The 144,179-nt window shown below is 40.9% G+C and overlaps 8 protein-coding genes and 1 non-coding gene across 14 annotated transcripts in view; 3 read left to right on the plus strand and 6 right to left on the minus strand.

Moving 5' to 3' along the window:
* zmiz1a (zinc finger, MIZ-type containing 1a) overlaps nt 1–397 on the minus strand; it is a 151,372-nt gene extending 150,975 nt beyond the window's left edge. For all 3 annotated transcript variants that reach the window (XM_077581228.1, XM_077581230.1, XM_077581225.1), the window contains exon 1: nt 134–397. The gene's annotated coding sequence lies outside the window, so the exon portion shown is untranslated. The remainder of the gene's footprint in view (nt 1–133) is intronic.
* Nucleotides 398–53,471: 53,074 nt separating this feature from the next.
* On the minus strand, nt 53,472–53,543 carry trnad-guc (transfer RNA aspartic acid (anticodon GUC)). The gene has a single exon. It is a non-coding gene; the product is annotated as a tRNA-Asp (tRNA).
* A 12,570-nt stretch (nt 53,544–66,113) lies between these two features.
* Nucleotides 66,114–69,615, minus strand: rps24 (ribosomal protein S24). Of its 3 annotated transcripts, XM_077582825.1 has the most exons (6): nt 69,521–69,615; nt 68,884–68,949; nt 68,584–68,793; nt 67,836–67,949; nt 66,709–66,729; nt 66,114–66,194 (listed from the first exon to the last, which is right to left on the minus strand). In XM_077582825.1, exons 1-5 carry the CDS (start codon nt 69,521–69,523, stop codon nt 66,724–66,726), a joined length of 399 nt encoding a protein of 132 aa, XP_077438951.1. In that variant the 5' UTR covers nt 69,524–69,615; the 3' UTR covers nt 66,114–66,194; nt 66,709–66,723. The 3 variants fall into 3 exon arrangements, with proteins under 3 accessions (XP_077438951.1, XP_077438952.1, XP_077438950.1); XM_077582826.1 differs by lacking the exon at nt 66,709–66,729; XM_077582824.1 differs by lacking the exons at nt 66,114–66,194; nt 66,709–66,729 and adding an exon at nt 67,599–67,712.
* An 874-nt stretch (nt 69,616–70,489) lies between these two features.
* Nucleotides 70,490–75,008, minus strand: eif4ebp2 (eukaryotic translation initiation factor 4E binding protein 2). The gene is made up of 3 exons (XM_077582438.1): nt 74,694–75,008; nt 73,142–73,321; nt 70,490–72,994 (listed from the first exon to the last, which is right to left on the minus strand). The coding sequence occupies exons 1-3, from the start codon at nt 74,824–74,826 to the stop codon at nt 72,963–72,965; spliced, it is 345 nt and encodes a 114-aa protein (XP_077438564.1). The 5' UTR covers nt 74,827–75,008; the 3' UTR covers nt 70,490–72,962.
* Nucleotides 75,009–77,613: 2,605 nt separating this feature from the next.
* Nucleotides 77,614–83,353, plus strand: ppa1b (inorganic pyrophosphatase 1b). The gene is made up of 11 exons (XM_077582706.1): nt 77,614–77,845; nt 78,410–78,474; nt 81,105–81,158; nt 81,373–81,492; nt 81,561–81,647; nt 81,728–81,854; nt 81,926–82,053; nt 82,562–82,647; nt 82,722–82,797; nt 82,873–82,912; nt 83,014–83,353. Exons 1-11 carry the CDS (start codon nt 77,680–77,682, stop codon nt 83,034–83,036), a joined length of 972 nt encoding a protein of 323 aa, XP_077438832.1. The 5' UTR covers nt 77,614–77,679; the 3' UTR covers nt 83,037–83,353.
* A 513-nt stretch (nt 83,354–83,866) lies between these two features.
* sar1ab (secretion associated, Ras related GTPase 1Ab) lies at nt 83,867–87,601 on the plus strand. The gene is made up of 7 exons (XM_077582759.1): nt 83,867–84,018; nt 84,929–84,999; nt 85,462–85,581; nt 85,816–85,881; nt 85,972–86,075; nt 86,149–86,280; nt 86,602–87,601. Exons 2-7 carry the CDS (start codon nt 84,942–84,944, stop codon nt 86,716–86,718), a joined length of 597 nt encoding a protein of 198 aa, XP_077438885.1. The 5' UTR covers nt 83,867–84,018; nt 84,929–84,941; the 3' UTR covers nt 86,719–87,601.
* A 353-nt stretch (nt 87,602–87,954) lies between these two features.
* tysnd1 (trypsin like peroxisomal matrix peptidase 1) lies at nt 87,955–91,959 on the plus strand. 2 transcript variants are annotated; one of them, XM_077582757.1, is made up of 4 exons: nt 87,955–89,212; nt 89,859–89,989; nt 90,536–90,721; nt 91,557–91,959. In XM_077582757.1, exons 1-4 carry the CDS (start codon nt 88,170–88,172, stop codon nt 91,757–91,759), a joined length of 1,563 nt encoding a protein of 520 aa, XP_077438883.1. In that variant the 5' UTR covers nt 87,955–88,169; the 3' UTR covers nt 91,760–91,959. The 2 variants fall into 2 exon arrangements, with proteins under 2 accessions (XP_077438883.1, XP_077438884.1); XM_077582758.1 differs by having other exon boundaries at nt 91,629–91,959.
* Nucleotides 91,960–93,459: 1,500 nt separating this feature from the next.
* On the minus strand, nt 93,460–112,245 carry spock2 (SPARC (osteonectin), cwcv and kazal like domains proteoglycan 2). The gene is made up of 10 exons (XM_077582489.1): nt 112,234–112,245; nt 111,295–111,340; nt 104,924–105,038; nt 104,688–104,793; nt 103,288–103,399; nt 103,081–103,215; nt 100,291–100,509; nt 97,899–97,961; nt 95,609–95,740; nt 93,460–94,207 (listed from the first exon to the last, which is right to left on the minus strand). The coding sequence occupies exons 1-10, from the start codon at nt 112,243–112,245 to the stop codon at nt 94,062–94,064; spliced, it is 1,086 nt and encodes a 361-aa protein (XP_077438615.1). The 3' UTR covers nt 93,460–94,061.
* Nucleotides 112,246–127,810: 15,565 nt separating this feature from the next.
* Nucleotides 127,811–137,820, minus strand: LOC144061756 (testican-2-like). Its single transcript, XM_077582491.1, has 2 exons — nt 137,369–137,820; nt 127,811–127,882 (listed from the first exon to the last, which is right to left on the minus strand). Exons 1-2 carry the CDS (start codon nt 137,570–137,572, stop codon nt 127,811–127,813), a joined length of 276 nt encoding a protein of 91 aa, XP_077438617.1. The 5' UTR covers nt 137,573–137,820.
* Nucleotides 137,821–144,179: the final 6,359 nt, after the last annotated feature.

Genomic DNA, 144,179 nt, shown 5'->3' on the forward strand with positions numbered 1-144,179 from the left:
GCCTACCCAGCCTCTGACGCGACTTCACCCGCTTAAAGGTTCCGAGGAGGTCAGCCTATTGTTAGCAGGTACTACCCGGCCAGCGTGAGCTTGCAGCCGCGCTACAAGCTCCGGTACAAGACGCCAAACTTACTTCCAGCTCCGGGGTTCCGATAGGCGAGTCGTCCTCCGCGACGCTGAAATAAAAAGCCTCCGCGTGTGTGTTTCTTTCTCGCTCGCTCGCTCTCTCGAGCTGCTCCTCCGAGCTCACGGTGCAACTGAGTGACTGAATCAACTACCGTGGAGCACGGCAAGTTGAAGTGTCAGATTACACGGGGCTATTCAGTTACCACCGCTGAGGAGAGGACCGTGCTCGGCGGTGAGGAGGAAAATGTGAGCCGGACTGCCCCTTTCCACACCAACGCACAAACTCGAGGAGGAGTCTGCCTGCCTCCTTGTCGAGCCCGTGGACGGCAACCTCCGCCAAGGAGTGGGAGTGGGCTTAATGGAGAGACAAACACATAAGAGTAATGTTTTTTTTATTTGTCATTTGTCTACATTTTAAGAAGAAATAATAGTTTTTAATGGAACAGGAAATCGAACTATATTTAATGAATGGAAATATAGCCCAATTACACTTTAATTGAAAATTATTTATATTACATAGATATTTCCACAATACAAACCAGGCATATTGTTATAGTACCCAAACAACATTTTATCACATTTTCTAATCAAAATCAAATTACAACGACCCAAAGTCCAATGCTTTTCAATGAGCGGAGAGTGTCCTTTCACCGAGGATAAATGCTGCATTCCATGAAAGTGAGAAATTAACCGACTCGGATTGTGTCAGTTACGACCTCAAAGCTCGGATTGTGTCAGTTACGACCTCAAAGCGTATGCGGCAAATGTAAATACAAAACATATGTTCACGTGACACAATGTGATTTGGAATGACTGTGTTAACCAGAACAACAAAGAATTTATCTGAATCAGCCATCTTTGTTGTTTACATTTGCCTCAAAGGCTTTGAGGGCGGAACTGGGACACTTCGAGTGGGATAAATTTGACTTCAAACCCTCCTCGAATGCAGCATAACACCGCCATTTTGAATTGTGACTTTGAATTGTGACTTTGACTTGTGACGTAAACTCGTCTTATATATTTTCTTTCTCTTTTTTTGGGTGGTGGGGCAGGGGATGTATATAGTTTTTACGCCTACGCATTCAAAACAACAGCTTTACCAAAAAACAACCTTTAAAAAGATAACGCTCCATTTGATTGACACTGTTATAAACTTATCATTAAGTTATTATTGTGGTATGCAGCGGTGTAGAAATGTGCTTCATCATTCTGACAGCTGTTTCCAATATAGTGAATGCCTTATTAAGCTACATGAGGCGCAAAATGCACAAAATACTACAACCAACAAAAACAAAAAGAGGATTATTGTTTTAGCAAAGGCATCATGATTGATAGAGTGTAGAAGCAATGAATGGTGTTTAAAGACATAGTGTTTTTGTTTGCAGAGCCACTAATGAGAGTAATTATGCATTAGAACTAATTATAATGGCCTCCCTGTCATATGTCATCATAGTTATTGTTATTAGCTAGCCATCCATTTTCTATAGTGCTTGTTCTCATTACGCTTGTGGTTGTGAGTTGTAGGCTGTCCCGGCTGAATGGGCACGAGGTCAGGTACATTCTGGACTGGTTGCAGGTCAATCGCAGGGCACACAGATGTTCACACCTTTGGATCATTTTGAGTCTTCATGTAACCTAACATGCATACTTTTTGGAATGTGGGAGGAAATTGGAGTACCGGGTATATTCTTGTAACCATTTCAATGTGTTAGTATGTAATTAAATTCAATTATATTTACGTTTACTACTAATGCACTTTATGTTAGTACATTATCAAAGAGTGAGTATAAATCTAAATGAGTATAGACGAATGTTATGTTAATATACACAGTTAGTCATGTAATTCATGTGGGTGTACAGTGTTTCCGCACAAACAATGTGAGTAATGCACTTGATTATTGTAGTGTGAATGCATACTGTTTGCTGTCCATATTAAAATGTAACTTTGCATAATTTTCTTTCTTACCTGTCACGTGGTATACAGATAGGCTACTAATTAGATACAAAGCAGTAATCTGGTATATAGCATTTTCACCCTTGACTTGGATGTTTTCTGGAAGAAAACAAATGTCCCTGTAAAAAAAAAAAACGGATAAACAAAAGACAAGAGACAAGCAAGGGGAAAATACACAATCCACTCAGGAAGGCCTGGGCCAAGATTCAAACCCAAAACCTTAGAACTGAGCGGCAGCTGTGCTAACCACTTGTCCACCATGCTGCCTTGTGACAGTGCATAATTAAATTTCTGTAGAAAGTGGATGTGAAACCGAAAATGATGAGAAGTTAATTGAATTGTTGAAATGTAGCAGGTGAGACGAAGATGGAATGATTTGAATCAGGCAACAAATGTAGAAGGAGGAGCTAAATATGTAACTCTTAATTAGGGGACAATATTTAGAAAATTTTTGACTTTTAGTCATGTGAAAAATATTTTCCAACAATTACTGGATGAGCTGAACTTTTTTTTTTTTAATTGGATTGGTTTGAAACAGTGGAGAAGCTGGATACAAATACATTTTGACAATGTGGAAAATAAATAATTTGGAAATGTGGAAAATAGTTCCTGAGATAAAGTAAAAGTAAAAAGTTAAAGTACCACTAATTGTCACACCCACCTAAGTGGGGCCAAATTCATTCTCCGCATTTGACCCATTCAATGAAGGAGCGGTGAGCAGAAGCAGGAGCTGCGCTTGGGAATCATTTGGTAATCTAACCCCCCAATTCCAACCCTTAATGCTGAGTGTCAAGCAGGGAGGCAATGGGTCCCATTTTTATAGTCTTTGGTGTGACCCACAACCTCCCAGTCTCAGGGCGGACACTTCACTAGGCCACTGATCTGGTTCCTGAGATGTCAGGTCAAGTAAGTTTGTATATTGCGAATTTGTCTCCAATTATTCCTCTACTGTCTATTAATAGAAAACATGGAATTGTGGAAAAAAAATAAGAATTTGGTCAAGCTCAAGAGGTGGTGAAATGTAGAGCAAAACATCGCATAATAATGAAAATAAATATAAAGTTTGGTGCTTGTTGCATAATGACACATGTGAATGCACTTCAGCAATCACAACTAATTTGACTAATTTTCACCGACATGCAGTGAAAGTTGTTGACTTTGCTTACCCTCCGTCGGACCCTGCGGCATGGGCGGGCATTAGGGGGCCAGACCCGCCCTGGCAGTCAGCTGTGCCCGCCCTGGGTTGGAAGCTGTGTTGAGAGGCCTCGCCAATCTGTAACTTCTTCCTATCTGTCATGTAAACTTGCGTTGCTTCTGTTTCACGTAAAAGCATGGCTTGCCAACCAACCATATACTTCCTTTCAAGTTTGACTTTGATTGACAGCTAAAGCTAGCCAATGACAATCGGGATGGGGGTGGGGGGTGGTAGGCCAGTCAGTTGTGGGTCCTTTGACAGACAAACCTACTTCCGGGTTAGCCAGCACGCGAATGACCGCCCACATCATATTTACGTAGCAAGATGTGTCTGCTGCTGCCTTGTTGTGGATTTTTAAAAAAGTGATGCAAAGCAACGTATTGTAATGGGAGCCACTACACGTCAAACATCGATCCAGGCTGACACACTTGACATGGCTGGAATTCCTGTGAGTCCTCACGTTGCAACGTTCACAAGTGAGTGGGAAACTTTTATTTTAATCAGTCAAGCCACACACATGGACAAAATTGTCGAACAACACCCACAGTGATGGGGTTAAACATACCCACAAACGCACGCAGGCACACAAACGCACGAAGGCACACAAACACAACAACAACAACTTATGTTGCAGGATAAAATTATTTATCACAATGGAATACAATATGAGTTCAATTCTGTTTTTTATTGCCAAGCTTGTTAATGTTGATGACTGTCACCAAGTTCTAATAAACATTGCACTTTGTACATTATCCTTTTAGATTGACAAAAAACAAAAACAAAACAAAAACAACAATGTAATGCCCCCACTGTAATTTCTTTCTGCAGCCGGGTCTGCCCCTCCGTGTGTGAGTCTTGTCTGGTTTGCACGCCGGCTCCAGCAAACCCTTAGATCCGGTTCCGTGTTTTGCGGGCGGCCGGTCTCGCGGTGGAAGCCTCGGAATAACAAAGACGTGTTTGAGAGCAGCGGCAGGCTGGGCCGAGCGGTGACGTCAAGGAACAATGTTCTCTCCTCGCGATGCGCGCGGCACACGCACGGCGCACGCACGCTACCCACGCACACCAGCTCGTCTCTCTCTCTCTCCCTCTCTCCCGCGTCTGGCAAGGCTGGAAGTGGCCAGAGGGAGGGCCGTTGTGCATCAGATAGAGAAAATGTCTCACTCTGCATGCTGGGCCTGAACACACCATTGCTTCATGGTGTCGGGCAGACAGGAATACATAAAAAGGTGGCACATTATAGCGTCTAAAAAAACAAGGGTAGGTTAGCACAATGAGCGAATAAAAGTAGGTTATTCTTTGCATTTTGTTTAAGTTTCATGTATGAGACGTCAAACTATCCCTGTTCACCAGTTAAAGTGATTGAAAGGGCTGTGGTCAGACATCTGCCTCACAGCCAAAAGGTTCTGGGTTTGAATCTCAGCTCTGGATTCTCCTACTGCTTACTTGTTTTTTTTTGTATATGGGTACATCAGATTCCTCCTGCATGCTAACATCCGTAGACAAAGATAATAATTAAATCATTAAATATGAATGTTTCATCTATAAAATTGATAATGATTAAACATGATGCTTTTATTAGCTAGTGTACCGGCGTCTGACCTAGAGCGTGACTGCCACAACCAGAGTCTAAAGTTCACCACCCGCAACTCACTGCCCACGCCCCTTTGTCATGAAAGCAATTGTTGTTGTTACACTGATGTCACAGTGCCACTATCATAATGGGAAAAGCCGCATCGGCTGTGTCAATGCACAGATTGCAATGTCCTCAATTTCGTGAATTCTGTATGAAAGTGACAGATAACAAATTCTGGCGCTATATAAAGTTATTCCTCAAATGCGTATGATGAAAAACAAGACCAAGACTTTTGGCGGATGAGTTAGGGACAAGACCAAGACTTTTGGAGGTTAAGAGAGCAAAAGACAAAGACTTTTGGAGGTCGGGACAGAGTCGAAGCCCAAGCCTTTTGGAGGTTGGGATGGCGACAAAACAAAGACTTTTGGAGGTAGAGACCGAGAAAATTCTAAGACTTTTGTAGTCAAGACGAAGACAAGACTAAGACTTTTGGAGGTCGGGACAGAGACAAGACCAAGCCTTTTGGAGGTTGGGATGGCGACAAGACAAAGACTTTTGGAGGTCGAGACCAAGAGAAGTCCAAGATTTTTGCAGGTCAAGACGAAGACAAGACTAAGACTTTTGGAGGTCGGGACAGAGATAAAATCAAGCCTTTTGGAGGTTGGGATGGCGACAAGACAGAGACTTTTGGAGGTCGAGACCGAGAGAAGTCCAAGACTTTTGCAGGTCAAGACTAAGACAAGACTGGGACTTTTGGAGGTCTGGACAGAGACAAGAACAAGGCTTTTGCAGGTCAAGATCAAGACCTCAGTCTCGACCGAGACAAGACCAAGACTTTTGGAGGTCGAGACTGAGACAAGACCACGACTTTTGGAGGTCGAGACTGAGACAATAACATGTTTTTTGGAGGTCAAGACGGAGACAAGACCAAGACTTTTGCAGGTCAAGACCGAGACAAGACGAGTGCTTTTTCAGGTCAAGACCAAGACTTTTGGAGGTCGAGACCAAGACAAAATTAGACTTTTGCAGGTCAAAATAGAGACCTTAACACATTCACTGCCATAGACGGCTATAGACGTCAAAGATTCCTTTTGACTGGGCTGGCAGTGAATGAGTTAGTCTCGACCCAGACAAGACCGAGACAAGACCAAGACTTTTGGAGGTCAAGACCAAAATCTCAGTCTTGACCGAGACAAGACCAAGACTTTTGGACGTCGAGACCGAGACAAAATCAGGACTGTGTATATCAAAGAAAAATCACAATAACAAAGAAAAAAAACTGAACAAAATGACCAGTATCTTCTTCTTCATTACGTTTGCAAGAAAAACGCATAAGAACCTCTCAAGTACACCTTGGGGCTTGACTAATACCTGTTTGGTATTCCAATATCTTAGTTTTGAACATGAGCAAAAAAGAATGCTTGAACCCAGTAAATTTAAAACCAGTTGAATGAAGATCAGATCCTCTTCACATTAGATCACAGGTCAAATTGTCATCAACAACACTCTAATCTCTGAGGGGAAGGAAGTGGCTGCTATCCTCATCGCTTCCTGCCTGCAGGCCTCCTGACACTGATGCAGTGGGGGCATGAGCGGGGTATTGCCTTTGAGACGCGGTGGGAGAAGGGGGTTGGTTAGTTGTTGGTAGGTGCATGGGGGAGTGGAGTGGGGGGGGGACGCGTCTCTATCACAGCGTCTCAAGGACGACCCGGCCCTCTGGTCGGAGCAGCTCTGATGGGGACAAATGTGACCGGTGACATCACCGCCATGCAGCAGTGAGTCATTTTTATTTCAGAGAAGGGGGCCCCAAACTGGGATGGAGATTGGGTGAGCGGTCAATGTCACGATGCTCTGGCGGTGAACTCACGATAGGATGTTTTTCCTCCTAGAAACGATGTGTCAAGAAGACCAATGTCTTTGTTTTGTCATAATATCGACAAGGTAATCAGACAAAAGTCTCATCTGATACCTAGAAAGCAATTCATTTAAGCGACAACACCCCCAGGGTCGGGGATAAAATGCAGACCCATCAACTGCTGGCTTGTGTCATTTAGGTTTAATTCCGATCATAATATCATCTGTTCTAGCTCATCCATCAAGTTTGTGTCTAACACCATCAAGAGTTGTCAAGGCATGTTAGGGGTGTCAGCCAGTCCACTCCTCCACTGACATTTTGCGGTTCAAAGAATGGCTTGTTGTCACATGTCCTCGCTTTCACAGCAAAGCGTGCTACCCCGGCCTCTCCAAAATAATGTGTCCAGATGGCTGCCAACAAGATGGATGGATTATAGGTGGGGTGACTCCGGCTCGACTTGGCGCTGTGTATAATTTCTTACGAGCTGTATTTCAAAGGGCAGAGTGAATGAATCCAGGGGGAACAAAGGGAGCTCTCCGTCTGGCATGCGCCAAGACAAGGTTAATTCATATTGCATTGTGTTGGGGAGTGGATCCAATTACCATATGAAAACAGCTTAAAGTTTAAAACACTGGGGCGGGTCTTAGTTTACAGACATTTATTTCTCTCTGTCACCTTAAAGCCTGTTTTTATCAAGAGGCATGTTTCAGTTCAGGTCAGTACCAAAACTATCTGACAACTTTTTGGCACCTCTTTGTGGTATGACATGTTATGGTGTCTATCAGGTCTGTAGCAAATTGGCCGTTGAAAATGAACGGTAAATCTTAATTTTCTCTTTTTGTCGTCAGAAAGGACGGTTCCGATTGTTTGACCCTTACATCTCTGTACAGTGACGTATCTACGTGGGGAGTACGCATGTGTGAGAGTTTCATAGAGTATGTGGTTCATTCAAGTGGACGCCCAAAAGTAGTTATAGGAATATTTGGCCATACTAGCAATAAGAATATTTGCCTGGCTAAAGAGCTCACTGTTGGCTGGCTAATGACTTGCTAGTAACAAACAAAGGCAACATATGCAATTCATTGGAGTGGATGCCCAGAAGTAGTTATGGCAATAATATTTGGTTGACTAATGCCTTGCCATTTGATGGCTAATGACAATGCTAATGCTTTGGCGCGACTCCGACCTCTAGCACCTACAAATGGTTTACATCCTAAAATGATATCAACATGAATGTAAGAGGAACAAAACGGTGGCACACAGGTCTATGCCCGGTTGGGTCTGATTATCGGATTTTAAATCCTGGAAGTTAGCCCAACTGAGAAGAAATTCCTTTTGAACAATTTCAGTCCAAAAAGCTTAGTTTCAGTTAAGTAAAACATTCAAATGTTTTTTCTTGAAGACCATGTACACTATTGACTGTGTCATGCTGATTTGATGATACAATACAGTTAAGACACAGTGGGTCCTTGGTTTATGATTCAAGGTTGTGAAGCATGCAATGAACTAATTTGCACAACAAAATATAATAAAAAATATGTATGGCCTAGAAATGTTTTCCACACAAATACATCTCGTAAATGTGACTTACTGTTACCATAGGTGAGTGATAAACTGCACCGTGTTTACACAAACCTAAAAATTTGTGTTACATTGAGGAACAGAATTCCGTGTCAAGGGTCAGCAGCAGGTTACGATGTGATCGGTTATATTAATAAGAGGTGATACCATTTTATTTGAAATCTCAATCCTTCATCTAACTATACAGATCAAAGTATTTTCAAATGAATAAGACAATAACGTCACAATAAGACAAGCTGCTGCCTCACTTCTCTTTTAAACAGTACTATAGGACATTGACCTATACTACTTGGCGGAAACAAGACTTATCGTCGAGGCAGAATAATGGAGGAGGCTGCTGGAGCTTCATGAGGGAGTTCAACACTCAGTAAGTGCTGACATCAGCTCCAGTGTTCACACAGAGGTGTGATGCTTGTTCGGGGGTGCCACCCTGCTGTCACTAGCAAGCTACTGAAAACGCTCCGCCAAAGAAGCAATAAACAAGTTCGAATGACTGACTGACTGACATGTCTTTCACACCGGAGTGAGAGGATAGACACACATTTTTCATTGGTGCGCTTAAATGGGTCTCCGGCTCCGGGCACTGACACAGGTGTAAGATCCTTGTAGATGCAGCCTGTGTTTAAGACAGCGGTTGTTTACCTGAGTTCGATCGAACCCCAGGGCTTCAGGAAGTCAATCTTAGGGGTTTGACTGAGGTCAAGACGCACACCTGACTCATGTGATCCGTGATGACGCTCACCACTTGGCCATCACTGGCTGCGGGTGATCACACTACAGAACGTATGGTGTTCCACAGGGTTCAATTCCAGGGACTCTGCTGTTTTCATTGTATTTGCTGCCCCTGGGTTCCATCTTGAAAAAACGGCGTTGGTTGTTTTAAAGTGGTGAATGCGCATCGGAAATCAGTATGGTTCAGTACCTCCTACAAGGATAAGAACCACTGGTTTAAGAAACCAACACCATCATTGTTATCCTTTCACTTGGTTGACTACTTGTGTTATTTAATGATCAGTTAAACCCTAACCTCATCTCACCAGCGCAATACCGTACGATCAATAGCCTGTTAGGAATCCGTAAAGGTTGGATGAACGCGCAATCTTCAATGTCATAGTGAGATTTTTGGTTGAGAAACTAATGGAAGCTATCGAGCGTGCGAAAGGAGCCATGAAGCTGAGTACAGAGGACAAGCACAGACGCAGGGCAATAAATGGATCAACCCCTGCAGAGGGAAAGCAGACGAGCACTATTTTAAAACAAGACAAGTCTGCTCCCGCACGCCATTGATCGTCTCGAGCGGCGAGAAGTACAAAGTGAGGCGAGGTTAGAAAAAGACCGAAAAGCAGCGTGATACAGACGCTTACAGGAAGCGTGGACGGCCTTTTCTACATCGTCTCTTGATCTTACCCTCCATTCCTGCTTGTTTATTTCAGCGCGGCAGGCAAGGGCCCCATGCCGACCGACCCGACCAGCTGCGGGGAGCGCAGAGGTAATCAATGCGTGCTCACAATAGAGCCCCAGCATCCAGAGAGCCAACAGCTCCCTCAGGCCACGGCAGTGAGGTGGAGGAGATAGGGGGAGCGGTGACAGGCATTGGGGGGAGATGCTGGAGGGAGGCGGGTGAAGAGATTTGGCGCCCTCACACGTGGGTGTTGTTTCTGGTGGACATGCACAAAAGGCATGTTCCTTTAAGGCTGCGATGGCTCGCTGAAGCAATATGAGGTCTACAATTCACTCCCATCTCAAGTGGGACTCTTCATTTAGCGTAAATGAAGTGTGGTGGGCCGACGCTTTAGGGGCTGTTTGGGAAATAGCTGCCACGATGAGGCTATTTTCGGTCAGCTTCTTCCTCATTGCGTTTTTGCCTGCTTTTTTCAGCCGTTTTTTTTCTTATTTTTTACATTATTATGCAATGCAGTGTGTGACCTTGGGAAGAACATGTGCCAGAGGGACGCTGTGAGAGCTGAGTAAATGTGTGACCACTTCAACCTCTGTGTCATCCTTGACTGCACGACTAGCAAGCTCACTTGTCACAGAGCAGCTCTCAGGAGGATGCGCAACATTAGAAGTGCAGTTATACGGGATGTCACTTTTGTTGTGGTGCACAGTGCTTAACAAATGGATGACAACACCAACCAATGGAAGGTTCAAACCACAGCTGCCCATAATTTAACAGCAGGGTCATTTAGTAATGCCTTTGTAATGGCTAAAGGGGAAGTCAACCCCCAAAACATTTCTTGCCAATAATATGTTCTGTGCAGCCCCACTAGTCTAAATAAATTATTCTGGTTAATACTACGTTATTGGAATATGAGTTAAGCAGGAAAATCTAGCAGTTTTTATCAATATCAGAAGGCGGCCATTTTGCTACTTGCTGTCGAGTGAAAATAACATCACAGTTGCTCAGGTCTCAGGTAACAACCAATCCCAGCTCAGCTTCAGAAAGCAGGTGAGCTGTGATTGGTCGTTGCCTCTTCAGTCAACAGCAAGTGGCAAAATGGCCGCCCTGTGAGATGGATAAAAACAGCTGGATTTTGCTTCACAATTCTTATTCAAAAAAATTAATACTAATCAGAATATCATGTTTAGACTAGTGAGGTCACATATACAGGGCTTAAAGTACTTGCGCAATGACAAATCCAGCGAAGTAAACAAATACATGTGGGGAATCTTTGACACGTCTGGCAAAACACCGCCAATGCGGAGAGAAGGCCAACTTCAAAATAAACCTTCCCATACCAAGTAATATGTGGAGCGCAATGCCAATGGACGCATTTATTTTGAATTTTTTCCCGGGAGCGTTTTGCCAGTCGCGGCGCATTGGATTACTTGACTCGTCCTGCGGAACGTGTGTGTGCCGTTCTTGTTGCCGGCGTAAACAATAGCGACCAAAGTCAACAAAACAACTTCATACAGAAATCATGTTCAATCGCCAATTAATGGCACTAAACGAAGACTTAATTACGCTGGCATTGTATTGCACGGTGCCTGTTGCCAGTGTTTTGGGTTTCTACAGTGTTAGCGTGCTAACGGTGCTAGCGGCTGCAGCTAGAGTCATCAGACTACTTTTCAAAGGCAGTCTAATCGACGTGATGATTGCATACTTTGATGCTGACAGCCGGACACAGTTGCCGTTATTAGAGATGAGTTTAATAAACTGACCTCACTCAATTGTGCAGTTGACGGTCAACAAAATCCCAACTGTGGTTCTGATGTCACTTTGTCTCACAGACCAAAAACTACTCAACTCGGAATTTCATTTCATACAAAGTGCTGTACATGGAGTAAAAATCAGTCATGGAATAAAGACAGGTAAAACAAAAATAACACCAAATACATTAATAACTATCTTAAGTGGGTAAATGAATAAGTCAATAAAATGACAAAAGTAGGTAAGTAAATAAGTAAATAAAATAAATAAATTATTAACAAAATACAGCAGGCACCATAAAACAATTGAAACAATGATGAGTCTCATGCCGTGTGACGTGTTTTAAAAGTGGGTAGAGAGGGAGGTTGCCTAATATTTAACAGAAGGTCATTCCAAAATCCATGGGGAGAGATTTGTCTAAAATCTCCCTAACATTCTAGAGAGGAAAATAATGTGCTGTTAAGCACAATTTAAATTTAAGTAAAAAACAAAACAAAAAGAAGTTTATTATCTATAAATGAAAGTTGGTTGATCATTAGTAAGTGGAAATATATATTCAATGCCTTCTGTGTATTCATAATTCTTCTTTCACCATGCAAAAATATGATTTTTATCCAAATACCTGATTATTCAAAATAATTTTCCGCAGGATATTTGAATTCCTAAATATTCAATTGCTGCAGCACTAGAGGGGCCTGCAACTCGCAGTGCTATACTGTACTATACATAATATAAATGGATAATGAAAGAGATGACCTGACATTTGGGGGGAGGACTGGCCATCGGGAATTTCATGAGTTTCCCAAATGCTTAGTCCATCCTCAGCGACGAATCGAATAGTAATGGCTTGATGTCGGTCAAACAACGAATCGACATGTTGGACACTGCAACACCGCTCCCCGGAAAAAGTTCAGGCTCAGGAATTTATTCAACTTTAAGCCCTGCATATAACATTATTGTCAAGAAATGTTTATGGTTGGCTTCCCCTTTAATACACTGGTATGTTTACACTTTTTGACATTTTTTATTTTTAATGTTGAAATGATTATTACCCATTTATTGTTGTGCAAAAAAAAAAAAGAGCAAGTGATTAAAATGTCCAATTTATTGTGGCCTATCTGTCTAGTACACCTGGCTTCAATTTGGGATTCCCACATCAAGGCACAGAATTAGCATAAAATGACTGCTCAAACCAAAATGGTTGACTTCTTGTTCAATTTTGGGCTTTCAACTTTTTCATTCGTCCTTTTATGATAGACAAGTTCACCCAATTTTGCATCAATTTGTGAAACTGACTTCCAGGGGGTGCTGCTGAGTGAGTTTTGTTTCCTTGTTTTTAGGACAGGTGATACAATACATTTTCACTAGTGTGGTTCCGATAAAAAAATTTGGCCCCCGATACCGATACCCAGCTTTGCAGTATCGTCCATTGTTTCAGAGCATTCAAGGGCTAATAGGATATCTTAGCTCGGCATGCAGTGAACATGTCACACATCAGTGAATGTCGTGCATGAGCAAGACACAAAATGCTGCATCCAAAGTCCTATATTAGCGTCAGAATTAATGGTATCGGCATGTTACTTGTTAGTACTCGCCGATACCACTTTTTTAATGGAGTATCGGGGGGGGGGGGGGGTTGGGCTGCCGATACCAGTATCGGTATCCTAACAACACTCATTTTCACCAGGATAGACCCACTTGTAAAAATTGGTGCCACTTAAAACACGTTGAGGCTTCCAAAATGGTGATTACGTTATCGGTATAACATTAAACAATGATTCCAAGCGATGTAATTGTGCCAGACCAGTATTTGCTAATGCTGTAAAACGTTGCACCATAAGTGTGAAAAAATTAACAGAATTTTAAATGTGCATTCAACAATTTGCTTTGTAATCATTCTAAAAATCATTTTCACTTGCAACATCTCCAGTGCTCCTCCAACTGCACTTCAAATGAGAAAAAACAGGCTTGCAGACAAGCCACCTATAAGCGAGTGCCTATTTCTCAGGATGACATTAATATAACAGCGTCGGTGCCCAAAACAACTTTGTATTGATTCGCATAGCCTTTTAACCAGTCGATGGCTGCACTCTAACTTAGACTGCTTTGGTATGGTCGTGTTTTCCAGCATATTAAAATGCTGTCTCGCTTTGCTGCTGTTTGAGTAATTTGCCTGCATTCAGATTATTTTCCTTCCATTTCTCCTTCAGATGAAGATGTAGTAAATATTAAAAGCAACAATAAATCTCTGTGATTGCTCATTTTACGTCAGGGGTAATTATCTCTGGTGGTCGTGTCACAACCTCGTCAAAGGTTGTCAATGTTACCACATCTGTTGTGTGGTGCTTTTATGCATGCCTCACTGACTCATGCTCCCATGCTAGCCCTATTGCTTCTCTACGCACTGGATATTGTGACTCACCCCGAAACCATTTAGTCTTTGCTGATCCTGGAGTGAGTTCATGAAAACGAGACCTGGTTCTTGCAGCAATGTGCGTCTGAGTACGGCAGCAGGTGTTAGATTAACTGGCTTTACTTTGTTTGGAATGTGAGGTTTTAGCCACAAACGTGGGCTAAAAATGTTACCTTACATGCACAGCTTCATGATTAAATATACTGCATGTTGTGAATTGCCATAAAGAACTCTTACTATTATCAATAATGTGTAATGGTGGATTAGCCCATACATTTCTAGTGATTTATTGCCAAAAGAGTTGTGTGGTATTTTTGAAAAACACCAAAATATTAGAAAATGTTTTAAGTATAATGAGGAGCCCATTAGTATTTAACCTGTAAAGCAGTGGTGCCCAAGTTCGGACCTTGAGAGCCCCTATCCAGCCTGTTTTCCATGTTACCCTCCTGCAGTGCAGCTTGATCTAATGATCAACTAATCAGCAAGCTTTGCAGAAGCCTGATAACGATCCTGATCATGAATCAGGTGTGTTAGTGGAAAGAAACATGGAAAACAGACTGGATAGGGGCTCTCGAGAACCGAACTTGGGCACCCCTGTTGTAAAGTATTCCTCAACAAATTAGAAAATCATTTCTTCTTCAGTTCTTCTACGTATTTTTAAGTGATTGCTTTGTATGGCTTTTTACAGTGGGAAAGGAGAGCTACATTGTCTGACATACTTCTCAGCTGTTGACTGACTGTCAAGTGGACAGTAAAACACAAAAAACGGTCTGATCAAATGTCCTCTTTTTTACATCCTGTCTGTTCGTCCAGGTTATTTATTTATTTATACATTCATGAAAATGTCATTCAGTGCGGAACAAATGGGAGGCGGAGTGCATCACGTTGTTACCGCAACTGGTAGACTGCAAGGAGTGTAGGTGGGTAAAAAAAAAAGAAAAAAAGGCCGGGTTTGTGTGTGCATCTTATTATTGTTATATATATATATTTTTTTAAAGTATTTTATGTTTTAGGAAGAAAAAACTAGGTCAACTTTTTATGTAATTGAGTGTTCAAATAAGGTGCTAGGTGTTGGTGACCGAGGTTTTATCGCCCACTGGTAGCGCTGTGCGCTCTCAAACCAGAGATGTGGTTGTGGCGTGGGTTGTTTGATTCCTGCCTTCCCCATACCAGACAAACAAAAAAATGTCATTATTCATTTGTCAAGTAAGACTTATGTTTTATGTTTAAGTGGGAATTTGCTGACATAATTCGGTAAGATTTCACTCTTTCAATTCATCTGCAAGACCATTTACTGTATATTCTTTGATGCCGCTGTTTTGGTTAGCAACAGCATTCAAATGGGCGCAGCAGTTAACTACTTAACTGTGTGTAAACAAAACATCTACGGAGATATTTACAGTTACTACAATTTGTTCCTGATGGAGAAAGGGAGGTGTCTATTTGAGGGAGGCCTTTATTTGTTTTAAGCAGAGGGAGGCCACTATTTGGGGAAATAGATATTTCCCATTGGACAAAATTGTTTCCTTTGAGGTTGCACTGTACTTTAAACACAAATGTTCAAACACAATTTGTGATTTTTCAAAAGTGCTTTTTGTCCTTCAAACAGCTTCAGTCGCGGTGTGATTTTGTTAGCAGATGTTGGCTGAGAGCCATTGCTCTGGCTTTCACATTAAAGCCTGGCACATAAATACACCCACATATATATATATATATATATATATATATATATATATATATATATATATATATATATATATATATAAATGTGTTTAAGGCATACACACACACACACACACACACACACATTTACTGCTTGTGTGTTTTGGGTTGCATTAGCATGACTCCTTTCATAAATATCATACTCAGTAAGTGTGCACTTCAGGGGATGTTGTGCTGCTAAACTTATATATAAAACAAACCGTTCCCCACTAGCGTCCTTCATGTTTTTTAACACTGGGAAAGAGGCGCATTTATAATGCTTGCTGAGCAAAAGATCACTAGAATTCTGTTTTAGGCAGGGCACACACATACTGACAATCAGGGCAAATTTGAGCCTTCAATCAGTTAAAGGGGAAGTTAACCCAAATGTGTGTGTGTTTTTTTTAAATTAGTCTAATTATGGCATTCTGGTTAATATTGCGTTAGTGGAATATAAGTTAAGCAGCAAAATTCAGCCGTTTTTATCCATCACAGGGGGGCGGCCAATTTTTCTTTCTTTATTTTTTCTTAAACATTTATTGAACATAGAAAAATATTACAAATCAGACTATCCAATTTACATGCATCACATAATAAAATAAAAATAAAAATTCTAAACGGGGGAAAAGATTCAAACATTCAAAAGGTATTTTTAAAAATCAAAACAATCTTTTTCGTTACAAATTTAAGAGACTTAAAAATAATTGTCAATTTGAACCAATAATAATTTGAATAAAGGTTGCAAGTTTAGAAATGTACATTTCTGGATAAAACACTTTTCCAATAAAACACACAAATTAACCAACGTTGACCATTTTGTGTTTTTAGATTCAAAAACCGGGGGGTTCATTTTGCCACTTGCTGTCGACTGAAAATGACATCAATGTTGCTCAGGTCTCAGGTAACAACCAATCACAGCTCAGCTTCAGAAAACATGTGACCTAGGATTGGTCGTTGCCTGAGCCCTGAGCAACATTGATGCCATCTCCAGTCGACAGCAAGTGGCAAAATGGGCGCCCGCTAAGATATAGGTGGCCGTGGCTCAGGGTGTAGAGACGGTCATTCAGTAACCAGACGGTCAGCTGTTCGATCCCCATTCTCCCCAAGTCATGTGTCGTTGTGTACTTGGGCAAGACACTTCACACACATTCCGTCCAGTGCTACTCACACTGGTGTATGGACGGTGCAATTGTTTTGTAGTGGTTGGAGGGGCCATAGGCGCACACTGGCAGCCATGCTTCCGTCAGCATGCCCCAGGTCAGCTGTGGCTACTTAAGTAGCTTACCGCCACCACAGTGTGAATGTGAGTGCATGAATTCCATTCCATAGTAAAGTGTCTTTGAATGTCTAGAAAAGCGCTGCATAAATACAGTATATATAAAAACAGCTTGATTTTGCTTCATAACTCATATTCCACAGATGTAATTTTCATCAGAAAGTCACGTTTAGACTAGTGCGGTCACATCTAACATATTGTTGTCAAGAAATGTTTAAGGTTGACTTCCACTTTAAGACTGATAAATTAATACACTACTACATCAAACTTCCTCACCAAGTTTTGATGCATATTTTACAGAGAACAGGGGTACTGTTTATGTAGATATTATATTGCAGGCATGAGTCCATCAATTAGAATGAATTCTGATTCACTAACTAATGTATACAGTGACTTTGTGTGCCGATGATGAGTTGAAAAATTGTGTGCACGGCTTCATCAACAAAACATCGCCTGAAGCCTACTTTGGAGCCTGACACGTCCCAAATCTGTGTGATTTAGTAGATTAACAGTGACTAATCGTACAAGCAGCCACTCCTTGGCCCTCTGAATAGCTCTTCAGCCACTTCTCAAATGTCTCCAGAGGGCAAGTGCTTTGTGCCTCACAGTCCAGCTCGGGGCTGCCGGTCCTCTGGAGGAGGTATTGAATCTCCTCCAGAGAAAATAAATAACGCCCTTGTCTGCAAGTGACCGGCGCTCGCTCCCAGACTTTTAAGGCGGCTCGTGTTACCGTGGCCTCTGACAGGAGTAGACAGGTTGTGTCTGAGAGAAATACCTTCCCACATGATGACATCATGTGGTGGAGCAAAGCACAGAGAGGGCCAAAAGTGACTCCAGCGCCAGGGCTCAATAATACTCAATCACAACCAGTTTGTTATGTTGCGTGATGTTATCCGCGAGAACAGGCTGTCTTATCTGATCTCAACCGTGACTACGTGTCGGCGAAGAAGACAGCGCTATTGTTTATGCGTATGTGAGAAAACATGACCTTAATTTCTCAAAGCGGCGCGGAAAGTACTGTTCTTCCCTTAACATGTAAGCAAGCCTTTCTCCCTCCACTGAGTCTTCTTGATGAAGTAATAGTGTGATCTAACGAGGCAGACTCTATTGTGTGGGTTGAAATTAGCTGCCATCACCCAGCTCCCAGTGAGGGTGGTCTCCCCTGGGCGCTGTGGCTGACATTAAAAGGGATTTGTCTGTGAAGATCTGACTCTATTACTGCAGATAATGCCCCCGCTCGACAAGCACGGAGATCACACAGTGAAGTGTTTCCTCCTCGCACACTTGTAATCAGGCGCATCTAAATTTGCCTCGTGTAGGCTTCATCTGCAATGCTCAAGAAGCATGTGGTTTAGTCACAAAGATGTTGTGATAGTTGCAGTAAAGTAAAAAAAATAATAATAATAGAGCAAAAAGTAGGGACAGCACCACCTGCTGGATGATGAAGGGGTCTCCCGCACTGAGAAAGCAGCAGAGGATCAATCAGGCTCTCCCATGGAAATCTCATTAAATGGTGCTCAGTGCAGTTCCACTTACAATTAAACGGAGTGAATGGGTTACTATGGTGCACATGAGTTGCTGCTTGCAACAAAAACGAAAGACAGTAGAGTCATTTTTTCCAAAGATGGAGATGGCCCAAGGCACCTTCTGTTTTCAATGTAGCTTGTTTCCAAGACACACTAAAGCTGATTCATAAGATTTTCTATAAGGATAGGCATACGCTAACAATTACCAGTTATTCAGTGATTCATGTTGATCAAACTTTGAATCAATGAGGTTATATGTGTGTTAGATGGAACTATAATTACTGAACTTGATATTGTTGACAAAATAAGTAGAGTGAAAAGTGCTAAATGGCGGCAGCTAACTTCAATTTCACATTGCGTATTTAACCAAAGCCCAAAATTTACAGAAGTCCGCTATCTTAATGATGACACACTGCAAAACATCAGACTGTCTAACGAAACGGCCAATGGATATTTGAACACAAGCTATGCAGCAAAACTTGTAGACAGACAATAAAGCAATACGCACAGGCGTATACTCTTTATCCTTAGCAAAAATGACTACTTGGAGCTGCATGGCTCAGTGGTAGATTGGTCGTCTTCCACCTATAAAGTTGTGGGTTCGATCCTCACCCCTGGTGACCATGTCAAAGTGTCATTGAGCAAGACACTGAACCCCAATTTGCTCCCAGACTGGCAGTGTCTTGCATGGCAGCAGCCGACTACTGACGTATAAGAGTGTGTGTGAATGGGTGAATATGAGGCATCAATTGTAAAGCGCTTTGGGCACCATATGGTGTAGTTAAAGCGCTATATAAAAAGCAGTCTAATTATCATTTTACCATTTACTTATTGCAGCATAGTGTGGGGTGATCAGATTTTCAAAATAAAAAAACAGGCCACTACAATTTCGCTGAAAATCAAATATACAATAAATTCTCACCAGGAATTATTTAGAACAAATTTAGTTTCTAGTCAATCTGGTAATAAGTGGTCGTGCTATTGCTTCAGCTTATGCTAAATGCTAACTTGGTTGACAGTTCAACAGTGCTAAACAAGACAATTAGACACTGGCTCTGCTGTTTGTCTTGTGCTCGTCTCGCATTGTAACATTGGAAATATGCCGCCAGAAAAGCTTAGCCTGTGTTGGGACACAAAAGCAGGAAGTAGTTCTAGTCTGGTATGACAAAAACATGCCTGTGAACAATTAGATGCAGATGAGAATGAAAACGCAAACGTGAATGTGAACTTAAATAAGAAATAATTTAACTGTTAAATTTCTTATTAATAGGATTTTTTTATATTTAAATCATAATGACAACTGTGTGATTGGCAAAAAAAAGAGAAAAGGATGTCGGTATGGGACCTGCGTAGAAACGGGGCAAAACAATGGGGTTAAAAACCGAGACTGTGGCAGTTAAACCGAGACTTGACGTCTGGTCACCCTCGTGAGTCACTAAGGCTACGTTCACACTGCTCAATTCCAATTTTTGGGTGAAATCAGATTTTTTATTTTTAGGAAGCGTTCACATTACCTAATAATTGCAACCTCATTCTGTCTGCCGTGTGGACGTAATGCGTCCCCAAAGTGACCGGCATGCGCAGAAGAAGAAAAAAACGTCACAGCGCTGTGTTTGCGGAAGTAAATACATACATATGGTCCAGTGTGTCAAGGCCACGGACTTTTATAAATAATGGCTCATATTTTTACCATGTCATATCTACAAGGAGGGATGCCGGAGAAGGTAGAAATAATATTTTGTGAAAATGAGGCGAGCCTGTTCGAGCGCCTCATCTCACGAGACCATCTCCTTTTTTTCCCCCCTTCCTAACAATGACATCACGTCATTGCCGCGCGTAATAAATGAGCCGTCTGCAAGGATAAATTACTAATCTCACCACCACAAATGTCATCTTTATACTTCATGTTTCAAGTGGGATTAAATTACTCGAAACAACTTTGCCGATTCACGTACGTTTCCTGAGCCGTGCGGACCTCGCGGTTGCGTCAAGCATAAATCCTGCTTAATGTCCCTGCCTGCACGGAGCGCATATTGGACTTTTGATGACGTCGAGGTCGGATATATGCGACCTGGCCGTTCAGACTGCGGTCACATTGCAAAAATTCGGATACGTATCCGATCTAGGACAACAAATGAAAGTAACCCAGGTCGGATATGAAAAAATCGGAATTGACATAAAAAAGATACAGGTAATATTTGGGCAAAAAAATCCGACTTGGGTCGCATTTGCCTGCAGCGTGAACTTAGCCTTAGTTGTGAAACTCTTCTTTGTTGTAGCTATGTCTGTAGTATAGTGCCCCCGTTGGCCAAAGTCCACTTACTAGAAGGAGCATGAGATCAATGGGCAGTGAAGCATGTAATCATTTTAAAAATTCTTTATATTGTATTTAATTATGTTTTTGCTGTATGTTTTGTTTTGTTTGTGTACAATACTGTAGAGTATTTTTTTTCTTAGAAAAAAAAACACATTACAACATTTTTATTGGTATTTTTTGTAGGACTGGAAGAGATTAATGGCATTTCTATTAATTACAATGAAAGAAAGAGAATTTGACTTGTTTACCCATTGTGGGGAAAAAAGAACGTTTTTAAAGTTGTGGGCATGAGAGAGTCCTCTCACTAAAAAACATTAAATGCAGAACACAGCACCGTCACGGCACTTTTCCGACAAAGTGCACATTTACTGCAACAGTTACTCTACATTACTTATACCGCTCACTCCCCAGCCCCTCCCACTATATCATTGCCTTTCAGCTGAACAAACACCTCAGTCAAGATGGACTCTGGACCTTGGTGACCACCGAGCTGTAAACCCACCCTCATGTTGCCACATTTTAGGGTGCAAACAAAAACATGAGCCATCCTTGCTTAAGATCCGGCCTCTACGTAATCAACGCATCCAAGTCGGACCAACTGACCGTGGGCTCACCTCGTCTGCATATCTTACTACTGTTTGGAATGTGTTGCCAGGCAACTGTCTCAAGCACTGGGAAACTCTGACAGGAAACCTCCTTGGCTGTGTGGAAAATTAGATGCCATTACAGCGCGTGTTGGCGTGTGTTAGATAACTGAACAAGCTCCTTTCCTCTGCCTTTTGTGTACATTGTAAAACTGTACTTGTCTTGTAAACGTAATCCGGTGATTTTCCAAACAATCAACGGCTTAATCTGCGCGTGTTGGTCCATGAACTCTCAACATCAGCTCCCTACTCATTACTACAAGCAGCCTTTTACTAATTAACACCCCCCTTCTTATTTGTATTAGAGAGATGGCAAAGAAAGCGCTATTAGAGGACCGCTACACTGCTCACTGGGTCCTATCAATTTCCTGTTATTGTTGGCAGTTGAGCTGAAGCCCCAGTATCGATCGCTCACCGCAGGAGAAGATAAGGTGGGGAATCGAGATGGATTCCATATCTATTATCTAATGGAATTCCTCCTCCTAGAAAGGGATATAGATTTTCTGTCATTGAGGCTGTGAAAATGTGTGTCCACTGGCTTTTGCTGCTTCCTCACTGGTTTGTGAGTGTGAGTGTCCCTGCTCACAGCGCCGAGTGATGCTTTTTCTAGGATGGATGAATGCGCAAAGCAGAGTATGGCTGAAAGTGGCACAGAGGCTTTGCGGACTGGTGAAGCATTGAGGGGAAATGCACTCTATGAATGTGGATTGACCTCCCGCTCTTTAAATGGCCCACTCAGAGAACACACGGCGAGGCGCTCGTAGTGAGCGTTGCATCAAAACCAGACACCCAAAGTGGTGCCACAAAGAGGTCGTCCAGCCAACTGCAGAGTGATGTCATGTTTGGATCTGTTTTCCTTGTGTGTCTTCCTTGTCTTGTTAAGTGTGATCCTGCCCTTCCTTGTGTGATCCAATCAGTGCCCTCAGCCACTTGTGTCTTGCCCAGGTGTGTCTTGTTGTCTCGTTAGTGTCTGTGTATTTAGTCTGCTGTCTCCCCTCTGTCTGTGTCGGTTCATTGTTTTTCCTCGTGTCATGCTGCCTGGTTTTGCCTTGTCTTTTCCCCATGTCATGCTGCTTGTTTTTTTGCCTTGTTTCCCCCCATGTTTTGGTTCATGTTTTCGTTTACCTTCTTGTTTTTGGTTTAATTAAATCCCTCTTTTGATTGAACCTCTGCCTCCTCGCCCTGTCTTCCCGCATTTGGGTCCTCAAGCTCCCCCATCCTAACAAGTGAACGTTGCTGTATTATTTCATGTTTTTCTTCGGTAAACACACTTTCAAATAATTGCAAAATTGAGTGGTGCCTTGAGATACAAGTTTCAACCTTCCCAACAACAATGAAAAAAAAGTCAACCTTAAACATAATTCACTAGTCTATACATGACATTCTGATTGATATTACATTTGTGGAATAAGTGTTATGAAGCAAAATCCAGCCATTGTTACCCATCTCAGAGGGCGGACATTTTGCCACTTGCTGTCGACTGAAGATGACGTCACAGTTGCCCAGCAGGCAACGACCAATCACAGCTTAGCTTCAGAAAACAGCTCACCTGTTTTCTGAAGCTGAGCTGTGATATTAACCAGAATACCATATTTTGACCAGTGGGGCTGCATACAACATATTGTCAAAAAATAAATTTTTGTTCCCCTTTAAATAAGAACACTATTATGTGTACTTTATAAAAACATACAATAGAATCAAAATTATTTGTCACATGCATTTTGTGTGCATACAAGTGTGCGCTTTGCCACCTGGGAGTATTACAGATCTACATGGAGTATATCATAGCAGTAATATCAGTTGTTCTTTACAGAGGATAAAGAATATATAACGGAATACTGTTATATGCCTATATGTGTTGCATTGTTTGTGTTCCAATATCCATTGCTTAAAGGGCCACGTAGATGGTAATCAGATGTTTTTTCCTATTTTGTGTTAGGATTAGCATGAAGACAGCATAGTAAAGGCAAAGCTATGTGGTTGCATTAAATAGGGATGGACGAGTATCGCTGATGAGTAGAGTCACTGCCAGCATAGAGCGCTCACATCTCGATTTGTGCTCAGAAGTCAAAGCAAAAAATCGTCTTGAAAAACTTTGGGTCATTCCTTTTTTTTTTTCTTCAAGAAAAAAAAGAAAAAAGATTTGGGTCATTCCTAAGGGACCACTGTATAAACGTGCAAGTATTAATGCTCACATATACACCTTTAGATGTCTATAAACAAACCGAATATTAGATTTTTGGAATGTGGGAGGAAACCCGAATACAGCGAACTAATCACATGTTTGCCTTTTTGGGATTTGTTCAGGGAATCTATCATCCGCTTTTTACACAATAACCAAAATAAAGGAAGCTGATGGCACAAATAATGAAAAAGAATGAAGATGTATGTAAAACAGTGTTGATAACAGCAGAGTCTGGTACTAATTAAATTGAGGTGAAAATTTAAAAAAAAATTAAACTTCACTTTTAATAATAATTTTTAAAAAATGTAATTAAAACAACTTTACTTCACAAATTGGATCCTAAAGGCAGAGGCTTAACAAGCTACCTGATGAATCAATAATGAAGTTGGGGTGAAAAGGGTGATGCTCTAGTTGTTTTTTAACAACCTAGAAAAACACATTTTAGTTTCAGTATAGTTATCCTAGGAAATCAATCAATCAGTCAATCCATTTTAAAGTCAGTATCATTAGCCTTCAGTTGCAGCGTTTTCTAGAGCAAAACCTAAATTGAAATGGGTTGCAGCTATGATACAATTGCTGTTTTGTCAGCTCTCTTTTGTTCCCGTGGCCCGCACGCTGGCCTTTATCAGCGAATCAGATAAATTGCACAGATCATCCTCCTCCTTAATTACAAACAGGCACCGGCTGACCTGCTGCTGATAGCGGCTCTGATGCTCATTTTCTGACCACCTAAGGACATTAAGGAAAATGTAATCCCCGCAAACAGACACCACACTTTGGTAATGAGGGAAATTCTACAGACCTAACGTCTTTATTACCTTGTGTAGCTGCATAATATTTCTGGATTTAGGAATAGGTCCATGATTGTTTAAAATGAGTCTACAGTACATTCATTAATGTTTGTAGATAGCACAATATAAGTTCAAATGTCTTCAATTGTAGTTTTCAACAATGGCACTTTCACCTCAAATCAAGTTTCCCAAATGAAATGCCATCAATTTGTTCCATCTATGGGCTTGAATTGCACCTTATCCATACACTCGAACCTATACGAACATCATATTGAAGTAATAATTGCAGTGGAAAGGTATGTATGTATGGAAAACACACACCCATGGTCGTCATGGTAACGGAATCCATACTCTGCATTGGTTCCGCAGTTGACCAGTCGTTCATTTACATTTTAATGAGAAAGGACGCCACCCCCCTCACTTCCAAAAAAGATTTGGCTACATCCCAGAAAGCTTCAATAACAGGGTGCAGCAATTGTGCTGCAATTACTAAAATTGTAAGAGCATGTCATGAACATGGTAATACTCTTGGAAACTGTTTTAAATTGTGGGGGAAAAAAATATGACTCTTTTAAAATGTTTATTTGGTGAAGAAACATCATCAAAAGAGTTTGGAAATTCCTACTTGACATCACTAACTAGTGGCCTGGAATGCACATTACGCCTTATGTACAAAGCGTCATCGGTTTACTATGGAATGCTGTTTCTACTAGGGAGTTAACGATATCCAAATGTCACGATATGATAAATATCATCACGATATGGTAATTATCACAATATTGTGTGGAGGTTGGCGATATATAAAAACGATCTCAGGATACTGTATAAAAACTCACAATATAAAATAAATTTAAAAAGCTCATATGGGGGAAATAAAAACACAATAATGTATTTTTGCACATAGTAACGGCAGTGAAAAAAAAAGTCTTGGCCATGTCATTTCATGTCATGTCATTGTCATGTGCATGTCATTAAGCAGTGGCCAAAACATTCATAATTAAAATTAAACTGCACTAATAAGCTAACCACTAGAGGGTACTTGAACTGCACAAATGGAATACAACCTGGCCATTTTAACACGTGCTGCTTTTAATACCAAGTGACATGACGACGAAAATATTGTGGCAATTTTAATATCGCTGTCATTGTAGCATCCCTAGTTCCTACGCCAGCAACGTAACATGTACGTAAGAACATGAACATAGCCCATGGCATAGCCTATTATTATTCTATGCTAGTTCAGTGGTAATGTCATAATTACATGCAGTAAATATTGGAAAATAAAAAAAAAACTTTTAGGACAACAATATATTATTAACCAAATAGAAACAACAAGTTCAGAGTTAACAGAGCGTCTCTTTTTACGCCCAATGTTTGCATATTTTTACACTGCTAAACAAGTTTCTGTCAAATTCCATGAATAACAACTTTTTTTGATGTTGCAAAAAACAAAATGATCCAAAGCAAGGGGGTGTATAATACAGGAAACTTAAAAAGAAATGAAAGATGTTCACCTTGTTTAGAGATTTACCAGTACCTAGGGGATGTAAAAAATCAAAATAAAAAATTGAATCACTGATTATCATGCATTTCATTCACATCCTAACTCAATATGCTTCACATACTGTAATTAAAAGTATGTCATTTAAAAGTAGTTATAAATAATGTTAAAGAAGTAAAGAAATCAAAAATTCCTACATTCCTAAAATTAATAGAAGAGCATACAGCGCGAGAACAAGATTTTCGAAAATATGATTTAAAAAATACTCACTCTTTATATTTACTCTGATCATAAAGTACAGTATACTAGCAAATTGGGAGACTGTACTGTACAGAGAAAAAAACACTTTATAAGGGAGATTTCTTTTTTTGGGGCGCGGGGGGCGTATTATACACAGGTGTGTATTATTCACGGCATTTTACGGTAGCTCATTATCCACCATTTGTAACGTCAAAACATTATATATTGGTCCTGTTGTTAATCGGGGAACCACAGTAAAAATTATCAATGACATTTTTAATGCCCTTCCTGATGTACATACAAGAGAGTGTATGTTTAAATCAGTATGCACATCACAGCGCAGGCACCTGCTTTACAAGACGCACAGATCCACTCCACTATTTACCCGACATATAACAGCAGGTGGCAGGGAAATGGCCTTCCTGTTTGCATCTGCATCCATTTAATTTCACCCAAAACCCAGAGACATAAGTTCCCTGTAATGGAGAAGGTGATACAGCCTTAAATGAATGTCATCAGCAATTAGAGGCTGCTATAATAGCGTCAAACCGAGCAGCCACGGCGCAGACGGGTCAGGAGTTGGCCATGTATCACCGGGATTATATCCACTCCGGACAGTAGCCGCTTTGACGCTTCCAGCCAAGGACGTCTCAAGGGCAGCCAGACCGGGAGAGGACGAGCGCACACACAGTGTGCGAGCGGCAGCTACATAAAAGAGCAGGTGATTAATGTGCATATGGCGAGGCCTAACAATGTGATACCACGGCAACAAGAGCTTGGATTGTTCCCCGGAGGGTAGCGCACTACATCTTGTTGTCCTTCATCCCATCTTTGCTTGGTACTCTGATCGTTGAGGGCTGTTTGGTGGAACATTACTGGCCTTTTGATTTGGAGTTTATGGTACATCATGTAAGAGATAAAATTAAGGATATAATATTGGACTGATACAGTAGAACTTTTTCATTCAAACTCTCCGAAAGGACATTCTCAGTTGATCATCAAATGACTACCTCTTGTAGTAGGTTTAGATTTTGCTTTGGCTTTTCGTGAAACTTCCTCATGATGGATTTATTGTATGAATGCTGAAAACATTAACTGTGTGAAGCATGATTCCGATTCTTTATTTCATTAATGCTCCTCACTTTTTCGGCGCCATTCAACTCCCACATACAATATCCGAATTACCCCATTCCAATTTCAACTTGTTCCAAACATTTACACCACCATCTTATTTTTCTCATATAGGATAGAGTGAGGATATTTTAAGACGTGTTGGCAAGATGCGTATTTAGCCCTTTTTTGGGGGTGCTGAAGTAAACAATAGCACCCCCAAAATGTTAGAGTATATATAGAGAGAGATATTTTACTGTATGTTCTTTTTAACCAGCTAGAAACTTATAGATATAATATATATAAACCATATAGTTACGTATAGTATACAAGCCATTCACATTGCATTGTCAAAAAGAGCACGCTATTTGAATCCCTTTTGATTGGTCAGTTATTGACATGGAGGCTATTTGCACGTAGGAGGTTTTGGCCTGACATTACAAAATTATTAGGATACTATCATATAGAAGAAGAGAGCACGCCGACTTGACTGCGTGACAGATGGGGAACGGTTTCCATATGACTGCAATATGAGTGCGTTGCGTGATGCGTATGTGTCCAGAAATCTGCACCGCGAGACAACAAGATCACAGAAGTTCACGCTGAAGAGTTGAGTTCACGAGATAACGACCGTGTATATAGAGCGCTACTTGTAAACAATATCCACGTCGTCAGTCGTTGCCTGTTGTTCACATCGATATTTCTGGGACTTCTACCATGGCTCTTCGACCATGGGTAAGTACGTTGTGTGTTTAAATAGTGTTATTTTGTCATGTTGAATTTATTTTGAGCTCGTTTTTTGTCTTTTAAATGCCGACTCATGTCAAGCTATGTAGTTAGCTAGCTTCTCTCCCCAAAAAACGAGAAACCTTCCGCAGCTCCGCATACGCACCGCAATGCAGCAGGTGGGAAATGAAACATAGACTAAAATTCTTTCTTTTCCTTCCCTTCCCTTTCCGGTCTGCATCCGTTACACATCAAAGAAACTCAGACAATGTAAACAAGCTTACTTGAGTAACTGTCTCAAGGACATAGAGTTATCTGTTGTCAGATCCTGTACCCTGGCTTGTAGGGGTGTGAATTGTGTCGTACCTGGGGATTCGATCCATATCACGATTCATAGGTCACGATTCGATTCAATGCTGATTAATCCCGATACGAATCTATAAATTGATTATTGTGATTATTTTTTTTTTTTACTCAAATTTAGAAAATACTAATCAGTAAATTTGTACATGTACACTGTAAGATTTATATGAAAATATATTTATTTATGTGAAAGTTTCGGTTTATAACTGAGCCACTGTATTTAACAAACAGGTTGCATTCTGTTTCATGTTTTAACAGCACTGAAATAAAATATTATGGCTTTATGTTCGATTAATATAACAATCTCCCATGCTTAAAGTGTTAATCCTAACCCTAAGTAAGACGTTTTGTTGAATATTTCCATCAAAAATGGATGTTTAAACATTGATTTGGCCGCATATCAAATCGATTCGAGAATTTCGCGCTGTAATATCACGACATATTGCCGAATCGATTTTTTTTAACATCCCTACTAGCTTGGGGTGGGTTTTTGATTTGAGGAGTTGATACTGTAGCCCCAGCTTCCCTTTTGGGTTTGAGTTGTTATGACCCAGATATTGTAGCTTTAGGTTTTTGTTAACCTCTCCTTCTTACCTCTAACTTTTCCTGATTACCTGTTTGTCAGTTTAGCTATATAAAAAAATACTTTAAAAAAACACCACAGCTATTACCAGTTCATCTCATGCCATCCATACACCAAACCTCATCTTGTGAAAGTTAAGATTCAACTTTGTTAAAAAAAAAAGTTATTTAACAAAATTGAAGTTTAGATTATCTTTTTTAAATAATGCATGGCCTAATTGGTTTGTTGACGTGCTTAACCTTTTTCTTTTGAATTTCATTAATGAAGCACACTTCAACAATAAAAATGTGGATTTCAAATCTTCTCTTCTTGGTGTATTCAATTGATTAGTCATGCACTACAATTTTGTAATGTCCTAGAATTCAAATTCTTTATTTGGGGACCTTTAGCAGATAATATATTAAAATAGATTAATTAGATAATTTAATTTAAAATTCTGTAATTAATTAGATTAAACATTTTAATCACCTTACAGCACTAAAAGTATTTTTATTTTTATTTTTTCCAAATGGTAAAAAATGTTGTGTTTCCTGAAAAAATCCGGGGGGGAAATGACTTGGGCAATTATTTTAAAAAGGCATTGTTATATAGTTGAGTATTACTGTAAAACATAAAGGTGGGTGAGTGGTTTGCAGTAAACATTTGTCATTCATCAATAAAATTGTGTTTTCTATTTGTTATACTGTTTTTCTATTAATTTAGGCTGACTTCTTTTTACACAAATGCTAAAAAAAGAAAATGTTAAAAAATAATTTCCTCTATAATTAATAGAGGATTTATGATGGCGACAGAACTGGAAAGGATTCATTCAAAACTGAGACAGAAAGACTAATATAATAATAAAAGAAAAAAAAAGAAGACAAATTTTTGTTCTAACATTAAATAAATGACTCGATTGGGATAGGGGCAGAAAGGACCAAATAAGATAGATGTTGCGTTCCCAAGAGGCTGTCACGCTGAGTTAATCTCATCGCCAGTCTATTAGCAGAAAGCTGGTCCGAGAGTAGAAAAAGGTGGCAGGTAAAGCATGAGCTTGATGAAGAAGCGATGGCAGTAGATGGATGGCAGGGCGAGGAGAAATCAGGTAGGGAATGTTTCTGTTAGACATCCCGCGAGCTTATCGTTGCTCCAATCTGTAGGAGGCATTCTTTCAAAATGGCATCAAGACTAATTAGATACAACTACCGTACCGTGCTCATAATGAATATACAGCTGCAAACATCTCATGCGGTTGGCTATGAAACACAGACCTATTCTTAATGTGTTTACAGTCAACGGGAAATACGGACAGCTGAGAGGTTCCACTTTTGACACCATTAACATGAATCTAGTTGTCCCTCGGTGCACACGCTGGCGCCAAACAAGACAGTTTGTCACCTCCCTGAACATTTAAGGATGACTCTCAATGCAGAGGAGTGAGCGGCTTGGGGTTTCCAACATAACAAGATCAAGCTACGAAAAAGCCAACAGCAGAGGAAGGCAAAAACATATCTGATAACAATTAAGCATGTGGCGGAGGGCAGTAAATATGTGGCGACTACAAATCTCCTGTCTGTCACTTTGGAGTCTCTGACAGCTCGATGATAAACGACTGCCAGGAAACTCAGCTTTAACAGCAAAACCTCCCCAAAAAGCCACAGACAGAGCACATTATGCAGTCAACAGGACATACTTCGATTGTTTAGAATGCAGTATATATTTGTGTTTATGATAATATTCACTTATATGTACAGTATTTCATCACTGTCAGCTAAATCTATTGCATGTTCAATTTCTTTTTTTTTCTTCAGGAGCAATAAAAAACAGCGACTTCATTTGAATAACGATTTACTGCCATCAAAATATGTAAAAATGAAATGTTTTGATACTTTAAAGCAGACATACTCAAAAAGTCCATGTAAAAATGACTCTATGACGAATCATGTCACTCATTCTCCTTTCATCAAAATGGTGTTTCCATCTATTTTCTATTATGCTTGTCCTCATTAGAGTATCGGGTAGGGATAGACCCATTATTGGCTGGGCCGCTTATCGGCATTGATATTTGGCATTTTGGCGAAGAAACATACGACCGATAATAGATCATTTTTATTTCTTTTTTTAAGTGTCCAGAGAGGAAAAAAACTTCTGGGAACTAATTGTTTACATTTTCAGAGATGCTGCTGACCCTGGGAACTCTGTGCACCGTCTGATTTTGTTTGAAATTTAAACAAAGATAAGTAAAATTGTAATACTTTAGATATTTTGATTTGATTTTACAAATCTTCATTTACTGTAGAAAACAATAGAGATCAATTTACTTAAGCTTTTATTTCATTTCTGAAGACATGCTACTGCCTTTGGGAGATCCCTGAACTTTGATTTTTAAAACAAAGATGTCTATTGACTAAGATTGTTTTTCAAACTCCAAAATTTTACAAACCCTTAAAGTTCAACAAATTTAAGAGGTGGAGTTTGTAATTTTTCCAATTTTGATGCCAATATTTTCCTTTTTAGTGAAAATGAATATCGGCTGCAAATATCGGTTATCAGAGTCCTTGACCACTAATAATCGGTATCGGCATCGGCCCTAAAAACAAACAAACCCATATCAGTCTATTTCTAGTAGCAGGTGAGTTAGGGCTTACCCCAGCAGACTTTAGGTGAAAGGCAGGGTAGATTGATCACAGGATTTATGTATTTTATGTAATTCATATCTTGATTTTGATTAATCAGACTGTCAGTTCACTGGAAATATATGTACAGTGTATGTACTTTTGTTCTCTGCTCAAAACATTGCATTCATAATTCAAGGTTGCTGATACTTGGTTAATTAAAATAAAGAGACAGACAGCTAGGGCTGTCACAATCGATCATTTATAAAATTTAATATTCAATCGATCATTCCATTGATTAATCAAATAATCCAATCAAATTTTATTTTGCTTTAATGTGTATTACAAACCACAGAGGAGTTGAAGAATTTTAAGTTAAACAATGGCTCTAAATGATTACTCGATTATTAAAATAGTTATTGATGAATTTTATGATAGATTAGTTGTTGATTAGTTGCCGATTAATCTATCAATTTTGACATCTCTACATACAATGATTCAACCAAATGGAAATATTTTACTAAAAATGAGACGGGTAGTATGGCCTCTTTCAAAACATGCAAGTCTGTCTAAAAAATAATAATAAATAGAAACAATAAAAAAAGACTTAATTTTTTTTAGCTTGGATATATTGAACATATTATTCTATTCTATTCTATTCTAACTATTGAATTTCATTCATTATAACGGCGAATGGCGAGTGGTGTTCTTAATCATTTATATCTTTACATATAACCGTTCCATGGCGTAGAAAAGGTTGAGGAGTCGCGGGATGAGAAAATACCAATGATGTCATTGAGTAATGGACTTCAATACGACTTTCATCATAATAGTGTCAACTACCGAAAAATCTTTAGCTAATATATCTTTTTTTTTGGTGAACTTGTGGGAATTCATAAAAAAAAAAAGAAAAAAAAAAAAAGAAGGAAAATAATCTTTAGCAGTTTAACCCCTAGTCCATGGCACCTCTATTTTTCTTGTATTAAGAAGTTCAGGTCCTCTTATACAATAATATCGAGCACATACAGTTCACCTGAGTGTGCACGTAATTAAGACAGCAGCTCCCTTGGTAGCGTGGTGTGAGTGAAAAAAACACCTTTGGGATGCATTCTGGCAAAAGCGGTTCTTGAGTCACATCTGTTTTCATTAGCAGGCCACAGGAGCTCAAGCTTCTTTTCTTTTTTTTTGGTCCGTCTGACCCTTGACACATAAAAAGGTACAGGATGAATCCGTGCTGTGCCAGTGTCATATTTGTCATATTATTTGCAAAAGCATTCCAGACAAGAATGGGTGGAGGATCCGCGGTCACAGTGGACACAAGATACACATGGAAGATTGATATTGTTTCGACTAAAAGGATCCGTGTGGCTCTGAATACAGAGCGCTATATTATGATGCTCCTCGTGTCTGTTTGCCCATGCGACCTTGCCTGTCAAAGACTCCTAAGTGGCATAATTGCTGGTACAACCTTCAGGAGGTTGTGCACGCTTGTCCCCATTAGATCGAAGCCACTCTGGACAGTTTGCATTAATGGCAGCCGCCGTTCCTTCCTTTCCGATCCCGCCATCTTTCTTCTTTATGAGATGTGTCACATTCATTCCCCAAGCGAGGTCCCAGGAAACCAGTCGTCAATGTTTACTTCTCAGGACGTAGGACGGATGAGTTTTCATTTACTACAAGTCAACAAGGTTATGATTTCATTGCTGCTTGTTAGTTAGTGTGATTATGCAAAAACAACTCCATATCCAGAGGGATAAGACATGGACCAAGGAGGACGTTTTGCACAGATCCAGAGGGATGTGATGCGTTTGCAAGCACCTTTCAGCATATTCTACCTCAACAAGTAAGAATAAAAATCTGGGGTTGGGTATCCCCATACAAACAATGATTCAATGTCGATGCACACGGGTGTCATATTTATGAATGATGACATCCACCACGCATGTCCACGGAGCTCAGAATCGGCTTGTAGCAGAAAAAAAAGAAGAAAAAAAAGAATCGGCTTGTACCTCGATTTAATTAACCAAAATTGCATTACACAGTATGTGCCACAACTTAGAACTGCTTCAAGGTGGTCTAAAGCTTAGTTTACTTTCAGCCACCAAATGTTCAGTTGTGCTGCGGCGAGTTAAATAACAACAACAACAAAAACAGCATAGAGCAATGCTATGCTTGCACCGGCACAAAAACCAAAATGCACCAGTTTCTACACCCAAGCACACGTGGGCTTTTCTTGAGAAATATCAATCTAATACTGCCTTCAACCCTACAGTTTAACTTTTTATTTTACCAATAAATTTTGGGACAATTCCGTTCTTCCATCAGTTTTGTTGACAAAGTTGTGTAAACAGCCCTCTAAATTCTAAAAAGAGAATTGTTAAACCAATTGCGGATTAAACGAAGAATTTTTGAACAATTTAATAAAATTGCTTCAAGTGGTAACACGTTAATCCAAAGTAAATATATTAAATTCAATGAACTCATTATAAAATTTAACATATTCACTTTGGATTAACTTCATTCAATCGGGTGTTACCACTTGAAACAATTTTATTAAATTGTTTCAATTAACTCTCTGTTTAATATTGGTTAATTGCTTAATCTTAAATTAAATTAATCCAAAGTGAATATATTAAATTCAATGAACTCATAATTAATTAAACTTAATATATTCATTTAGGATTATCTTAATTCAATCATGTTAAGCAATTTTATTAAATTGGTCAACAATTCTCTGTTTAATCTTAAATTGGTCCAACAATTCTCTTTTTAGAGTGTAATATGTGGATTTTAGGCCACCTTGTCTAGCTTTGAGGCTTTTTGGCCCTTTTTGAACAAATTCTAACAAAATGTGCAGGGAGCTCCCAGTGTCAACAGCAGCTCTTATAAAGGTAAGTGAAATTTAAGTATAAATAAAAAGATCCCTGAAGTTAACCCACTTCTAAATCTCACCTTAGTATTTCACTGAGTGACGAATGCTTGTGAACGTAGCCAATGATGGGTTTTCGTCAGGGTTCGCAAAAGTTTTCAAAAAAAGATGTTCACAGATGATGAAAAATTGTCAACATGTTCAAAATTTCTTTGCGACGAGTAAAAACTGTTTGGGAACATCTTTGCAACCTTTTGCAACATTTTACGAACCCTGATGAAAACCCCCAAATTCGCAAGCATTCACCGCTCAGTGAGATACCAATTTTATCGGCCTTCAGAATTGTAAAAAACAAAACAAAAAACAAACAAACAAAAAAAGCGAATGCCGATATTCGTCATAATGCCAAATATCGATGTCGGCAATCAGATCTGATCTCCTAAATCTTCTGGATCGATGCATCATACCAATCATATCTTCTTGTAATGCATACCGTTCATAACCTTGAAAGGTTGTAAATCGGCACGGTCCTAAATCGAGGACCCCGTGTATAGGTGTAATGGCTGGAGAGATTTGTCCCAGTGACTTGGATGAACCACAAGACTAATGCAAATGATGATGGATGGCATCACTGCTGTAGTAGCAACCGAGCAACGGCGGCGCCAACACAAAAGCCACAATGGCTCACTGACCGCTCTAATGGTTGCTGCAATAATCCGGCCCAGTTCCGTGAGTAAGCCTCCATCTGTCACTGGGAAGCCGCAGCGTTCGCTCCAGGTGGGAGTGTAGTATCGCAGGGCAAGGGACGGCCTCCTCTGCAGTCCCCAAAGTGTTCGAACCCATGCCAGGTAGCAGGATCGCGCACCGACCTAATGTATTCACTCCAATTAAACTATGCCAGGCGCCACATGTACCCGGCCTGCAAAAATAGAACGACCAACTGTTTGTATCAGAGGATGGCAACACTGTATTGCGACCCCCCGGTACCATCTGGATCACCTGGATCTGAGAGAAACCACAGAGTGGCTGATTTCTTTTTCTTAATTAGATGGTGGGAGCTGGCAGGAAATGAGGGAGAAGAGATGAAGGATCGCATTCAGTAAAGCATATCAACATCCCCAATCCCTGGATAGCAATCACATCTGTTACCAACATTTCCACCTTATGAATTTGAAAAGGAAAAAGTTTCCTTTTACAAACCGAGGAGGGAAAGATTAGCGACAACACCACCACTGCCCCCATTTCCATAAATGATCCAATTGAGATATGCAGTCAAACAGGTGTGTGATGTTTGGCTTGAGGTGAACATTTGAGTCACGGTAGGAATATTTCCTCACATAAAACAAAGCCAATGTTTAACGTGTTTATTTTGTCGTCAAGGAAAATGCGTTTCCCGGCAGTAGTTAAAACAATAAGTGTGATTGCACCCGTGACGGCTATTGAGAATGTTTGCTGAAATCAATTTGAAGTGTTAAGAAAGTTTAGAACTGTGATTGCTTGTTTGTGAAATTATCAATAGAGCATCACATTTAAAAAAAAATTCTTCATAAATGCTATATATATATATATATAAAAAAAAGACAGTTTGATAATTCTACATTAATTTCAAGATTTTACTCAACTAAATATATGGTACAAGCTTTGAAGAAAAATTTGATTAATTATGGAAAATTGTGCGATTAATTTGAGAGAGAAAATGAGATGGATAGGATGTAAAAAGGTGTGCTTTAATTTTGAGTTTATTTAAAGTTCCTTTAATGCCACAAAAAAAAAAAATTTAACGCATGATTAATGACCGTCCCTTACTTGGAAAGCCTGTACTGGGGTATTCCAGTTGCAATGCAGCAGACACGTCCAAAGCCAAATTTAACAGTAATAAATTGAATAATAATGCATAACGTTTGTGGAGACTGGGGTTAAGTTTTATTTTACAATCTTAAAAATGTGCAGAATTTCACAAGTTACTTCATGTTCAAGATTAGATAGCTCATATGTCACGAATGGGTTGTGTTTGTTGGACCCCAAAAGAAAAGAGCAGACCCAGCCAGGGCCAAAGTCACTCAATTTTAATGAACCAACAAAAACCGCACTGCACGTGGACAAAAGGTTGCTCAACAAAAGGCGACAATGACAAAAAGGTGTACATCGTGGGCAAAAACAAGAAAACACAAAATCACACAGCAGGGTGGATAAAACAGAGAGGACTGTAGCATACAAAATTGATGAAAGAAAAACGCTACTAGTCCAATTACTAGTGGTGTCCACAACACCAAGAAAGATTGCTGTTAGAAAGGTAGCAGTATCAAAACGTCAGGCATGGTGAGTAGCGTCACAGAGCAATAACCCGACACTCCTCTCTGTTGCTGCCAGGCTTTTATTTCGGCCTGATGACCTAATGGGCAGCAGGTGTGTCGGCAGTATCCGCCCTCCAGCAACTGCAAGGGAGAAATCAGAAACAGCTGAAAACCAAAACATAACAGTACCCCCCAACTAACGGACACCCCCAGGCGGCCTACCTGGCTGAGAAGGGTGCGACGAATATAAGTCCCGGATCAGCGACTGGTCCAGAACCCAGGAGCGGGGGATCCACTGGCGGTCCTCGGGACCGTACCCCTCCCAGTCGACGAGATACTGCATCTCCTTGCCACGCCTTCGAGAGTCCATGATTGCCCTAACCGTGTAAGCTGGCTGACCGTTGACCCGGGGAGGCGGTGGGGGCGCGGCCGGCGGACACAATGGGCTGGCAGAGACAGGCTTGAGTAAGGATGTGTGAAAGACCGGGTGCACCTTGAGCGTGGGAGGCAAGCTGAGCCGAACTGCCACAGGGTTGATCACAGAGTCAATTTTAAATGGGCCGATGAACTGAAGCCCCAGCTTCTTGGAAGTCCCAGCTAACTAGGTCCTGAGTGGAGAGCCACACCTTCCGTCCCAGCTGGTAGGACGGTGCTGGGATCCGGTGCCTGTCCGCGATCCGCCTGTTGCAGGCCACAGTACGGCACAGGGCTCTCCTGGCGTCCTGCCAAACCCTGCGAGCCCGGCGGAGCTGGACCGAGGGAATGGCAACCTCGCCCTCCTGGAAAGGGAACAACGGGGGTTGATAGCCATAAGCCGTGTTGAACGGGGACAAACCTGTGGCAGAGCACACGAGGGTGTTGTGGGCGTATTCAATCCATGGAAGGTGGGACGACCACGAGGAAGGATGCTGATGACAAACACATTGGAGCGCAGCCTCCAAGTCCTGGTTGACTCTCTCCATTTGCCCGTTGGATTGGGGATGATAGCCCGAAGACAGGCAAGCGGTAGTTCCCAATGATTTGCAGAATGCCTTCCACACCCTGGACATAAACTGAGGCCCCCTATCGGAGACTAGGTCGGATGGGATCCCGTGGATCCTAAATATGTCCCTTATCAGGATGTCCGCAGTCTGCAAAGAGGTGGGCAATCTGGGCAGAGCAATGAAGTGCGCCATTTTGGAGAACCGGTCCACCACAGACTTACCGTGGGAAGGAGGTAGCCCAGTAACAAAGTCCAGTGCCAAGTGCGACCAAGGACGGGGCGGAATGGGCAGAGGACGGAGCTGACCGGCTGGCATACGGTGAGAGGGCTTGTTTCGAACACACACTGTACAGGAGGTGACATATTATTTTATGTCCTTGCGTAGCCCTGGCCACCAAAACCTCTGCGCTATTAGGGACAGAGTTTGACATGCCACCTTTGATGTATGCCCCCACTGCAGCACCTCTTGACGAAGGTGTGCAGGTACAAACAACTTATTTCCAGGGCAAGCTACAGGGGTCTGTGTGTTGCCAGTTGCTTCCACCACCTTCCGCTCTACCTCCCACTGGAGGGCCCCCAACACTCTGTTCTCCAGGACGACTGTTTTGGGTGGCGACCCCTCGGCGGCTGGACCGTGCATGCGGGAAAAGGCATCCAGCTTGGCATTCCGGGATCCTGGTCTGTAAGTGATGACGTAATCAAAACGTGTCAAGAACAGGGCCCAGCGTGCTTGACAAGGATTGAGTCTTTGAGCGGACCGGAGGTACACCAAGTTTTTGTGGTCCGTGAAGATCTGGAAGGGTTCTGCCGCACCCTCCAGCCAGTGCCTCCACTCTTGTAACACCAGAATGATTGCCAGCAGCTCACGGTTGCCCACATCGTAGTTGTGCTCTGCCTGGTTGAGCCAACGAGAGAAGTAGGCGCAGGAATGCAGCTTCTGGTCGACTAGGGACCGTTGGGACAACACCGCCCCCACTCCTGTCTCTGAAGCATCAACCTCTACAACAAATGGGAGAACCTCATTAGGGTGTGTCAAAACCTGGCGAACGTGAAAATAATCATTTCAATTTAACAAAGGCGGCCTCGGCCTGCTGAGTCCAAATAAACAGAAACTTGGTAGAGGTTCCGCTTTCATACTGTAGTTGCGGATAAATCGACAGTAGAAATTAGCGAACCCCAGGAACCTCTGCAAGTGCTTTTTTGATGTAGGTGTTGGCCACTCGACCATCCTGGATCTTGGCCCGGTCAGCTCTCAATTGGCCCTCCTCCACAATATATCCAAGAAACTGCACCGAACTGGTGTGAAATGCACACTTTTCTGCCTTCACGTATAGCCGGTTTTCCAGCAGTCGCTCCAAAACCAGCCGAACGTGTTGCTGATGTTCTGCGAGGTTTCTGGAGAAAATCAAAATGTCATCAAGGTAAACAAAACAAAAGTGGTTAAGCATGTCACGCAAGACATCATTAATAAAACACTGAAATACTGCGGGAGCGTTTGAAAGGTCAAAAGGCATAACCAAATACTCAAAATGGCCAATGGGTGTTTTAAACGCTGTTTTCCATTCGTCGCCCTCCCTTATCCTAACCAGATGGTAGGCACAGCGAAGGTCTAATTTGGTAAACACCGTAGCGGAATGTAATGGTGCAAATGCAGACTCCATTAGTGGCAATGGGTATTTGTTTTTAATCGTTATGTCATTTAGACCTCGGAAATCAATGCAAAGACGTAGAATCTTGTCTTTTTTCCTTAGTAAAGAAAAATCCTGCCCCAATCGGCGATTTGGAAGGCCGAATAAGCCCGGCAGCTAGCAACGTCGTAATATATTCCTTAAGGGCTTGAAGTTCCGGCTTGGATATTTGGTACAGGCGTGTACTAGGCAGCGATGCCCCAGGAACCAATTCTATAGCGCAATCATTTGGCCGGTGTGGAGGAAGAGACCATGCCCGGTCTTTGCTAAAAACTTCCCGTAGGTCGTGGTATTCCGCTGGCACATTTTCAAGGTTAATTGATTCCATTGTTTCTTTAACTGGGCCATAGTGGGAGTTTACCGCTGACTGCAGACAATGCGAGTGGCAAAACAAACTCCAGCTCTCTAACCTAGGTATGTCCCAGTTTATGTCAGGGTTGTGCCTAGCCAGCCAAGTCAGACCCAGGACGACCGGGGCTGAGGCTGGAGGGCATTACGAAAAATTGTCTTGTTTCAACGTGATTTCCCGACAAACGCATGTGTAGATTCTCCGTTGTATGCGTAATCACCCCCAAGATGCGACCGTTGAAGTCATACATTTCCTTGGTTTTATCAAGTTTAACCACGGGACATTTCAAGGTGTTAACAATTTTCGGGTCGACAATACAATCATCCCCCCCAGAATCCACCAAAGCCGTCATCTTTATGCTCCCACCACCCCCATGTCATCTCTCCTGACAATTGTAGTCTTGTAATGTCTAAATTGCTATTTGTGTCACATGATCCCGCGGGCTGGGAGTACTCACATTGGTTGCTTTGTTGGGGTTGAACGGTTGTGGCTGGAGCGGGTGCGACGTCCAGACGTCTATCAGGCAGCCTTCGACATGTGGCCAATTGGTATCAAATGGCCAGGTTGATGAGTTCCTCCAGACTGGATGTCTCGTAGCCAACTCGTCTTTAATTCATGGGCTGAGGCCCCGCCGGAAAATCCCACAGCACCGCTTCGCCGTAACGGCTCTCGGCGGCCAAAACCCAGAACGAGATAGAGTATTCAGCAACTGACGAATCGGCTTACTTGAGGTTTAGCAAGCGGCTGCCTGCTTCCTTTCCTTTTACCGGGTGGTCGAAGACCTTTCTGAGTTCCGACAGCAAAGCAGGCAATGAAGCTCGGAGCTCCGGATTGGCTTTACTGGCTGCCATCGCCCATCATGCCGCCTGGCCGGACAGTAGGCTCATTACGAAGACGACCTTGGCGCCATCGTTAGGGAAAGTTTGCGACTGCTGTTCAAAAACCAGACTACACTGGTGAATGAATTGGTCACACCCATCAATGTCGCCGGAGTAGCGGGGAGGATGGGGAATATTGGGTTCCCGAAGTACGGAGTTACCAGCTGATTGGACCGCGGACGCGGAGGAGACAGGGGACGCCCCAGCTGGTCGTGATCCTTCAGCAGCCGTGGAGTCCGATTTCTGCTCCACCTTCAAGGTAAGAGACCCGATCTGGGCGGTGAGCGTCGACATGGCTTGCTTCAGTTCACGGAAGTATTGCTCGTGCTGTCCAAGTAAGCGCCGATGGCTGGCCAATGCCTGGCAAAGGCTGTCGGGGTCTGCGGGGTCCATTCTGGTTGAGTTATTCTGTCTCGAATGGGTTGTGTTTGTTGGACCCCAAAAGAAAAGAGCAGACCCAGCCAGGGTGAAAGTCACTCAATTTTAATGAACCAACAAAAAGCGCACAGCACGTGGACAAAAGGCGACAACGACAAAAAGGTGTATTTCGTGGACAAAAACAAGAAAACACAAAATTACACCGGAGGGGGGATAAAACAGAGAGGAGTGTAGCATACAAAGTTGATTAAAGAAAACCGCTACTAGTCTAATTATTAGTGGTGTCCACAACACCAAGAAAGATTGCCGCTAGACAGGTAGCAGTATCAAAACGTCAGGTATGGTGAGTAGCGTCACGAAGCAATAACCCGATACTCCTCTCTGTTGCTGCAAGGCTTTTATTTCGGCCTGATGACCTAATGGGCAGCAGGTGTGTCGGCAGGTGTGCTGTTTCCCCAGCAACTGCAAGGGAGAAATCAGAAACAGCTGAAAACCAAAACATAACATCTTAATATGAAAATGAGTTGACACCAACGTCTTACAAATGCAATTATGCCATCTGGTGGCAGAAAAATTACCTGAACAGAAATCAATATCACACTAATTTTTTACAGTACAGTACATCTTAACTAAATTTTATGAAATTACTGTACTCAATGACGAAAAGATGCTGCCATATTTCTATTAGTTGAACCTTTTTTTTTTCCCATTTTTATGTTAATAAGAGTATGAAACTTAGAAAAAAATGTTTTTTAATTAATTAAGTAAAAAAAATTGGAACATTAAAAAATTTGCAATTAATCATGAGTTAACTATTGAAGTCATGAGATTGATTACAATTAAAAAAAATTAACACTGACCCGTTAAAGGGTTACTATATACGCAATATTTTCATAGTCAAATATTTGTACAAACGTCTAACTGCGCATTACTTCCTCCTCATCACTCTGCACTTGCCATCTACACACAGCTCTGACTTGATATCCCGTTGACTTGCCCGCGTGCACTGTCTTGCCACATTATCGCGGCTGACCCACAAGCACTTCCCTGCCAATTTGCATAAATCACAATCTACATCTGACAGTTACTAGGCAGCCGTGGCGAGAGATGCCCAGAACCCGTGCGGAAACAAGGCCACCTCTGGAAAAAAAGGGAAGCTTGCATGCCAGAGTGACAAATGTGAGCGGCTTCCCACTTTGGCTCCTCTTGCAGGAACTGTGTGTGTCTGCGTGTGCGCAGGAGTGTGTGTATGAAAAGTTGAATGACAACATATTTTTTGCTATTGAATATGTGATTAAAGTTGATGTCCTTGATCGTTTTTCAGCACAGGAGAGCGATCCCTAAACTTTTTCACGTGAAGAAATCCTGTATTTCAATTTCAACAGACTAGCATAGAAACAATGAAAAACAAATGCTGAATTAAATTGTTGTGATTAGTCCTGCTCGTGTTTCCTTTCAAAGAACTGGCAGGTCTCATTGATGGCTCCAAAAGATTAAGCAATTGGATGGATGTTTCACTTATGATTTTATTGTGATGACACGATTGACACGTCCACCTCTGCAAATGCACATTAGTACTGATTTTATGTATGTAAACAAGCAGCAAAAAAACAAAATAAGGTTGCTCTAGAAACTGATGAATTGCTTAACATGTGCTACGGGAAACATTCACCGATCGTCAGAAGCCATTATGTACTGTATTACCACAATGGCATGGCTGTAGATGAAATTACCTTCTTCCGTAGGCTGACTGATCTAAACATCATCTTCATTCACCTTGACTTGAGGAATACTGTTGAGAAATAGTTCAAATTTTAAAAATATATTTCTAAACCTACGCATTTCTGTAAACAGAGAGATGAGATTAACATGTGGTTAAATGATGGTGAAAAGGTGGAATGGGAGTCATCAAACCATTATGACGTAATCGGCATGTGGAATATCATCAAACTTGAAAGAGAACACCATGAACCAAGCATAAAAGCAAATCTGGGTCGATCATAAACGGCAAGTTGCAAACAAACTAATAAATCCACATCACTTAAAACAGCCTGCTGGAGGCAATCAAATGGCTCTGCGCAAAAGTCCAACTGTGTGTTTACATTGCAGTAGCCACTGGATAAAGTAAATACTATTGACATAACAAACATACAAATCTACAGCCATATTTCGTATATATGCATGCATGTGAGTCAACCAGCTTGTGATTTTTTTTTTTTGCCAGCCTTGATTTCACTCACGCTGTTTCGTGCACAGAAGGTGCCTGAGGTCTTGTGTCACGCTGTGATAATAAAATGTACCCATCACTGACACTGCAGCTGTTTGTGCATTCCCCTATGGACCACCTTTCTCACTACACCCAGCCTCTGCGTTACGTAATGCAGAAGGCTAGCATGTGGAAGAAAAAGTCAAAGAGTGAGGGAGGGGCGAGTATAGGAGTAAAACATACAGTAAATCTGCAATCTGTGCGCTCAGGATGAATGATTGATTTTTATGTTATTGTTTTGATGGTGCCAGCTAGGGTTGCCATCTTGGATTTGTGAAAAAAGGGACACCTTACCAAGCTCGGGCACTTAACAGTCAAGCCTGAAATTATTCATACCCCCGGAACATTTGGGATATGTGGACATTTTAGCATGACAAAATCCCCAAAACACACAGCAAAAGTGGTTAAGTACGGAAGAGGATAGGCTTCTGTAATAAAGAAATGGTCCACAGACGAAAATATTAACGTTTTCCTGTGGCCCAGACAGTCCAGCCTTGAATTCAGTTGAAAATCTGTGGAGGGAACTAAAGATCAAGGTGATGACAAGAAGAGCACATTGCTAAAGATAAATGAGCAAAAACATCAACCGAGTCATGTAATAAGCTGATCAGCAAATATAGGATGTGTTTTATTTGCTGTAATAGCCAATAAAGGCATTTCTATTGATTTTTGAGGGGAAAGGTATGAATAATTTCGGACGTGCCACTTTTTGTTCAAATGAATATAAAAGAATTGTCCCCCCCAGAGTTATGGTAATCCAAAGTGCACCTACGGAAATGTGCCGCCGGTGGCACAGTAGCGCAAGGGACATTTTTAGACTACAGAATGAAGGAAATCAAATAATCTCTTGGCATTCTTCCAAAAAAACGGGATAAATTATGTCCTTAGAGAGATTTTTATTTTCCTAGGACAGCTGGTAAAAAAAAAAAGGAAAAAGGAGAACAATTCTAGGAAAAATTGGACGGGAAGCAACTCTAGTGCCAGCAGCCAGACTCCAGAGGTGGCAAAAACTGGTCCAGGAAGTAAAACCCCTGCCACAGTTTGTCTTTAGCCCCTGATCCTAACTAGCTAGCTAGCTAGCTCCCTAGCAGGTAAACGAGCATCAATGGAGCTAACAAGCAAGCACCTGGGGCTAAATGCAACAGTTTGGCTTTAGCCCTTGATGCTACAGCTATCTCCCTAGCAGGTAAACAAGCACCAATGGAGCTATGTAGCTAGCATCAGGGGCTAAAGCCAAACTGTGGCAGGTTTCTACTTTCTGGACCTGAATTTGCCACCTCTGCAACACACACAAATGTATATGCGCAGCTGTGATATAAAGGAGATGCACATGGTACAAAATTCCATCAGCAACCGAGAGATCAGTCACCGCCTGGTAATGAAAACTGACTCAGGATTCAGGTGGAAACTTTTAGTTGTGGTATGACTACTCCCCCCACGCTTTCAAACGCACTTTTGATGTTTACCCTCTGTTTTTCGCAGGCCTCACGCATCAGTAGGTTTGTGAAAAACACCGTCTCTGGGACAATATTAGAAAGGATGCCCTCGGGTGGTTCTTTGAAGCTAAACACCACAGCCAGGCGGCCCCGTCGATAGCGTGCTGCACTTGCTAACTCGATGATGATGATGCTGATGCTGATGCTGGTCTTCAGCCAGGCTGGAGGGAACGCAAAGCAGCTCTTCCTCGCTTCCATCTCGAGTCAGAAGTGATGTTAAATCTTAATATCGTGGTCGCGGGCCAGGGAAAATCTAACAGTCATTTGCTTAACAGAGCGTGGAACATTTGGCATGCAGCAACTCAAGTAGTTCATAATGCACTCATTTCAAATTAATATAACCAAAGTCACAGAGTAGCTGGTGTAACCCTTTGGAGAGTTAAATTATATCATTGCTGTTATATAACAAAATGGACCAAACACCAGGCACTTGGGTACATACCAGGAAAACTACAAGAAAGTCTGAGTTTACAATGGATTTTTAGTAGGATACAGGATGTTTTCAGAGGAATGTGGCTACTGAGCTTTAGAGTGTCATCAGCAGGTTGCAACAAAGATACAGAAAGATTAGAAGAGTCACAGAAAGGCATAGAATTGGATGAAAAAATCAAATCTGATGTGGATTTTGCATCAAGTTGTGTAAAAAGTAGGGAAACAGTGAACATGCCAATACAATTGCAGTGTGCATACTGTAAAGACCAAGTCTCTGCAATCAATATATACACTAAAATGTGCCGTTTTAGTCGGCAGTATCGCAACTGGTTCTGACGTCACTTTGTCTCATAGAATAAAATAAATGGTGAGAGATGTGACTAAAATGTCACCAATGTTTCTGGAGATGAAAATAGTGTGCTGTTAAGCACAGTTTAAATGTAAGCAAAAACAAAAAAGTTGATTATCTAGAAATGAAAACCCGTTAGTCAATGATTATTAAAATGGAAGTCAGCTTCAAGTCATATTTCTTGACAATAACATGTTATATGTGACCTCACTAGTCTAAACATGATGCTCTGATTAATATTACATTTGTGGAATATGTGTTATGCAGCCAATTCCAGTCGTTTTTATCCATCTCAGGGAGCGGCCATTTTGACACTTACTGTCTACAGTTGCTCAAGGCTAAAGCAACGAACAATCACAGCTCACCTGTTTTCTGAAGCTGAGCTGTGATTGGTTGTTACCTGAGAAACTGCAATGTCCTTTTTACTCCAGAGCAAGTGGAAAAATGGCCGCCTTCTGATATTAACTGCTGAATTTTGTTGCTTAACTTATATTCCACTAACGCAATATTAACCAGAATACCATGTTTAGACTAGTGGGGCTGCACAGAACATATTGTCAAGAAATTTTTCGGGAGGTTAATTTCCCCTTTAACCCTAGGGACCTATAGATGATTGCAGTGGACATGACACTTTTGACGTGTCTAAACCAATAAAAACACATAATTTGGATGATGTCAACACTTCTGGTCCAGGATTGGATCCTAGTTAACCAATCACAATCGCAAGTTGATTTGCATGATATTTATGTTAAAAATGTTACATCTAAGCTTGGTAACTTTACAACACGTTACAGCCATATTATCCTCGTGTCCGCTATAACAAATAAAAACATGAGATAACCCCAAAAAGAATGTTTTTCTATGTTGTTCTTATGTGGGAAAAGAGTCAAAATCAGTAAAATAAATAAATAAATTGCCCAACAGAAAAACGCTGCACGTCTGAAGAAGGGGTTAAGTGGAAATATGTATTGTATGCATAATTGTTCTTTCACCAAGCAAAACTGATTTATTTTTTTTTTACCCCGGAAACCTGCTCTGAACACAATTATTTTTCTTTGTTTAAAGTTTTTTTTTCTGTTTGCAGCAGAAGCGTTGAGATGTTGTTGTCTCTCACCGGGGGAAAACTTCACCGCTGGTGCTTTGGCACTCTGAATAGTGCATCAACAGGCATGAAATCATGCACATGCTACAGATGCCATTAGGGATTACCTGTGTGTTTTCTTTTATGACACTAACGGAGGTTTTCAATGAATTGCTCCTTTCGTAATGGATGATAATTAGCGGTTGGATGAAGACAAACAGTACTCCAGTGGCACCTATTGCTCACAAACACTTTAAAATGTGTCATATTTTTCAACTGTTGAGTATTTGCAGCTTTCACTCAACTAATTAAAGAATTTTTTGCTGGCAACTTTCCTGGACTGCTTTCTTCCTGATATTCATATTTCATAAGCACTTCTCACCATTACCGCCCTCCTCCTCCTCCTCCTCTTTCTATCCAAGCTTCTTTTTCGTGCCAGTGCAGTTGACTGCACAACAGGGGGCAGCTTATATTCTCGGCTCTTCTTAATTATTAAAACCATCCTCAACACGTAGTGGCCTAATCCATCCACACAACTTGAGACAGTGAGTGAAGTCGGGCCTTTTTTCAGAAGAATGATTTGTTTGCACCTATATCAACTTTCAGCAGATGTTATATGAGGATATAACTTGAATGAGGACTTTGTAGGTGTAATTCAGTTATGTAATATCACTTATTATATATTAATCAGATTAGATTGAATTAGGCTCACCTTTTTTAAATTACTCGTCACAAGTACAAGGTAACAAAATGCAGATCGCAACTTAATAGAAGTGTATAATCAGTAACTAAAAAGCAGTCACTACAACATTCAAGGCTACATATGTCAACATGTGTCAATTTCTACAGGCTTTGAAGTGTTCTGTGAACTTGTTCTGTACTGTACTCAATTTTGGTGTACATGAAACAATGACCAATATTACCATATTCCATATTGTGACCATGTTTTGGTTTGAGTCATGGGGTCATTGGATTGTTTTGATGATGTTACATTTGCACGTATGATGATGCTGTGCAGTTGCTATGTCCCTTAACGATGATGATGATGATGTATTTTTCACTCTTATTTTATCTAGTCACTCTTCATTTGTATTTGCATTGCAATTGCTATGTCCCGTATGATGATAATGTTGCCAGTAGCTATGCAGTTGCTATGTTCCTGTATTAATCACTCTTGGTTTGTTGAGCTACTTTTATTTTGTCATATAGGCCTTTATTCTGTCATATAGAAGTGTGCTTTGTCCTTCATTCTTATTTTGTAGTTGTCATGCAGTTGCTATGTATCTTATGATGATGATTTTGGCCGTTGCTATGCGGTTTACATGGTCCTGTATTAATCACTCTTTGTTTGTCTAGCTATTTTTGTTTTGTCATATAGGCCTTTATTCTGACATAGAAGTGTGCCTTGCCCTTCACTCTTATTTCGAAGTTGTTACGCAGTTGCAACTATGATGACGATTTTGGCAGTTGCTACGCAGCCAGTTTCCATGGTCCTGTATTAATCACTCTTCGTTTGTCTAGCCACTCTTGCTTTTTCATATAGGCCTTTATTCTGATTTACAGAAGTGTACCTTCCCCTTCACTCTTATTTTGTAGTTTTGTTATGCAGTTGCTATGTCTCATATGGTGATGATTTTGGCAGTTGCTATGCAGTTTCTATGGTTTTGTATTAATCAGTCTTAGTTTGTCAAGCCAATCTTGTTTTGTCATAGAGGCCTTTATTCTGACATATAGAAGTGTGCCTTGCCCGAGTAATGAGTTACTGAGTGACGCTTTTGTCAGTACGTCAAGGTTTTTTCTCAGCACTTCAAAGTTTCCTATACCCTACTCTTCCGTGCAAACTTTCTTCCATGTGTTTGAGGTCTCTTCAATGCATCCAGCCCTGCTCTCTCAATCAAGGTTTCTGCGTCAAGTGTATTTTGTTCAAGGCCATCTGAATCCAGCTCTGCTCTCTGTTGTTACTTTGTATATAAAGATAGTGTTTCCCACCTCATGTGTCTTCTCTGCATTTGGATCTTAATTCCGCACCTCAAGTGACATTGTAACCTGTTTCTTCAGTTTTTATGGGTCAATGTAGGTTAGTGAAATGCTCCACACAGCAGTCTGAAGCACTTTCTCTAAAAATGGTGGTTAGAGTTACAGAATCCATGTCTGTTCTGCAGGTAGTGCATTGTGATAGTATGAGTCATGGTAAAGGTAATTACGCCCACCTCGTGGCACAGTTTGTTATTTATTCACATTTTTAGGAGAAGAAAGATGGAGGCATCTATTTGAGGTGTAGCATTTATTTTTCTCTAGCAGTCAACAATTAATTGGCGACTGTTAAGAGCCAAGGCCACTACTACTTCGTGCGCATCAAACTATTCTAATAGAGATTTTTTTTTTTGCAAGAAACGTACGTGTTTTCTACATTTGCAACATAGCACACACATGAAAAAAATGTAAATGATATCCTAACTCGTACATTCAAAAAACATGATGCAATACTACTAAAAGAAAATCATATTAATATGTATGCTGTTTACAAATGATCTGTGATGTAAATTTGCTGAATGTGTCAAAATTGTTTAGTCAGTAGTGCTCGAAATGGTGGATGGGGGGTGGGGGGTGTACTCTGCATGATGGGGTCCTCAGCATGGCCTCTGACTTTGGTAAGGTCAGAGCCTATTGATTTTCAACACCGTTCAATGAGACAGCAGGCACCTCGGCGCAAAAGACACCATTCCGGAGCCAGGCCTTGGCTTTGTTCCGCTGTGTATTCATTACATGGAGACGGAGGCGACAAAGCAGGATTTCTATATGACTGGCTTTACCTCATATGAGCACTCTCCTTCAAGAAAGGAGCAGCTCAGGGCATCCATGGCAGCATCACAGTGACGCGCACATATGGGTTGCTCTGGCAATTGTATGATCTGTAAGTGGGAAAGAGAGAGTCTTTAATGTGCACGTACTATACCATATATCCTTTTAATCAGAAAGCTCCCACCCACCCGGCGGCAGTTTGGGATGAGAGTGACAGAGCCAGCACAAAGCTAATTCCGCCCCTGTCATATCTGATCGTCTCTTAGCTGGCAAACGAGCGGCAGTAATGACGCTAGCTCGATGGCCCGTTGCACATTTGCAGGACTAATGTTTGATTGAAATCAATCTGCGTTAATATGCTGGTTGGGGGGTTACAGAGGGGATTTGGATCTGGAGATACTGGTTTTGTCCAGCTAATGTTTGAAATGGAATGACGTCTCTTTGGGATTATAAATGGCTCAGATGGAAAACGAGAGTCCGCTTGTCATCTGCTGTCCACCAATAATATTTTGGTTTGATGTGCCACATAACATCATTTAACATCATTTAACATCATTTAACATCATTTAACATCATGCACGCAGATTGCTTTCCATTTCCTCATACAGTGGCTTGGGGTGTTTATTTATTCAACCGCAAAAAGTATCAACTAATCATTAGGGGTAAGAACAGTACAAAAAAAAGTCTAACGACCAATCTGGCCATCTTCTATACCATTTGTCCTCATTATAACATTGTGAAATAATTGCATATTTGTTTTATGACTCATCTAGAGTGGCTGAGGCTGTTTATACATTCAACTACAGAAATGACAATGCATTCATTGGAGGTAAGGCCTTTATTGTACAAAATAATTTTATATGATATTGAATAATAGCACGTTTTTATAACCAATCATTAACAATATGACGTGCCCTACTCAACTGTAAAAAGTATTTATTATGGATAAGGCTTAATTGTATAAATGCATTCACTATTACCTTGTATTAGTGTAACAATTAGTTGCAGAAATAATGGTACAAGGCAGATCCCCCACCCCAATATATTTGAATAATTTGGGGATTTTCAGATCATAATTGTTTTGCCCTATATTAAGTGTCTTGAATATTTATCTGTGTTTTTCAGAGAAATGTTAGAGTTTAATCATTATTTTTTTCTTTCAATGCTTTTCAATATCCAACAATTATACACAAATGTGGGCTATTTGTGGGCCAGGCTGGTTCTATTCCCTGTCAATTAGCAGGAGTTGACTGTACAGTAAATGAACAAGTTGTTTAAATAGATATATTGGTCCATCTTCTGATTGGTGATTGGTCATCCATTTTTTTAAACTCACTGATTACTGATCGGCTCCAAAATCTTAATTGTGTAAAGCCTACCTACAAACCTGCCCTTCTTTTTTCCATCCATCAGACCTGAGTTTGAAGACTGCACATCATTAGAATATTCATGTTTTCAAATTATCTTCAAACATTGTCATAAACAAATTACATTTAAAAAAAAAAAATGTTTAAACTCAATCATGTTGACATTCTTGCCTGGTGCTACTTGTTAACTTTATGTGCGTAGAGCAGTGGATGACTTAATCAGATTGAGTATTTATGTGAAATTATAATACTGCTTGATTTAAGAAAAGCTTGAAACATATAACGTGTCTTGATTTCTAGATTCCAGCATTAGCTAGTAATAGGATAATCACTCAAACCATCCCCATTACCGTATTACATTTTCATTATTTAAGTGTGAGATTGGACAGTAAATGAGGAGTTCCACACTAAAACAGGAAGCATCTGTTATTCACACTAATTTGGCTTTCATTCTGCTCAGTGGACTTAACATGAGAGCAACTAACAACACCATAAATTATACATTTCACCAGCGCCGGACGATATTTTTCAGAGTCTGAGCGGAAATATGAGCAAATCTTTTTATTCACGCCAGTCGTGTTTAATGAATCACTGGGAGATTACTCTCTCTGCTGCCATTAATCACTGCTTCTCTGCTGCTGATTGAAGAGGCTAATATGAACAGGAATACCAATGAACGCAGGGGGTAGAAGGCGTACGCTCACTCAAAAATGGCAAAATAACTCAAGTGTCGGATTTGCAGCAGGCAATCCAAACCTGATCTCGTACAATCTTTATTTTTATTTTTATGACGAATAAAGTTAATCACAATTTGGTCGACTTGGCCTGCGATATGCAGAGACTCCATCAAACCACCGTGCTCCCACAAGGGGCAATTTGGTGTCAGCCTGCAATTGAAAAAGTATGTAAATGAGTCACGATGGTACTTTTGGAAGTGGCATCATGCAAAGTCAAATCCAAAATAAAAATTTGCTCGGCTGATTGAAGAAACATGGGCCGCACTCTTCACTGAAGGGGGCATTTTGTTCATGAAATTGAATCACTCTATTTAGAGTCTTCGTGTATTGGCAATAAGACTTTTTTCTTTAAAGAGAATATTAGAAGAAGAAACTGTGCTCATGAAAATCTAATTTATTCCAGTTGCTAATAGTTTGCAATGCAATTTCATTCCAATCGTAGACATACAAAAAGTATGATGGAGAAACTTGAAATGTCCAAAAGCATTAACAACCTTGTCTGTATGTTCATAGAATTTTTTTTTTTTTTGAAAAGGTAGCACTGTAGACAAGTGCTTCGCATCATTTGCTAGTTCATGGTTTGAATCTAGGTTGTGTGGCTTTCTTCCACTTTCCAAACATGCGTGCTAGGTTCATTGAAGACTTTAAATCGGCCATAAACGTGAATGGTTTGTTACCTAGATGTGCTCGGTGAATGGCTGGTGACCTGTCCAAGGTGTAGCCTACGTACCCATAGAAAATGGTTCGCTGGAATGAAAAAGTAAGGACATTTTTTAAATCAAATGTAGAAATTTCATATTCTGAATTCAGCTCATTAGTTTCAACAATTACTTAAATAGATGGTCAACCTATATGTATGGTGGCAGAGCTGCCAAAAGCCTTAATGTGATTGTGTCAATTTTGTAGTGTATTTTCATAGTGTTTTGATGAAATTATAACAGTAGTGTGGATCACTATTTCACACCATCATCGTACTAACGGTGTCTACCTAAATGTTCTTTTGTTGTTGCTATAGCTGTGTGTTGCTGTAATACTAGAGTGACAAATTCCTTGTTTGTGTTTTTTTTTACATTCTTGGCCAATAAAGCTGGTTTTGATTCTGAAATTGCAAACTATGAGATATAAACAAATAAAGGCACTTTTTCAATGTCTTAATAAATACTTTTATTATTTATTTTTACGTTTAATTTACTTTCCTTTATTATTTACATTATTGATTATTAATAATAATATTATTTACATTATTTATTACTTTACATAATTACTTATATAATTAATCTTCTCACGAGATATTCTTTTTATCGCGATGCTTCGGGCCTTAACACAATGTACGGCTAGCCTGAAATGTGCATGAACGAACCGTTGTATTGACGTGTGGACGTGCCCGATGAGTGGCTCGCGATCGCGATCAGTCAAGGTGTAGCCACCCACCTTTTGTAGAAAATGGACAGCCGTTAGGAAAAAGTAAGGACATTTTTGTTTAATTAATATTTGGTGCACAATCTAATGGGCGCCACCCTTTTCATTAAAAAAAATCTGCTTTTGATAATTATTGGAGCTGTAGTTTGCAGTCGTGTAAAAATAAATAAGAGGAGTATGAGAAACATTCGCTTTCATACATGCATCATTTCAGATACAGCTCGAATCCCGTTACGTCATGTCCCGTTTTGGTTGTAGCTTTGGTTTAGCAGTGTAAGAAAACAAAAACGTCTCTTAAATAAAAACTCTCTAAACCTATCTATTTGGTTTCGTGAATAAATACAACGTGAATAAGCAGTAGTTACCTTTTAGCATCGTTAGCCGCCAAGTGGCTTACTTCGCGTATGCGTCCAAACTTGATAAATTATTAGTTGTTTGCCTGAAAATGAATGGCGTCAAAGAAGAAATAAACTAAATGGAGCAATACACTGTCCAATTTGACCAGAAATAAAAGAAGAGAGAATGACACTCTCCCAGTCGGGGAATTGAATCCGAGTCTCGTTCAGCATGGATAGTTAAGCTAAACAGCCGTAAACTGAATCCCATTTTGTTTTAATTGTAGTGCTACTTCACTATCAGTGTTTTTATCAGGAAAAAAATTAATTAAAAAAAAAGCAACCTCCCCGTCGGGGAATCGAACCCCGGTCTTCCGCGTGACAGGCGGAGATACTGTCCACTATACTAACGAGGATAGCTACTATGGTGTATGCCACTGTCCTTATTATAGACTTTCCAGTGACCTATATTCTGATAGGTTTTTATTGACTACTACTACTAATAATAATAATAATGAATATTTACTTTTAGTTAAGTAATTGAACACAGCTGTACAGTTTGTTTTGTTTTTTTTTATCAGAAAAAATGACAAAGTGAAACCTCTCCGTCGGGGAATCGACCATTTGCGTCGACGCGTGGATAGTTGAGCTCAACTGCCCTTAACTTTTCCCTATTCATTTACAATGGTAGTGCTTAGCTCAGTACCGATGCAATATATATTTTTTGCCACTGACTGGCGTTGGCGCTGCAAGCACGTTTTGGTCAGGGTCAAAGTTAACAGGACGCGGACGCGGTCTATAAGCATTCGCTTACATCGCGACGCCACCTGTTGCAAGCTGTGCAGCAATGTTTGGATTTTTCTACTTTAACGTCTCACTAAGCGATTTGATGATAAGATTTGTCATCTTTTTTGTAGTTACATTGCATTGTCCATGAGCTATTGTAAACATAAACTGATGCAAATCGGCAATTCTTATGAGGTGGTTTGAATGAAAATCTCGCTTATTTGCGTTGTATTTATGTGCTTAAATGCTCATATAATTTGTCTATTATGAAGCAACTGGATTAACTTTAATTTCTAACTGGCATGCTTTGCATCTTTGCCTAGTGTTTGGTTAGTGATTTGAGGTGGTTTGACTAAACGTGTATGTGTGTGTGTGTGAATAAATGTAAAAAAAAAAAAAAAAAAAGACTTAAAGAGCTATCTTATAATAACATTTGAATGATAAGAGACGGGCTGTACTGTAGAGTAAATTTATACATTATTTACTTATACAGTAGGCCTATTTAAATTTTGATTTCTGTTTTGTTGTGTATGAAAGGCTCACACAATTGTATTAAACATGAATATTATAACTCTTAATTTCCTGTTTAAATGTGACAGTATGATATGTTTAGTGGTGCACAACATTTTATTTCAATATACAGTAGATTTCTAAAAAGTGTTCCCCCAATTTGAAAGTGTAAAAGTACTCTATAAATTAAAGGGACTGTAACATGAAAAATAACCGTTTTGGAGCTTTTAGCCTTGTTAAAATGCTAATTCCTCACCAAAAACATGACTAGAGTGTTTTCCTCCATTCGCCCCTGTATGAGAAATTGTAGGTTCTTCTGCATTCCAAGCACCAGCCCCTCCCAACCTGAGAAAACGAGCTGTTGGCACAGTTTGACGTCATTGCGTGCGGCCCCGCACTGCCTCTGCGGACTAAACGCATGCCCACTTTTTCTGAGAACTCCCTCAATGGGATATTGACAAAAGTAGCCTTTATCAATAAACATTCTGTCTAAATGAATTCAAAGCAATGAATTATTCTTCACATTTGCAATGCCAAAGTGCAATGAAATGACAATTGGCTGTCTTAAAATCCATTGGCTGACACTGGTGTAAACTACAAGTTAAACATTTGCGCTGACACATTTAAATGAATGGATGGAGTAGTCGTGGATAGTGCGCTCGCTCCATAAGCAACAGTGCGCGGGTTCGTGATCCTCTGTGGTGCTTTTTTTCCCTCCTCCTTCTTTCCTCTAACCTCTCTTCCCCCCTCCTCTTCCACGATTTCTTGCGGCAAGGACCCGTTTTGTTTCAAATGTTTATTCAAGAATTAATGGCTTGTGTGACCAAACGCAGAGATCTAGCAGCCCGTGATATTTAGAGCCCATTTTAAAAATCGGTTTAAAACCTATCTGTATGTTTTGTGGGCGTTGCACGAAGCAGCCGGCTCGGATGACGTCATGAGAGGGGCGCAGCAGCCACGGGGAGAGGCGGGGTTTTACTGAACCGAGCGTTTGACTTCCGGGTAAGAAAAATAGCCACCGAAATAACTCATATTTTATAAGAAATTACATCGCGATTGTGTCAAAGGTAAGATTTCATCATTATTTTTGTTTATTATTTTTGTTATTATTATTGTTTTTAAACATTATTGTTTTTCCGAACTCAAACAATGGTTCTCATCCAATCTTCTTCAATTTAACAGTAACAAAACTGAAATCCTATTGATCGGTACTAAGTCCACTTTAGCCAAAACTGACAGTTTTTCCTTTGCATTTGACAATTTCTCTGTTCCCCCATCCCCTCAGGTTAAAAGACTGGGTGTCATCCTTGACAGCACACTTTCTTTTCAGTCACACATAAACAACATCACCCGATCTGCATACTTCCATTTACGCAACATAAATCGTCTCCGCCCATCTCTCACACCCCACACTGCTACTGTCCTTGTTCATAGCCTCGTCACTTCTCGCCTGGATTATTGTAACTCTCTTTTGTTTGGTCTCCCCATCAAATCACTTAAAAAATTACAACTTCTCCAGAACTCTTCTGCTCGCATTATTACAAGGACCCCTTCCATGCACCACATTACTCCAGTCCTGCAAAAACTTCATTGGCTACCTGTCCGTTTCCGCATCCAATACAAAATACTGATCTGCACTTTTAAGGCCATAAATAACCTTGCTCCTCCATATCTCACGGACTTCTTCACATTGCCACACCTTCTCGCTCTCTCAGATCTTCATCTGGCCTCCACCTCTCCGTCCCTTTTGCCCGCCTGGTCACCGTCGAAGACAGACCTTTCAGCTGCCCCCCCCTCTTTGGGATGCCCTATCACCTGACATCCGTAATATTGATTCATTAACACTCTTTAAAACCAGATTTAAAACATACCTTTTTCGGACTGCTTTTTCACTTTAACATTGTCATAGTACTCGCTATTTTTAATTATGTATTATGTTTTGTTGTTTTATTGTAGTGTTTTTTTGTTTTGTTTTTGTGTTGTAAGGCGACCTTGAGTGTCTTGAAAGGCGCCTATAAATGAAATGTATTATTATTATTATTATTATTATATGCCTATAAATTAACTGTGGAAGGGCTTAAAATACCATGGTAGTCCTTTTAAGTTTGTCATCATCATACAGGACTCCAAACTAGTTGTTGTTGTTGTTGTTTTTAATAGTAGTTTAGTACTATTAATAGTATTATTATTAGTTTTTTCCACTAGGAGCACAGTGGCCTCTAATCTGAAATTTTAGGTGTGCACACTGTAAGTTGACTTGCCAAGTAAAAAGTAAATATATTCATTCTACTCTTTTTCGCTATATTACTAATAAGTGGTCTGACGTATTGACCAGAGGTGTGTTGGCAACATGTTTTTTTTCTTTTTCTCAAGAATGGTCGTTTAAATAAAACCCCATCAAACTTTCTGGTCACACAGAACTAAGTAGATGAAAAATGTACCTGCACAGTCTCAAATTTTAGGATCAAAATGCCACCGGTCAAATTTCGGGGCATTCTTTTCTGGAGCTTCTGTATTATTATTTTCTGTTGGTTTTTGCAACTTTAATGAGGTATGTGACTTTTTGCCTAGTCTAAATGTTCATGTCCTTAGCAATGGAGGAGGACATGGAGAGGTCCATCGTTCCAATCTGCAGAACAAGATCTAAAGGAGCACTACGCACTTAACCACATGCCAGACTTTCTAAGGGATAAGTCATGGTCCACAGCAGCTCATTCCGGATCCGTGGTGTTGGCGGCATCAGTGACAGGTTTTGGTAACAGTGGCACACAACTTGTTCTGCTTGGTGAATTGTGCCTCCTGCCTGGATAGTCTAGACCTTGCCTGAAATGTTCCGTTTAGATGTTCTGACGTGCATGGCCATGTTATGGTCGTGTCCTCAAGAATGGTGAGTACTGTACTTTTTTTTTTCTCCTTAGTACTTGCCACACATGAACAATAGAAAACAAGCATGTTCGCTTCACACCTCACTGCATTGCTTCCCTATTTGTTTTTTAATGAAATGTAGGTCAATTTGAATATTGTAGTTTTTCAATCCTATAAAATTACTTCTAATAATATTTACATTTTTCATCTCAAATCAAATTTTTACAAATTGAATTGTAACTTTAATCAGATGTTTGCTTTCAAATCTATACATTAAATTGTTATGTAGCTTTAAAAATACTTTATGTCCATTGCAATAGCATATGGGAGAAACATGTCACCGCCATTAATTTATACTAACACCACTCACACATTAATTGTCAAAGGGACCTTTAGATTCTAACATAACTTCAAGTTTCTTTTTCAGTTCCTTGTGCCACAGTCTCTTGGTCTACTGAGTCGCAGGCATCATGTTGGTGGTAAGTGAGCTACTGTGTGTAAAACACGGGTTACTTTGAATGACTGTGAAATGACCATGTGTTACATATTGCTACAGCATGCATTTCAGTATCTGTGCGGTGTGGTCGGTCAACTGGTGCGCAGAGGGGGCAACGTCATCGCTCTGTGGCGTGCTGCTGTTTGTCCCCAAACTTATTCCAGTCCCCATGGCTGTCTCCAACTTCAGGTGCAGGTGCTTTGATGTTGTACTACACGTGATGCAACATTTTAAAGAGAGATCGAAATTACTTTTTTACATTTTTTTTGTTTAACCATGTAGCGTCCGCTGGTGTGACGCGGTCACGACAAATTGTCTGCACAGGAAGCATTGGCTTCACGACTCTGCTGCAAGGTCTGCTGCAAACACGGGTTAGCAATCTGCAGTGGCTAGAGAAGCTGCCCAAATGCTTTCACAAACATCTTGCCAACTTTCCTGACCTACAAAAAAAGTCGGGCATGGATTAGCTATGGCACGGGTAAGTCACTGCTAGACAAAACAAGGGCACCTCCAACCAAGTCTTCAAGTCAGGCTACACAAGTACAGAACGTGTTTTTGACATGCAGGCCTTTTCCCCCAAGTTTATGCTCTGTACAAGGGCATTGCTGGTTACCATTTCAAGCATTCCCCTTTTATGACACAAAGTGGCTGCAATGGATGTATATGGGGATGCTTGTGTGCATTTTATTGTATCGTTTTGTAGAAGAGGTTCCTATGTTAAGCCAATAAGGTTTCAATGAATATTAGTGTCTCTATTACTGTTTTATTTAAGCCTTGAAGATTTTTTTTTACTTCTGTCTGTTAAGTTATTTTTTTGCATGTTATGACGGATTTCAACATGCAAGCCAGTCCTTGTGAAAAGATGTAACTTCACGCTTAAAAAAAAAATGCAGCATAGTGAAAACATCTATGATGATTGTTCAATTTTACTGCATAGAATCCAAAAGATTTCAGTAGATAGAACTCAAAACATTAAATGGTAAAACAACAATATGTTGATCTCATCTTTATTTATAAAAGTTGTACAGGCCCAGTCAGGGTAGCCTAACAAAGACATACTGGCCACAGGCCACTGTTAATGTACAGACATGTAAAATATTGTGTACTACTGTGCATTCCGTATTGATGTAATGTTCCTTTTCAATGTTCACTAGTATGTTTTTTTTCTTCTTCTCATGTTCATTCTTGTTCAGTGTGATGGAGGTGTCACGTTTTTATAACAGGAATGTCTTTAAAAAAAAAAAGAAAAAAAACTTTGCACCTATTTATCTCAACTTTATTTATGATTTATTTTTCATCTATCATTTATTTATCCCTGAAGAGTCAGGTAATGTGGATGTCCTGTGAATAAAAATGGTTTAAACTTGAATTGCAATCTGTTTTCTCTATTCAGTAATTTCAGTTTGCATTAAATACAATAAAGCTGAAATTAAGGGCTATTAATTACAATAAAGCCTAAAATATAGGCTATTAATTAAAATTATGTCTAACTTTAAGGCTATTAAAGTGTACAATAAAAGCTACTACTGTATAAGTTACACTGAAAATAACATTTCAAAAATGTTTGTGTATCGTTAAGAAATTAGCAGTCAGATTTGCTACAGCATCCTAATGATAGAATGACAAATTCATAACTTGTTTTGATTTGTTTACTTTCATGGCATAAGATATCGAACAAAATAAAAAATAAAATATAATTTCGACCAAAAATAACATAATTTTTTATGCATATCTTTAAAAAAATGAATAAATGGCAGATTTGCTAGAATTTCCCAAAATAGAATGAAAAATATGCCTACAATTACTTGTTTTGATTTGTATTCATACCAGATAAGAAGAATAAAATAAAACTACTTTAGTCATTTAATGCTTTCGATTTAATACTGAATGTAAAATACTCTAAAATCAACATTTGAATAATTTAAGTGATATTTACTTACGCTTGGGTCGGATTGAACCTGTCTCATTCCTCTCGCGAGACACGTGTTTATCGCGATGGTTCGGGCGTGCCAACCAGACATGTATTTAGCCCTTTTTGGGGGGGTGTTGAAGCACCCCAAAAATTTTAGAGTATATAGATATATTTTTACAGTGTGTTCTTTTTGCTAGAAAATTACATTGTATGTATATAAAGCATAGAATTTAAAAGTAATCTTTAAACAACAAAAATACAGTACACCCCCCATTTAATTAGAAAATGGTTTGATCCACCTCAGCCCTCCGCTCCCTCCTACCTCTGCTGTTGCGACGTCGTGTACAAGCAAAGCACACTGATCGTCCTCCAGCTGTATGGAGGTAAATATAGTGCAAAAGTACCTTGTACCTGTAAAAAAATATATATAAATAAATGTACCTGTAGAAAAAAGTATAGATTTGTATCTGTAGAAGTCGTGATTTGTGCCTGTAAAAAAAATGTATCTGTACAAAAAAAATTGTACCCGTAAAAAAAATTATACCTGTAAAAAAAAAAAGTGCCGTCATTTGAGATCAACCCACTGTCGTTCGCTGAACCAATGAGGTTGAGCTTCAGCCCGCCCGAATCCTCCAGAGCCCGCCATCATCTCTAGAGGACATATCACGGAGCTCTACAAGTATGAATTAGTTTCATTACTAGTCTGCTTCTTCTTCTTTTTTTTGCTGTTGTAGTGCTACTTGGTAGGTAGGTAGGTAGGTAGGTAGGTAGGTAGGTAGTGAAGGAATTACCTTTATTTTTGTAATCTTGTGCGTGTTCAAATAAATCAAAGATGAGATTCTTGTGAAGAGAGTCCTTGCAAGGTTGATTTATTACAGAGATCTCTGGTCACACAATTGCATATCGCCCAAGCAGTGTCATCCAATATGTGTGTCTGCTCTTTTGCCCACACAGCCTCTTTATTCAAAACAACAGGAAACGCCTCTGTCCTCCCGTGAGGTACAGAATGAGATTGCATTTTCTCAGTATACTAGATTGTCCTTGAACTTTTGAAAACCGGATTTCTGACGAACAGGAACTAGACTTCTTAGATAAACAAACAAAACATATTAACTTTCTCATGTCTGGGAAAACAGTAGAAAAGATAGCAAGAATGTCAAAAGCATTACTCATCAGGTTATATTAGGTTAACATAATTACACCTACATCAACACATCTATAATGAAATACAAAACAGGTCAAATGTAAAATAAAACAGTAAAAAATGTTAACAATGTGAACAGTAGGTAGGTAGGTAGGTAGGTAGTTAACTGAAGTTTCCCCCAAAGCTCGGAAAGTTGCAGGTGGTCAGACGGAAGGCCCATCACTGTCATTTTTATCAGGAAAAATGAAAAACCGAAACCTCCCCGTCGGGGAATCGAACAGTGGTCTTCCGCGCCGCGCATACTTGGAGAGTTGAGCTCAACTTCCCTTTCATTTTCAATGCTAGTGCTTAGTTTAATACCGATGCAATATATTTTTGGCCACTAACTGGTGGTGGCGCTGTAGGTATATCCACTAAAGCTAAAATAAGATGTGAATTCCAGAACGTGGAAACAACAGACTTCAAGGCTGCCTATCAAATGTAAATTAAACATATTTATGCTTTGTACTGATTAAAACAAATGTTAACTATTTACTGTGTGATCCAATGGGGTATATGCCACGAAGGAGGCAGGACTTCTGACTTCCTGGTTTTCACACATCAGCTTTGTTTCCGTTTCCTGTTTGCGAAGTGCGGGCCGCGTCCCAGTTCTTTGGCTTCCGCCTTTGTGCCCCTCGGTTGGGCATTTCAGAGAGTTGAGACGCCCTGCGCGCTCCCGCCAATGGGCGGTTGGGTGGCGCAGGAGTGGGGGCGCGAGTGTTGGAACGCGGCCATCAGTGGCCAGAAACGACACTGATGGTGGCATTATTATGCTCTGTATACATTTTTCTGCCTTCATAGAAGACGAAAAACATCTAAAAACAAATAAACACAGGAAGAGGCGTCTTGATGAAAAAAAAGGTGGTGGGAAGAATTAGGATTCATGAAACACACTTTGCCCTGTTGGAATCATTCGATGCTGTATATGGGCACCTAGCAACCAGCAGATGGGAGTGAACGTCATGCGGGCTCTGCCAAAGCTGATGGGACACGACAGGACTGCAAAAGGAAAAAAGAGGAAAAAAAGACACAGCAGTGATGATTCCCCCGCTGAGGCAAACAGGGGAGAGACGGGCATCTCATTAAGATGCATAAGAAATCCTTAAGCTCCAGCTTCTTGTAAAACAAAACAATATATTTTTTAAACTATTGGCATGGCATTAGTTGCTGCCAAAGTAAAGCCAATAGAAAGAAACGCAAAATATTTTTTGGGCGTTTCTTCAATTTTCTTGTTGCTGGTGTTCAGGACAAAGTTTCTGCTGGAACAGCAATGTTGCTAGTGTTCACGCATAGTTACGTAATAAATGGCCCACACGTCATTGGTCATTGTCTTGGGTGGGAGACTTAGTACAGTAATTGGATTGAGTGGAGTCAGAGCTCTATCTAGTGGACAAATGGTGCAAGGATCTCATTCTAAGTGATTCTGAGTCCCAAAACTGAACATTAAACATTTATGTTCCGTGAAAAAGTAAGAATATATTGGCGTGTATATCGGCCGATAATGATTATTTTAAAAAGGGCAAATATTGGCCGATAAAACCATCTGAGATCTCTCATAAGACGTCATGCATGATATCAATTTGACTTCTGACTTTTTGTGACACTTTTGAAGTGTATTTTTCTTGAAAATTATGGCTCTTTTTTTTATTCAACTGAAGGAACATTGAAATTTTCAGATGCACCACTGTAAATACAAAACAGTCTGCCTTTGGCTGAAGGTCTTTAAAAAACAACATTTGTTGTGTGCATGGATGGAGAGAAACGAGCCATTAGAAGTTGTTGTGAGGAAGTTAACACTTGTTCCGAGCAAAGAACGCTTTTGTCGTCAAAGCAGGAAGGAGCAAATGCAACGTAGGCCCTGAAGGAAGTCATGCAGCTTTATCAGGGCTTTCTTTATTTGGCACATAGGAGGTTCCTTTGGGACTCTCCCCATGCTGACACTGCACTGCAGCTACAGTATGGCGTAAAATTGCCTGTAAACACAGGCAGCAAAGGCGACGTGCACTTCACTTCCTCGTCTCTGTCGCCTATATCACATATTAGGAAGAAAAATACTTTTTAATTGCTTGTATACAAATAGTTGGGTCTCTGGAGTGCCAGTCCAGCTGTCAAGTGTGAAATTAAACAACCATGTAAATATTTTATCTGCTAATTGAGAGCAATTGTGCATTTATTTTGTGTAAAATATTCGACTTGAGAAAAAAAAACATACTTAACATAATTAAACTAAGTCTCAAGTCGTAACCTTGAAGTCCCAAGACACTGTGGGGGGAAAAAAGCAAGTAGTTGCCACCAAATATCAAGCAAGTCATTACTTGGATCAAGCAAGTCGTAAGTTAAGTCAGCCACTTGCGAGCTCCAACTGCAACAGTCGAAACAAACGGTTAGAAAAGATTTCATAAACCATCCTATTTACGTTACTTAGCTGTACTTATATGTTCACAATCACAGTGTTTGCTGGTCCCAAACCAGTATTTGCATTGCTAGCTAACTAAGTTGTGACGTTAGTTTACCAGTCTGTGGGTTTTGTAGTTACAAATGAGGTTAGACATTGTTTCTGTGTAATTCTGCATTTTGCAAACCATAAGTTTTGCCGTCTAATTTTTGCCAATGCCATCAACATTCTATCATTAACTGATCTTTGGAGCTGCTCCGATCGCTGTTGATGTTCAGGAAGCCACTTCACACGGCCAATGCTGACTGGGTTGCCAAGGTTGGCGCGAGCCGCAAATGATTCAAAATATCATTTTTTCTTTCCTTCCTATACAAGCAAACTGTGCTAAAATGCAGATTTCCGATTATTATTTCCAACAAGATGACTTGTTAAGTCTTTTAGTTTAAGTCGAGTCGACAGGCGGATCGGTGCAGCGTCTGCAGTGATGTGGACTCTGTATCGGTCCGTTGTGGTAAAGAAGGGGCTGAGCTGAAAGGCAAAGCTCTCGATTTACCGGTCGATCTACGTTCCTACCCTCACTTATGGTCACAAGCTGTGGGTCGTGACCGAAAGAACAAGATCCCGGATACAAGCGGCCGAAATGAGTTTCCTCTGCAGGGTCTCCGCTCTCCCTTAGAGATAGCGTGAGAAGCTCTGTTATGCGGGAGGTACTCAGTGTCAAGCTGCTACTCCTCCACGTTGAGAGGAACCAGTTGAGGTGGCTCGGGCATCTGGTGCAGCCCTGGAGAGGTGTTCCGTGCATGTCCCACCGGCAGGAGGCCCCGGGGACGACCCAGGACACGCTAGAGAGACTATGTCTCTCGGCTGGCCTGGGAACGCCTTGGGATCCCGTTGGAGGAGCTGGGTGAAGTGGCTGGGTAGAGGGATGTCTGGGCTTCCCTGCTAAAGCTGCTGCCCCCGCGATCCGACCCCGGATAAGTGGTAGATGATGGATGGATGGAAGTTGAGTCACTTGGATACTAAGTCTGAACTCCGGAGTCAAGTCTTTACCAGGTTTTTGGCTAGCAAGTCTCAAGTCCTAAAAATGGCAACTCATGTTTCAAATTGTGTTTGTGTGTGTGTGTGTGTGGGGGGGGGGGGGGCGCATAACACTTCTTCAAAATGTATCAGCCAACACTCCTAATCGTATTTGTCCCTTTACACATATGTATTACATCAGCACCCACTCGTTCTTTTAATGAAAACACAGGAGAGTAGACTCATTCCACTTGCCCACCCCGACATAGGAGGAAGATACGAATGTTGAGTGAGAGACATGGTGACGTAAAAAGAGACAAAGACAGGGAAAGGCAAGGGACTTCTGGGACGATCTGCAAGGGCTGCTGCGAGAGGAGCTTAATTTCCCAGCACCATCTGTTAGCAGTGCCTGGCTTTTGAAAGCTCCACTTGTGTCAAACCTCCCACAACCGCACACCAGTGGAGCTTCACTCACCCCCACTTCAGCTGAGATGAATGAATCCACCTGCCTCTTTTCTAGGTCATCGTGAATTCTGTTTAGGCACAAATGGCAGGTAAATTGTGTCGTCCTCTTTGCTTCATAATCAGTGGTGGGGTGTTAATGTAACCTGCAAAATGATCTTTGATAAACAGCCATGTTAAATCTCAGCCGTCTGGCATCGATTGAAGACAAGCCCACAGGGAGTACTGAGTGTACAGTATATTTACACTGTACATACACAGGCCCTGGTGTCTACTGGGGGAAGACGGGGCCTCCCACCACAAAGGAGCCACAAAGGAGCCTCCAAGGAAGCACAGTTCCTCCTTCTCCAGCAAATGCAGGATTCCAAAATAGAACACGTGGCCTACACCAGAGACGTGGTGTGTTTCAAATAGCCGAGGTAGGATTTCAATCAAATGATTTTGGGAGGACAGATTACGGCGAAGACAAAAGTATTGAAACACTCATTTGATGGTGTTCAGGAAAACCTTTTAGATTGTCCACAAGGTAGAAATAAAGGCCCAACCTTATTCATTCTCATTGCGTTTGATTGTGTAATATAGAAATGTGCAGGTACTTCATTTAGTTCATAACCATAGGTGAACTGGTACATATGTATGCAAGCTCTCTCTTAGTGGTGCATGAAAGACTTACTGAATTAAACGGTCAAGCTTCGCTTGAATTGGAGAACCATCTCAACCATAGTTTGGCATTTTGACCGATTGTCTGTTCTACAAGTATCAAAGAAACACTCTTAATTCCTTTGTGACCTTAAAAATCTAGCAGATCATATTATTTTCCTACCTGTATGTGTGCATTACCAATATTGCTTCAAAGGCTTCGTGACATCCTCCACAACAGCAAATCTTCAGTAGCTTTGACAAGAGCTCCTGAATAAGATGTCATGAAGCAGCGGGTGGGCGGCAGTGCGGACCCACAGGAGTGAGCCATTCCCAGGCATTTTCATGGCTTAATTTTAACATTCTCTTGGGGTGTATTTCTATGCTAATTTGCCGAGAAGGTCATGGTGCAGAGGCGGCGGTCTACTCTGTTCCAAATGGTGTTTAGAAATGAGAAAAGGTAAAGTGTGCACATAAAAGCCTGAGCCTGGTGGTGGATTTATGCAAAGTATTCATCTGGGGTTTTGACTGCATGAATTGGTGATTAGGAAAACAGTGACTTATGGATGGTCATGGGAGTCACTGTGTGGTCATTTTAGGTATTGCAGATATTAGTGCAACAGTCAAACAGGGCCCATACATTACTCAATGACAGAATGGGCAGGTTTTAGGGTAAGTCACTCAGACAAACAGTTTACAAGAATCCACTCCGAGAGAAATGGTCTTTTCTCCAAACTTTTATTTGAGAACAATATACAAGAACATCTTGAGCACAAGGACCATCCCTGGTTGTCTGGGCTCACTGAAGAAAGAAAAAGGAAACAAAAAAAAAATAAGATTACTCCACACTTGACATGTATATCGCTTGTATCAGGTTATAGTTTATAGGTTATAAATTCCAAACTGATACTAACACAGTATGCTTAAAAACAAAAACATTGTTACGCTTGTAACAAGTGTTTCATTGGGGTAAAAAAAAAAAAGTAAGCAGAGTCAAAAATATTCCACACTCACAAAAACGCTTGCGCTCCACTTAATTAACTAGGGCTCAAAAGCATAGTAAGCAAGTGTCTATTAACATTAAAATCTATAGTGGGTATGCTCCAACAGAGCAACAAAGGCTTGAGGCAGTGGGAGAACCTTTTACAAGGGATTTGAAACAACACCAGTGGGGAGAAAACACCCTTGAAACAACACCAGTGGAGGAAACAGAGGGTAAATCTACTGGGAAAAGTGGGCGTGGCATGCGTGGTACAAGTCCAGTATAAGACTTTTGGATGTGCAACACGGCGGCACCCCATGCTGGCACATTATACCTGTACATTGACACCTCATTTCTGCGCATGTATTCCGTGGGAGGCAAAGTCGGGAACAAAAGATGGAATAGAATCACGTTAACGCGTCGAAAGTTGTGGCAGAAAGTGTTTGTTGGGTTTAAAACTAAGCTAGTAAGGTCAAAACGTGACTTGCATCTGTAAATGATGCAATGAGGACGCCAAGTTTGAAAGATGAGTTTTTGTACAAACTACGATGCATGTCACTCTTTACACAACTCGACTTGAAAAATGCTGCCCAATTAAATACCCCCCCACCCCTCTCAAGTTAGTCTTAGAATCTGAGCTACTTTGACAAATTAGTTTCAAAAACATGTTTCACCTTTTTATCCACATGCAAATTTTAGCCCCTTTTGCACCCTTTGTTCGCCTTTTACCTGCATCGCCGTTCCAAATAAACGGCACATACAGAATTGGGCGGTTCTGTTGTATTGAAGCATTTGTCAGTCGTGTAATTGTTTTATCACACCAGACACTGACGTCTTCATGCATCTAATTGCAGGATTCCATATTGTCAAACGGAACCTTCTTCGTTGGCTTCCGTGTAAAGGGCACAGACATGAACGCAGGAGCAACAGCTATGCTTGCAATTTAGCAGAACTGCTAAAAAAGAGGCTGGTGTTTAAGCTAAAACTGATTTCATCAAGTAATTTGTTCAATTTATTACCATTGGTAAGGATTCTTATATTCATATTACAGGTTTTTTTTTGCCTAATGAAATGCATCATATACATGATGGAGTTGATTTATGAGGCTCTTGGTTAGTGACAAGCCGCCCAAACCCCCCCACCCTCCACATTTTTTTTTTAAATCCAAAAGCCAGTGTGGCAAACTGCATTTATAAAAATAAAAAAAAATAAAAAATAAAAAGTTCATGTGGACTTCTTTTAGGTGGGTAGTTGCGGCGGTGAAGGAGGGTTAGCTATTATCCAACACTGGAGGATTATGTGCACACACGAGTTAGCCTGCTCTTGAACAATTACCTTCTATGGTTCCCGAAGAACATTCGACAAGGTTGGAAGAATGACAAGATGAAGTTAAGCTACGTGCAATTCATTCAACTGTGCAGCATCTGAACTGAACTTTGCATCATTTAATGAATGACGTACCTTTTTGCTGGCAGCCCCCACACTGGACTTCTTGGTGCCTCGTACTTTCTTCATTCTGTTCTTGCGTTCCTTTCGCTGCTTCCTGGAGGTTTTCTTTTTCTCATAGAGACCATGCTGGGGGGTGGGATTTAGAATTAATTTCAAATAGAAGCAAATCCTTCAGAGGAATATTCGGATCTGTAACTATTACAGTAGAATCTCCAAAGACGGATAAAACATGCCTTGACACAGAAAGTGGCCTAGCTGCTCAGTACCATATGAGCAATAAAAGTTAATGTCAATAACAAGTGCTCCTGACATTCGAGGTTTCCAGGTTACGAACTGCACACAATTAACTACACTAAACAAAAATTTAAGTGCAAAACGTTTGTTTTTAACCATCATTTTCATGAGCAGAATTTGTGAAACGCCAATTTCAAATATTTTCTATATCCATGTTAGTGAGGACTTCTCTTTTTCCGAAATAATCCAGCCAACTCACAAGTGTGGCATGAAATGCCGAATATAAAGCGTGATTATTGCATAGATGTGCCTTAGAATGTAATCCAATCGCAGGGCAAACCAGTAGTAATGTATTCTGACAATAGCACTTTTATCATGACATTCAGAAAGACACGTTGACCAACCGAACTAGTAACACCACCATTATGGGTGCAAATTAAAGCACCAAATTTCACAGCCTTTAAGTCCAAAAAAGTTAAAGCAGTGAGAAATCCTGAACAAATAACAACATGGTTTTCAAACTCACCCTGGCCAGTCTATATTTGGGCTCATTTTTCTTTGCGTAATCTAGGGAGTCGTACACCATGGCGAAGCCCGTTGTCTTGCCACCACCAAACTGAGTCTTGAAGCCAAAGACGAACACAACATCGGGGGTCGTTTTATACATCTTCGCAAGCTTCTCCCGGATTTCAGTCTTCGGGACTGTGGCCTTGCCGGGATGCAGAACATCAACGACCTGAAAAGACAGGAATTGACAAGGTGTACACATGAAACAGGTATGAAAGAATTGAGTGATGTAGGCACTTTGCATGTTATCCACACTTACCATTTGCTTCCTCTGAAGCAGCCGGTTCGTCATGAACTTGCGGGTCCTTACTGTAACTGTGTCGTTCTAAAGAGAGGAAGACAACACTGAAGGTAGTATTGTACACTCAAGCAAGTAGAGCACGTCACGTTATCTTCGCAGTGGACTAAAGTTTAGATTTGGAATGCTTAATTTTATTGGGACGTTGTCGGCCACATGCACACAATACTACTGTATTACTACCAACTAAACACTTTAAATGCACAAAAGGGCCTCAATACAGAGTTCATCGCGAGGATGCTAACATTAGCCTCCAAAGACGAGTCTTGATATATGAATTAGTAAATGTGGAAACGCCGGCTTCATAACTATATGTACACAAGTGGTCAGGGCAAATATGTTAGGTTGACTCAAACAAAACGAAACTTTAAAAACTAAATTTAGTAATAACACGGTGTCCCTTATTGACTGATGATGTATCTTAGCATTTGGAAAGCGCCGTTTAAGTGTCACAAAAACGAACACAAAACATCGATATCGGTGATTTTTTGCAGACTGCGACATAATCTATCACTTGGCCGTGACGAAACAAGTGACAATCAGAAGATCGCCTGGATGATAAGTGGATTTTATTTCTACTTCAGCCCTCAAGACTCACCATCTTGGCGGCGGCCTCGCTCAGGGTCGTAGAAAAGGAGGAAGGACCTGCAGGCAACCGAATTGATGCCTGTCCGTAAATAGAGGAGTACCTACTAGATTTGCCTGATGGAAAATAAATTCAGGCCGCATCCAGGCTGTCACAAACAGAAACACAGCAAATAGCTGTGTGTCTTATTTTAAATCCGAAATATAGGGGCTTAAATTCTTAGAATTCAAATTTCCCATGTGGAAATCAATTCACGTGGATGATCATTTTGACAATAATTCCTTTGTTTTGAACTGAGTAAAACTGCAAAACAAAAACATATCTTTACTTTTCAGTCCGGAAAAAATAGCTCTTAAAATCAAACAAAAGTCTTCATTAAATTATTTATTGAAGATCGTAAAGCTGTCGTTTTTCAGTCGTCCACCTAGTGGCAGTATGTAACCACTGACCTGCACTAGCTAGTTATGTAGAAATCACTTATGGCCAACTTTGTGAATAGAAGCTGTAGGAAAGCCCAATTAAGCCTCTTTATCGTGCCTATCGACAATATCAGGTACTTGACGTCGTGTCCCAATGGTTTTGTGTGACGCTTTAGAGTGACCACAGCCAAGTCACAGACACATGCAGAGACAATGTTCATATTATTACATTACAAGTATTGTGCATTTGTATGGTACCTGTGCTTTGTGTGAGTGTGTGTGTGTTTTACTGGGAGTACTCTGGCTTCTTCCCGCATTCTATAAACATGTGGATATTAGAGAAATAGAGGACAGATTTTTTTTTAAGTGAAAACCTGAAAAAACAAACAAATGAGAAAACTGTTCACAAATTATGTGTCAATTATTAGTAAAATTTAAAAACACAGTTCTTATGGATGATTCTTACGCGTACTGCCACACCTTGACAACCACCGGTCTAGTGCATTAACCTTCCTAAACATTACCACTAAGAAAATGTAAGTAAAATAAGAGCACAATCACATTGTCCTTGTTATGGAACTTTTATTGATCTTGTAGCAAGAGCATTCACTGGCATTTTAGTTTCATGAAAAATAGTTATTTTAAATCAAAGCTTGTTCCAAACCTTTTGTTGTTTTAATTCACAATTTTTTGCCTTCATTGTCCAAACAAACCGATTTTAATTAAATTTGTACTCAAGAATTTTGTTACCCAAAAAATGGAAAAAATCGATTTGGAATGGAAAACGGGTAGGCTACTTGTGGTGTATCATAGCCGTATATTTAACCAAATCATAATGTTTGCGTCACTCTTTTGAACTCCACATGTACAAACAAAAGCAAAAAGAATCCATTTTCTTCAGTTGCGAAGTACAATGTCCGGTGTTTACAGTGAAAAATATACATCTCTTTCACAGTAGTACAAAGTGATGACTTTATGTAGACTTGTGTACTGCATTGTGTTTAAGTAAGGCGTGGGCACACTTATGTGACAAAAAAAGAAGAAATCATTACAGTACAATGGATTAAGGACACTGGGGACAGTTTTGCAGATTATGGAATGGCACCATCAAGATCAGAGACACATTTGACAAATCTGAAGGTTGGTTCCACTTCGAGTCAAACAAGACCTTTAATACAGAAAACTGTATTTAATACAAATCAAAATAAAATGCGTGCAACATATCTGGTTCATTTAAAGTCTACGTAAAAGTGCTTCACCCAAAAATTAATGGAGTCAAAAAATTTACACATTAGGTCAGAATATTCAAGTCAAGTTTCACCTCGCTTCTTGCATCATGGTTGCAAAATTAGGGGAATTTTCAAATAAGGGCACTTTCCAATGGGATTATATAGGAATTTACAGGGATAACATTGATATTCATTTAGTTTATGCAACATTCATATTGGTGTTGTTCAATGACAGAATTAGATGGAAAACTGTATAATGTATATTACAATTTAACTCATTCACTCCCAGCTATTCTCTGAAGCAATCCCCTTCACTCCCAACAGTTTTACTGAATTTTGACTGATTTTGCAAGGCCCACAGAATATTGTGTTCTATTCCTATAAAAACATGGAATTTACCAAAAGAAAGATTAGAGTCTCTTCTTTCATCAGGAAAAAAAAGCATATTTCTATCTGTTTCTGTCTTGCAGCAATTATTATTAGAATATGGCTAAGTTTCATCATTATTCACAAATCTGTTTTAAACAGTGGGGGAAACAGCTTGTTGCAATGGCCCTGGTTGATTTATTATACTCTGTTGCCACCTGCTGTCCGTCTTTGTAATACTACAATTGCTTAATGCATTCTTTTCAGTTCAGAGGCTGTATCAAAGCCTTCTGTATGCTCTAGCATAAAAATACATAAAAACGTATAAATACGTCTTTGGGAGCATGCCAATATTCAAAATAGAACATATTTTGGGAGCAAATGAGTTAATTTTCATGTTTGTCTGCTCATGATAAAAGTAAATGTTCATAGCATTAAATTTCTACCAACAATTCCCTGTTAATTCCTGTTATTTGTCTTTATACAGTGGTACCTCGGAGTTTAAACATAATTCATTCCTGCGAAGTGTTCAAAGTCTGAATTGTTTAACCTCCGAAACATTTTTTCCCATAGGAAATCATGTAAATGCAATTAATCCATTCCTAAGCTCCAAAAACTGCTTTACTCGACTACCCGTTTTCAAGGTACGTTCAGCTTAGCTTGCTTTGCTTGGGTGTTCGAACTCCGAAAATGAGTTCAAACTCCAAAGCATTTTTTACTCCGATTTTTTGGTTGAAGTCCGATTTGTACAAGTTCCAAGACGTTCAAACTCACAGGTTCCACTGTATCTTTTTTTCAAAAAGTGTCCCGCCTTGAATATTTCCAAAATTTCATAGCTTAACTTCCCAGTTCAAAATTTCCCACCCCTTTTTTATGTATTCTTCAATATGAAGCTCTAGTCAACCAAAAGGCCTGTCTTGTACTATTTAACCTGGAGTTTAAAATATATTCATTTGTACCTGCCTGAGAAAACAATTTCCAAATTTTGCAAAATGGTGATAATCGACAGAGATTAGATTGGGATAAATCAGAATATTGGTCAGAATTGATGTTCTCTGTTAATGAGATCACTGCCATTCGTGTGTGTATGTGTGTGTGTCTTTGTGCGTATGCATAATCGTCAGGCCAGCTCCCGTTGTTGTGTGGTTGAATTGTACAGCAGCTATGGAAATCTATTCAAATAAACCCACTTTCCCGACCCCGCCGGTACCAGACAGTATTTGCACTGTATCTCTGTGATTTTTACACATAGACACATGCACACACACATTCACATAGAGTATACGACATCCAGCAGCAGCGAGGTGGAGAGCAAAAGAAGATGGCAGCCATGAGGGCTCAACAACACATTTGTTTTTATAAGCCAAGCCACTGGCATGTCAGGGCATGCCAGGTCAATTACTTGTTTGGGTTTTTCGTGTGTTTGCTGGCGCCAGTCTGTCAGATGTCCATTTCAAACTGAGCGTCATCACCTTGAAGACAAAGAAAAGCAAGATATCAAGACAGCAATTTGAGAATTCATTCCAAAATACAGACATAGAGTGATAGGTGCTGCCGTTTTGGATAGCAACTGTGCATGACAATATCAACAGCGTGTATTTGCCGAAGCTTGTTGTTACCGTTCGTAAGCTTTCCGTCATGGTTGTTGACATGGTTGTTGGCTTCATTCTTCCGGTTCTCAATGAGCGTGTTTTGGCTGGTCACGCCGGGGATGACAGGCAGGTGAGCGGGCGGGGTCTGGGCCATGGGCGAATTACGCATGTCCAGCAAGAACTTGCGGTCATAGATGATTCGGGTTCCTGCAACGGGATACACAGGATAGGTAACTTTTACATTTACTGTATTCATCATCAACTTTTCGGTACAGGACATACAGTATAAGGCAGGGGACAGGACAAGTGTAATTGTGTTGTGCTCTAACCACACCTCTGTTTACACAAAAGATCAGCGCTTTTACATTTTACATTCTGTAATGAATGTGACCTGAACCATGACCTTAAAAACCAAGGTACATATCGTTACCTCCCTTTGGAAGCCACTCAACCTCCCTATTGTGAGTTGATAGTCGTAGTGAAAGATCAGACTTATTTTTAAACACATTCTTAATTCTTGCGTTATGAAAAATTAAGTATTCATAAGGTCAGCACTCTAAGAGAAAATTTGAAGTCAGTATCCACGCAAAGAAGCTTTCCTAATGCGCTGGCAGCAAAGCCATTTAGTTTTACTCATACAGTTGCTGTTTAATAAAATTAAAAATGCTGAACTATGATAACATCAGAGAATTTATTACTGTCAGTTTCAAAGACAATTTTCTCAGAGGACACCTTGACCTTGTACAGCAGGAACCTAACGTAATTTTATCAGGGCTCTGTTCCAGCAAATGCTTCAATCCAGTGCAGCCAGGATTAACAAAGTGTTCTACAAAATCATTTTTATTAGTCATGAGGACAAGTTCGGTAGGTGCTGAGCGTTTTGATACACACTTCTGAAATTAAAAGATTGCTCAAATTACCTAAAATTACAAAAGATTACTCATAATGAATTATATTCATCTATTTGAAGACACCAGTCATGTTAACGAGGTATGAAATATCTAATTCACAATTCCTTTCTGTAAACTTCTGCAATTGTTTGCAGTTTCAAATGATCCCTTGTACAACTTTACTAGGAAATCACAATGTCCCATTACTGGTGATCTATTTTTAGGAGCGGTCTGTGAGCTACTCATGGTCTACCAGTAGGAGCCCTTGGGTACCATGTTAGTGACACTGACACCTGCTTTAATGTGTGCTTGTCTTGTTTAGCAAAACAACTATGAACTGGTGCATTTAGGGAAAACACAAAGTAAAAGAATAAGCGGTTCGGAAAATGGATGGATGGATTGTGCCGGAGTGTTACTGACTTACTAATGTTTTTTTCTAAAAGCTAACACAATTCACAAGAGTGTTTGATAATCAGATAACAAAAAAACGAATTTTGATAACCTCGTTGTAAAGTAGCCAATCAGCGAGCAGCAAGGATTGAGGGGCGGGGCTAACATTGTTTTTGTTTTGGAAGGTATGACAAGCCAGCTAAAGGCCACAATGACAGCAGCAGCGGGGGTGTGAGGCTCAGCAATAGCTTTTTTTTTTGTTGGGGGGTAAAAAAAAAAAGAAAGGAGAGCCTTCTTACCTCCGGGAGTGGTAGAGAATAAAGTGCCTCCAGGGGTGGTACAATAGTCATGAGGTAGCTGCGTTGTGTCGTTGATCAACACCGTCCTGGTCGGAATGGCCCTGCTCTCGCTAAGCTGACGACTGTTCGACATTTTTCGGCGCCGCTTCGGTGACAAATTCGGCCGCTACGGAAACTCGGGGTGCTTATCTCCCGACGGACGGTGTAAACCAGGGCCGCTCCCCGCTCTCTTGTGTCTTTCCAAGGGCTTTCTTGTAGCTCCTCGCGTCCTTCCAGCCGTCAGCGCCGTCCCCTCCCTTAGCAAGGCAGGAAGCAGGACGAGCAGCGGGCGGAAGTGACGTCAAATGGTGCGGCCCCACGAAGGCCACGGTGTTTTAAAAACGATACTGTATTTAAAACATTAAAAAAAAAAAAGTATATTTAATTATTCAAATGTCGTGGTAGTAGTGTAGGTAAACGTATTTATTCCCCCGTAAAATAGAAGAAAAATAAATAAAGAAACTCATTATAGCAGACATGTATATTTTTGTTTGTTTGTTTGTTTATTGGTTTATTGAACATAGAAATGCAATACAAAATATAAAATAAAAGTGAAAGAAAGAAAATAAAAGTTATAAAGGAAAATAATTATTAGTAATTAACACATAATAAGAAACTCATTCAATGAGGCATTCAATAAACAGTAGTAAAACTATACAATAACTCATGGATGGATGGATGTTTATTCTGTCGACTAAAAAAAATATTTGTGGCAATGGCGTTGTCTTGTACCAGCCTAAAACACACTAGCCTATGGTGTTAAAACAATTCTCAGTCTAATGTGACTGAAAGTTATGTCACTGTCAACTGACAGTTGTTCTCAATAGCTAATTGCATTTTTTTTTAATGTTCTTATGTTTTGCTCATGCAGAACCTGTTGCCAATTTAGTCCTACTTATCCAGTCACTATTTAGCTTACAGTAAAATTGTTTCCACTCAGTATAGTACCTGTACAAAAAAGTGCTATTTAATTTACAGTAATTTGTATTGGGTATTTTGGGTAAATTTAGAAGAACTCTTGACATTTCAGGGTAAAATAATATAATTTACGTTAGTAAAAAAAAAAAAAAATACTATTAATGTCGTCAAATGTTAAAACAGATTTATTTTGAGCCGAACATTATACAAACCTAATTCCCCAAAAGTTGGGACACTATACAAATTGTGAATACAAACTGATTGCAATTATGTGGAAGTGCCAAATTTCAATATTTTGTTCAGAGTAGAACATAGATGACAGGTCAAAATTTAAACTGAGAAAATTTATTATTTTAAGGGAAAAATATGTTGTTTGTAAATTTCATGGTGCCAACAAATCTATAAAAAAATTGGGACAGGTAGCAATAAGAGGCTGGAAAAGTCAATTGCACTTATAAAAAAAAAACAGCTGGAAGACCAGTTACCACTAATGAGGTCCATTGGCAACTTGATTGGAGTATAAAAAGAGCTTCTCAGAGTGGCAGTGTCTCTCAGAAGCGAAGATGGGTAGAGAATCACCAATTCCTCCAATGTTGCGCAGAAAAATAGTGGCGAAATATCAGAAAGGTGTTTACCAGCGAAAATTTGCAAAAAGGTTGAAGTAATCATCATCTACAGTGCATAACATTATCCAAAGATTCAGAGAATCTGGAACAATCTCTGTGTGTAAGGATCAAGGCCGAAAAATCATACTGGATGCCCATGATCTCCAGGTACTGCACCGCAAACAGGAAAGCTTTCTGTAAGGGAAATCACAGAAAGGACTCAGGAATACTTCCAGAAAACATTGTGGGTGAACACAACCCACCGTGCCAGCCGTTGTTGCCAGATGAAACTCTACAGTACAAAGAAGAAGCCATTTCTAAAGCAAACCAAGAAGTGCAGGCGTTTCTCTGGGCCAGGAGTTATTTAAAATGGAGTGTGGCAAAGTAGTGACCTGTTTTGTGGTCAGACGTATCACGATTCAAAGTTCTTTGTGGAAAACTGGGGCGCTATATCATACTGACTAAAGAGGACAAGAACAACCCAAGTTGTTATCAGCACTCAGTTTATAAGCCTGCATCTGTGATGGTATAGGGTTGCATGAGTGCGTGTGGCATGGGCAGCTTCCACATCTGGAAAGGCATCGTCAATGCAGAAAGGTATATTCAGATTCGAGAACAACATATGCACCCATCCAGGCATCATCACTTTCAGAGAATATCTTGCATTTCTCAACACGATAATACCAGACCACATGCAGCACCAATTACAACATCATGGCTGTGTAGGAAAAGGATCCGGATATTGAAATGGCCAGCCTGCAGTCCACTTCTTTCACTTATAGAGCAGATTTGGCGCATCATAAAGGGGAAGGTGCAACAAAGAAAGCCCAAGACAGTTGAACAGTTAGAGAGACGAGTGTTAGACAAGAATGGGACAGCATTCCTATTTCTAAACTTGAGAAACTTGTCTCCCCGATCCCCAGACGTTTGCAGACTGTTGAAAGAAGAAGAGGGGATGCCTCACAGTGGTGAAAATGGCCTTGTCCCAACTTTTTTGATATTTGTTGAGACCATGGAATTTAAAATTAACATAGTTTTCCCTTAAAATGATACATTTTCTCAGTTTAGACTTTTGACCTGTTGTCTATGTTCTATTCTCAATAAAATATTAAAATTGGGCACTTACACATAATTGCATTCAGTTTTTATTCACACACAATTTGCATAGTGTCCCAACTTTTTTGGAATTGGGTTTGTATTTTGTTTTCCTTTCTGAAACAGTATACGTACTTCTAATTTTACGAGTTTTTCTTTTCTTTTTTTAACACGTATCTATATTCCTACCTAGGTACAAAGTGTGAGTACTTTGCGACCTGTGCTTGCCGAGAGCGGACCCTCAATTTCTGAGTACTGCATTTTGCGGCTCTTTTCAACTAACATGGGATTCTCCGATATTCCCTGAACGTCTCATCCACGGTGTACGCATGCGCATTGTTCTTCCGCCTGCCCTCCCGTCCCGTCCACTGCATCGACTGACTCCTCTTTCCGCCGCCATCCCTCATCCGAGTGAGACAAACCTGCACTTAATCATGAGCTTCACTGCGGAAGAGAGGGGCATTCCCAACTCCTTGAGCTATCGCTTGTTCTTCAGTGAGTACAGCGGACATTCATTCATTATCTTTCTTTAATGTTTGGAGAATGAAATGTTTGTCGTTCTCTTTAAGAGCTCGCGGTGACCTCCCACGTGTCACTTATTCATTGAATGTCGCCGTAAAATGTCATCATATTGGTGAAAGTTTCCCTAGTTGTGCACACCCTTTTCACGATATTCTCATTGTATTTGGCCTATATTACATTTGCATACTCGGTTGCATTAAACCGGTTTGTCGGGTTAACGACAACTCGAGTAGAAAGCTTCTAATCTGGGGGCTGTAAATCTTAACTTGTGTGGCTATCGCGTGGGGAAATTTTCCAGGGTGGTTCCACACGTCATCAAATTGGGAAGCATAAAATTTACTGGTGGGGCAACGCCCTCTGATTACAGGACGCTAGGAGAATGCATTGGCTAGTCAAGTCTAATTCCACAGTGAATATGTTTTTTTTGCGATATGTTTGTCTCAACGGTCCAGTGCTATAAAGCTGTAAAGCAGTGCTTTGAACAAACTATTTTCTGTGAATACAACAATAAATTTTCCTACTCCCATTGTATTTCAGAGAATTCCGAGGGGAAGCATATCTCGCCATTTCATGACATACCAATATATGCCAATGAGGCACAGGTACAGTAACGCCTATCTTGTTAAATTACATTCCAAAGGAGACATTGTGCATTTATGACACGTTAAGACATAAAAGTGTCTTCACATGTCTGTCGTGTGGTTTTGCCCCCCCAAAAAACCATGGATCAAGAATAATAGGACTTAAATATACTTTCTCTCGTCTTGCTGAAGGTAGGCAGTTTTGAGGGGGGTGGTCCTTTCTCATGCAAGTGAGACACTGGCCACCATGGTCCGGACATTGCTGATTGGCTTTTGTTACAATGACAACTTAAAGTGGAGCTAGGTAGTGGCTGCATGTTGAGCCCGAAGTTTAAAAGAGTGGGCGGATTATTTTCCCTCACAGGGACAGTACTTCAACTCCAAGATACCGAATCATACACATCTATTTAGTAGTGATGGGCAAATGAAGCTTTTGTGAAGCACTGAACCACTTGAGCCAATTGTTTTGAAAATAAGTTCATTGCTCGAAGCTTCAGTTACAGTGACCTCTACTGGTAAACTGCAAGGCTGCAGTGGATTTAAAGCATCTTTGCTTTGAAAATTCTTTGATGGACTCACACTAAGACCGAATAGCATGTTCTATTGACAAATAAAGACTGATGAATGTGTGTATTTTGTTATTGAGGAGAAAGTGCTGGTAAACTATGGCATAGGTTGGGTGTGCTTGTGTAACTGACAGGGGGTCATGGGGGACACTCAAAGATTTTTATTGAGGTACATTATTTTTTCCACTGTTTTTGGATTGAGACGGTTTCTTTTTTTGCTCACAACTTCTCCACATTTCGAGAAAACTCGCTTGCACGTGACCGACGATGCTGGCGTGCATAAAAATTGTATTGCAAGCTGAAACAGATGAGGGTACACATTTTGGTGGTTCCACCAGTAAACCAGTGGATCCTCTGATTGGTCCAGGGGTGGCTCATTCAAATAACGCTGCACCTCCACTATAGCGTCTGGCACCTGCCACTCGGGTAACTCGGGTTCCATTCCCGTCCAAGTCAAAACGTTTTTTATTTAATTTGCGCCTCGAAAAAAAATATGCCCTTCGAAAAAATAAATCAATAAATAATTGTCCCCCGGGGATAATTAAAGTTTTTTTCTGATTCTGATCTATATACATAACTTTAAACAGCCAGCACACCTACCTTATCAGGAGCGATCAGATTGAAGTGTTCCCACATTTCAGAACGACCTCTCTTCCTGGCTGGCTCCATGAATGACCAAATGTAACAACGCAAGGCAATGACAATTCAATAGCACCAACAACACACCGACAACCCACGAATAGTACATTGTTTAGAGCGGTCATAAAGGGTTGACGCTCAAATTCAAAACTGTTTCAACCTGTCACCTGTCAGAATCGAGAATCACGTGATTGGACCGCGAACCAGGCATGTGATTCATTCGGGCAACGAATCAGTCGCTGCTTCGGACGTCATATGTCACGTGATTTTTTCCGCACCAAAAGAAGCTTTGAAGCAGTGGTTCTATGGAATTGTAGTTCAGGGTTTGAAGCTTGTATCGAAGCTTCAGTGTCGCACTGCCATCACTACTATTTAGTATGCAGGTGCATTTGGCGCATACAGCCAAATATGACTCACCCAATCATGTCGTCAACTGAACAATCCAGTATTTGCTGCTTATCAGAAGCTAACGCTAATCAGTGCATCTAACAAAAATCAATGCAACTCTTCTAACCTTTTTGGATTTGACTTGATAGTGTTTTAGTCTAGAAAGCATTAGGGATGGGTATCGACTCAGATTTCCAAAATCGATTCTATTCAGTTCAGAAGAACTCGATTTGATTCACGATTCACATTGATTTTTGATTCAGCTAAGGATTTCTTGCACTACCAATTTTACTTTTATATGGAAGACATTCTCAGAAGAACCAGTGCTGCAAAATAGTAGAAATGTTTTTCTCTCACTTGCTGCATTAGTAAAAATATGAATATTTACATTTATAATTTAATCCAATACAGTTACATTAATCATGTATCGTATGTTTTATTGAAAATTACTTGATCAAAACAATACATAATAATTGAAATCAATTACAACCACAGTACTATGTAAATACAGTGGCGTATTAAGTATAAAGTTCATGGTTTTATGAATCAATATTGGACTATGAAATGGAATATCGATCCTATATCGATATTTTAAACCCAGCCCAAGAAAGCATGGTTTGAAAATGGCGGATCTTCATGATTCTTGGTGTGGGTTTGGTTATTATGTAGTGACATCACATTTCGCAAAATTCAGAAGGGCAGGTTTCATATTCAGAAATAGACAGAACTCTACGAATGTAATGAAGTTGGGCACTTGATGGGCAAGCAGGCACTCCAGAGACCCAACTATTTGCATACAAGCAATCACTGAGTAAATTTTCTCTAATATATCCTTTTTAAGTCACATTTTAATGTTAAAACGCTCTCATGCAGAGTTGGCAACCCATTGAATTACGTAATGTTTTCCGGAACGAGTGAAATCATAGTCTATCGAGCCTTGATATCTCCTCTGGCTGGCTGTTAGAGTCTGTGTAAATGTCATTACACTAGTAAAATTGTGTATAAAAAAAGTAACAAGGACAGAAAGTAAATCAACATATTGAATTTCTGTCTCTTCAGAACATCTTTCACATGGTGGTGGAAGTACCAAGATGGACAAATGCAAAGATGGAGGTAAGAAATGTACCCATTCTGTCACCATTAGTATGGATTTAGTTCCAACAAGTGTCTCTCTTTCCTTGTGTTTGGCGGATGTTTTAGTTTATTCAATGTTTATTTTGTATACAGTATTATGAAACTGCAAATTATTAATCGTGGCATTGTTGTAGTTCGAATGGTTTGATAGTGAACAAATTGAGCACTGACATCTTTGCTATTGTCTTTGCAGATCGCCACAAAAGACCTCTTGAACCCAATAAAACAAGACGTGAAAAAGGGCAAGCTGCGCTACGTCGCTAATGTTTTCCCGCATAAAGGCTACATATGGAACTATGGAGCCATTCCACAGGTCAGCGCATTTTCTCTATGCACATCATTTTTCAGCAAATTGTGTTGATTTTTCTCATGTTGTTTTAGACGTGGGAAGATCCAAAGCACAAAGACAAAGACACCGGCTGCCATGGGGACAACGACCCCATTGACGTCTGTGAAATCGGCTCCAAGGTATGTACAATTAAAGGTCTATTTTTAGCCACTGTTGACCGTTTGCGTCACATTGACAAGTGCGTACACGTGCCGGTCAGGTGTGTTCCCGTGGTGAGGTGATCAAAGTGAAGGTGCTCGGGGTCCTGGCTATGATCGACGAGGGCGAGACTGACTGGAAAGTAATTGCAATCAACGTTGAGGACCCTGAAGCTGAAGAGCTCAACAGTAACCATTACTCGCTATTGACTTATATTCTCTTTTTCCTGCATTTTGACCTTGTTTCTCCCCAACTTCAGACATCAGTGATGTTCAGAGGTTGAAGCCTGGATACCTGCAGTCCTCAGTCGACTGGTTCAAGAGGTATAAAGTACCTGACGGGAAGCCAGAGAACACATTCGCTTTCAATGAAGAGTTCAAGGACAAGGTCTTGTTTTTGTTTTTTTAAACACTTATCATTAGTCTTTAGTTGTGCAACTTAAGCAGGCTTCTAGAAAAGTTAACAAGTTATGACTTGACAACTATGTTAGAGTAGGTTAGGGATCAACTACAGCACTTTCTGACTTGTATACACATTTGGGTTGCATTGCACCCGGAGGAATGGAACTTTGTCGTAAACAGAGGACCTTCTGTTTATGCCTCCCACAATCTGCCGTTGAATAACTAAATGAATTCACTATAAGGAAATAGGGCGTACAGTAGCTATACACATTTATGAAATGGTGAAAAAAGTGCCAAAATGAGTTGTAAATACATGAATGGGGCTTAGAGTTTTTAAATGAGTACCATTAAAAAAATAAAGTTAGTTTTTCCTTTTTGGGGGGGCTTTTTGATTTTATTAAAATTGTATCTACAATAAAAATATTCAATTATATATTTTGGGGTTGTGTTTAACTGCATTAGTGACTAAATGATTTACTGTGAGTTATTTTCAGGACTTTGCCATTGATGTCATCAAGAGCACTCACAACTTCTGGAAAGCTCTGATTTGCCAACAGACCGATGGTGGTGAACTGAACTGGTAGATAAATTGTTGTATAGTATTTATACACATCCCGGCTGCTCTTGTTAATTTTTTTTTCTTGTAAAATACAGCAAAAACACATGCATCTCATCCAGTGACAGTCCTTTATGCTGCTCGGTGGCTGAGGCTAAAGCCGCTGTCGGTGATGTAAGTAAAACATTTATGGTAAAAATTTCATTATTGTGTCCATATTATCATCAATTCTTTTTTCTGCATTTACAGGCATGCCCTTGTGAAAAGGAGGAGCCTACCCCATCATCAGGTAGCATATTGATAACAAAGTTTGGGTATACTTCATTGAATATACTTCATTGAATTTTCCGACTGACTGTGATTTTAATCTGCTGTTTCTTCTATTTACAGTTGATAAATGGTTTTACTACTAATGGACAAATTGGGAGAAGAAGGCGGACGTTTCATCTGTCATAGGCTTATTTGAAGATGATAGGAACTTTTGTAACAACAGAATGAGACATTGCAGGTTTTTGTAAGGTGTCTGTCTTCGTTATAGAAATGTGAGATGTGTCTAGAGAGTATAGTGATAAGGAATAAAATAGCATTTAATTCTTCCCTTATTTATCAAAAGCTTTTCCTACACACAAGGTGTAGGTTTAAAACTGACACAGGTACGACACCTATTAATGTGTGCCATGTAAGATACACTGAACTGCTTTAATAAAGCTATGCCTATGTATATTATTAATGAAGTGGGATTGAAGTGGGTTTTTTACACACACGCCACCCAGTGTTCAATATTAAAAATACATTCACTTTAAGTGTATTTTATCATTTTCTAATGTTTTTGCGTGCATCAATAAGGTAAGAAAAATACAGTTTTATGTGCTCCAATCGGTGTGATTCAGGAGACAGACAATTGAAACAAATTTCAGGGCAACACATTTTTACATGTATTAATTGGTGCTGTTATTTTAATTAATATAAGCCAAAACCATTTTCATACAATTACACATAGCAATCTTTGCTTTTATTACATCACTAGAATAAAATAAAAATCAAAGAAAAAAATACTAGTAATTGTATCGTACGAGTTTACTATTCTAGCACTCCAAACTGAATATTAATGCTACCCGCATTTAATATATGCCTTAATGTTTTTTGATGGTATTTTGTTGTTTTGTTTGAATATGGAAAATAGATCAAAAATAATAGCGGACTTCTATATCGTAAACAAACCTTTATATTTAGAGAATACAGTACATTCTTATATTTTTAATCAAGGCTGTTAACGATGTGAGTTAGCAAATAGGCTAGTGCGATGACGTACTTCCGGTTTAGTGTCAAACTTGCGTAGTGCTTTACAGCCGACGGGACAGGCGGACAGTGGGATCATAAACAAGTCGAAACAAGGTAAGTAGTTATTGATTAACTTTCACTTGCTAGCTCGAGTTACCATAATTGTGTCCTATTTTACGACCCGACTTGAACTGTGGTTAATCATTGTAGACTTTTCTGCTCGCTTGTTTACTTAAAAGGTTACAGTATTATTGTTTACTTTGGGCCGGCTAAACGTTTAGTACATCTGCCCTCTTGCGATTACCTAAAGATGGCTGTCATCGCGAAATATTAATAGAAAACTACTTCTGTTGATCAATTTGTCACTGCACATAAAAATCCACCATGAAAGCTCTTAAATATGAAAATAATTTCATGATTACTAATCAAATGGGCGTCCTAAGCTATGTGGACTTTGGCGAAATTTGAAACAAAACTGGTTCATGTAGTGACATTTTGCTCAAAGGAGGCCTATACAGTGCATTAAGCCCATCGAGTTGCATACAGAGTGACAGGTGTGTGTGCGTGTGAGAGTGTGAAAGGGAGACTTGTGGAGATCAGATGAAGTGTCCTTGCCACAACTTGTCATAATAAAAATAGTCCGGGGATGATCAGCGTGTGTCTGTCTGAGAAGGCAAACTAACAAAAACTGTGAACGTTTTTGCTTTCAGATGCTGAATTAATTAATAACTCAACATAACTATTTATAAAGACCTTTAACAATAATCACAGCTCTAATAAAGTGATGTACATGAAATTAAACATGAAACATAAATTACAAAAAAGACTAACAATAATAAAGATCAGTACATTGAAAAAAGTATTTCTTCCTTCTTATTATAGCTTACGCATACCAGCAGTATTATTAAAGCTCAAGAAGAAAGCAGCCTACGGAGATTAAGCAATACAGTCAGCAATAGTTGAGTAATGGAAGCTCTTTTTTTTTTTACGTTATGTGTTTAATTTATGCTTATCTGAATTACAGGCAGTCCAGCATCATGTCTTTTATTTTTAACTGGATCTACAGAGGCTTCAATGGTGTCTTGCAATTGTTAGGTACTGTATAAATTGCGTATTATTGTTAAGAATGCCATTCTATACAGTGGAACAGATTTTGAAGACAATTTGTAATGTCAGCTTCCCGTTTGTTCGAATTAAGGGCAATTTTCCCAATTGGATATAATGGAAAGTGAAGTAATCTCTTCTGTTGCTTGCTATCATAAAACAATGGCTAAAAATGCAGGTTGTTTTAAGTCATTTTCTAATATTCCTATTGCTTACCCACATTTTCCATCACCGTTCTCGTTCTCTGATGGCCCTTCCACGAAACAATAGAAAAAGCCAAAGAATAAGCAAAAACCTGAAGTTGTACGATTTAAATAAGGAACAAAAATCAACATTTCATACTCACGACATTTTAAGGTGTTTAAACTTGGAGGTTCCACTGTATATTTCATACAAGTCGGTGATCATAAAACACATGTTTCCGAACTTAAACAATTTATTATGACTGTGCAGGACTGTATAAGAAGTCTGGCAAGTTGGTGTTCCTCGGATTAGACAATGCTGGCAAAACGACACTACTGCACATGCTCAGAGATGACAGGCTGGGCCAGCATGTACCCACACTGCACCCAAGTACCTACCTACCTATTTATCTATCATCATCCATCCATTAGTCCATCCATCTAGTCATTCTATCTATGCATCAATTTATCTTTCACCCTAGCCAACATCCACCCATCTCTCCATCCTTCATCTATCATCCCTCCATCTTTTCATCTATCATACATTACTTTATATATTCTATTCATCTATCATCTATCCATTCTTTCCAATCAACTCATGCCACTTTTTCCTGCCTGTCCTCAGCATCTGAAGAGCTGACCATCGCTGGAATGACTTTTACCACATTTGACCTGGGCGGTCACACACAAGGTAAGGAAAAGAACTGGCAACTTTGGACTACATACGTTTTTAATTATAATGAAAAAAAATATATATATATTATTTTTTAATCTGTTTTAGCACGACGCATCTGGAAAAACTACCTTCCAGCCATAAATGGTATCGTCTACATGGTGGACTGTGCTGATCGAGAGCGATTAACTGAGGCTAAAGTAGAGCTGGATGTGAGTTTGAACCTTACCTTTCTTTGCCTTTAGATCATATATTCCTATTACGTGACTCCTCTTCTTTGTGCAGGCGCTTTTGACAGATGACACCATCTCAAACGTGCCGGTTCTTATCCTGGGAAACAAAATCGATCGCCCGGAGGCCATCAGTGAGGATGCGCTCCGAGGCACGTTCGGTCTGCATGGTCACACGACTGGAAAGGTGACCAACACGTGACATGAACATTGAGCAAAAATTATTTTTATTTTTTATTTTACTTGACCTTTATTTATCTAGTTATGGCAATTAAGAAATATTCTCATTTGCAATGCCAACCTGGCAGCGGACTATCACTATCATGTATATAATAGCATTTAGCATTAATATGGCATTTATTTTTTTATTTTTTTCTCCTGTAGCCCCATCACAGCTGATACTTTTTACTTCAGTCTTTTTTTTGAGTCACACATAAATGGCACTGACAAAGAAGATGCTATAAAGTCCTTTCTGCCTTTATAAAAGAAGCTTGTGTTTCTCTTTTAGGGCAAAGTGTCACTGAAGGAGCTTAATTTGAGGCCAATGGAGATTTTCATGTGCAGCGTGCTGAAGAGACAAGGATATGGAGAAGGATTCCGCTGGCTGTCCCAATACATTGACTGATTTCATGCCAATTGATCCCATAAATTCAATACTGATTTACAAAACAACACTACCTGCAATCGGAGAAATATTGTATCTACATACCTTTATAATTTTGACCTTGCCAGCTGGGAATGCAATATTCTTTGCTAGAAGAACATCATACCTCAGCAAGTCAAAGATCACTATTTGAGTGTCGTCGCCAAGGATCCTTATGCTGTGTATTTTTTTTATCTCTGGGTGCCATAGAGAAAGTGTCTACGACAGCGTGTCAGCTTCTGACCCGCTGATTATTTTTAGCGGTCGGTGTTGACTTACAGTGAAGGTCGGTTTGTTTAAAGTTTTGCGGACCGTGTTAAGACACACACTGGTGCCACTGAAGCACATGTTGAATTGTGTATCCAATCACTCACTTGAAATTGGATGGGAGTTTTTTGGGGGGCTATTTTTGAAAACAGGGTTTACCACTAAAAGTGCAAAGTGCTTTATTTTTTTCCCTGTGAGATTCATAATGACAGCACAGTGTTATATAGTTGAAGTTTATGATAATGGTGGTATATATGATGTGGACAAGACTGAAGTACTTTGTGATTAGTAGCTGCTCACCACATGCAGTGATATGAGAGTACTTCCAGGGTGGTGCTTGAAAGCAGGGTATAACAATATATGTGTGAAAGTAATCGATATGTTTTTCAATATTATTTGTACATAATTATTTATATATTTACATCATAGAGGTCAAGTTAGCTCTGAAGCTGTTACAAAAGATGGGTCAAATTTTTATTGGAGCTGGGTCAGAATAAACACTTTCTACAAACGTCTTGCTTCTTTTTATTCAAATGTTAAACTTTTCTTTCTTTTTTTTGTTTTAAAGAAAATTCTAGCAATAAAAAATGTCATACGATTTTTTTGTTGTATTGTACTATGTAGCAAAAAATACATATTTTGAATATATATAAATACAGCAAATACATGTAATCCAAATAGCTCACGTTTTTCTGCACTATTTTTTTTATTTATTTTTTTGAAAACGCACTTGAAACCCCTACCTTCTTAACGCCCATTCTCTCTCTCTCTCTCTCTCTCTCTCTCTCTCTCTCTCTCTCTCTCTCTCTCTCTCTCTCTCTCTCTCTCTCTCTCTCTCTCTCTCTCTCTCTCTCTCTCTATCTCTCTCTCTCTCTCTCTCTCTATCTCTCTCTCTCTCTCTAACCAATCACAATCAAAGAGTTAATGTCGTCACTTCCCGCGAGTCTGAGACCAGGAAGTACTCAAGCGGTGAAGTAACAAAACCACTTGCATTTTAAACCGTTGGGGTTCAAATTGGTCATGACGAGTCTGCTTAAACATTTCGGTATCATGGTTGTGTCGCCACAAGTGTGTGTATATTTATACGTTACATTTTAACGTGTCTTTCAGTAGTTAAACATTGTTGAGCGCCAACATAGGCAAAGTTCATCAACTCAGCTAGCATTATGGATGTACAAGACGTTGAGAGGTGCTGCTATGTTGTTACCTTGACGGAGGCTTTTACTGCCCGTGCGCCTGTAAGCTTTAGTGCCGTTGTCATCCATGCTAGCAACGGATTGGCGATATGCACCGGACTGCCGTTTTTTCGTTTCATTGCAGACAAAAAGTCCACTTTTTATAGTGAACGTCGCGTCCTGTTACGTCACAATTTCAGCGACAACCTTAAAATAGGTGTCAGCTTTGCTTCCCGGACTCACGTGGAGACTAATGCATGTGGAGTGAGTGAAGTTTGTCCGTCTAGCAGAAGCCACAGGACACATGAGCATGAAGCTAAGTTGCTGATGCTGGTCAACTGCATGGAGTTCAAAAAGACTTTCCAGGCACTTTTCCATAAAGCTGACCAGTGGCGTTTCCATGGCGACGAGGATGACGACCTGATCCGAGATTCTGAATACCTCAGCTGGTTTGCTGTCCTCAATGTGGACGTGCCACATCCGTGCGCTGTCTCCTGGCGAAAGAGCTCATCTCTTCAGAAAGGTTCCTCTGTCGTCGCCTGCGGCTCACCGTTTGGTTCCCTGTGCTCAGACCTCTTCAATGGCACTGTGAGCAGGGGCATCATCAGCAACCTGGCGGGCGAGGGCAACACCATCATCCTCACAGATGCCCGCTGCTTGCCAGGCACGGAGGGTGGCGGGTTGTTTGCGATGGAAGATGACTCACTGCACCTGGTTGGTGTGATAGTGTCGCCGTTTGGCTGGAAGGCCAATGAGTGGATCGGACTCACGCTCGTCTGTTCCGTCCACTCAATCCTATGGAACGTTGTCCAATGCGATGAAATTCCGAACCCACTCCAAGATATCTGTCTTCACCCCGCAGAAGTCATAGCGACCAAAAAGTCCAATGCAGGTCAATACCCGAATGTGTGCTTGGTGGACAGCGGGCAGCAGTGGGGATCGGGGGTCCTTGTGACCTCTGAACTTGTTATTACCTGCCGACATGTCGTGAATGGGAAGTCCACGGTCGCCCTCAAGTTCCATCACGGAGACAGGTGCACACTATTAAAGCCTCTCATTAAAACCTAAATGACAGTCCCCAAAATATTTATACTGTAATTACTTTTATAAATACAGTGTTAACAGCATATTTGTGATTTTTTTTTTAAGGGACATTCACACAATCGTCATCTTTTTGGCTCTAACACCACCACTATGGAACAGAATGTGATTTAGCTGCAGACTTTCAGGTTTAATTTCATGGTATTTACATCCGAATCAGACAAATGGTGTGGAAATTACAACACTTTGAATGTAATTGGACAGTTGGCTCTTCAGCCGCTCCATGGCCAGGTGTGTTATTCCTTCATTATCCCATTTAGAAGGAGAATATAAAAAGTCGAGGGTTCAGAGCCAAAAATGATGAGAATTGTGTCCATGTTCGATTATTTATGCACCTGACTCAAGGTCGCGTTACAGATGTACTTCCATAATCCCAAATAATTTTTTAGACAGGGCTTTGGGAGCATCTTTTTGCATTTTAGGGAATTTAGTCTAAAGAGCACAAACATTTTGTGTAAATAACTACTAATAGATTCCACAGAAAAAACGCGATTCGTTGAAATTGTGAATAGTGCCAAGAATATGTGGGGAAAAAATAAAACAGAATTTCTAATGGTCAATGTCTGCATGTGCTTACAGAGTCATGGACACTGTCGGCGACGTCCTCTTCTCCACTGAGGCGTCATCGCCCTATGACATTGCTGTGGTGCGGTCCAGAGAATTAATTGTGGACGTCGTCGTCCCTCAAATGGCACACGAGTTCAACACAGGTCACTAGCGCAATGTGCAAGGTGTCCCACATAGACAATTGTGTGGCAAATGACAATGTGGAGTTATTGTTCACGTCAGTCTTGTAAACCTTTGCATCCCAAATCATGTTGTTAATACACTGTATTAATGCTTAATCATTACAGAGGATACCATTCCAGACCTACCCACAAATCTGTGATTATAGAGTGACCAAAACATTTTTGTATAGCTGTAACCCTCTCACATGCATTAAACTCCATAAAACACACTTTTAAACACATTGTAAACATAGCTTAAAACACCCCAATAAATGACAAGCATTAAATGTATAAAAAATATTGTACACATTGTCGTGTCTGCATATGCATGTGCCTTAAAGAGGCGGGGCTTTGTGGGTTGGCGTGGGATGTTGGCAGTCTGCGTGAGTGTCTGGGGGCAGCTGTAGCCCACATCAGCTCCGACATGACTGCTTAATGCGTTTGATTTACTGTTGAGATTTCAATAAATAGCTATGAAGTGTATCCCACTGTATAATGAATAATTAATATTGCTGTCTTTACCCACAGGTGAATCTTTGTTGGTGGTGGGTTATGGCGGGCTTGGTCGCTGGTGTGGCCCGTCGCTGACCTGCGGCGTCCTGTCAAAAACCATTAGTCAACACCGCCGTCCCATCATGCTTCAGACCACCTGTGCAGTTCAGGCAGGGGCCAGTGGGGGCGCTGTTGTTCGAGCATCCACGGGAGAGCTGCTCGGTAAGAAACTTGTGACTAGAAAAAAATAACTTTACAATATGACCATTTATGACTGAAACGTTTTTTAATTAGTAGAGTAACACCTTCTGTGTTCATAATGGGAACTCCTGCAAGCCTCTGGCCAATAGTTTTCAGACAGGATTTGGGTTTGAATTTCCCGACCTCTGTCTGTGGATGTGACGTCATGTGCACGTTGTGTATGTGAAGAAGGGAAAATGCAGTTTTCTGATTGTCTCAATAAAAGTTTCCCCCCACCCCCCAAAAAAGAAGGGAAAATGCAGTTTCATTTTTCGGCCATAGGTGACAGCATCGATTCGAAATTCAATTTTCTGTGTTCAGTAGCTTTAAGTAACACTACAGTTCTTCTATGTTGGTACTTTTAATCAAAGAAGAGTTCAACCGGTTGTGATTACTGCTCTTTAGTGACATCATCTTTAGAATGTGTCATCAACCACGGAGAATAAAAAGGAAATAATCTATTTTATGTAGTAGATAGAAAGTACAGATATGTTTTTAAATACAAAACTGTATAGCGAATAAAAATGAAATCATCAGGCATGGTGCATATTCAGCCACAAAACAGGACAACTCAAACACTCAATGGTTTAACCTAAAAACAAACACCAAGATTCCACCAGATGGCAGAAGCGTAATAATTAACCGTATTGGTTTTGCCTAAACACAAAACTAGTGACTTAAGAGGACTAATTAAAAAAAGGCAAAATCCACAAATGCTGAACTGAGAATTCAGAGGTTCACTGTACCTGAAAAATACAATAATGAAGTATTTGCACTTTGCTACTTTAGTGACAAAACAATGATATTGTCATTGCAGGCATTGTATCCAGCAACACGAGGGACTTGTCCTCCCAAGTGACCTACCCACACCTTAACTTCTGTGTTCCAGTGAGCGTGCTGCAGGGGCCGCTTCTTCACTTAAGTCGGCTCAGGGACGTGAGGGCGTTCGACGTGCTGGACGCCGCGGATGAACAAGTAAAAAGAGTGTGGAGGCTACAAGGTACACAAAGTAAACTGTAAGTGTGATGAAAACCGCAGAGCCAGAAACGGCACTTACTGTGCGATAGGATCACTGAAACGGGCTTGTTCGGTACACTTATGCAGTTTGGCAGAGGCTTTTTAAATTGTGGGAAAAAAAGTGAGTATGCCTCCTCCTCTCAATCGTTGCCTGTAGAGATCAGGTGATGAAAAATAAAAGCTATTTGTAGCAGTGTGTTACATTTTGTTGTATTATTATTTACAGTATTGTCACAACAATTTTCTCATTTAGTTGACAGTTGTCATGGTAGGCTTATAAATGAGTATTTGGAAACTTGTTTGCTCAACCATATGTTTAGATTTTCCCTGTCGTTCCTTTACCGCCGAGCTGGAAACATGTCAGCATATTAAAGCGCTCAAGTAATAATTGGCTGACAGGTTGCACAGAATGATTGGTCCCATTGGGTAACAGACACTCAGACATCTGCTAGAGAGGATCGCCTGCTCCCAGCACAACACATTTTGAAGTTCTTGCCCACGAATCATCCCTGCGTCACATATTTTGGATAATTTCGGATTCAAAAGTGTGACTTGTATAACTCCGATTTAAGATTTTACGTCAGCATACACATTGAATAGGGATGCAGCATGAGCATCACGTTTCACGACGTTGCTTTACAAAGAAAAGCATGCATCTCTGTTGTGACTCATTTTTCAATCTGTAAAACCCCCCAAAATGTTTTTTTAAGAGGGATCGAAAATAGAATCTAACAGTTCTGCGCAAACTCTTTCATATTAAAAAATGCTTGTTTTTTTGTGACGTGATGGGTTTAAGGTATTATTCTTGTAAAACAACATCTCAAGTACAGCAACAAACAAAATTCTAATAATTCAGAGGATGACTGCTGAAGTAAAATATTACATAATAGTACGAGTGAAAAGTCCTAATAACATAATTAAAATGATGAGAAAAGCTTTAATAATATGAGAATAAACAACAAAATGTGTTGTAATTTAATGAGAATACTTGAATAATTTACATAATTGAATTGCAAAATTAAGAGAAAAGAAATTCACCATTTTATGACAATGTTGTAATATGAGAGAAAGTAATCATTTTACAAAAATAAAATTGTAAATGATGAGAAATCTTACAAGAATGAAGTTACAATATTACAAGATAAAGGTCAGAACTCTGAGAATAAAGTCACGATAGGATTAAAAGTTGTAGGAAACGAACAAAGGAGTGAAAAAAATTAGGATGGTTAAGTCATAGGTAAAAATTGTAATTTCAGGAAAATAAAGTTTTGATATCAAACTTTTAAGTAATTTGAGGGGGAAAGTAAGTAAAAGTATATAGAAATAACTCATTTTATGATAGCAGTAATAATAGCAGCAAATGTGATATTAGAAAAAGAAGTTGCCATTTTAAGATGATGCTGTCATTTTGTAACAATAGGTGTAAAAGAAAATTTTAGATTTTACAAAAAGTCACAGAATGACGGGAAATGTCATGTTCAGAAAAAGTCGTTACACTACGTGAATTTTTTTTGTAAAATTAGAAATTTTTATTCTTATATGACTTTTTTTCTTGCAATATTAGTTGATTTCACATACCCGGTAATATCGCAACTTTTATTTCTTACCTTTAAAACATTTTTTTTCTTTTTACCTTGGTAGCGACGAGCAGCATGAAGGGAATATGTACACCACACAAGATAATTCACACAAAGACTCCAATGTACGGTGGCCAGCTGTGGCCACACACACTCACGTTTATTGAATGCTTATCATTTCCTTTTTTTTTTAATTAATTTTTTTATTAAACACAACGACCGACCCACACGACGATGCGATGTATACTTGTCGCCTAAGCAAAGTGCATGTCGGCGACCTCGGTTTCTGGTACACAACGTGACTTGACGTTATTTACAAGCTGCGGAGTGACGCGTTAAGAATGAGACAGTACTACTGTCACATGAGAGCTGAAGCACATGAGATGAGGACGGTAAAGTCAAAGTCAATGTTGTCCTCAGTATAGTTTCCACTTAAAAAAACAAGACAAAATGTTTCTAATCTAATGAAAGCAACGAGATGGTTGGCCATTTTAAACTACCTGAAAGCTGCTCAAAATCTCCTAGAAAATAAAACGTACGTACAAGAGAATATAACATAGATTCACAAATATGAGGGACAAGCTTTTTGACTGCACACCCCACAATTACTGCTAGTGATATGTTCCCCTTTCAATATCCACCTTGGGAGTTTCCTCCGTTGTTTGTGTGTTTGGAACATGGAGATGCCGTTGGAAAAGGAGAGGCTGCAAGGACAAACGCTCGACCCTTTACCAGATGTAACCCTCGTCATCCGCCTCTCCCGCCTCGCCCTCTTCTTCCTCGGCCTCCTCAGCGGTCTCCTCGCCGCCTTTCTCTTCCTCGTCCTCCCAGCCCACGCCGCTGCCAAAGTCGCCCGAATACGCAGCTTCATCATCTACGTACGGGGAGAGAAAGAGAAAAAAAAGCAGCAATTGACCATCAGCGCTATAAATGACTGCTGAGAAGAAAACAAATGATGTTCATTGATTTAATGCTTGAAATGATAGAAAACTATGATCAAGATAAGTGCTTTGCGGATATGGCCAAAAAATACCAGCATGCTAGTTGTGATATGTCCTATACTGAAGCCAAAGGAGTCAATAAAGGCTGTAACAGCAGCCAAAAGTGTTAAAATAATTTCCAAATTACAGACGTCTGTCCATTAAAGGAAGGTGAAAAATAGCACTCAATGGTGAATGGTGAAGTAAAAATATAGCAATTAAAACAGAACAGTTTATTTCTCAACAAGTCAAGGTACCACTATACTGTAATATTACTATACATTTAATAATAATAATAATAATAATAATAATAATAATAATAATAATAATAATAATACATTACATTTATAGGCGCCTTTCTTGATACTCAAGGACACATTTGATGCATTACACACACCTACACATTCTAATCAGGTCCAAGAGCTGTTTCAAAGATTCTGCCTTAAAGAAAATAATTCACTTCACTAAATAAATTATTGTGGTTGTATGCTGTATTGTACTAATGTGTATCTATTTGTAACCTACCTAATTATGCTTTAATTGTGTACAGTTGATGCTATACAATGAAAATTTTAGGTTTCATACAAACAATATTTTGGGATGATTAAATTTGTATGAGGATTAAAAAAGATAATCACATAATTGCTGGCATTAGCGTTACATAAAAAGCATAATTTTTTTTTTAAAAGGTACTCTGCCTAACATAGAAAATGCGGAATAATACAAAAATATGACATTATATATTTCCTAAAATACAATTACAGTATGTTATTGTGTGAACATTATTATCTTTTCAGCAGATTTAAAAAAAATAAAAATTAGATCTTGTATGGGATCTCATTAGATGTGCCAGTGAGTGAGTGTGTGTGTGTGTGTGTAAATATTTTAGTCTTACATCTGCAGCATTGTCCTTCAGTTAACTTTGAACAAGTGCACACTTTCCTAATGAGACATAGTGGAATGGAAGCAGAAACAATGGCGAAATAAGGGCAGGAGTTTGACTTTGTGCTGATTTAAGAGTTATTAAGCCCTGTCGCAGGAACAGTTCTTATCAGGAGACGGTTCTGTCTGAGCAGCCCTCATTTATCTTGAAAAGACTTTTCTCGCAGTGACAAGACACGCTTTGGAATGCAAATGACCGTCTGACGCATGAATGTGCTCTTTGCAGCAAGGGGAAAGTCACTTGACATAAAAGATACCTTGTGCAGGATGGATTGCAGGAAGGGGGTTAATCTAAAAGGATGCGGAGGGGGTGGGGGGACATCTAAGAGGATTTACGGGGGCAAAAAGCTCACCGCAATCTGGTTTTCCACGAATCCTCGACCCGGCTACTTCGCCGCCGTACTGGTCCACGCACCAGCACTCTCCCCTGTCACACTGCAGCTTCCTGTAGAAGCCATCCTCATCACAGTTTGGGATGAAGCGACCTGGCAAATATGCACACCCACACACAAACGTACACATTTTTACATACACACACACACACGCGCGCGCAAGGGTGAGCATAGAGCAGGCTTGCGTCATGCTTCACTGCACTTGACTCCCAGTATCATGCATGCAAGCATATGTTGCAACCAGTTCCATAAGCCATGAATATCAATTTTGTTTACTGAACATGGTGGTGATGAATATGTAAAATCTGCATGGTGGAGCATTTTGGGAAGATGTGTGTGTGCGCCAAGCCCCTCACACACACACAAGTCCAGCTCGATATCCTCTACAAAAACTCTTTGGACCATGGATTTTCACCAGATGGAGAAACTGCAACTTATTAAGCTTCAAAGTTACAAAGTTAGACAGTCCAAACAGTCCAAACTCTACACGCATGATTTGAAAGCTCTCACACAAATACTGTTTAAAAGTATCTGCTGGAAGTAAGTGTTGTAAGTGGTGGAGGGGTTATTAAGCTTGAAAGTTACCCTGTTCCATGCACAGGCCAAGGCCCTCACATGTGACCTGAAATTTCTCACAAGAAGTCCTGGCTCATTATTCTCAACAAATCTTTGGACCTTAATACTGTAGAGCTCGGACTCGCACCAAAGATCTGCATTCGCTGATTTTATATTGACATTAGCCCACCAAATGACTGAATCCAGTACTGTTAAGCCAACAAACAAAAAAATCAATTTGATCAAAATGGTTAAATGGAGTGCACTTGTATAGCGATTTATCTTGATCATACTGTATGTTTACAAAGCCATATTTACTTAAAGTGGAAGTCAACCAATTTCTTGACAATATGTTATATGTGACCTCACTAGTCTAAACATGACATTGTGATTAATATTACATTTGTGGAATATGAGTTATGAAGCAAAATCTAGCCGTTTTTTTCCATCTCAGGAGGCGGCCATTTTGCCACTTGCTATCGACTGAAGATGACATCACAGTTGCTCAGGGCTCAGGCAACGACCAATCACAGCTCACCTGTTTTCTGAAGCTGAGCTGTGATTGGTTGTTACCTGAGACCTGAGCAACTTTGATGTCATTTTCACGCAACCGCAAGTGGCAAAATGGCCGCCTTCTTATATTGAAAGAAACTGCTGGATTGGGCTGCTTAATTTGTATTCCACTAACGCAACATTGACCAGAATACTGTATTTAGACTAGTGGGGCTGCATAGAACATATTATTGTCCCAAAAATATTTTTGGGTTTCCTTCCCTTAAGTCATTTGTATGAATAAATTATATATATTTTTGTCTTTTTGTCTCATTTTAAATCCATCTACATTGCAACTAGCCTCATCCTAGCAAGTGCCAAGCTAGTTCATCTCTCAGGTCTGTCCAAGTTTGTGTGTGTTGCTAGCATGGCGTTAGCCAACCAGATATTCCTGTTGCTAAAATGGTGTTAGCTGACGCCGGCAAACAGCGAGGCTATGACACATTCTTACTCCAATGGAACTATTCTGATTCGGCGTTCGTTTTCAATGGCCAATAATCTACTTAATTTGAATCACCACCGATTTGTGCACTGCCCTAGATCATAAGTTTTCACAAAATGGTGGCGCACTTAAACTTGAAAGTTACCAAGTTAGACAGACAAAGCCCCTCACCTCATGGCAGTCCAGCTCACAAGTCCTTTTCTCAAACAAGCTAAGCTAACATTAACGTGTGTTTATTGCCATTTTTATTGGGTGTATTCTGGCATAGTGACGAAGCTGGATTTACTTGACCAATTACATACATCAATTACACTTTGGAACAACAATGTAACAAATCTGCGCAGAATACAAATAAGATGGCGCAAAATGAAAACATCCCGCAGTATTTTAAAGGCGCATCTGAAAGTCAGGCTGGCACTCTGCCCTCTATGTCCTTGCAGAGTCCTGACTCAGAGCCTAGTCAGCCAGCCAAAATCTGCAGAGTCCAAATATACACACACACATTCATTTAGCCACTTAGACACATATTTACACACACACTTTGGCCTGTTTTTCCTTGCAGTCTGTCTGTATCAAATTCTAATCCATAAACCCAACCATGACCAAATCCCCGCCTCCTGTTAGGGATCTGTTTGAGTCAAATCCTGATCCAATAAGGAGGGATCCAAATAGGATTCAAATAATTCTTACGAGAATACCTACCAAACTTTCTTTTGCCGCCATCTAAAACTTGGATCCTCTCCAGCTCGGCCAAGCAGGGAGGCTCTGAGGGAGTGAAATGTGAGAAGATTCATGAAAAATTTGACTTTGATTCCATGCATATGAGGAGCATAAACCAAACTTGTCTTGAGATAACATTGCTGTGAATTGGCACAATACAGTTTTCAGGATGGTGACTGGTTCAAGGCATTGACTTAACAGTGCTTTAAAGGCAGTGTCCCATCAGATGGCACAGTTTCCCCCTAATCTTTTACTGTATACAGTATATACAGTGCTGCTCAAAAGTTTGTGAACCTCTTGAGCAATTTGGATGTTCCAATTGTTTCAACCTGATTGTGTTGTTCAATCTGAAACTTTACTACATTTGTAATTTACAAATTACATTGTTCTTTCTAGTATTTTTTTTTAATCAATTGTGTAGTCTAAATTAAAAAGAGTTTTTGGTCAATTAATGTAGGTGCAAAGCTAAGTGAACCCTGAGCCACATTGCTTAAAACAAGCAGTCAAGTAGGATCAGGTAGGACAAATTGGTAGCCAAACTAACCCCTGAAATGGACCAATGAAATGAGAGGTTTAGCAAAGAAATTGTGCATCACTGACTGACGCCCAACCAACCTCTCTCAATTGGCTGCATTTTGCAAGGAAGAGTGGCAAAAATCGCCCAAAGTAGATGTGAAAGACTGAAAAGTCACTAAAGAAAGTGTTTGGATGAAGTTCTCATTGCAAAAGGAGGTGCAATGTTTCATTAAGTGAGATGTTCACAGACTTTTGCACCCATAAAATCGAAGTTTTTCCTAAATCAACAACTTTTGTTCAAGAATGAGTGACAATATTATCATTCTTTTTGTTCAAGTCCATTATTTTCAATGTCAGCCTTGTAGATCAGGGTATGACTAAATAAGGTTATTTTAATATTTTATACAAAAAAATTTGACCATGCCTGCAGGTTTCATGAACTATTGAGCAGCAATGTGTGTGTGTATGTATATGTATGTATATATATATATATATATATATATATATATATATATATACAGTATATATATATATATATTTGATGAATACGTAGTAGTCATTATCCATTTTCCATAGGACATGTCCTCATTAGAACTTCGAGGCAGACGTTCAAAACCAGTGGTGGGCAAATTCTGTCCTCAAGGGCCGGAGTCCTGCAGGTTTTGGATGTTTCCCTGCTCCAACGCAGCTGATTCCAATCAACAGAATCGTTATCAGGCTTATGCAGAGCTTGCTGATGAACTGATCATATATCAGCTGTGTTGGAAAAAAAAAATCCAAAACCTGCAGGACTCCAGCCCTCGAGGCCCACCCGTGTTCTAAACACGACCACGATCTGTGCTGCTCATAGACTAGTCATTCATTTGGAAATTTTAGGAAGGAAGAGATCTTTGATCTAATATTTCTGTGTTTGTAAAATTTACACTCAAATATAACTTGACAAAATCCTCAACAGTCCCCACAACGCAGGTATAGTTATGCTTGTAAATTTGTAATGTAATTTTTATACAACTTTATTCTAATTAAGTTATGACTTGTTTCTTGCAATATTAAAATTTTCTTTTCTTATAATATTACAACTTTATTCTCATAAAAGTATGATTATTTCTTATAATATTACATTTTTAATCTCTGAATTTTCTTGTTGGTATTTATGTATAATGTAGAATTTTATCTTTATTTGTGTGACTAAATGATTTTTTCCTGCATTAAACCTTTATTCCTGTAAAGTTAAGATTTTTTTTCTTGTAATATTGACATTTTATTTTCATAACTATTTGTTTTTTTTCATTTTTATTATAATAAAATGTGATTCTCATTGAACCATTCTTGAAAATGTGTTCTTGTGAATTTACGTGGTTCTTGTAAAACAGCAGTTTGAATGAATCCTGCCTAGCAACAAGTGACCAGACGATGTGACTGGATTAAAGAATCCTAGGGACTATAGACTATTCAAGTGGTTTATCAATATAGAATATCTGAATTGTGGAATTTTTTTCTCAACCTTGCAGCAATAATAATCTTCCTCTGCAAGTTCTGTTTCACTTGCACTGAAATGCCGGGAAGTTCGGGACCGAGATTCAGCTCGGCTGATGGGCTATATCGCGACTCGTGAGCTGAGGGAAAACAGGGCTGTCAACAAGCAGCAGCAATGTTCTCCTTGCCTGGCGGTAGACATTTCAACCCTCTGGGGAACAGGAGGGAGAGATATCGGGAGGAGATAAATGGTGACAGACACGCGGAAACTACATAGTCAAGAGGCGACCCTCCTTTTTTTTTCTGTCCCGAGGGCGGCCTTGATGTTAGAAAGCATGGCAGTTACGGCGGAGGGGGTAACGGGTGAAAACGTTCCACTCACTCTCTCTCCAGAAGCACAGACACCACTCGGCCGTGGACACCTTGCCGTCCTTGTAGGAGTCGCACGAGTTGAAGAAGGGACGGATGCAGATCTCGTACTTGTCCAGGTTAATGGCGGCTAGCTCGGCTTGATCCAGGTACAGGTCGCCGTTGGTGTCCAGCTTTGAGAACATCCAACCTACGGAGTCCTTGCAGCTGGCCACCAGGCTCCTGTCCAGCACTGAATGTACACAACGAAAAACCCACATCAGGAAGCTAGACCAATGGTAAATTAAAAACAGGTGAATAACTCTGAATTACTCTGAGTAATAAGAATAACTCTGAACTACAAATATTGGCTTGGTAGCACACTCAGGAATTTTGAGAATTCTACTAATTCAGCCCTCAAAGCCAATGTAATTGCATGGAATTTGGTACACATGATTGTCTATTAAGGGTAGACCATAAAAAAGCCACATCCAAAAGACCCACAGAAAGGCGACCATTTTGAACTCACCATTTTAGAGACTTTTTGCCCATTATTAATAAGAAAAACGTGTCTTAGCAAGTTTGTTCATTGTTCAATATTTAAATCTTGTACATGGGACAAGTACATGACTGATACTAAACTGAAAAATAAATAAAAATGGTCATTGCTGGAATCTGGATCATGTAGCCGTGATGGTTCTCCATTTAACACAAAACTGTAATAGCTCAACTCCACTAGGTCACTGTAACGTCTTGTGTGTGATGAAGGTCCCTCACTGAAGAGATTCAATAACTCTCCTGACGCTCAGATTTCCTTTAAATTAGTCCAAGGTCTGGTGCATCTCCCATCTGTTTCAGGTGTGTCAGAATGCATTCATCACTGTTCGCAGCCTTAACTCAAGTTTGGTGTTTGAGCTGAGTCATCAAATACCTCTCTCATCCTCCGTCCACACACTATCGAAAACCCAAATTTATTGCATGTCTCAAGTCTTGAGAACAAGTTTGCTTTCAAAGGACCCCTGGAAATGTCCAACTTAACCTAAAATGGCCGCTTCAAACAAAAATGCCAGACTCCCTGTGTCTTTTTTAAGTCATATTTTGTGGGTTGACTTAAGATAAAAATGCTTACCAAATTTCAAGGGACTAGCTTTAGGGTATGAATTTTCCAAATTTTTAATTTCTGAGAAATTAGTTTTCAGATGCTACTAAGGCAAATTTTAGAGTCATGTCTGCATGCCATGTTCTTCGCACATGCAATGATGAAATTCAAGGTTGTCCATCTGTCTGGTTCAAATTCGGCCGCAGTCAAACAATATCAAGGACAAGTTTGTTTATGACCTGTGGAAATGTGCAAAATGGCAGATGGTCCTGTGTCTTTTTGTGCATGTCTTTTAATTAAGACTTATTGTGGGTGTTCTTGTGCCTACATTTCATCATCCAAAATGAAACTTACTTTGGACTATGAATTTGCTAAAACTGTGTGGTGCTACTGTAATAATTTTGAGGGCGTACACCGGCCATTCCACCATCCCAATCTCTGCTCACATTCAATGACGAATGGAACAACATTATTCGCAATTTAGCATCCCTCACCCTTCTAGTATATGTAATTAAAATTTTGGTATCAAATACTGCACACTAAGGGACACCATAATGATAAAAGAATATTTGAAATGCCCCTGAAAAGAAGACAAAATGGCAGTTCCCAAAGTGAAATTGGCTACGGGTATGAATTTCCCCAAAATTCCAAAGGTCACCTAGCCAGTTGTTGATGGTAAGGCAGCGTCCACCAAATGCAAATGGTGGCAAAGGCAAATTGAATCACTGGCAACTAGATTGGGTTAACACCATCTTTGTCAATTCACTGGCGAGTGATTTAAAGTTTATGGCTGCGGCTAAAGGTTTAGTGCAATACTAAATCCAATCATTCGTCACATCTATCAATATTTCATGAAAGATGATTTCACTTATATTATTATACACTGCTGGCACAGAAAAGCCCCCTAATAGTTCTACGTGCAATAGCGGTCTATTTATGTCAAAATTGTGACTAAACCTTGACTTAGACCAATAGATATTCATTCAATCATTCAAGATAAAGATAAGACAAAGTTCTATTTATCTGATTTCATTATTATAATTTTTTTAAACAATCTGGTCCGTGACTTTTGTGATCCGTTGCACCACTAGTTGTTCGGGTACAAAAACTATGAGGTGGTCAACAAAAAATGATTTGCAGTGTGTCCAAGATTAGATCACTGACGGAGAGGCAACAACTTCAAACTTATTTCAACATCTGAAGTTGCACAAAGAACGGTAAGTAAGCTCATGTCAGTTGTTTATCGGCTAATTATTGTTGCTAGCTGCGTAGTTAATGAGACTGTAAAGTCACTGGTAACACATTGCAAACACTGCAATCTGTTGCACCACTTTAGGTTCACTCCATGAGTCCTACTTTGATGGTCACCCGAAATAATATAATCTATGATGTTGTTAAGATGACTGAGGGCAAAGACTTGAGACCTACTTTTGACTTGCAAAACAATGACTTACTCCCACCTCTGGTAACTGTGCATTATGCCTTATGTCTGTTCATTTCTGCATTTATGTGAAAATGAAAAAAACATGGAGTTGGCCCATTTGAGTTCTCAGTGCTTCAATTTGATAAAATGTTGTTTGAGAAAGCCTTCAAAAGGGCAATTTATTTGGCCTACAAATAATAACGTCAAAAAAACAAAACGATTTCAAGAGCGTCCTCGCACTGCATGCCTCGACCCATAATAGCAGTCACGGTAGTAGTCGTCATCGTAGTATTTTCTCCAACCTGATGCAGTGTTGGCTGCTGCGCTTATGGCCCCAGGCTTGCTGTTATTGTTCTGCTTGGCATTATTTTGAAGAAGTTGGAACCAGTCCCGAAGACGCTCGCCAAGATCAGCCAGATCCTGTCCGGTGCAACTCTCTGCGGGGAGGTCCATATTTGTAACAACTTCTCGTGCTCATGTTTACGTTTAAAACACAGCTTGCATCTTACCGCGTTTACTCTCCTGCTTGGCGGCGGGAGCGGCGGTGGAACACGGGCACAGACCCGAGCACTTGAGGGTCAGCTCCTTCCCTGTGAGGCACGCCTGCTGCTCCAGCTTGCACTGCGACACAAACACGCACATTAATACACACACACACATACGTGCGACAAGGACACGTCAAGGTGAAGTCAAATGGCTTATTGCAGGGACACGGATCAAATATTCATGAGGCGAGCGACTGTATGCCTTCGTTCCTGTGCGAGACTTGCACAAGGTCAGCAATGGCGATGTAAAAGACATAGTATAAAGCAATAAAACACAAACCCCCCCTCAAACCTATATTGGTCTTTTTAATTCTATACTTTTTGTCCCCCACCTTGAGAGTATCCCCACTGTGCGATTCATGCCTGACGGTGTCTTTTACACATTTAGGGACTATAGCAGGGGTGTCAATCTCATTTTTGGCGCAGCCTGTTTTGGAGTTATGGTTTCCCTAAGAGGGCTGTTATGACATGTTACTGTCAGGCAGAAGTCTTGCAAAATCATTACTTTTCAGGTAATAAAAACGCTATTGTTTGAGTTACCAAACACTGCATCGCTCAAGTTGGTATCATCCACAACATCAACATCATCCACAACGTCGACCGTAAATCATGTTCATTCAGTAATTTAATAGGCTAAAAATCTGCTGATTTATTACACTGCCGAGTCAAGCCGACCCTCGACCAGACAAAAAGCCTTTAATACTTCACAAAAGCAAACAACTGTGGTTGCATCATCATCTCTAACTTGAACATATCAAACCCATTTTCACTGCTCGTATCTAAAAATCATCTAGACTTTCAATCTTGAGGCGGAATAATGTCGCATGGCTCCCACAGAGGCAGACAAAACAAAAGTTATTTTTCAAGCCATTTTTAACACTTTACGTTGATTAATAATGCGTAAAAATTACAGATGACATGGGGACCAGTGACAATATGTTTAATCAACTATTGTTCATTTTTGTTTTGAAAAATTAGCTTTACTGATTGAAATTCATGTTGCAAATGGGCTCATATACAGCAAGGCTTTGTTTAATACGCTTTAATTTCGCATCATGAATTTTATTGAATTTTCATTCTACTTCCTGCAATTCAAATTTGAATTGCAATTCTGCTTCCTGTTTGACACCAATAATTAAGGGGGTCATTCTCACTTCAATTCTGAGTTTCGTACTGGCCTGTTGTGTGAATGTGAGTGTGAATGGCTGTTTGTGATGGTGTACAAATAAAGAATCCAGTGAAAATCACAATGATCCAAAATACAACAGTGGATTTGGAATTCATTACACCATGACTGGCCCAGAAACAACCAATCACGGTCACTATATGTGTGTGTGTGTGTATAATGTCACATGTCAGGGTACCCTTGAGGCATAGTTGTGCCCGTCAGATCCGCATACAGGCCCGGTGGAAGAGATGGGACATGGCTGACAGTTGCCGTCAGAGGACCTGAGAGCAGGCTGCTTGAGTCTATGGAACAAAAAAGCGACACCAGCTACTGACTTCCAGGCTTGGTGTTACTATATGGCCTCTTTTGGATTTCCGTACTGTGGATTTTGCACCAAAACTCAGGGTGTTGCACACACACACACATCCTCACCTGTGCTCAAGCTTCTTGCGGTTGATGCACACAGCTCTCTGGTAGCCTTGGGCGATACACACCTTGTGCCGGCTGCACTTAACCTTTTGACACGGGTCCTTGGTGGTGTCCACGTCTGCGAAAACAAGAAGATGTGTTGTGCTGTGTTTCGGATTCAATCTCAATGCCATTTGTGCGACACATGTACACTACATGTTTCTGTTCAAGCATGACTGTGCCCTATATTAGCTAAAGCAAAGCCTGTAAAAGGCAGAGGTGGAGAGAAATACACGGTGCTACATTAACTGGTGTTTATTTAGGACAACAACGCAGCAAAAATGAGGTCAAATTGTGTTTTTAAATAGACTGTGTAAAATGAGATTTTATTATTACAGTTTTTCCTATGGCACAAAAATTAATATCACATTCCGTGCTCATGACACTTCTCCAGAAAAGCGACATAAAAAAACAATGGACTAATGGTGGCATTTACAGGTGTAAAGGAAGCCTCTGAAAATTATGCGGTAGACATACTTCGATTCCATGTCAGTGATGTTCATACAGAGCAGTGATATGGGAAAAAAAAGGTAGAAAATGCCACCTTTTATAGATATTGCAGAGTGGTGCCTTGATTTATGAGTTTAATCTGTTCCATAATCATGCTTGTAACTCAAAACATTTGTCTTTCAAATCATTGGAATGAACAAAAATGCCATTAATCTATTGCAGCGTCTCATAAAGCATCTACAAAAAATCTTGTAATGTGTGTGTGTTTTTAAAATGTATATAATAATGAGAACAAATAGCACGCTACGGTTTCATAAAAACAGTAATATCAACAATGAATGTGTAGTGGTCTAAGGCGGGTAGTATAATACATAATAAACGAGAAAAGGATACATACTGCTCAGTAAGCTGCAATAATAGTTGTTTTTTCACAAAGGATAAAGAATATATGCCTGTGAATATAGTCATATTGTCTGTCTACATTTGTGATGCACCATTTGTGATCAAATATCCATTGTGTAAAGGTTGTAGCACCGTAACATTGATGCTATTTGTTAGCTAATGTATGGTGTTTTGAATTTTGCGTTAGCATTAAGCTAGCTGACTTTCCTAGGCATCGTTATTTTGTGTTAAATACATATCAGGTAACTCTCTTAGTTTCATGTATAGTTTTTCAGTAAATTTCAACTAGAAATGCTTGTAGCTGCCATCCTAGCTAGCGCTCAGAACAAAAAAAATAAAAAATAAAAATCTGCCTAGCGACGTCTTGTATGTCTAAAAACCCGTAACAGTCATTTTCATGTTGGTGACATTTTTGTGGAACAATAAAAAAACGGCAGAAAATGCTGTCTTTTTTTAGGCTAGTGTCTCAGTTAAGTCCATTAACAAGCCTGATTTGTAGCTTCTCTTCAAAAATTCACAGATTTTTGCATCCATGTTATGATAGGTTGTAAAATGAAAACATTAGTAAATAAATCTGTGTCTGCGGTTGCCAACTGCTGTGTTGGGCGCACACAAGCAGCATAAGGTATCTGCCTGAGCCTCATGTTAACTTAACAGGCTTCCGCGGATTAAAGCAACGGCGGGCGATGATGACGTTACCATAGCAACAGGCTCCCGGCAGTCCTGGGAATCATTTCTGGGTTGACTGTGATTTGTGGCTCAATCTGGTTTGTTTGCAAGAACTCTCGCTCGCTGTGCAATCATGTCAGCGTGACCGTCTTCAAGGCTTTGTCTTCATTTTATGATAATGCTCTCATCGATGCTGATTCTTCCAGATCTCCACTATGCTGTTACACTAATGCGCAAATCGGCAGAAAACCTCCCTTGATTGGGTGCTTTGGTACAATCCAATGCAGATTCAAATGAGATTTACCCGTAAGGATTGAGGATATGAAAGTGGAGCTTGTGCTGCGTCCTCATGACGGACCTTTTTATCGCCCGTGCACACTTGAACACAATCACTCTAAATAAGGATGTAACGCTAAATTGCCTGCACTTGTAAGGATGTGGATGCATTTGTCACACACTCACTTCTTATGATGAAAGTTCCTGGTTGCCTAGGTAACTGCCCTTGTTCTAACTGACATTCTAAATGTCATCAGCATCTTTCTCCCACTGCTGTCTATCTCAAATCCACCCTTTTATAGAGATGTATCTTAACAATGCGATTTATATACAATATATGAAAAGGAGTGGGAAGAATTACAGCATAAGTTTATGCTGTACAATAATTACCATTGAAATAAAACACAATTAATAAAACATGATTAACTAAAATATTTACTTGAGTCATTAAATTCCAAAAATGAAACAAACTATACAGATTCAAAACATACAAACAAAATAATTTTCAGAGGGCAATTTCCTAGCTAAATTTCCATATGAAAAAACACTTTTTTTTATTTTTATGTTTTTGGGATGAAACCGAATGCAGACATTCCAATAACCTAAAAATTAACAAATAAATGGACATAAGTGTTTTTCACATAGCAGCGATGATATGTAATATTCTAATCTCTAATGTCAGCATTTTTCTGTCCTCTGATTACTTAATCAGTTTGAGTTTTCTTGCATTTTTAAGTTGGGCTTTTCTAAAAAAAGATAGAAATCATGCAGTGTTGTTTTTGTATGATATTGATGATTTCTATAATTGTGGTGTGATAGTGGTAGTATTAAGTTAGATAAATTCTACACCAGTGCAAAGGACACCACCACAATAATGGACATATTGTGGACTTTATACTTGATAATCTGATAGTGTCCGTCAAAATAACGAATGAAAAATTGGACCCTGCAGGCCTTCTCTTATCTCAGTGTCGGCCACTGCAATGAGGTCATTGATTGATTGTGCCCTCCAAGATGACCTCTCTGCTTGAAATTACATCCAATCCATCCATTTTCTGTTGTGGTAAAATAACAACTTGTAGAAAAGTTTGCATGTGCGTGCTTGTTTGCTCTTACAAGTCCGAATTATCAGCTCGGAGCGAAGCGACGTGATTCAATCAGAGCAGAGAGCCACTGACTGCATTGAGGTCATTGATTGATTGTGCTGTTCAAGATGACCTCTCTGCTTGAGATTACATCCAATCCATCCATTTTCTGTTGTGGTAAAAAAACAACTTGTAGAAAAGTTTGCATGCGCGTGCTTGTTTGTTCTTACAAGTCCGAATTATCAGCTCGGAGCGAAGCGACGTGATTCAATCAGAGCAGAGAGCCACTGACTGCATTGATGAATTGACTAGAGTGCAAATTACCCTGACCTCTCACTCACTCACTCAGCGCACAGGTCGCCTCAAGTGGAGACAGATACTGCAGTGCCTGAATGTAAATTTCCAGACTCTCCGTTTATGTGTGAGAAGTGTTGACAAAGTCGTACACGTCCATCTTCTGTGGGGTCAAGAATGCCCAGTGGAGGAAAAAGAAGGACTGCGGGCTCTTGTCAGGCCATTGTTCAGATTTTTTGACAAGTTAGGTGACCTTTTTGTGGCATGTCATTAATATTTCCCTTTAATTCATCTGAAAATCTGCTCCTATGCTGCTATTTTGGTTAGCAACAGAGCTCAAACCAGCCTCCTCTTTGATTTCAAATTCACTGTTAGACTTAATGTTTTAGTGGCAATTTTCATCTCACCAAAGCGGGTGACGTTTGTCGATGACAGTCTTCCATTAAATTAAGTCTTAATAACTGCCACTCGTGTCTCGCATATTTTATCTGCCGTGCTTTTACTTGCCTGTCCAGTTTTCTACCGCAAAGCATAATTAGTCCTTCATTAGGCCTTGAGACACCGCACTAATGGACTTTGCCATCCATACAACTTAATTTAAGCTGCAAATCAAGCGGCGAGGACACGACACTGCTGTCATAACTTGGCTCAGTTAATGCTGAGCAAGGACGTTCTAGAAAACTAGTCTTTACGCGTTGCGGATTAAAAATAAATAAAAATACAAAGGACAGAGAAATAAGAGACAGAAAAGAGCGGCGATGGGTTGAAGCAGAGGCAATGTTGAGCATCTCCTTTGGGAGGTGCATCAGATCTGCTCGAGCACATCAAACAGAATACAACAATCACTCAATCTTTTTTTTTGCTGCGAGAGGAGATGGCGGGTGACCCCGTTAAACACGCACACACACGCTCACACATTCACACTCAAGGCTGTGCAATACAATACACAAGTGACGTGTGTGTGTGTCCGGTTCATCCGGGGGTCATGGATTTTGACATACGATATTCAATTTTGATCGACTGCTTCAGATTCATGTTGTTAACTGCGTCATGTCACATTTGGATGAATTATCTGTGTGATGCAATATCTGTCACATCATTTAACTCATTCACTCCAAGCCATTTTCACTGAAGCAACCCCCTTCGCTCCCGGCTGTTTTACTGGATTTTGAAGGATTTTGCAAGGCCCACAGAATATTCTGTTTAATTGCTATAAGAACATGGAACCTACCAAAAGAAAGATTAGAGTCTCTTTCATCAGGAAAAAAAGTTTGTATATGTGTCAGCTTTGCAGTAATTAGGATTAGAATATAGCTAAGTTTCATCATTATTCACAATCCTGTTGAAAACAATGGCAAAAAGAGCTTGTTGTAACCCTGGCTGTTCTCTTACACTCTGCTGCCACCTGCTGGCCATTTTTTGTAATTACTACCATTGCTTTAAGCGACCTCTTCAGGTCAGAGGCTTCATCAGAGCCTTCTGTATGCTCTAGCATAACAAAATAAAAATAAACAATTAACTCTTTCACTGCCAGACGTTTTCAGAAACGGGTTGTCCCCACTGCCAGCCGATTTAAGCATTTTGAGTGATCTTTCAAGGTCCACAGAAAATGTTGTGTTTGGACTATGGAAACACACATACTACCAAATGAAAGATTGGACTCTCATCTTTCATCAGAAAAAAAAGTTTGTTTCTACCTTATTCCGTTCTTCAGTAATCAACAATAGAAAATGGTTACTTTCACCGAAATTCTCTGTTTTGAAAAAAAAATGGAGAAAAAGAGCTTTTTGTGAAACAATGTTATTTCATGCACTCTAGTGAATTGTACACTTCTTTTTGTCCATGAATGATGCCACAAACACCTAAATAGTGCTTTACTTCTGTAAAACGCTTTCACCAACAATGAAAAAGTGTTTTTTGATTGCAAAATACGTTTATTTCCATTCAACAGTGTAACAATTTGACAAAACAATTTCGCAAACTATTTACAAATGTGTGCAACTGTGGTACTACTTACAATTATGTGGATGTTTCAAATACAGTTTTTCCTTTTGTAACGCTCTCCTGCGTGCAAGGAGACGCCAGGACTCGCACAACAGTTTACTTTCACTTTCGCATTGGTCCGTTTTGCGTGCAAACGTTACACTTTCTTGACGGCCTTTTTTTCCGGGGAATAAAAAGCAAGTAGCAGACTGTACACACTTCCTCCGATGAATATGCATTGGACTCGGGGCACTCTCCGTCGTCCGATCGAACGTCCGCCTGTGCGTGCTCGGTTGCGCTCCGCGTTACGACACCGTCATAGCCGCCGCGTCAGCGGTTCCAATTTCGCCATCAAGCTCGGATTCACCTTCATCATCATCGATGATGATCATCGTCGTCATCAATGTACTATTTTAGCGTTGGTCGATGCCTTTCGTCTTGTAAGTGTAGAGCTGCTTGCAAACGCTCGCCATTGCCCGTTCCCTCCTCCATCTAGCTCCATCTAACGTCTTCTACTGCCGCGTCAATGCTTCTCAACCACGGAGTCACCACCCTCATCTTCATCATCGATGATGATCATCGTCATCAACAATGTGCTCTTTCAGCGATGCTTTTGGTCTTTGAAAAAAACGGCTTGGGCGTGAGCTCCTCGCGACCGGCCGCCATTTTTCCTTTGTCTTCCATTCTCATCTCCTGCTCGACGCTCTAGCTCTGCCTCTACTGACGCCCACCCGATCTTGTCAAAAGAGAGTCATCGCTGCCCTCTAGGGGCCAAAAATAGTCATTAGGCACAACAGACAGGCTGGAAACTTTCACCAGACATGCGGAAGGGTTTCCTCTACCCGTTTCAAAAAAATAAATAAAAAATCATTGGATGACGTCTTTTGACGTCATTGGCAGTGCTCCGTAGGTTTTTACTTGACGTCTTTAAACGTCAGTGGCAGTGAAAGAGACGTATAAATACGTTTTTGGGACCATGGCAATATTTAAAATATACAGTTTTTATAAGTTTTTGGGAGCAAATGAGTTTGTCTCCAATATAGCGAAACATAATTATCGGCTTGATTATAAAGAATTCAATCAATTGTGCAGAATGGATTGTCAATTAATTGGGTGTTACTAAACAATGTTCATAGTTTTGATTGTCCAGTTAAAGAATAGCAAAAGAAGACTTACTGTCACTGGAGCCTTGATTCTCATCCCAGTTGCGCACATAATCATCCTGCACAAGGAAGTAGAAAATTATCAGTGAGTTGCTGGGGAACTGCAGACAATGAATGCAGTTAAAAAAAAAAAAAGTTTTTAGTAAGAAGTGCCATTAGCATTCCACGCTGAATATAACGTGCACATTTTGTCTTGAAAGCATGATGATGAGCACAGCGAGACGTGTAGGTAAAATGAGTGTGCGTCTTTATGGAAATGACTCTGACTAATGTCTTGCTGTTTACCTGTACGCAAGACATATGGCGCCCAGGGCCGACTGCTATTCAAGTCCTGTGTAGTGCTTGGAATTTGAATATGAAGTCGAAGCCATGCACAGATGAAGACGTACGACAGTGTGTATATACAGTATGTTAACACTTAGAAGAACTGACCTCCACTTCCTGATGAAATGACAGCAAAAGGAGAGAAAAACAGTGGAAATTAGTTGGAAGTAATCACTACACCTTATTCATATGATGCTAAAAACAGATACATTTGCTATTTGAATTATGCAGCACAAAACAGCGTATTTTCTAGTGAGCTGTATCAAAAAATTAATTCTGCATTAACCAGGCCAACACTCACTCAAGGTCTGCATGATTTTTAACACATAAGTATTTGGACAAATTCATATTTTAAGTTTTTAAACAGTTTGGGATGCTGACAGACAGGTGTTAATTTGGTTTCAGTTTTGGACAGGTAGTCATTTTTAGTTTGTGTCGACGGTGGCTCAGGGTGTTGAGATGTTCGTTCAGTAACCAGAAAGTCGGCTGTTCGATCCCCGCTCTCCCTAAGTCATGTGTCGTTGTGTCCTTGGGCATGGCCCTCCACACACATTGCCTCCATTGCTACTCACACTGGTGTATGGAAGGTGTGAATGTTTGGTGGAGGTCGGAGGGGCCGTAGGCGTACACTGGCAGCCATGCTTCCATCAGCCTGCTCTAGGGTAGCTACCACAGTGTGAATGTGCATGAATAATGTATCCATTCCATTGTAAAGCGTCTTTGAGTGTCTAGAAAAGCGCTATATAAATCCAATTCATTATTATTATTAATTGTGATGTATATTCGATAAAAATATATTAATAAAATGTTTATTATTGTTATGTAGAGTTTTGTTTTTAACTATTAAAAAACTGTTTGTACAGCTGTATAATATTAAAACAAAGTGATAATTACAAAATAATAAAGAACTGTACAATGAAGCCTCAGTTTTTGTATGACCTAGTTTTAATTTTTTTTCAAGCATTTCGTAATTTGTGGACAACAACTTTTATTAATAACTCGTAACTCAAGACAATAACAGTCCCGGTCTAATTGGCAACAGTCAGGCAACATTGGCGTAACACAGCCTGTCAAAAGTCAGACTGTCAATATAAAAAATGAGAGGGCTTGTTGTTATGCGTTGAGCTGTTCATATAAGCTTTCATTGTGGAACACACCTTGAACCCTTTTAAAACAATGTGAAAGAAAAATGCATGAAAATTGATACAATTGAGGAAACTCGTACCAAAGTATTAAAATGGCTTCCGCTTGGCCACTTGGCCATCAAGACTTTTCAATAAAGAAAAAAGACATTAAATGTTCATTAATCCAGACTATCTAAGCCTGATACTAAAACTGAGGTGCCATTGTATTGTTATTTATTTATATTCCCAAATTTTAGCCAGTGTAAAACATATTGCACACAGTATCGTGCATCAGTAAAATGTGGCTTTTGATAAAATATCTCACTATATGGCACAAGTGCTGTTTGTGCTGAAATATACTATAAATTGTTTAAAGCTTTATCACTATTGCAATACCAATGCTAGTTTTGTTAGCTCATCTCTGGCATCTCCCATTATATGTTAGCATTAAGATAGCAGAATTTTTACAAGGTAAAATTAGTTGTTACTTCTTTTCCTAACCTCCTTGCTGGTTAGCTGTAGATATTGAGAAGATTGGGTCATTTTTACCCAAGGTTGTTTTTTTTGTTTTTTTTACCCAGCAAATTGGGTTGAAGATAATATTTGGGTGGGCTGAAGATCTGAAGCTGGCTGCCATTTTCAACTTTTTTTGTTTTGTTATGAAGCTGAAGTAAATTTAATGTAACATTCTTACAAAACATTGGTGGCAGCCAAATGTTTCAGTGGGCAACACAGTGGGTGACTTCAGACACAGGATTTGGGTTAAAATCCCGGTCAGGACACATAGCCCACCCACGGAAAAAGGGTGGGTTGTGTCAGGAAAGGCATCTGGTGTAAAAACTGTGCCAAACATCTTTTGATGAGCGACTAGCTGCGGTGGCCTGTAACGGGGAATGGATTGTCCCTGTCCCTTTTGGACCCAGGACTAGGATAGCCATTTCACCCAAGTGGGGCTATTTTTGACCCAGAATGTGCTATTCTTATTTTGTTTAATTTGACAGGAAATTTAACTGGTAAAGGTCTCTTTTTGTAAGAATTGTTCAATATCTTTTAAACTGCTCCCATTTATTGCTTGTATCGCAGTAGTCAACGCAAAAAAAAAAGGCCACTTCTACAACTCATATCTCGAAATTCTTGTTAAATTGAGATACCGTTGTACAAAAAAAATTAAATGTAATTGTGGCAGAATAAACTGTGTACCACAGAACAACACTAAACTCATAGCTAATCCCATTATTCTGAATGAGATTAAACATCTCAGCAGTCCTTGACAAGCAGCCATGATACAAATATTCTTGAACCAAATCATGAGATATTTACCATGTCTCAGTGAGGCTTCATCACATCTTTAAACATTTGCCGCATTGCAAGAAGGTGCCAAACATCTCGGAGACGTTCTTCTTTGACCTCCGCAGTGTGATCATATGCAAGTAAATATTTTCCACACTGTCAAAACCGAGCATCAAAGCATTCCCCGCCTGTGCGCCTTGCTGGTCTCCATCGTCATTGACAACACAATCCCTTTGCCAGGAAGCCGGCATGTGCCTGTGGAATGAACTCGATACTCCATTTGGGTAGTGAGTAATTGTCTGGGTTTTGTAGTTTGTAGTGTACAACCTGACCATTAATCCCGTGTTTACCGCATCTCCCCGATTGATGACTCGCAACCTGAATTATTCAGTAATCCCTATTTGTGCTGCTGCCAGGACCAGTGAGGAAAATGGCCCGCTGCACTGACACGACTGGAAATCGATGACTTGAAAGGTGCACGTGTGTGTGCAAAGGCAGGAAAAAAACACACACACCTTTTTGAGAGTACAATATAAGTGAGCATGTTGATATGCAGGGTTGGCACACTGCAGCCTGAAGACACTGACTTGCTGTAACAATATTTAGGGCTCTATTTTTGTGACCGGTGCAAATCTGCCACGGCCAGTGGTATAAATCTACATGGAGGTAGGTTAGACAGAGTGTTTGTAATTTTACCTAAGCCGATTGCGTTGTAAGTGTGAACACAATTGACTTGATTTGCTGCCGATCAAAGCAGCTCCTCTCATTCCCTCTGAATGTGACACACTTTCGTCTCGCATAGCGACATCCACGCACATGCCGGCGGAGTTCAGCAATTGTCTGCCTGTGCCCCAATCAAATTCACCCAAATCCATGGATTTAGACATGGTCCAAGCAGGTGTAACTTTAGACCTGCTTTCTGCCACTAAATTGTCATTCCGCCGGGCGTATCTTCAAGGACGCACGCTCAAGTAAAAGCCAAAATAATTGTCCGAATGACGCACTGTATATAAAGGCAATGCTGTATTTGGAAGAAAGCTTTCACAACAAGCTTTGCTAAAGATAAAAGACATGACAATGTGATCCTATGTAACAGTGCTTGTACATCTCACAGTGAGAGTGGAACAAAGACCAAAATTGAGCTGCCACAGAGCTATCAAGCAGTGTCAAAATTCTACAGAAATCATCTCACACAGTGAGTCTGTCTGCCTTACAATTGGACCAATAGGAATACACTGTGAAACACACTCTCAGCCTCTTAGCTTTAAACGCTAAAGACAGACTTGTTTTGGTCATGTAATTTTGGCTAAAGCTAATGCTAATATGTAAACTTAATATGAGTCACCTCCAGCTCTGTTTACAACACTGGCAATCGATAGAGTTTGGCTCACTGTTGCCATGACAACAATCTGCGGCGGACACCTACTGTCATTTACATTCGACTGAAATTCGCTCTCATTCATGGTTTTATCGTTCGGTCAAAGTGTGAAGGGTCTTAACAAATTACCTCAAGGATCAAGAATCATCATGCATAGTCACTTCATCACAACCGTGAGGAAGTGACTATACACATCGCCACATATACAGCTAGCTGGGGTGGCTTCGCGGGCTGCCTCTCATCATCCGCTGCAGGGGGTATGCAGAACAGCGGCCTGGATATTGCTGCAACCAAAACAGTTCTGCTTACCTTTTAACTTTCACAAAACAGCATGGATGTCACATTCGTGAAAGTGTTTCAGATAGTGGAGGCTGGACACTTGAAAATGGCTCTGAATATTAAACCCATTCCAGCTGATCATGTCATGGGCGAGCGGAGGAACTCGGTATGGGGGTCGTTAATATGGAAATCAGCCTCCCTGTTACGTAACAGTGGGCGGGAAATGCAGATTTCAGAAGTAGGCAACAGATTTACTTGCTTGTTTAAAGTTTCTATAAAGTGAAGATATATATGTTCTAAATCTGAGATAACAACCCTTCCAAATTTGAATGGTTAAAAAAAATCTTGAATGATGCTTCAAAATCATGACCGGGTCAACATGGGGCTTTTCAACGCCCTATCTCATTGTCTCATTGGGCTTTTAACATTTTTTCCCACCTCACTCTACCGCTCTCTCTCTCTCCATGATGTATACGTATTCACAGCCAACAAAAAGGCACTCTAAAGTGGCCATGCCAGTTAAAAGGCTACATGCTGACTGTAAAAAAATCTCCTCTTTGCTATTCCACCTGCTGTGTTGAAGCACGCACTCAAGGCCAACAACAAGGCACTCTACAAAAGCCATGCAAGGTGACTATTGAAGAGGTTAAATATATTCATCCTCTTTTGCGTGTTCCAAAAATATGAAGACAGATTTCTTGTAAGAAAAAACACCATTGCAAAGATGATTTATTAAAAAAGAGAACTCCGGACATCGGGACGACCCTGAACATCACGTAGGAGGTGGAATTTTCAGAGTGCCCATTGTGCCCCCTCCCTTACGGAAGAGGGCTTCTTATAGTATCGAGCTTGGAAAGTGAAACGCCTTTTAAAACACGTTATACAACAGATTTGCAGCTGTGCCGATCTCCAGACAAAATATACTCTCCGGGTACTTTTTCTCAAAACAATATCTCACAAACAAGTTGAACTAGATTTAGAGTGGTCGTGAGCGATGATGCCAACAGAGTCAGTGTGTGTGGGTGTGTGTTCGCACACTGAGAAGGAATTTTAGACTAATCGAACGAAGTGTATGGTTTAGGTTAAGGTCAAATTATACTGAGTTCAACACTATTTCACCTACTTTACATATCTATAAAACATTTCAACATGGTTAATATATGAAATAAAGAATTAAAATGTTAATAATATCTGTCACACCGCGGTGAGGGTGTCTTGTCATTTCCTGTTTTATTGTGAAAAGTCTGACTCCTCTCGTTTCAGGTCACTTGCCCTTCCTCGTGTGGTGTCTGTGTCAACCCTGATCCCTGATTGTTTCCACCTGTTCCCCATTACCCTCATGTGTTAAATAGTCTGCGTTCCCCCTGTCTTGTGCCGAAGTGTTTTCGTTTGAGCCACTAAAGCCTGCCATAGACCACAGCCTTGATATCCAATTGCCTTGTTGCCTTTATTTGCCTTGTCTCGTGAGAGAACCTTTGTTTGTAATTTTGTATAGCTTAGTTTTGTTTAGTCATAGAGTGATTTTTGTTTTGAATGTAGTTTTGTACTTCCTCCCTTTTGGAGCGCTTTCAGTTAATGTTTATATAGTCGTTATTTTTCCCCTCTCATTGAAGAGCTTTTGTTTTGTTAATTAAAAGCTGCTTTACCCTCCACCTCTTCCTCTGCGTCTGAGTCCAAAACAGCCTCGTTGTGTCAGAACACTTCGGCCAGCATGGACTCAGCAGAAAGAGAGCAATGTATCGCAGCTTTGCGGGCTCAGGATGCCCGACTACGCCGACAGGAGGAGTTTCAGACCGCCATGGCAACGCAAATGACTGAGCTTTCAGCTCAGATTCCGGGTGCTCGAAGTCGCACCAATAGCCCTCCGTCCGAGCCAGAGACTCAAATTACCTTGCCGATCCTACCCGTGCCATATACCGGATCGGGGATCAAGTTAGCCTCTCCTGAGCGATTCTCTGGAGAGCCAGGACAATGCAAGGCCTTTTTAACAGACTGTGACATTCATTTTGAGTACTCCCCCCAGGCTTTTCCCACAGATCGTTCACGGGTGGCGTTCATGATCTCTCACCTGACTGGAAGAGCCAGAGCCTGGGCCACGGCAGAGTGGGCCCGCTGTTCCCCACTTTGCAGCTCCGCCCCGAAATTCCGAGCCGCTCTTCAGGGAGTCTTTGACCCAGCCTGTTCCGACCGAGAAAAGGCCCGGCAGCTAAGCAGTCTGATCCAAGGAAGGGACTCAGTGAGTGACTATGCCATACGCTTCCGCACTCTTGCGGCAGAGAGTGGTTGGAACACCACGGCGCTCTACGACGTTTTTCTCAAGGGCCTGGCAACGTCCATCCAGGAGCTTCTCATCGCAGTCGATCTTCCACCGGATTTGGACTCCCTCATCGCCCTGGCCACACGGACGGATCATCGGCTGCAGGAGGTGACGCAGAGCCGCGCTCGCCGGACCAGGACAATGGAGGGCTTCCCGCGCTTCCCAACATCAGGGGGGTCAGCTCCTCTCGGATCTCTGTCAGTTCAGCACCAACCAGCTCCCGCGCAACCAGAGGAAGAGCCCATGCAACTGGGCAGAGCGCGGATCTCGCTGGAGGAGAGACGGCATCGACAGCGGGAAGGGCTGTGTTTCTACTGCGGGAACCGAGATCACCTCGTGGTCGCCTGCCCAGCCAAAAGGACCCAAGAGGTGAGTCAAGTCACGACTCTGGCGGCGGTCCCACGAAGACTCACGTCAGTGAGGATCAACCATCACACCACTCCCACAGACCTCTATGCCCTGATAGATTCTGGGGCCGACGAGAGCCTAATTGACTGGGGGCTGGTGAGACATTTAGGAGCCAAGACTGAGCCGTTAATCAAGCCCATTAAGGCTAGGGCCCTGAATGGAAGTGAACTATTCATTATTACGCACATCACAGAACCCATCCAGCTCCAAGTCGGCAAACATAAGGAGCACCTAGTTTTTCACGTTTTTCAGTCTCCTTCACGGACCCTGGTCCTAGGACACCCTTGGTTGTGTGAACACAATCCCCATGTAGACTGGGTAACTGGCGAAGTTCTGGGATGGGGAAAGAATTGTGTGAGCCATGGGATAGGTTCACCAAACCGAGAAGTAGACATCACCACGGTTGATCACATTTCTGTCAAATCCTTCACAGACGCAGAATACCCGAATTTGAGTACCGTGCCTCCATGCTACCATCACCTCCAGGAGATTTTCAGCAAGACCAAGGCCATGTCGCTCCCACCCCATCGTGCCTATGACTGTGCCATAGAACTGATTCCTGGTTCCACCATTCCCAAGGGACGCCTATATTCTGTTTCAGGACCAGAGAAGGCGGCCCTTAGGGATTACATCGAAACTTCTCTGAACGTTGGACTGATTCGTCCTTCCTCATCACCAGCGGGAGCAGGTTTCTTTTTTGTGGGGAAGAAAGATGGTTCCTTACGGCCATGTATAGACTATAGCCCCCTTAATGACATTACGATAAAGAACCGCTACCCTCTTCCTCTCATGTCCTCCGTCTTTGAAAATCTCCAACAAGCCACGATCTTTACTAAATTGGACTTGCGCAACGCCTACCACCTCATTAGGATCCGAGAGGGGGATGAGTGGAAGACAGGGTTCAATACACCTAGTGGCCATTATGAATACCTGGTCATGCCCTTCGGACTCACTAACGCTCCTGCAGTTTTCCAGGCCATGATCAATGACGTGTTGAGAGACTTTCTGGACCAGTTTGTATATGTTTATTTAGATGACATACTCGACAGATCTAGCCACTCATCAGATCCATGTTTCCAGGGTTCTTCAAAGACTGCTGGAGCACAAACTGTATGTTAAGGCCGAGAAATGCGTCTTTCATGCTGGAACCGTCTCTTTTTTGGGTTTCGTCATAGCTCCGGGGAGGGTTCAGATGGACCCGGCTAAAACTAGGGCTGTGACGGAGTGGCCCACTCCTGTTAGCCGCAAGAAGGTTCAGCAGTTCCTCGGGTTCGCAAACTTCTACAGATGCTTCATCAGAGGGTTCAGCGCAATAGCTGCCCCTCTGCATGCCCTCACCTCCACTCTGGTGAGGTTCAGTTGGTCACCGGCGGCTGAAGCCGCTTTTGAAGAACTCAAGAAACGATTTGTCACAGCTCCGATCCTCATAGTACCAGATCCACAGCGGCAATTCATGGTGGAAGTGGATGCATCCAATGAGGGGATCGGAGCTGTCCTGTCTCAACGTGCAGAGAAGGATGGAAAGATGCACCCCTGCGCATTCTTTTCACGACGATTATCCAAGGCCGAGCGGAACTATGACGTTGGGGACAAAGAGCTTCTGGCCGTCAAGCTTGCTCTGGAAGAGTGGAGGCACTGGCTTGAGGGGGCAAAGCATCCATTCGTGGTCTGGACTGATCACAAGAACCTGGAATATATACGCAAAGCCAAGAGACTCAACTCACGCCAGGCCAGATGGGCACTGTTCTTCAATCGGTTTTCCTTCTCTCTCACTTACAGGCCAGGGTCCCAAAACGTCAAACCCGACGCCCTGTCCCGTCTCTACGATCCTGAGCCTGTAACTAAGGATCCAGAGACCATCCTTTCGCCGGACTGTGTGATTGGAGCCGTGACATGGCCAATCGAGAGAGAAGTGAAACAAGCCAACGGGGAGGCAACCCCACCAAAAGGGTGCCCGGCGAATAGACTATTTGTCCCAGAGCAGCTGCGCCCACAGGTGATCCATTGGGGTCACACCTCGCTTCTATCCTGTCATCTGGGAGTCCGACGGACAATTTACGCCATCTCCCGGCGTTTCTGGTGGCTTTCCATGGAGCCGGAGGTCCGGGAGTACATCGAGGCCTGCTCGGTATGTGCTCGAAACAAGACATCCACCAGATCGCGCATGGGTCTGCTACAGCCTCTTCCCATTCCTTCTCGACCATGGGCAGAAATTTCCCTGGACTTTGTCACGGGACTTCCTCTCTCCAAAGGAAAGACCACCGTTCTCACAGTAGTTGACCGATTTTCTAAGATGGTCCGATTCTTAGCCTTGTCAAAGCTTCCCTCAGCCAAGGAAACGGCTGAGGTCATGATTAAACACGTTTTTCGAGTTTACGGGTTCCCTAGAGACATTGTGTCGGATCGGGGGCCCCAGTTTGTGTCACGCTTTTGGAAGGAATTTTGCCGCCTAATAGGCGCCAAAGCCAGCCTAACCTCAGGGTACCACCCTGAGGCTAACGGTCAGTCGGAACGTCTCAACCAGCAGCTGGTTTACGGTGCCTGGTATCTCAGAACCCGGCATCGTGGAGCAAACACCTGGTTTGGGTTGAGTTTGCCGATAACTCCCTGCCCACCTCTGCTACTGGACTCACCCCCTTTAAATGCGTTTTTGGATACGACCCTCCTTTTTTTTCTAACCTAGAGTCTGAGGCCTCTGTTCCCTCAGCCCATGCCTTGGTCCGTCGTTGCCATCGCGTCTGGGCAGCCGCGCGGCAGGTTCTGGAGCGCCAGAGGGACAGAGGTAAGCGAGCAGCGGATCGGAAAAGGAGACCTGCTCCAGTATACCAGCCAGGGAACAAAGTGTGGTTGTCAGCCAAACATCTGCATTTAAAGGTGCCATGCCAAAAGTTGGCGCCTCGGTTTGTGGGCCCATACCCCATCTCCAAGGTGATCAACCCGGCCGCGGTCCGTCTTCGCCTGCCTCGGTCCTTGCGTGTTCACCCAACGTTCCACGTAAGCCAAGTCAAGCCAGTCAAGGAGAGTTCTCTGGTTCCGGCTCCTACGCCCCCGCCGCCTCCTGTGATTGTGGATGGGGGGCCCGTCTACAAAGTCAAGCGATTGCTGGCCGTCCGCAAGCGGGGCCGGGGCAGGCAGTTCTTGGTGGACTGGGAGGGGTATGGGCCCGAGGAAAGACAGTGGATACCTTCCCGCTTCATCATGGATGACTCTCTAATTGAAGACTTTTTTAGGGATCATCCTGACCAGCCTGGGCCGTCAGGAGTCGGCCCTAGGGGGAGGGGTACTGTCACACCGCGGTGAGGGTGTCTTGTCATTTCCTGTATTATTGTGAAAAGTCTGACTCCTCTCGTTTCAGGTCACTTGCCCTTCCTCGTGTGGTGTCTGTGTCAACCCTGATCCCTGATTGTTTCCACCTGTTCCCCATTACCCTCATGTGTTAAATAGTCTGCGTTCCCCCTGTCTTGTGCCGAAGTGTTTTCGTTTGAGCCACTAAAGCCTGCCATAGACCACAGCCTTGATATCCAATTGCCTTGTTGCCTTTATTTGCCTTGTCTCGTGAGAGAACCTTTGTTTGTAATTTTGTATAGCTTAGTTTTGTTTAGTCATAGAGTGATTTTTGTTTTGAATGTAGTTTTGTACTTCCTCCCTTTTGGAGCGCTTTCAGTTAATGTTTGTATAGTCGTTATTTTTCCCCTCTCATTGAAGAGCTTTTGTTTTGTTAATTAAAAGCTGCTTTACCCTCCACCTCTTCCTCTGCGTCTGAGTCCAAAACAGCCTCGTTGTGTCAATATCTAACACTATCTAAAGGGAAGATCCATTTTTGGGGAGTAGGCAGTTTCTGCCTGTTCACATCTAGACAAGAGGGGCGACTCATGCTAGACCCCCGATTGCATCACAGTCACTGTTTTAGCCACACCCCCAAATTCGGGAAAAATTCAATGGTTGTATATATCGCCACAAATGAATACTACTCAAACATGTATAGTGTATGTAGAATCTTATCTCTGTATTCATTTACCACTTGATGAGTGGGCAGACAATAAAAAGTATTTTTTTCAAGATATGTCCCTTTTCAAAAATTTAATCTGACAATTGTGAACACACCCTAAAATACAACTTACAAACCCTCATTGTGATTAAAGACACTATGAGGGGGGAAATTCTGACATATCCAGGACAGAAAGGCTGTGATCTACCTCCTTCCTGTTAAACAGAGCATGGAAGTTCTCCCTTTGCATCCCAACAAGGCCGCCAGATTGACAGCTCCCCGTCCGTCTTCTAAATAAGCGGCGGAGCCTGCTGTCCCCTTGTAGAATTCAGCACAAGTCAAGAGGAAGTGTGACAAAGAGAGAGCTTCTGACACTTGCTGGGTGGATGGCAATAAAAGAAACGGGTTTGAAAAAATGCGCCGGTAAGTGCGTCTGTCAGGATGCGGCGTTGACTGACAGGTGCTTCTCGGCAAACGTCGGCTGTCGGACGCACTCAGCGTTGATTCTCCTCGGGGGTGACGCTCGCCGTGACAGCACCGCTCCGCGCGGCTGCCTCGTCACAAAAGGACGCCGTAATAACACTCCGACTCGGGTAAAGGTTCGGGCTCTGACCTTTTTCCTCATAATCGCTGATGATATCTGCATTCGTCTCACACAAATGCAAATGCGGGCCGCCAGGCTTATAAAGCGCTGGGGGAAACCCTGCAATAGTGCCTTGAGATACAAACTACACAAAATCCAGTTACCATCAAGTCAAATATAATGCAATATATAAAATAGTATATAATATTGCCCCCTAATCTTAAATGTTTTATTTTATTATTATTAATATTATTATTATTATTAATTTTATTATTATTATTATTATCATTATGTTGCTTACTGTATGTTTTTGGCCTTTATCCTACTATGAATTTAAAGCGTTGAAGTTTCTTTAGATCGACTATACCGATTGTATAGTATAGTATAGTATCGTATAGTATAGAATAATATATATATAGAATAATATTGAATTTCTACCATACAGTTTTAGACAGTGAAGGTCTGATTTGTCACCAGCACTGTAGAATGAGACTCAGCACAGAAAGCAGTCTGTCCCCCACCTCACCACCCTCACCCCCATAAAATCCCTGGAGAGCTCATCAAGGATGGACCACATGCCCTCTACCTTCTGCTGCTCAAGTCCCCTCTCATCCTTTGCCACCTCACACCGGGAGAAAAAACAACTATCTTTTTTCTTTTCACATTTTTTTTCATTTTCCATAAGTCAACATTTGAGATATTTGTAGTTATTTATTAGCTTCTTAAAGCTTATCTCAAGGAAGCAGTGTTGTGACTGAAACTAGGCCAGATAGCGCTGTAGTACATCAATCTAATCTGATGAAATGCAGCGAAACGTCGAATGTCGCCTTCATACATTGAGCCACTTGTCACTTCCACCCTTCTTGAGGATCACACGCTTGCCGCCAGCATCAATTTATAGATCGCACGAGGCACCCAAAATGAAACAAAACCCTGCAACAACTTTACATGCTATACATGCTATTGTTATTCTCCTCACAATGCGGGTCTATTCAGTACATGGATGTTGAAGGCCTGCAGGGGACAGAGTTGCTTCTCTTACCCAGAGGGAAGCTTCAAAATGGATGCACACAAGTGTAACAGGGCCTCATACTTTTTTTTTTCTGGAAACCACAACAAGATTAATGAACAAAGCCGTGATATAGAGTTACAGGTTAAAAAAAAAGTGTGCTTGCCCAGGAATAACTCAAAAGTGATATATGGGATCATTTTACCACTTCGGGTCAGAGAAAAGTTTGACTTTTTAAAAGCCTGCTGGGTTTTGTATTGATTTTCTTGTTTTTTAGTCATACATTGTATCTGCAAGAGTGTATTTCATCTCTGGCAACAACAATTTTCAATCACAGCTTTGTTCTTATTTGAACTTAGAACAATTGATGTCGCATTTGTTGTTCAGTTCAAACCTTGCTTTGTGTATTGTTTGCACTGATGTACTCAATAGAGGGAATAAGCAAAACAGAAAGGAAATAAATGCAGCATTCTACAGCTTTACAAATAGGGCTTTTACTAGTAACTACTGTACTACAAATGGAAATAAAATGATGATACAGTATTACAGAGAAAGAACTGTAATATATGTAGTATTTTATGCAGCGTGAGGCATAAAAATAGTACACAACTTAGTAGAGATATGGTGATGAATGGCACTTCAAAAGTTCTTTGGTAGAAGTTGTACTATTTTTTTTTAATGTTTACCAATGCCCTGGATTGGCTGGCAACCAGTTCAGGGTGGGGTAGGCTCCAGCGCCCCCCGCGACCCTTGTGAGGACTAAGGGGTTAAGAAAATGGATGGATGGGTTTACCAATGTGCATAAACCAACTGACTAGCCAACAGAATGACCAAGCGGCTTTCAACCAACTAACTAATCGACCAACCAATGACCAAATGGCCACCAAGAAACCTCCAGTCTGAAACCAACCAACCAACTGACAAAAACACCTTGACAGAATGACAGACAAACCAACAAACCACATGGACGCACTGAATGCCCTAACTATTAAACCACTGAGTGACCACCTGACCGAATAACCAAACAGCTAACCCAAGAGATCACTTGACTACATGACAATCCACTGATTGCCAACTGATTGACCAATAAAAACAATGAATGTAACCTACCAATACTCCAACTAATCAACCGACCACCTGGCTGATTTACCAACCGACTGGAAGACCAGCCTATCAAGCAGACAACCAACCAGTAAACGCTTCCACGACTATAACATACACAGAATAACAATTTCTCTGATTATGTCATAAGAGCCTGAAAGTGAATTGTTGTATAACAGCTGGATAAGAATGGTTTCATTCTATTTAGAGTGTGTAGTCAAAGGAAATGTCAAGGTAAAACGAGGACGAATCGCAGCCACAAAGCAACATTCCATCCTCACACTTTCACAGCTGTAAATTATGGTAAATGATGACACTAATGACATCTATGTAATTAAATGTGTCTTTGTGGACAATAGAACCTGGTTTGAAGCGGCAAGGACCTTCATTTATAGTAGCTCAATGGGGGTTGCAAGGAGGACAGACACCATGATCATATAAAATCTGGTTTAATTCAGATCTGACAAACTAAAACACTTCCACTATGCTTCTTCTCAGCTACTGCATTCTCAGCCAGTTTTTTTTTTAAGAAAAAAAGAGCCCAAAATATAAAAACAAAACACGGCAGGATTTCAGCAGGAAATTCAGCAGTTGAAGAAAGAGACACAAGAAAAAGATTGACGCATTGTCACCTTGGAACAAAAAGTAGATGATTTGGAACAGAATCTTCGTATAAACGATGTGATAGTTAGAAGTATCTAGATTAAACCGCGCCGCGGCCCTCCGGCGAGAGCTGCGGCCGGCACAAGTGCAGTTGATTCTGACCAAACTTCAGTGAACAAGACTGTGAAACAGCAAGTAACAACTCAACTCAGAGATTTAGGATTAATTGTGGATCCAGCGCACATTCAGATGTGCTTTTCGCTTCCAACTGGCGGGACCCGACCACCGGCAGTTCTGATCAAGTTTGTTGACAGGAAGAAAAAGATCGCTCTTTTGAGAGATAGCTACAAGTCTTAAGGTAAACATGTCTACGGCAATGAATATCTCTCAAAACGAAATGCTGACATCGCCAGAAGGGCGCAACAATTGAGAAAGAATGGAATTATCGAGAACGCATGGACAAAAGACTGTCGGATCTTCAAACAAACAAAAGAAAACTCATCTTCTCAGAAGAAAATATGGATCTTGAAAAAAGTTTGAGAGACAATACTGTAACTGCAATCAGTAACTCACATCATTAAATTGTGGATTATGTCTCACCCAAATGAAATTATTGTAACATATTACTAATTAACCCAAAACTGGAGTTGTTATGATTTTAATAATGTAATTATAGTATATGATTACTTGCTGACACTGCCAAGGTTAACTCTTGTTTATACACCTGCATAGACAACAAGTATTGCTGTTCCTGTCAGAATGTAAACATTGTCTGGCTCTATTTCTGTTTGGACATTTGATGTAACATACAAGGCTGTTGTGATAAGGTTGTAATGTATCTGCTGTAAATAATTACAATGGGGTTGTTAGACATGGTTCCGGGATGGAGCCGTCGGGGCCTACTCAGCTGGTGGGTGGCCTTGGTGGGCGCTAAAGAGTGTCAAGATCTAAGCATCATCTGGATGCTGGCAACAGTGGTGGGCTGGTGGCTGAGCTGACCAGAATGGAGTGAACATTGTTGTGGAAGCAATGGGCAGAATACAAGCCGATCTACTCTTCTGGAAGCCACAACATGTGTGAAAGCTGATCCAAGGTCAGCGAAAACGCTACTGGTGAACGAGCATGCGCTCGGCTTGGCTGCTCGCCTGGTGGGGTGGGCCTGTTGGTGGCGTCTGGGGCCCGATTTACCAATTCCAAATGACTGGGACTAGATGAAACTTGCACACGGATATTACTCAAGATGAACTGAGCAAGGAGTGTGTAGACTTAAATCTGGTATTGATAACGATATAAATCAATGACCATCATAATCAATGTATATGACTGATGCGTATAGTAAGAATCAATGGGGACGGGTTACTAACAAGCCATGTTTTTTACCCGTCCGCCCTTCTTTCGCATGTCAATGTTGTACTGAACGATGTAACCTGTAATAATGTGTCCGAAAGGAAAAAAATAATTAAACAAACAAACACTGAGATAATGTGGTTGCACAATTGTGCACACCCTCGTAAGTGAGGATTTTTGGGAATTAATCACATTCAAACTACCGGTAATGTTAAATGGGAGTCGGCACACACCTGTCACCATATAAAGTTCCTCTGATTAACCCCAAATAAAGTTCAGATGTTCTAGTAAGATTTTTCTGACGACATAGTCACGTAATCCTCTGAGAACTTCCATCAGAGGGATCTCGTTGAAAAGCATCAGGAGGAAGGTGTAAAAGAACTTCTAAGGCATTGAATATAACATGGAACACAGTGAAGGCAGTCGAAAGTGAGATTACCAAGAACTGCATGCTCCAACAAAATAGATGAAAAAATGAAAAGAAAACTGGTCAGACAGCAACACTGATGGAGATGCAGGAATTTCTAGTACGTACCGGATGTTTAGGACATGTGACAACAATCTCCCATCTTCTTCATATTTCTGGGCTATGGAGTAGGGTAGCAAGAAAGAAGCCTTATCTTGCAAAGAAAATAAAACAGTTTAAATCTATGTAAAAATGTTACTCTAAAAGTAGTTTATTTGCATTTACATTGGACTGATTGCTTAAACTGCTTATTATGGGATGTATTTCTCAACAGTAAGCGGTCTGTTTGTAGCATATTGCGGTGTTCAGGTGTCATAGAAGCAAAAGCAGGTCACTGGAAGACATCATGCGTGAGAAGTGCTCGCAGGCAGAGCTCTCTGGCACCTGCGAAGCAGGACCGAGAACAAAAAGACGGCTCGAAAAGACTTTTTCCCCCCCTACGAGGCTTTTAGTCTCTTCTGTTTGGAGGCTGTAGCAGCTAAATGAATTTGATATTTCTTCCTGTTCGTTATTGATTTGCAAATTCATGCCCTGCTCTTCTGCAGCACCTGCGTCCTTCACAAGTGGACTAACACTGCAGCATGGAGACAGCCATTTATTTTCCCCTCCGCTTCAATTACAGCCCACGTAGGCTTTTGGTGGGAAGCCAGAAACGTCTCACAATACACCAGAAGTCGCCCCCTACCTACCCCACAAACCCCCAAAATATCCCCGTCTCTTGAGACGGATGAAGGTGCCCGCTTCATCAACACACCTCTGGACTTTGTGCAGTCTCATGCCTAATCTGGGCTCCAATAAGGAGCAAGCAGCATGACGAGCTCGACTAATGGCTTTTTGATGAGCTCTTATCGTCATTCACATCTGCATCAGCGCAGCAGAGAGCCTTACGCATGAGCTGCAAAGCTACTGTAGATCCGCTTCTAGAATGACTCACTGTTCAGACTGAGTGTCTGCGCCCTGAGATTTTTTGTGACCCGACTTGTAGGTTTGTTTGGGGATACAAACTTTCGTTCAGACTATTTTTTCTTTTCTTTGCTTGAGCTACGAGTGCTGGCTGGTGGCAGTGAACTCAGCTGACTCACTTCACAACAAGCAGCACTTTGGCATAGTCTATAATCTTAAAAAAAAGAGACTTCAAGCTGTTTAATGTCACTCCCAGTTCAACCATATCATCAAACTAGAAGAAGCAATTTATGGAGAAATTACGTGTGAATTCTGAAATGCTGAATGAAAAAAATAAGAAACATGGAATCATATTGAATGAGGTGGAATGATAGAAATATGTCAAATTGTATTGAATGAGTTGGAGGTAGCGGCACGGTGAAGACTGGTTAGCACGTCCGCCTCCCAGTGCAGAGGACGTGAGATCGAGTCCGGGCTTCGGCCTTCCTGGGTGGAGTTTGCATGTTCTTCCCGTGCTTGCGTGGGTTTTCTCCGGGTACTCCGGTTTCCTCCCACATTCCAAAGACATGCATGGCAGGTTAATTGAACACTCAAAATTGTCCATAGGTGTGAGTGTGGATGGTTGTTTGTCTCTGTGTGTCCTGCGATTGGCTGGCAACCAGTTCAGGCTGTACCCCGCCTACTACCCGAAGCCAGCTGGGATAGGCTCCAGCGCCCCCCGTGACCCTTGTGAGGACTAAGCGGTTAAGAAAATGGATGGATGGAGTTGGAGGTAGTGGTGAAAAAGCATGCATTGAATGATAGCTAATTATATGGAACTTGGTGAAATGTTATTGGTGAAAAAGTGCAATGGGAATTGTGGGAATGCTGAAAATCCTCCCCAAGGTTAAATGAATGAGATGAACATTTTGACTATCGAATGGGAATGAATTGTTGAATTGTCATTGGAAATTTGTGGCTCAAAATGTAGAATTATGTGAAAGTGGCAAGATTTTGCATGGGTGAAATATATCAGATTTAATGGCAAGGTGAATTGAATGAAGGGAATGTTTAGAATGTTCAATAGGAACGATACAAACCCTAAGTCCTAACCCAAGCACCTACCCTAGAATTTTTGTTGGTGAAAAATATGCAATATTTAGTGGGGGAGGGAAAAAATATTTTTTGCTAAGTGGGAATTGGAGGAGTGTTGACCATTGATCCCAAGGTGAATTGAATGAGCTGGAACATTTTGGATTTCAAATTTCAATTTTTGAATGTCTTAATCGAATGAATGGGGATTTTGGGGGTGAAAATGTTGAACTGGTGGAAAACGGTGACTGTTAGTTATGAGAAAAATAATAGCCCACAAAGCGTGAATTTTTGCAACATATTAAATTTGGAATCGGTCGAGAAATTTAGGAATTGAAGGACAAAGTATGGGGGAATAAAAAAACTTATAATAGTGAATGCTCTCAGCATTCACACAACTAAATACAAAACGAAGAGAACTACATGTGTATTTCAAACGACCACATAACTTTGCTTTAAAAGCTAATTGCTTAATGCTAAATATAATGGGAAACGCCATAGACAGGCTAATGAGTAGCATGTGGCGGTGTGACAACAATTTAAGCAATGGATATTTGAACACAAACACATATAAACAGACAGTATAACAATACTAGCAACACCAGAACAGACTAATTGCATTTCCATTCATTTCCAATAGGATGTACAGTATTAGTATCTCCCACACCATATACTTATAGACTTATAAATCATACTCCCTCAACTGTTCTCTCAGGCGATTGTGGATGTGCTGGAAGGAAAGTTCTGCAATAGTAAGGATTGCCAGTAGCTTCGCCAAACGCCTTACTGCATATTTAATGTGTGTGTGTGTGTGTGTGTGTGAATGATGGGGTCTGATGTGTGTCATGAGATTGGCGTAAAATTGAGTTATTAACTAGCAGGCGCAGACCGGGCCGGGTGGTCCTGGGCTGCAGAAATGGGAGAGAGGTGTGTTGGTTTCAGATAAGGTTGTACTGGGCACACACTGCACACCAAGTAAGGAGAATGAAAATAAGGGAGAGAGAGGGGATATGCAAAAATGGCATCATCAATGCACGCTGACATACATGATGAATGCCAGTAATAAACAGTTTCATACTGAGAAAACTTGCATTGCTGAGCCCTATTCATCATCAAGTTCATATCGCGTCTGCGTTCCAAATCAGCGGAACTTTGGTCCAATTTCATGCTTGGGCGATATCACGGACAGTATCATTTTCACAAGGGAAATGGAGAAATCGTATGTACTGAATTTTTTTTTTAATTCAGTGCCGTATGTGCGACGAGTAAAATGAACTGGTTTACGCCCAAACCTCACAGACATAATCACATTTTCTCTCATGAGAGCCGTTAATTAAAGTTGATGTGCTTAAAATGGGAGCTATGCATAAATATGTACAGTATAACGATGAATTTTCCTTTTGTTTTTTACAATATTGAATGTGCCTGCATTTTAGACATCTTTCGCAATAAGCTTCCTCATTTTGCGCAACTGCACTTTTATACCGTACATTATTGGTACAACTTAAAAGGAAAATAACTCCTTTGTAATTTACTGTGAAGCGAAAGGTCACACCAAAAAAGGTCATTATTAAATTCCGTCCGTCTGTCTTCTTCCGCTTATCCGGGGTCGGGTCGCGGGGGCAGCAGCTTTAGCAGGGAAGCCCAGACTTCCCTCTCCCCAGCCACTTCAGCCAGCTCATCCGACGGGACCCCAAGGCGTTCCCAGGACAGCCGAGAGACATAGTCTCTCCAGCGTGTCCTGGGTCGTCCCCGGGGCCTCCTGCCGGTAGGACATGCCCGGAACACCTCCCCAGGGAGGCGTCCAGGAGGCATCCGAACCAGATGCCCGAGCCACCTCAACTGGTTCCTCTCAACGTGGAGGAGCAGCGACTCAACGCTGAGTCCCTCTCGGATGACCGAGCTTCTCACCCTATCTCTAAGGGAGAGCCCGGCTACCCTGCGGAGGAAACTCATTTCGGCCGCTTGTATCCGGGATCTTGTTCTTTCGGTCACGACCCACAGCTCGTGACCATAGGTGAGGGTAGGAACGTAGATCGACCGGTAAATCGAGAGCTTTGCCTTTCGGCTCAGCTCCTTCTTCACCACAACGGGCCGATACAGCGTCCGCATCACTGCAGATGCTGCACCGATCCGCCTGTCGACCTCCCGCTCTAACCTACCCTCACTCGTGAACAAGACCCCAAGATACTTGAACTCCTCCACTTGGGGCAGGACCTCCTCCCCGACCCGGAGAGGGCACTCCACCCTTTTCCGACTGAGGACCATGGTCTCGCATTTGGAGGTGCTGATCCTCATCCCAACCGCTTCACACTCGGCTGCGAACCGCTCCAGTGAGAGCTGGAGGTCACGGCTTGAAGAAGCCAACAGCACCACATCATCTGCAAAAAGCAGAGATGCAATGCTGAGGCCACCAAACCGGACCCCCTCAACGCCTCGGCTACGCCTAGAAATTCTGTCCATAAAAGTTATGAACAGAATCGGTGACAAAGGGCAACCTTGGCGGAGTCCAACCCTCACCGGAAACAAATTCGACTTACTGCCGGCAATGCGGACCAGACTCTGACATTGGTCGAACAGGGACCGAATAGCCCGTATCAGGGGGCTTGGTAACCCATACTCCCGAAGCACCCCCCACAGAACTCCCCGAGGGACACGGTCAAACGCCTTCTCCAAGTCCAAAAGCACATGTGGACTGGTTGGTGGAATTCCCACGCACCCTCGAGGACCCTGCTGAGGGTGTAGAGCTGGTCCACTGTTCCACGGCCGGGACGAAAACCACACTGCTCCTCCTGGATCCGAGATTCGACCTCCCGACGGACCCTCCTCTCCAGCACCCCTGAATAGACCTTACCTGGGAGGCTGAGGAGTGTGATCCTTCTAAAGTTGGAACACACCCTCCTGTCCCCCTTCTTAAAAAGGGGAACCACCACCCCGGTCTGCCAATCCAGAGGCACCGTCCCCGATGTCCACGCGATGCTGCAGAGACGTGTCAACCACGACAGCCCCACAACATCCAGAGCCTTTAGGAACTCCGGGCGGATCTCATCCACCCCCGAGGCCCTGCCACCGAGAAGCTTTCCAACCACCTCGGCGACTTCGACCCCAGAGATAGGGGAGCCCACCTCAGAGTCCCCAGACCCTGCTTCCTCAAAGGAAGGCGTGTTGGTGGAATTGAGGAGGTCTTCGAAGTACTCTCCCCACCGTCATTATTAAATTGAATCAAGTAAAAGTAAGTGGCTGTTTCCTATGTGACAATTTTCTAAATTCCATAATTTTTTTCCACACACTATTTGTCTATAAATCCCAGAATGGTCTGGGTCCTAAATACATTAAAGAAACGCTGATTGACTATAAGTATAAACCCAGTAAGGCTCTGAGATTTGCAGATTTTAATCCATTAGTAGGGCCCAGAGTTCAAAGTAAACATGGTAACACTGCATTTAGCTGTTATGCTGCACACAACTGTTACTAATAAATGTGTTTTATATACTGTAGAGCTTTTATAAATATGCAAATGAACCATATACAATTGAACAAGTAACATTTTTCTTCATAACACTGTGGTAAATAGAGCTCATTTTCAAGCAAACTGTTTTCCTCCACTTTATCCTCTGTGTCAAGGTCCAAATTATGATAGAGAAATTGAAATTTTGATCAAATTGGGAATTCGCTGCTTGTTCGGTGCAGTGGCTGATTTTAGTGGGTCACAGGGTCTCGACCACCACCAAAATATTAATTAAAAAAAAATCCTAGATTATTTGCCTGTTCAGGTAGCGTTTAAAACCCCCCAACAACAACTGATTTTGGTGTGCTTGATAAAAAATCCTTCGATTTTTCTGTATGTGGCCTTGGAGGAAAAATTACCGGGTGGCCAATGTCAATGCCAGTCTATTTTGATAATCTGAAGACTTTATATGACGTGCCTTTTGAAGGAGGACGTCAAGAATAAAAACATAGTTGGAGTCCGAGACAAGTCTGTGTCAAATGCCAAGGAGTCCGACTCAGGTCCGGGACAATCTGTCAAGTCCGTACTTCAACCCTGCAACTAGGATCCAAAATACGTCATGAGATTCTGTCAAAAGAGTTAGCAACTCTTCTGTGCATTCCCCATCTGCTTCTTCGTGGTTCCCCGTGTTGTTTTGCCCGGGTGGATTTGATGCATTAGTGGAATGAAACGTTGAGTGCACCTGTCAGATTAAAGGATTGAATTCTATTATTTGTTGACTGTAACTGTTCAATCTAATCCGCTTGTCTTCCTGTGAAATAGATTGAATTGGAGCGTGGATGTATTGAAAGTGAACGAAGCCTGTTATCCCCGCTCTGCTCTTACCGGGAATACATATTAAATATTTACAGAATTCACTCTGCTGCTTGTGTATTGTGCGTTGCTTTTGCAAAGGGGATATTTGCATCTTAGTGTGTTTATGGAAGGACGACGACGAGGATGAGGAGGAGGAGGAACACTCCTCTTTCATGTGCTATAGCTTTGATTATTGCTTTCCAGTGTTGGATTAATATTCAGCATGCTTCCCTCGGTGGACTGTGCGAGTCAACATCAATTTGTGTAATCGGAATACCTATGACGACTGCGCTGAGTGCATGTAATTCCCAGAGACCGGTGCTCGCTCATTGTCAAGTTCGCAAGGAGCAACGGCAGTTGATTGCATATTATACGGATGATTATATAAAGCGTGCGCCGCCTCTCGTTGAGGACAATTCCCAGCAAAGGATGCTTTCAATGCGGCCTGGAGCTGGCCCTGGGAGCGGGATAGAGTCATCAAACTCCCAGAGATGCTCGCTGCATTTTGACACCGCAACGCACACACACACACATATTGGCGTTGCTACGGCAGCAAGCTGAAATCAAAGTGGTTTCTGTTGGAAAGCCCCCACCTCACCCACCCCTCCTGGAGGCTCAGTAATCAGCTGCAGAGACACCACCATCACTACTGGCCTTTAACACACGCACAAACACACACACACATGCAAATGTGAGCCCACACACCACTGGGAGCTACAGTGTATGATCACAAGAGATGCAACAATGAGCGAGTGTGCGTTTCACTGCAGCTTTGATGATAAATGAAGAAAAAATTTGACGTGTGACATCTTTATATTGCTCACGCTTTCATCTTTATATTGTTGCTCCACATACATAGTAGTGAAACATTATGACATTACTTGTACAATCTAATGAGATCCAAGATGAGAGGAGAAAAACTGAAAAATCCTGCCTTTGGAACTAGAAAATGTATGCATTTTCACTGATTATTTAAACGGCGCAGACAAGGAGTGAAGCTGGACCAAGTCCATTAATCCATTTTCTATAGCACTTGTCCTCATTAGAGTCTCGGGTAGGCTGGAGCCTATCACAGCTGGTTTGGGGCAAGAGGCAGGTAAAATTAAAAAATATATATTTATAGTGACACCTATAGACCTATTTAGTGTCTTCAATGAACTACAAGAGTTTCAAAAGGGACTTGCTGACCTCTATGCCACCCTGGACAAAATCAACCTGGCATTATTTCGGTTTCAGAGGAAGAGACAGGGCCCAAAACGGAGGGACGGTGCCCGTGTGCGTGTGATTAGATAGGGGATAGAGTTAGGGGAGTCGAGTCATTTGATTTGACTAGAGTCACTAATTTTAGGACTTGGGACTTGCATGGTTAAAACTTATAAATGTATCGACTTACATTTTTTAAATCTGCATTTTCAATTAAGTGTTTTGTGTGTGAAAGAAAAGTATTTTTTATTTAGGGGAAAAGAAAATGCAATGTGCATGTTTGCAACTCAAAAATAACACAATTAATTCCGACATCTAACTTCATCCAACACTACAAAATCCACAAGATATGCTAGTTTAGCTAACCGATAGCTGGTCAAACAGAAAACAACTTCCATGTACTTCATGCATCTAATTGAGAACACATGAAAGTAACAGACAGTACAGTACAGAGACTGGTTTGGGACATGAATTGTGAATGTGTTAGTACAGCTAAGTGTAGTGTGGCTAACTAACAAAAGTACAGCTACCTAATGCAAGTATAGGTACTGAGGCAAAGTAGCTAATGTGTGAATATTTGTTTTACCTGAGCAAGATTGTATAACTTGACATTAGGGCTGTGGAAAAAAGTCAACTTGTAAGATAGGTCGACTAAAAATGTCTGCCTCAAAGCTCTGCCGGAACCATGTTTGCGCCTCTATCCATATTTCTACACAGATATTTTTTGTAGACGTACGCAGAGGATAGGATTGAGCTCATTGTAATTAGCAGGAAACTCCACTTGTGGATTATTGTTGAAGCATTGTCTGCAAGTGACTTTTAAGAGACTATTACACATGCAATTTATAGATATAATGATGTATGTGTGTACTATATGATAGTTAGTGTTTGTTTACCTTAAATTGTAATCGCTAACACGCTAGATGCTTTTGCTAACTATAGAGCATAGGTTAATTTTGTTGGTGTTAAGTAATGTTCATGCACAGAAGATAATAAACAGCACTCAATTCAACTCACGTACCTATAATGATGTACTGTATGTGTGAACTAAATGGTGGGTAGTATTTGTTTACCTTAAATGGAAATTGCTTGTGTGCTAATGCTAATCGTGATTGATAATCATCAGGCAATTTTGTTGGTGTTAGGTCGAATTCAAAATACCGTAGACCAACTTTATAGTGTCTACTACATCCACATATTTACACGGGTGGACCCAAGATGTGTTGCAGGTCCACTAACTTGTAATGTAAACTACAAACACATAAGTTAGTTAGAAAGATGCAGCTCTTGCATTAGATCTCAATGGCTATATAGTCAAGAATGTTGAATGTGTTTGGAGGGCTGTTGCGAGAATTCCAAGTGAGGCTTGGACTTGGATATTTTGGAGCAAAACCTAGTGATTTAGAATCCTGAAATAATACTATTTCATTACCAGCCCAAGCACAGTTCCATGGGACATAGTGTAGTCCGACTATAATCCCTTTCCTATTTTCACATGCACCTCATCCTGTGGGACACCACGCATGATCCATGGAAGAGATCACCAATGACAACGCAGTTTCTCTGCATCCCAAGAAGATCTTGTGTTGTCCTCATGTAGATCATCAAGCAATAGGCTGACGCTCATGTTTCAAATCTTAAAATTAAACCTCTCACAAGCTGCAGGACCCACCCCGGATCAATTAAAACACAATTAACCGCATTCCTATGGAAGTTAATCCAACGGCGCTAATGTCCAAATCCTATTGAGGGTCATTTGTAATCAATTTTCCATAGCCGGGGGCTTAAAAAAAAACATCCAGACACGGCTAATGCATCATGAACAGCCTGCAGGCGTTGGTTGATCAATCCCTGCAGCCTCGCTTGAGCCCGCTCCGTGGGGGGAATTCGCACATCAATCCATCTCCACCCCACCACTGCACTTGCTTAATTCTCTTGTTTAGGAAAGCTCCCGGGACACGTCGGAGGAAGGAAGCAGCATATCGCCCACATTAGATGGATGTGCACCCCGTTAATTGCTTGTTATTACGAAAAGCTCCAAGTGAAGATACACGAGGAAGTGATGCAGATAATTTTTTGCCTCTTATGAAACATCACATTGAGGAGAAAAACATTTTCAGTGCGCTACAGCATTAGACTAGTTTCCCTTAGCCTATAAATGAGAATGAAATGAAAAATACACATTTCATTGAGTCATATAAAAACAAGAAGAATATTTTTTTTCTTCTAAAGATGTCACATATTTCAAATTTGGCAGCCTGCATTTGAGGTTTTAATTCTTCATAGTAAACATCGCACCCCAGTTATTTTTTAAATAAGTTTTGCCAAGTTGCCGTGCTAATAAGTGTTGGTGCGTCTCGTTTTTGTCGCATTATAGCGCGCGCACTTACGTCTCTGAAGCGGTTCCAGTGCTTGATCTTGCGGCTGTACTGGGAAATGGTGGACAGCCACTGCTCGTCCTCCATGAAATTACCCGTTTTTTCCGCCTCCTTCACGCTCCGCACGTCGGTCTCGGCGGCGGTGGCGGCGGTGGCGGCCTGGAGGCTGGAGCCGACCAGCATCAGCACAAGCGGCGGGACCGCGAGGCACAACATGTCCGTCCTGTGGTGCACGCTTAAAGTCGGCTTTAAAAAAATCTGAAGAAGAAGAGGCAGAAGACGCGTTCTCGGTTCGCCTCTTCTCAGAGCAGGATGAAGATGAGGAGGAGGAAGAGGAGGATGCTGAGGCTGGAATGAAAAAGTGATTAGCTTCGAGGATGCTCTTCTTCTGTAGGGAGGGAGGGGAGAAGGTGTAGCCTATATTTGAGGGAATGCAAATCCGCTATGGCAAATGTTGAAATAGCCTCGCCTTACGACGCAGGCAACGTAACCGAAGTCGGTCGGAACGAGAACCCCTATACGCAAGCACAATAGCCTACATCTTTGTATGAAATAGCCTACTATAAATAAAGCCTACTTAGCTATTTTTCTTATTAAGGGTATTATAGACAGTGATTTTCAAGCTATTACTAAAGAGTCTATTCAAAATTATTGTTAGCCACTGTAATATTAGCACATATATGATTAAAAAAAAGACAAAAATTAAAACTTGATTCGATTGCACATAAAAGTTACATACAAATTGTACCTGAACAAACGTTATATAAACTGTTCTATAAGATTAAATGTTAATGTATTGCAATCAAAAATTACAATATGTTATAATATATAAATAATATAGTGTTTAAAAACGGAAATGTGTGTCTAGATAGATCACTAGGCATGACCAGCTCTGTGACCTAGTGGTAGAGTGTCTTTCCTGTGATTGGGAGCTCGTGGGTTCCATCCCGAGCTGGGTCATTCCAAAGACTATAAAAACGGGACCCATTTGCCTTCCTGCTTGACACTCAGCATTATGGGTTGGAATTGGGGGGTTAGATCACCAAATGATTCCTGAGCGCGGCCCCTGTTGCTGCTCACTGCTTCCTCAAGGGATGGGTCAAATGCGGATAATGAATTTCGCCCCACTTAGGAGGGTGTGACAATCAGTGGTACTTCCCCCCCCGCGGGTCACAGGATTCCCGAAAAAATGTTAGCCTCTAACACAGATTAACCAATATCTTGGTCAGAATGACCAATTTGTATCAGTTGGCTTAATATATATTGGTTGAAAACACCTACCATTCTAGAGTGGTGGTTTTAACCAAAGGATCTGTCGGACACATAACTATCAGCTATAGATTGGTCAAATGTAACCTTTTTTTTGTGGTCAATTTGACCAATCTGTTTTTAGGGTGTGTGTAAGTGGAAGCCACTCTAACATGCACACAGTTTGAACAATTAATTCAGTGTAGGTAACACAATCAGAATTTTTCAGCCCATATGCGATCAGCAATAACCAATCACTGATTTGATTAGAAAAAAGACCTGCTTAACATCACCGGCTTCACGGAGCAGGAGAAAAAAGTTATACTTACAGATCTCAAGTCTCAGGATCATGATCTCAGGTCAGTAAGCTATCGATATTGATGTCAGGAGAAATATCGATATTTGGCTCTATGGATTTTCAGTCCGTCATGTCACCAAATAGAACAGACTGTTGCCCAAAAAAACGCAGAGTATTCTTGTTTGGACACAATAGCGTGAAGACAAAAGAACACATATTGTGAATGAAACCTTTTGTCCGACAGACGCCACTGATACTTCTGAACAGGATTCAGATTTTCTTTTCTCACTTATGTAATCCAATGATCTTTTACTTGTGTTTTTTTCAATTTCAATGATTGTTCAATAACTTTGCAATGTGAAGACAATTGGCCGAGTGGGCTTTCCATGGCAACATAACGTTGCAAGAAATGATCCATGTCAAATATAAACAAAAGAAAAATATGCAAGAAGAATGAAATCTGAAGATTGTTGGCTTGCAGTTGTATTCATAGTTAGGCTACGTTCGTGTCCTCGAGTGTTCAGTCTGGTAGACTGCCATGTAGGATTTCATAAAGCTGACTTTTATAGTAGCAGAGTACCTCTCCGCCCGTTTGCTAATGCAGCCATTCTGACAGCTTCATGAAAACCAATGCCCATGTGCAAATTTCCATATCTCACACCGGGATCCAATTATTTGATGTCACATTGCAACATTTCTTATTCTCTGTACGTGCGAGGCAGTTGGGTGAGCATCTCGCATGATAAGGGGAAAAGTAGCTGCTCTACCTGCACTCACTCACGTATGCTTTCATTATGAATGCCATGGTCTATGTGCTCAAGGAGGGACGAAGAAAACATGGCTGACGACATTCAAGTCTCCAGTCACATCCTATAAAATGACAGAGGCGCAGGACGGGGGAGGGGGACCTTCAGGTACTTATGAGGACACTGGAAAGATGTGCTCTGTCTGAGATTGGCATTCTTACAACACGCCATCAAGCACAAGCGAAACCCAAAACTCCTGATAGGGGGCTGACAGTATGTTTGAAAAATAAGCATTTAATTCTCTGCTAGCTTGATGCTAATGCTAATTAATTAGCAAAAGCATCTATGTCAAGCAACGGACTGAAAATGATACTTGTAGATGCGAAGAATGGTTAATATTAGTGCCGTACTAATCTCATTTACATTAATTTCAATGTTCTTATTTTAAATTGGTATCTATTTAAACCAGCGTCATTCATACAGTTAGAATATAATAAAACCCATACGCATCTTAAATCACAAAGGATGTTTTGAAGAAACATTTTAATATGATGTCTGAATACAAAATTAACAATTCACCCTGAGGCTAGCCCTTTTAATTCTATCACAGCCTCCCCAAGTTGAAGTCAAATCACAAAAAAGTGTTATCTTGACAGAAGAGCTAAATATTTGATGGCACGCTGCAAAAATGAGCATTCACTTCATTGGGGGACGAGACACTGATGTGAGACAACTTATAATGATGATCAGCTTCTCTTTTTTCTGTTAGTCCCGCACGTTCACTTCATCATTTCGCTATTAACTCCGTTTGCCCACAAAAAGAACTCCCTCATCCCCCTGCCTCCATTTCATGAACACGAATGACGATTGATCAATACGCACAATAAGTGTCATTCTTGGGCACTGTGACGCTTATCGTAAGTGCCCAGTTCTGGCATTGTGCGTGAAACAAGCAGGCACGCCCCCAACCCTTAACACTAGCTCTTTTCATACATCCGAAGGCTGCTTGTGTAAATTCCCAATATAAAATGGTGAAGTGAATCTGTCAGCACAAGTGATTGAGAGCAAGCAGGTCTTTTTGTGCTTCCTCCAGCAATAAATCACAAGTCGCAGTCACACCTCCGGGACGGCTTGACACAAAGACACATTGACACACACGTGAACGTGAAGATGCTGAGAAACAGCGGGAGTGATGACTGATGAATGAGTGGACATTTGAGATGACACAGCACTTTTATGTCATCTGTTTTGATGGACTCGGACAGCGTGGATGTGGGAGGAGAACACGCAGAAGACTGTTATGAATACTTCAGTGTCTGTAAAAATACAACTTTTTGGAGTTGAACTAATATGAGAGCAAGGCTTCATTCAGCTTTCTGTGACCCTGATTATGATAAGAAGTTGTTGGGTCTGATATTACAGATCCCCTTAGTTACTGACCGTGCACCAAGGAAAAAGGAGGCAGAAGCTGTTGCTTTGTTTTATTGCAACCGCGGCTGGGAGAGGAGAGGAGGCGCGAGACCTTAACTCACGCTCGGCTCCTTCCGACTCTCTCTCCTCCCCCGGCCACCTCGTTGCTTTTATTACAGTTAAGTTTCAGTTTCGTTTCATACGTCATGGAAAAATACAAAACATTAGAGAAAGTTGAGCGGCGCCTCTAAACGACAGTTGATAATATAAAAACACAAAAATATATACAGGATATTCTTTAAAATACACATAATGTTAAGACTACTGTTTTAAGCAACTTCACATTCCCTCCTGTTGTGGATTTAAAAGGATATCAGTAAATACTAAAACAATTAAGTTTTCTCAGTATTACTTCATTAATAAGATTCACAACATTTGAACCATTCTCAGGAAATGGCGAAAACCCTTAACTTAAAGGGAAAAATTCCATAACTCCCCCACCGCACGGTGACGAGAACCTCTTGGTCTGAGAATGGAACTGGATTTGAAGTTAGGAAAACACAATAAGATGAGGGTCACACTTTTGTGTCGGTCTCCACAGTGTCAACATAATCCTCTACGCGTAGTAAGTTATATTGATACATCTGGGCCACGAACATACGGGCGACTAATCTCTTAGACATTGGGACAATACAGCAGGAACAAATAACACATCATAAGATAAACATTATAATGATCAAAGTCCAAACAATGTCTGAAAAAGGGTCATCTTCTCCTTTGTTCTTCTTCTTTTTGACAAGAATCAGGGGGTAATCCCTTATCTGAGTTCGGTGACCTTTTTGCAGTGACTCTGGTGGATCCACGTCTCTCTCTCAGCGATTTTGAGAGCGGTGGGTGTGGTCAGGAGAACAACGAATGGGCCGTCCCAGCGTGGGCTCGACCATGTTTTCCTTTTTATCACCTTCACCAACACCAGGTCACCCGGGGTCACCGTTTCCTGTGCAGGAGGAAGAGAGGTAGAGGGCAGATCATTTGCTCTTGACACAGTCCGTTCTTTAAACAAGTCACATAACCATTTAGTCAGTGGATCTGCCTCTCCTGTTTTGTCTGACCATGGCTGATTTTCCCATAAGGGGAGCACAAAGGGTCTGCCTGTTACTGCCTCAAAGGGCGTGATCCCTTGTGGGTTTGGCGTTATTCTCATGTAAGTTTTTACTAGAGATAAACACTCAGGCCATGGTTTTTTGGTTTCTTCCATGGTCTTTTTGAGTCTTAGTTTAATAGTACCGTTGGTCCGTTCAACTAAGCCTGCGCTCTGTGGGTGATATGCACAATGATTTTTTAGGGTGATCCCTAAGTGAACGGCCATATTGTCAACGATGGTATTTACAAAATGGCTACCGTTATCACTCCACAAGACTCGTGGAATGCCATGTTCTGGTATCATGTGTTTACAAATAGCTTTAGCTACTGTGAGGGCGTTTGGATGTTTTGAAGGAACAAGTTCAACCCATTTAGTTAGTGAGTCTACTAACACTAAACAGTACTTGTGCTGACCACTTTTGTGTAGTTCAATAAAGTCCATGTGTAAAACTTCAAATGGGTAGGAGCCCACTGGGCATTTCCCTCTCTGTGGTCTTAAGTTTCCCTGAGCATTGTGACGACAACACACCATACATGACCTACAAAAAGTTTTAAAATAGGTTTGTAAGCCCTGTGGTTTGTAAGCCCTGTGGTATTGTCATTGTCTGTTCTACCATAGATACCATCCCTCCTGTTGAGACATGGGACTTGCCATGACTCAATGTGGCTACTGCGTGGAACAGACTGCGGGGGATGACTGGTCGGTCTTCTTTGTGGTAGAGGCCTTCTGGGGTGAGTTCAATGTTCATCATTTTCCATAGTGTTTTTTCTTTGTCTGGAGCGTTGTTTTGCATGTCAATTAGTACTTGTCATTAGCTATTTTCGTCCATGTGATGGGATCGGCCAGGGCGATGTCTTCTTGGTAAATTAAATCCACCAGTGGTTGCGTTATTTCGGCGAAGTCCAGAACTCATAGACGGCAAAAATTCACTAGGCCTAGGAAGGCCATCATCTGTCTTTTGGTCTTTGGTTTGGGGGCATCAAGGATAGCTTGTTTCCGATCAGAGGTTAGTTTTCTTCCTTCTGCCGATATGATGTGACCTAAGAAAACTACTTCGGTCTGAGTCCACTGTAGTTTGGTCAGTGAGGCTTTGTTTCCTGTCTTTGCCAGGTGTTGACACAGTTTCACTGCTTCTTCTTGATTTTCTTCTTTGGTTGGACTGGCGATGAGAATGTCATCTACGTAAATTCAGATTTGAGTGGTTTCCCTGTGTTCATGGAGGCTCAGACAGTTGTTGATTTCTTGAGAGAAAATGGTGGGGCTCTCTGCATAGCCTTGGGGTAGTCTCGTATAGGTGTACTTCTTTTGATTAAAGGTGAAACCAAACCAATGACGGGCAGACTCGTGCAATGGGATGGAAAAGAAGGCGTTGCTTAGATCAATTACTGTGAACCATTTCTGTTCTGGCTTCAGCGCATTGAGTAGGGTGTGGGGGTCGGGGACGCAGGGGGCTCTCTGTTTTACTGCCTGATTTACGGCTCTTAAGTCGTGGACCATTCGCCAGGTCGTGGTGTCTGCTTTCTTTACTGGAAAGATTGGAGTGTTACAAGTTACCTTGGGGGCTTCTATGAGCACTCCAGCTTTTACCATGTTCATGATTACTGGTGTGATTCCTTCTTTGGCATCAGGTTTGAGTGGGTATTGATTGATTCGTGGGCGATAGTTTGTTCTTGGTTCAATTGTTACTTCTGTGGCTGTGGTCATTAGGCCCACATCGGTTTTTGACGCTGACCACAGCTGAGGTGGTATTTGATCCATGGCGTCTTTTAGTGCCAGGATCGTGGTTTCCTCCGGATGTCATGTACTTAGGTGGGTGCTGGGGACAAATGTTGTCACCCAGTTTAGTTTTTTCCTCCAGACCACGTTTCCTGATGACATGATGCGTTTAAATCTTCCATCTTGACATGGGGTCCACGGAAGTCGTTGTTCGGACCATGTTACATCTCTTATTTTTGATCCTATGTCCTTCCATCTCCA

The sequence above is a fragment of the Vanacampus margaritifer genome, chromosome 12 (genome assembly GCF_051991255.1).
Source record: "Vanacampus margaritifer isolate UIUO_Vmar chromosome 12, RoL_Vmar_1.0, whole genome shotgun sequence".
NCBI classification, from domain to species: domain Eukaryota; kingdom Metazoa; phylum Chordata; class Actinopteri; order Syngnathiformes; family Syngnathidae; genus Vanacampus; species Vanacampus margaritifer.

What these genes read in the sequence shown, in the direction of transcription:
- rps24 (XM_077582824.1), bottom strand. An exon ending in CCAAATATAGACTGGCCAGG is followed by an intron (nt 67,950 to 68,583) that starts GTGAGTTTGAAA and finishes CCCACCCCCCAG; the next exon opens with CATGGTCTCTATGAGAAAAA. An exon ending in TGGGGGCTGCCAGCAAAAAG is followed by an intron (nt 67,713 to 67,835) that starts GTACGTCATTCA and finishes CGGGAACCATAG; the next exon opens with AAGGTAATTGTTCAAGAGCA.
- eif4ebp2 (XM_077582438.1), bottom strand. Translation starts at nt 74,826, where the DNA reads ATGTCGAACAGTCGTCAGCTTAGCGAGAGCAGGGCCATTCCGACCAGG. An exon ending in ATTCTCTACCACTCCCGGAG is followed by an intron (nt 73,322 to 74,693) that starts GTAAGAAGGCTC and finishes ATCCCGTTGCAG; the next exon opens with GAACCCGAATCATCTATGAC. An exon ending in TGACGGAAAGCTTACGAACG is followed by an intron (nt 72,995 to 73,141) that starts GTAACAACAAGC and finishes TTTGTCTTCAAG; the next exon opens with GTGATGACGCTCAGTTTGAA.
- ppa1b (XM_077582706.1), top strand. Translation starts at nt 77,680, where the DNA reads ATGCGCATTGTTCTTCCGCCTGCCCTCCCGTCCCGTCCACTGCATCGA. An exon ending in GAGCTATCGCTTGTTCTTCA is followed by an intron (nt 77,846 to 78,409) that starts GTGAGTACAGCG and finishes ATTGTATTTCAG; the next exon opens with AGAATTCCGAGGGGAAGCAT. An exon ending in ACTATGGAGCCATTCCACAG is followed by an intron (nt 81,493 to 81,560) that starts GTCAGCGCATTT and finishes ATGTTGTTTTAG; the next exon opens with ACGTGGGAAGATCCAAAGCA.
- sar1ab (XM_077582759.1), top strand. Translation starts at nt 84,942, where the DNA reads ATGTCTTTTATTTTTAACTGGATCTACAGAGGCTTCAATGGTGTCTTG. An exon ending in CCTGGGCGGTCACACACAAG is followed by an intron (nt 85,882 to 85,971) that starts GTAAGGAAAAGA and finishes AATCTGTTTTAG; the next exon opens with CACGACGCATCTGGAAAAAC. An exon ending in AGGCTAAAGTAGAGCTGGAT is followed by an intron (nt 86,076 to 86,148) that starts GTGAGTTTGAAC and finishes TTCTTTGTGCAG; the next exon opens with GCGCTTTTGACAGATGACAC.
- tysnd1 (XM_077582757.1), top strand. Translation starts at nt 88,170, where the DNA reads ATGGATGTACAAGACGTTGAGAGGTGCTGCTATGTTGTTACCTTGACG. An exon ending in AAGTTCCATCACGGAGACAG is followed by an intron (nt 89,213 to 89,858) that starts GTGCACACTATT and finishes ATGTGCTTACAG; the next exon opens with AGTCATGGACACTGTCGGCG. An exon ending in ATCCACGGGAGAGCTGCTCG is followed by an intron (nt 90,722 to 91,556) that starts GTAAGAAACTTG and finishes TTGTCATTGCAG; the next exon opens with GCATTGTATCCAGCAACACG.
- spock2 (XM_077582489.1), bottom strand. An exon ending in CAAGCAGGAGAGTAAACGCG is followed by an intron (nt 103,216 to 103,287) that starts GTAAGATGCAAG and finishes ACCTCCCCGCAG; the next exon opens with AGAGTTGCACCGGACAGGAT. An exon ending in TGGCGGCAAAAGAAAGTTTG is followed by an intron (nt 95,741 to 97,898) that starts GTAGGTATTCTC and finishes CATATTTGCCAG; the next exon opens with GTCGCTTCATCCCAAACTGT.
- LOC144061756 (XM_077582491.1), bottom strand. Translation starts at nt 137,572, where the DNA reads ATGTTGTGCCTCGCGGTCCCGCCGCTTGTGCTGATGCTGGTCGGCTCC. An exon ending in ACTGGAACCGCTTCAGAGAC is followed by an intron (nt 127,883 to 137,368) that starts GTAAGTGCGCGC and finishes CCTGCTTCGCAG; the next exon opens with GTGCCAGAGAGCTCTGCCTG.